This window comes from Narcine bancroftii, chromosome 4 (assembly GCF_036971445.1).
Source record: "Narcine bancroftii isolate sNarBan1 chromosome 4, sNarBan1.hap1, whole genome shotgun sequence".
NCBI lineage: Eukaryota > Metazoa > Chordata > Chondrichthyes > Torpediniformes > Narcinidae > Narcine > Narcine bancroftii.
Genome location: NC_091472.1, coordinates 318,415,691 through 318,559,869, shown reverse-complemented (window position 1 = coordinate 318,559,869; position 144,179 = coordinate 318,415,691). Strand labels below are relative to the sequence as shown.

General features: G+C 46.2%; 2 protein-coding genes across 2 annotated transcripts in view; one reads left to right on the top strand and one right to left on the bottom strand.

Annotated features, from left to right (window-relative positions):
- Positions 1-12,605, top strand: part of rpl37a (ribosomal protein L37a) — a 16,064-nt gene extending 3,459 nt beyond the window's left edge. The window contains exon 4 of the mRNA XM_069936085.1: positions 12,467-12,605. Within this exon, the coding sequence (XP_069792186.1) occupies positions 12,467-12,530 (64 nt within the window). The 3' untranslated portion in view covers positions 12,531-12,605. The remainder of the gene's footprint in view (positions 1-12,466) is intronic.
- Positions 12,606-24,441: 11,836 nt separating this feature from the next.
- On the bottom strand, positions 24,442-85,074 carry retreg2 (reticulophagy regulator family member 2). Its single transcript, XM_069936084.1, has 9 exons — positions 84,690-85,074; positions 80,294-80,400; positions 80,028-80,055; positions 63,618-63,747; positions 63,147-63,231; positions 62,175-62,312; positions 45,777-45,868; positions 27,191-27,326; positions 24,442-26,901 (listed from the first exon to the last, which is right to left on the bottom strand). Exons 1-9 carry the CDS (start codon positions 85,034-85,036, stop codon positions 26,306-26,308), a joined length of 1,659 nt encoding a protein of 552 aa, XP_069792185.1. The 5' UTR covers positions 85,037-85,074; the 3' UTR covers positions 24,442-26,305.
- Positions 85,075-144,179: the final 59,105 nt, after the last annotated feature.

The window sequence follows — 144,179 nt, the reverse complement described above, 5'->3', positions numbered from 1 at the left end:
AGCGGCTGCTGGGCCGCAGGAAGCGGCTGCTGGGCCGCAGGAAGCGGCTGCTGGGCCGCAGGAAGCGGCTGCTGGGCCGCAGGAAGCGGCTGCTGGGCCGCAGGAAGCGGCTGCTGGGCCGCAGGAAGCGGCTGCTGGGCCGCAGGAAGCGGCTGCTGGGCCGCAGGAAGCGGCTGCTGGGCCGCAGGAAGCGGCTGCTGGGCCGCAGGAAGCGGCTGCTGGGCCGCAGGAAGCGGCTGCTGGGCCGCAGGAAGCGGCTGCTGGGCCGCAGGAAGCGGCTGCTGGGCCGCAGGAAGCGGCTGCTGGGCCGCAGGAAGCGGCTGCTGGGCCGCAGGAAGCGGCTGCTGGGCCGCAGGAAGCGGCTGCTGGGCCGCAGGAAGCGGCTGCTGGGCCGCAGGAAGCGGCTGCTGGGCCGCAGGAAGCGGCTGCTGGGCCGCAGGAAGCGGCTGCTGGGCCGCAGGAAGCGGCTGCTGGGCCGCAGGAAGCGGCTGCTGGGCCGCAGGAAGCGGCTGCTGGGCCGCAGGAAGCGGCTGCTGGGCCGCAGGAAGCGGCTGCTGGGCCGCAGGAAGCGGCTGCTGGGCCGCAGGAAGCGGCTGCTGGGCCGCAGGAAGCGGCTGCTGGGCCGCAGGAAGCGGCTGCTGGGCCGCAGGAAGCGGCTGCTGGGCCGCAGGAAGCGGCTGCTGGGCCGCAGGAAGCGGCTGCTGGGCCGCAGGAAGCGGCTGCTGGGCCGCAGGAAGCGGCTGCTGGGCCGCAGGAAGCGGCTGCTGGGCCGCAGGAAGCGGCTGCTGGGCCGCAGGAAGCGGCTGCTGGGCCGCAGGAAGCGGCTGCTGGGCCGCAGGAAGCGGCTGCTGGGCCGCAGGAAGCGGCTGCTGGGCCGCAGGAAGCGGCTGCTGGGCCGCAGGAAGCGGCTGCTGGGCCGCAGGAAGCGGCTGCTGGGCCGCAGGAAGCGGCTGCTGGGCCGCAGGAAGCGGCTGCTGGGCCGCAGGAAGCGGCTGCTGGGCCGCAGGAAGCGGCTGCTGGGCCGCAGGAAGCGGCTGCTGGGCCGCAGGAAGCGGCTGCTGGGCCGCAGGAAGCGGCTGCTGGGCCGCAGGAAGCGGCTGCTGGGCCGCAGGAAGCGGCTGCTGGGCCGCAGGAAGCGGCTGCTGGGCCGCAGGAAGCGGCTGCTGGGCCGCAGGAAGCGGCTGCTGGGCCGCAGGAAGCGGCTGCTGTGTGGGAAAGATTAAACAGGTTAGGATTTTATTCCTTGGAGTGTAAAAGAATGGGAGATTTGATAGAGGCTTACAAAATTGTGATGGCTCTTAGATTAGGAGAGATAAATACAAGAGGACGTGGCTTTAGGGTGAAAGGGGAAAGGTTTGGGGGGGGGGGGGATCCACTCAAGAGAGTGGTGGGAATGTGGAACGAGCTGCCATCTGATGTAAATGCGAGCTCACTTTTATGTTTTAAGAATAATTGGATAGATACATGGATGGGAGAGGTCTGGAGGATCGTGCAGGTCAGTGGGACTAGCAGAAAGAAATATGTTTCAGCACAGACTAGAAGGGCCAAATGGCCTGCTTTCTGTGGTGTAGTTTTCTATGGTCTGTGTGGGTGGGAAAGGGCTGATGGGTGGGCTACGGGAAACCTGTGCAGGGATGAAAGGGGAACTGCACAGTAAGGAAAAACAAATGCCTACTCCCCATCTCCTAATCTACAGGATTAGAAAATTCTTTAAATCGAATGTGTTGCATATTCTGAGGACACCATCCATCAAATTGAGAATCTAATCCAGACTGCACTCTGCTGTTGAAGTCTGGGGTGTTTTTGGTAGGGTGACAGATATTAGCATTAAGAAGTCAGTGAGTTAGAGCTCACTGTAATTCCCTCTCAGACTCCAAGTTACCCCTCAAGTTCCTCTTAAATCTCTCGTCCATCAGAGTTACCAATTTCCCCTATTCTGGGTAAAAGACTCTGTGCCCCCCCCGATCTATTCCTTTGATTATCTTGTCCCCCTCTGTGAGATTCCCCCCTCATCCCCTGCCCCCCAAGGAATAAAGCCCCAACCAGCTCCACCTCTCCCTGTAGCTCAGGCACCTGACTCCTGGCAACTTGTTTGTAAATCTTCACATCCACATTTTTCCCTGTATATAGATGCATTTGCTTTATACACTCTTCAATGTCTGCCACACCACTAATTTTGGTGTCATCTGCCAATTTATTAATCATGATCTATGGTAAAGGTTCTCGACGTACTGAAACGCCCATCACGCCTGGGCACTCTCTTCTCCCTCCCATCATGGAGAATGGTTCAAGAGTGAAAGCTTAAAGGACTTTCTTCACTGCAGCCATGAGATTAGATTATAAGACCACAAGATCTAGGAGCCATTCGGCCGATCAAGTCTGCTCCACCATTCCTTCACAGGCACTATCCCACTCAGCCCCACTCCCCTTCTTTTCCACAAACCCTTTGATACCCTGATGATTCAAATACCTATCAATCTCTGTCTTAAATACACCCAAAGACCTGGCCTCCACAGCCCCCCATGGCAGCAAGTTCCAAAGGTTCAGCACTCTAGCTAAAGGAATTTCTCCGCATTTCTGTTTTAGGTGGACAGCCTTCAATCCTGAGGATGTGCCCTCCTATCCTCGACTCCCCTACCACAGGAAACAATTTTGCTACATTTACTCTGTCCAGGCCTTTCAACATCCAAAGTGCTACTGTGAGGACCCTCTCATTCTGAACTCCAAGGAGTACAGTCAAAGAGTGGTCAAATGTTCCTGATATGCAAATTCCCTTCATTCCTTGAATCACTCTTGTAAATCTGAACCCTCTGTGTCTTGAACAAGGAGCTCAGAATGGTACCCTGTACTCCAAGTGAGGCCTCACCAGTGTCTCTTCAAGCCTCCACATCACATCTCTGCCCCTATTCCTCTACTTATGAACACCAACATTGCATTTGCCTTCTTCACCCAACCTGGAGGTTAACCTTTCTGGTATCCTTTGCGAGGACTCCCAAGTCCCTTTGCACCTCCCAGTTTTGAATTTTCTCCCCATCCAAATAATAGCCTTCCCTTTTACGCCTCCCAAAGTGAATGATCACACACTTTCCAATGCTGTGTTTCATTTTCCACTTCTTTGTCCATTCTCCTCATCTAAGTGTGCAACCTCTCCATTTCCTCATCACTACCTTCTCCCCCCTCCCAACCCCCAACTAGCTTTATATCATCTGCAAACTTGGCCACAGAGCCATTCAAATCAAATTTTCAATGAGATTCCTCCTCTTTTCCCTAAATTCCAACGAATCTAGGCCAAAAGCTCCTTGTGTGTTACCACTGTAGTGAGTGGTGAAGCAACAAAGAACATGAGCTGACCAGTTTAATGGTGTTCGTAAAGTCGTTTAAATATCTGAGTTTCGAGTGCTCCCTGCGTCATGTGACTCCCAGAAATGTCCGGGCTCCCAGAAGCCTTGGCGTCATTAGTTCCCGGGAACTCCAGGGTCCGCAAAGACCGGTGACTCCAAAGTTCCAGTGAGGTAAGTAGTGGCGAGGTCCGCCACAACCCTTTCATTATCCAACCAGAATAGGATGGCGTTAAACCTACTCTCTGTTTCCTGCCAATCAGCCAATGCTCTACCCATGCTTGTATCCTTCTAATTCTGTTATAAGTCCCATGTGTAGCACTGTCAAATATGCAACATCCACTGCATCTCCTTTGTCTAGCCTGCTTGTGGTTTCCTCAAATAATTACAGTAGGTTTGTCAGACAAGGTTTTCCCTTGAGAAACCATGCTGACTTTGGCCCATCTTGTTATGTACCCCACGGTATTCTGAAACCTCATCCTTGACCATTGACTCGAACTACTTCCCATCCACCAATGTTGGACTAACAGGTCCATAACTTCCTTTCTGCTGCCTCACCCCGTTAAAGAGATTAACCGTTGCAATTTTCCCGTCCTCCAGAATCTTTCAGAAGCCAAGGGTACATTCCATCTGGTCTGGGAGACTTATCTACCCTTCGACCTTTCCGCTTCCTAAGCACGTTGTTGATGAAGGATGTTGTCTACCATGTTTTTACCCCTATAACGCACACAATTACTAGTGGGCGTGGGAATATAATCGTAGCATTGAAAGAACAGGCACAATTTATATCAGGTGTGGGAAATTTTGATCTTGGTAATATCTCTTTGCACTGAATGCATTCTGGTTAGGGCACTGCACCTTATCAATGGGCCCTTTTATGCCAGGCCTCTGCCTGGAGACCAGCTATAAGCGCAGAGGGAAAAATATAAACTTACTTTTCATGGAGCAGCTCTAAAAGGCTGCTCTTGTGTTGCATTCATGTTGAGTGGTGCCTTGTGGCACCCTCCACAGCTGTTGGAGGTGGGGAAGCAGGTGCCGTGGCTCTGCTCTGTGTTTCCCAGAATGTTTCCAGTTGCATGAGGGATTATGGATAGGGAAGGCGGCCATTGCTCTGCTACGTTTTTAACCTCTGAGAAGCAGGCCAGAATGGCCCGGTGAGGTGCCAGAGTGGCCAGCGAGGCTGTCACAGCCTGCACCAGCTGCCCCAGACGCTCCCCACCCTGACAGATCCCACCGGCTGCTTCTGCCCTGACAGCTCTCGCCCTGACAGGTCCTACCAGCTGTCCAAGCCTGAGGGGGTCATGGAGGGAGAGGGAAGATGGGTCACTGGCTGACAGCGTCATCACAATGTCACCAGCCAGCCGCTTGCAGCAGCATTACATTTATGTGAGGCGGCCAAGCGCAGCCCTCCACTGATGATCCTTCCCCTAGGGAGATTGTAGTCACTGCCTTCATAAGGCACTTTCAGATGGCCAATTGCCCCGCATGTAAAGCCGCATGTTTAGGCAATATGCGGCTGTTTTGAGGCACTCTTGAGGCGAGCTATGTAACCCTTCTCCGAGAGGGATAATCAGCTCAGCGGCTCCCCCAGCCACCTGAATGCAGCTGGCAGAAAGCGGATGTTAAAGGGTCAGGCTGCTGATCACAGCTGACACGGGGCAGGAGCCGGAGTGGGCTCGGAGCCACATCCTGTGCAACCGTGTCCTTCAGGTGGCCAGCGTTTGCGCTTTAAACGCTGCCACCTGAACGGCAATTTAAAGGGCCGCTTCTGTTTCTTCAGGCGCATTCTTAGCGTAGAATGCACCTGAAAAAGCCTATAGAGGGAAGTCTCCCGACACAAGGCTGGAGAATCTCCACCTTTACAGTCAGGCTTTTTCATTGCATGAAAAGGCCTAATGTTAATTGTACAGACCAATCCCTGAGGGAGGAAATTAACACATCAAGTCCCTCAGAAAATCCTGCTTAACTCTGAAATCTGTCTTAAATTTAATTGATTGCTCTCTAAAGCTTGTTGTGCTGCAGCAGGATATTATCTCTATAATGAGCGATTGACGCCTCTGGGGTGTTGATTAGGGGTCAATCGCAGGAGATTAACTGTGGCAGATCCTGGTTTGTGTGTCTCATGTCCCATTTAAATGCAATTTATTATGCATGTGTGTCATATGAGTGAAAATACAATACTTTAGTAAGGCCTTTGACAAGGTCCCACATGGGAGGTTATTAAGGGAGGTTCAGACACTCAGTATTCATGGTGACAGGGTCAACTGAATTCAACGTTGGCCGTATGGGAGAAGCCAGAATGTGGTAGTGGATGATGCTTCTCAGACTGGAGCCTGTGATTAGTGGTGCCTCAAAGATCGGTGCTGGGACCATTGTTGTTTGTTGTCTGGATGATAATGTGGAAAATTGGATCAGCAAGTTTGCAGATGACACTAGGATTGGAGGCGTTGTGGACAGTGAGGAGTTTTCAAAAGTTGCAGAGGGATCTGGACCAACTGGAAAAATGGGATGAAAAAAAGGCAGATGGAATTTAATCAAACTCAGACAAGTGTGAGGTGTTGCATTTTGGAAGGACCAACTAAGAATGGTAAATGGTCGGGCACTGAGGAGGGCAGTAGATCTGGAAATACAGAGACATAATTCCCTGAAAGTGGTGTCACAGGTAGGCAGGGTTATAAAGAGCTTTTGGCCTCTTGGCCTTCATAAATCAAAGTATTAAGTCCAGGAGTTGGGATGTTATGGTGAAGTTGTACAAGACATTGGTGAGGCCAAATTTGGACTTTTTGTGTGCAAATTTGGTCACTGAACTACAGGAAAGATCTCAAAAAGATAGAAAAAGCGCAGAGAAGATTTACTTGGACGTTGCCTGGACTTCAGGAACTAAGTTATAGGAACTGGAGTAGAGAAGAATGAGGGGAGATTTGATCCCAGTATTTAAAATTATGAGGGGGAGAGACAAAGTTAATGTAGACAGGCTTTTTCCACTGGGGGTAGGTGAGAAACAAACCCGAGGACATGGGTTAAGGGTGAGAGGGGAAAAGTTTGGAGGGAACGTGAGGGGGAACTTATTCACACAGAGAGTGGTGGGAGTGTGAAACGAGCTGCCAGCTGAAGTGAATGAAGGCTGAGTTTAAATTTTTAAGAAGAATCTGAACAGGTGCATGGATGGGAGGGTATGGAGGGATATGCTCAGAGTGCAGGTCAGTGGGATTAGGCAGAAAAATGGTTCCACACAGTCTAGAAAGGCCAATGGGCCTGTTTCTGTGTTGTGTTCTATGATTCACCTTCTTTCGTGATCGTGACAGCACTCACCTCTCTTCTGACATTCTCCTGCTTGAGAATGTTGTGGATTTGATCTGAGATTTTCCTGACCCTGGCACCTGGGAAGTAACATGCCATCTGGAAATGTTGATCTTATTCACAGAACCTCCTGTCTGTTCCCCTAACTCTTGAATCCCCAATCGTGGTAGCTCTCCTCTTCTCCCCCTTTTCTTGTGAGACAAAGGGCCAGATTCTGTCAGAGATGTGACCACAATGACTTGTCAGTGGTAGATCTTTCCCCCCCCCCCCCCCCCCCCCAAACACTATCCAAAACAGTATCACATGCTTTAGTCCCACTTGCCCACATCAGTCCCATTGTCTCCCTTCCATGGAGTCATCTACGTTTTCCTTAAAGGAAGCTAGCATCCCTGCCTCCACCACTCTGGCAGCGCATTCCATGTGCCCACCACCCTCTGAGTGAAGATTTTTCTCCTCATGTTCCTTTCTAAATCCCACCCCCTCACCTTCTATTTATACCCCCTCGTCGTAGATTCTCCTACCCTTGGAAACAGACTGTCACTATTCACCTTAGATAAGGTGCTCCTCATTTTTATAAATCTCAGTAGGAACCCTTCTAAGCCTCCTACATTCTAAAGGAAAACAAGTCTAATTTTTCCACTCTCTCACAGTAACTTCCCTAATCTTGGCAACCACTTTGTAAACCTTAAACCTTTCCCAACTTTAAGCTATCCTTCCTCTAGCTGGGCAACCAGAACAACACAATATTCCCAGTGAGACCTCACCCACATCTTGTATAACTTCAGCCAGACGTCCCAATACTTGTCTTCACTGCTCCAATTGATGCGGGTAAGATGTACCTGCACCCCAGGACCCTCTACTCCATAACACATTTAGGGCACTACCCGTTAACTGAGTAAGCCCTGCCCTGGTTCACTTCGCAGCCCATGTGGCAGATGTGCCTCTCTTCAAGAAGGACTACAGGGAAAAGCCTGAGAACAGCAGGCCAATGAGCCCCACGAATAGTTGATGAGTTTACCAGAGTATTCAGAAGGGAGATATACATGCACTTGGATGGACAAGGGCTGATTAGGATTAGTCAGCATTGTTTTTAAGGGGAGGGGGGTCACATCTCGTAAATCAAATTGTTTTTTGAAGATGTAACTGAGAAGGTTGGTGAGGGAGAGCTGTAGCTGCATATGGGTTTCTGCGAGGCATTTGATAAGGTTTTGCACAGTAGTTCACTCTGGAAGGATCCAAGATGAGAGCAGAATGGAAAGAAAATTGGCTTCATGGTAGAAAGCAGAGGGTGATGGTGGAAGGTTGTTTCTTGGGCTGGAGAAACATGCGTGGCCTAATCGGCAAGTTTATAGATGAGACTGGTGTCTGGTATTGTAGAAAGTGAAGGTGGTTGCCAAAGATTACAGCAGGATCTTGGGGCAGGTAATGTTGCTAGGACTTGAAGAGCTGAGTTCTAGGGAAAGGTTGAATAGATAAGGATTTTATTTCCTGGTTTGTCCTTCAAAGTACATTCCATCTGACATTTTACAGCTCATTTTCCATCTGGTCCAGATCCCTCTGCAACCTTTGAAAACCTTCCTCACTGTCCACAATGTCTCCAATCTTAGTGTCATCTGCAAACTTGCTGATCCAGTTTACCACATTATCATCCAGATCATTGATATAGAGAACAAACGACAATGGACCCAGCACCGATCCCTGAGGCACCACTCGTCACGGGCCTCCAGTCTGAGAAGCATCGTCCACCACCACTCTCTGGTTAGGGAGAGTGAGGCCATCATAGGCAGATGGTCACACCAAGGCCACGGGAGGAGGGGCAGTGGGTTACCATTAGGAGGAGGAAAGGGGGGGGTCAGGTTCAAGAGAAAGCACCTGAGTCTGTAATCCTCAGCAATCAGTACTCCTTGAGTACTGAGGGGGGGATAGACAAAGGAAGGCAAAGGTGTTGAGTCAGCCACTGTAGCCCAGAAAGGTAAGAATAGGAGGAAAAGGGCTATAGTTATAGGGGATTCGATGGTCAGGGGGACTGACAGAGGTTTTTATGGTCACGATAAAGAAAACTGGATGGTGGTTTGCCTCCCTGGTACAAGGATCCAGGATGTAACTATGTGTGTCCAGAACATCCTAAAAGGGGGTGGGGTAAAGAGCCTGAGGTCGTGGTATATGTTGGTACCAATGACGATGGAAGGAAGGAGGAAGTGGTCCTGCAGAATGAATATAGGGAGTTGGGTAGGGAGCTTAGAAGGAAGACTACTAAGGGCGTAATCTCTGGATTGCTTCCTGTGCCACGTGACAGTGAAGGCAGGAATAGAATCAGGTGGAGGTTAAATACATGGCTAAAGGGGTGGAGTAAGGGACAAGGTTTCAAGTTCTTGGACCACTGGGACATTTTTTCGGGCAGATGGGACCTATACCGTAATGATGGATTGCATCTGAATCCCAGAGGGACCAATCTCCTGGCGGGGGCATTTTCTAGGGCTGCCAGGGGAGCTTTAAACTAGTGTGGTTGGGGACAGGGTTCAGGTAAGGGAGGACAGCAGGGTGAGGGTTTGCAGGCACAGGAAAAAGGCTTATTCACATAATTTGGGGGTGGAACGGCAGGAAATAATGAATAGATGCTATGATAACAATGGTAAGAGAGGGTGATAGACAGAAGGTAGGATGTGGGAGATCCCTGAGCTGTATTTATTTCAATGCAAGGAGTGTTGAATGAGCTTAAGGTGTGGATTGACATGTGGCATTATGATGTTGTGGCCATTAGTGAGACGTAGTTGAAAGAGGGTTGTGACTGGCCTTTAAATATTCCAAGATCTCACTGCTTTAGATGTGAGAGAATTGGTGGAGTAAGAGGGGAAGGTGTGGCATTACTTGTCAGGGAAGATATTACAGCAGTCCTGAGGCAAGATAGACTGGAGGGCTCGTCGAGGGAGGCAGTGTGGGTAGAGCTGAACAATAAGAAGGGTGAGGTTACTATTATGGGGGTATATTATAGGCCGCCAAATGGGGAAAGGGAACTAGAAGAGCAAATGGGCCAGGAAATAGGTGAGATGTGCAGTAGAAATAGAGTGGTGTTGGTTGGGGATTTCAATTTTCCAAACATAGATTGGGAAACGCAGTCAGTAAAAGAGCAGGATGCCTTAGTATTTATGCGTTGTGTTCAGGATTGCTTTTTGCAGCATTATGTTGAGACGCCAACGAGAGGGGGAGCAGTGTTCGATCTGTTATTTGGGAATGAAATGGGGCAGGTGACGGAGGTGAGCGTTGGAGAGAACTTCAGATTCAGTGATCATGGGTCCATGAGCTTTAGCTTAATTATGGAAATGGATAGGTCGAGTCTGAGGTTGAAGGCCTTTGTGTGGGGGAAGGCCAGATTTGTAGAAATAAGAAGGGATTTGCAGTGGATTGTGTGGGCTGATCTTTTTGCTGGAAAGGATGTAGAGGTAAATTGGAGGGCATTTAGGGGTGAGATTTTGAGAGTACAGGATCTTTATGTTCCAGTCCGGGTGAAAGGTTGCAGTGGTTTTCTAGGAAAATTCGGAAGTTGGTTCGGAATAAGAGGGAGGCCTATGTTAAATATAAAAAACAAGGGATTGAGGAGATGTATGGTGGTTACTTAGATTGCAGAAAGAACCTTGAGAGGGAAATTAGAAAGGCAAAAAGAAGGTATGAGGTGTCCCTAACTAATAAGTGAATCCTAAGGGTTTTTACAGATACGTGAACAGTAAAAGGAGGGTGAAGGATAGAGTAGGGCCACTGGATGATGGGACCGGTGGACTATGTGGGGAGCCGTATGAGATGGGGGAGATATTGAACGATTTTTTTTCTCATCTATTCACAAGGGAAAGGGACATTGGACTATGTGAAATTAGTGAGGCAAGTGGCTTAGTTATGGAAAGGATAGGGATTAGTAAAGAGAGGGTTTTGGAGCTTCCAGGGTCAATAAAGGTGGAGAAGTCGCCTGGTCCTGATGGGATTTTTCCCAGGCTCTGACAGTGATTTTTCAATGATCACTGGAGGAGGGGGTGGTGCCACAGGATTGGAGGGTTACAAATGTAGTTCCGTTATTTAAAAAAGGCACAAGGTGCAGGCCAAGTAATTATCAGCCAGTAAGTTTGACTTTGGTGGTGAGGAAAGTTATGGAGGGTATTCTTAGAGATAGTATGTACAAATATCTGGATAGACAGGGATTGATCAGGGGCACCCAGCATGGGTTTATGAAGGGAAAGTCGTGTTTGACGAACCTTGTTGAGTTTTTTTGAGGAGGTGGCAAAAAAGGTGGATGAAGGTAGGGCGGTGGATGTGATCTATTTGGATTTTAGTGAGGCTTTTGATAAGGTTCAGCATGTAAGGTAAGGAAGGTTCAGTCACTAGGGATTAATAGAGAGATAGTGAGATGGGTTCAGAGGTGGATGGAAAATAGACAGCAGAGAGTCATGGTGGACAACTGTCTGTCAGGTTGGAAACCTGTGACAAGCGGGGTGCCTCAGGGATTGGTGCTGGGTCCCTTGTTGTTTATCATTTAAATGAATGATTTAGAGGAGGGGGTGGTTAACTGGGTAAGCAAATATGCAGATGATACAAAAATAGGGGGAATGGTGGATAGTGAGGTAGATTTTCTTGGATTACAGAAGGATTTGGTTTGTTTGGAAGAGTGGGCTGAAAGATGGCAGATGGAATTTAATGTAGACCAGTGCAAGGTGCTGCATTTCAGAAAAAATAACCAGAATAGGGCTTATACAGTTAAGGGGAGGGCATTGAGGCACGTAGAGGAGCAGAGGGACCTGGGGGTTATGGTTACAGAGTTCACTGAAGGTGGATTCCCATGTAGACAGGGTGGTTAAGAAGGCATATGGTATGTTAACCTTCATAAATCATAGTGTAGAGTATAGGAGCTGGGAGGTGATGCTGCGACTCTTTAAGGCATTGGTGAGGCCAGGTTTGGAGTATTGTGTTCAGTTCTGGTCTCCAAATTATAGAAAGGAAATAGATAAGGTGGAGAGGGTGTAGAGAAGATTTACATGGATGTGGCCTGGCTTACCACATCTAGAGTACAGAGAAAGATTAAGGAGACTGGGACTTTATTCATTGGAATGTAGATGGTTGAGAGGGTATTTGATAGAGGTATTTAAAATTATGAAGGGAATAGGTAGACTAGACGTGAGTAGACTCTCCCGAGGGCAGGGGAGGTTGGAACAAGAGGGCATGTTAAGGGTAAGGGGGCAAAACTTAGAAATGTTAGAGGATGCTTCTTCACTCAGAGAGTGGTGGCAGAATGGAATGATCTTCCAGAGGAGATAGTTGCGGCAGGGTCCTTTCTGTCATTTAAGAGAAGGTTGGATGTGTACATGGATATGAGGGGGTTGGAGAGTTTTGGGCGGAGAGTGGGAGGGGGGGCTAGTGGAGTTCAAGTGAACCGGTGTGGACTCATAGGGCCGATATGCCCTGTTTCCGCGCTGTAATCAGTTATATGTTCTTCTGCAAATCCATTGTCTGATCCAATTTACTACCTCATCCTGAAGACTGAGCGACAGAACCATTTTGACCAACCTCCCATGTGGGACCTCATCAAACCGACAGTATCCATGGCCTTTCCTTCATCAACACCTCCTAGTAACCTCCCTGAAAAGCTTAAGATTGTTTAAACATGACCTACCACACAAATCCATGTTGGCTCTCCAAATACATATCTATTTGCACTAATTGTTGCAGAGAGGAAGTTTTCCCTTCCTTCCAGCACTCGAGTGTTTCCATACAGCGCAGGGAGGTGTCTGGTTGGGAGAAATTTGGTTTCTCGTCCTCTAATTGTATTTATTTTTTTCTATCCCCAGCACCACCTCGGCTGTCACTGTGAAGTCTGCCATTCGCCGTCTCCGAGAGCTGAAGGATCAGTGAACACCAATCAGGAGACCAGACGTTCAATTATTTGTACACCAACCAAGTTATTAATAAAAAGTTGAATAAAGACAACCAAGCTTCTAATTCATGCATTTGCCATTAAGACACAAAAACTGGACAACGGCCGTCAGGATCAAGAGAATGGACCTTTGTGCCTGAGTAGTGCAGTCTGAAGAGATTGCAGCTGGATGTGACTGTTTACTTCGGAGGTTGACAAAAAGCAGATCACTGGGTTAGGTAATTCGTCGTCCATGGTCAAGAAACTGCTCACCAGTATCAAAACATTTGATAGAACTAGAATAAATGTGTGGGTTCAGGAAGGGCTCGTCAGGTTTAATCAACTTACTGGAGTTCTTTGGGGTGGTAGTGAGTCTAGTTGATAGGGGGGACCAGCTGGATGTGGTGTCCTTAATGTCTGCAAGGTGTTCATTAAAAGGTGCTGCTCAAAAGAAAGGATGCATAGAACATTACAGCGCAGTCCAGGCCCTTCGTCCCAAGCTGTTCCGACCAATACATAACTGCATGGAGTTGGGGGTAATATATTCGCCTGGACAGAGGATTGGTTAACCGACAGAGGATTGGTTAACCAACAGAGGCAGAGATGGGATAATTGGTTGTTTTTCTGGTTGGTGGTGATTAGTGGGATTCCACTGGATCCATAACTTAAAAAAACACAAATTGTGTGGAGGACGCCATCTGCAGAGGCAAACAATGGGTTAAGTGAGTGGGAAAGGTGGAGTGAGCAATTTGGCCCATCGACCATGCCCTGCTATTCCACCTTGACCTGATCTATTCTCAAACTCCCCTGCCTTCTCCCTATTATCTTTGATATCCTATTCAGATACCCATCAATCTTTGCCATAATGCACCTAATGACCTGGCCTTCACAGCCACCTGTGGCAACAAATTCCACAGATTACCAATCCTCTGACTGAAGAGAATCCTCCACATCTCTATTCTAAGAGGACACCTTTCAATCCTGAAGTTGAAGTTCAATCTGAGACTCCCACCGTGGGGAACATCCTTCTAACACTTTCTCTGCCCAGGCTTTCCAACATTCAAAATGTTTCTGTGAGGTGCCCCTCATTCTGCTGAACTGTCACCCAGAACTTTGCTCTGTGAGACTTCACCAGTGTCTTTATAAAGCCTTTCCACTTACAGATTTTGTATTTTACTTGCAAATAACTTTTATTTTTCTTCTACCAAAAGTGTATGACTACAGTTTCCAACATTGTATTTCATTTGTCACTTTGCCCTCTCCTAAGGAGTTTGCAGCCTCTCAGATACCTCCTCACTACCTGCCCCATCACCTATCTTTAGCCACTTTCAGGTGGAATAGCTGGGAGAATGCGGCTCCAGAACGAAGCGACATTCGGGTGGCGGCACTGTTATGGCACCAAAGGTCCGCAGCGGGGAGAGGTGTTGCAGAGCAAACGCCGGCTCCTGTTGACTGTGGCCATAGTCCCACCTGCTTTCAGGTGCCTAGGGGGAGCACTCGGAAGCGGAGAATACACCTTCCCGAGGAGGGTTGGGTAAGTACTCCTTGGTTCAGCGTTCTGCGCTTTCAGGTGGCCTCCCAATAGCCACATTCGGGAATTTTAGGCAGCTATACGTCGGCATATTTTGGTCACCTGAAAGCGGCTTTCGTATCTGCAAATTTAGTCACAAAGCCATTTATTCCACAATCCAAAGCATTAAATACAATGCAAACAGAAGTGTTGTGGAGTATTGGGTCGCCTAACTACAGGAAGGATGTAAGATTGAAAGAGTAGAGAATATTTACTTGGATGATGTCAGGTCTTCAGGAGTTGAGTTACAAAGCACTTTCAGGTGGCCACAGTACCCCGATTGTAAAGCCGTACGTTGTACTGTGTGGATGTCGGGTGGCCATCTGAAACAAGTACCTAGCCAGGAGGTCTACTTAACTAACCCTCAGTAGGTGTAATATCCTGCTCGGAGTATCCCCCATGGCAGCTGAAAGTAGCAGGGGGTGGGCTAATGACATCATGGTGATGTCATCCGCCATCAACTCTGGGTTTCTGTGGGTTTTATTTACGCACAGCGCCAGCAGTGCGGGTCAGATGGGCGAGGGGGAGAGACCGGCAGCGTGAGTCAGGCGGTATTCACTGTTCACACATTGCAGCAGCGATGCCGTGATGTAAATCTTGCACAATGGGTTGATAAGTGTGCAACATACTTCAGGAAATGTTTGTTTTACTGTCAGGGATGTTCTTTTATTGCATTGTCAGCGGAATGATCAACAGCCCAATTATTCCAATGAGAATTGATTGGGAACCTGAGGGATGCAGGGTGAAATTCATTTGTACAGCTGCAAATAAAAAATGCACTAGATGGAAACTCAAAATATACCATTAGTTTGTTTTTTGGCTGAGCTCAGAGACTTTTTGTCTCTTGATATTGTTTGTCAGTCATGCCTTTGATGCACTGCAAATGACGTCAAGGCAGCGTGGGCGGGACTAGGCTACAGTCCCAAGGAGCTGCCATTCGCTGGTCGACGGCTCTTCCATCAGCCGGCACATTCCGCGGCTACCTGAATGTGCCAGCTGCACTCCCCCAGCCACGACTGCCGGCACATGATCTTCCGTGGAACACCTGAAAGTGCCTACAGGGAAAGATTAAACAGGTTAGGGCTTTAGTTTAGGAACGAATAAGAATGAGAAGATTTGATAGAAGTTTATAAAATTATGAGGGGATAGACAGTAAATGCTTTTTCTATTAAGGAGAGATAAATACAAGGGTAAAAGGGGAACGAGTTGCCATCTGACAAGGTAAATGTGGGCTCAAGTTTTAAGAATAAATTGGATATGTGGATGGGAGAGATCTGGAAGGTTACGGACTGGGAGCAGGTTACTGGGACTAGCGGAATATTTCAACACAAACTAGTGGGGCAAAATGGCCTGTGCTGTCGTGTTCTATGGTTCTAAGTGACCCCTGTGGAGCCACCACTGGTAACCGGTAGGCAACCAGAATAGCTATTTCAGAATGTGAGGGTGCATTCCATCTGGTCCAGGAGACTTATCTACCCTTAGTCAATTCAGCTTCACCAGCACCACCTCTGATGACCGTGACAACTCACTTCTCGGACACTCTGAAAATCACTTTTACTGCTAGCCATTGTGTCTTCTGGACTCAATACTTTGATTTATGACGGCCAAGATTCCAAAATCTCTCTCTATGACCCTGTCCACCTGTGACACCACTTTCAGGGAATTATGTATCTGTATTCAACTCCAATAACTTTCCAACTACCGACGTCAGACTAATAGGCCTATAATTTCCTTTTTTCTGCCTCCCTCCTTTCATAAACAGCGGAACTACATTTGTGACCTTCCAGTCCTCCAGAACTGTGCCAAAGTTTATTGATTTCTGGAAAATCATTCCCAAAGCCTCTACAATCTCTAAGGCCACCTCCTTCAGAATCTGTAGGTGCACCTCATCCTGTCCGGGAGACTTATCTACCTTTAGTCCATTCAGTTTACCAACCACCATCTCTCTAGTAATCCTGACTGTACTTAATTCTATTCCCCGAGACTTCTGACTATCGGGTATGTGGCTATGGTCTTCCTCAGTGAAGACTGGTGCAAAATCCCCATTGAGTTCCTCTGCCATCTCTTTGTTACCCATTATATTATCACAAGATCACAAGACAAAGGAACAGAATCAGGCCTCTTGGCCCATCGAGTCTGTTCCGTAAATCTACACAAAGCTACTCTGCACTAGTTCCAATTTCCGGCCTTTTTCCCCATATCCCTAATGAGATACTTGTCTATTTCCTGTTTACATACTCCCAGTGATCCGGCTTCCACTGCTGTATGCGGCAGTGAGTCCCACAGATCCACGACCCTCTGGCTAAAGAAGTTCTTCCTAATCTGTTTTATTTGGATAACCTCTAATTTTCAGACTATGTCCCCTTGTCCTCAATTCACCCACCAAGGGAAACATCTTACCCGCATCTACCCTATCTAAACCTTTCAAAATATGAAATACCTCTATGAGATCTCCTCTCATTCTCCTCTACTCCAATGAATACAACCCAAGAGCTGCCAAATGCTCCTCGTACATTAGCCCTTGCATTCCGGGAATCGTCCTAGTAAATCTCCTCTGCACCCTCTCCAACATCACATCCTTTCTAAGATAGGGGGCCCAAAACTGCACACACTTCTCCAAATGGGGCCTCACCAGTGCCCCATGGAGCCTCATCAACACCTCTTTACTCTTCTACACTCTTCCTCTTGAAATGATGCCAACATAGCATTCGCTTTCTTCACTCCCAATCCCACCTGGTCATTAACCTTTAGGTTTCCCTGCACGAGGACGCCCAGGTCCCTTTACACATCCGAGGTCTGAATTTTCACCTCATCCAAATAGTATTCTGCCTGTTTATTTCCACTGTCAAAATGTACAACTGTACACTTCTCTATGTTAAATCTCATCTGCCATAATTTTGCCCAGTCTCCTAATCTGTCTCTATCCTTCTCCAACTTTATGGTTTCTACTACACTTCCTGCTCCGCCACCTATCTTGGTGTCATCTGCAAATTAGGCCACAAAACCATTCATACCACAATCCAAATCATTAATATAAATTGTAAATAGCAGCGGCCCCAATACCAACCCCTGTGGAACACCACTAGTTACAGGCAGCCATCCAGAACGGGAACCCTTCATTTCAACCCTTTGCTTCCTGCCTATCAGCCACTTCTCTATCCAGTTTAATAACTTCCCTGTAATTCCACGGGCCCCTCATCTTATTTAGCAGCCTAATATGTGGCATCTTATCGATAACATCCACAGCCTCTCCTTTGTCTATCCTACTTGAGATTTCTTCAAAAAACTTTAATAGGTTGGTCAGGCAGATCAACCCTTTAACAAACCATGCTGACTTGGACCAATCCTGCCATGCATCTCTAGATATTTCATCACCTCATCCTTGAGGATTGACTCTAATATGTTCCCAACCACCGATGTCAAGACTAATCAGCCTATAGTTTCCTTCTTTCTGTCTCCCACCTTTCTTAAACAGCGGAACCACATTTGCAACCTTCCAATCCTCTGGAATCACTCCAAAGTCTATCAATTTCTGGAAGATCATTGCCAATGGGTCCACAATCTCCAAAGCCACCTCTTTCAAAACCCACATCCAGCCCGGGAGATTTATCAATCTTTAATCTGTTTAGTTTGCCTAGCACAATTTCTCTAGTAACCCTAACTGAACCTAACTTTACTCCTTGAACCCTCTGACTGTCCGGGATATTATTAATGTCTTCTATGGAAAAGACCAATGCAAAATATTGATTAAGTTCCTCTGCCATTACAATTTAACCCATTATAATATAATATACAATATAACCCATTACAATTTCCCCAGCATCATTTTCTATCGGTCCTATGTCAACATGTGTCTCTCCTTTATTCCTTATATATTTGAAAAAGCTCTTAGTATCGTTTTTAATATTGTTAGCTAATCTCCTTTCATAGTTCATCTTTTCTGTCCGAATGACCTGCTTTGTCTCTTTCTGGAAGTGTCTAAAGGAATCCCAGTCCTCTGATTTCCCACTAATTTTAGCTTCCTTGTATCCCCCCCTCCTTTGCTTTTATCTTAGCCTTCACTTCTTTTGTTCGTCACAATGGTACCATCTTTCATTGGACAAATTTCTTTTTCCTTGGACTATATCTCTCCTGCAGGCCTTTTATTACTTGGAAAAACATCTTCCAGTCCTGCTCTGATCCTCCAGTTAGTTGGTTCCTTTCTCCTACCACTGTAATTTCCTTTATTCCACTGAAAAATTGATACATTTGATATTTTTTTCCTTTTCAAATTTTAAATTAAATTCAACCATGTTATGATCGCTGCTTCCTAGAGGTTCTATGACCTTTAACTCCCTAACGATCTTGGGCTAATTGCACATGACCCAATCTGGAACTGCAGATCCCCGGTGGGCTTCTCAAGCTGTTCAAAAAAGCCATCTCAGGTTTTCTACAAACTCTCTCTCCTGGGTTCCAGTATTTTCCTGTCTCTCCCAATCCCATCATGTTAAAATCCCCCGTAATTATCTTGATATTATCCTTGTGACGTGCCCTCTGTATTTCCTGCTGCTCAATATCTACTTCCCGGCTACTGTTTGGAGGCCAGTAACTGCTAATATAGTCCTTTTACCCTTGACATTTCTTAATTCAACCCATAATGATTCTATCTCTTTTGACCCTTTGTCCCTCCTTTCTATTGATTTAATGCCATTTTTTATTATCAGAGCCACCCCTCCTCCTCTACCCACCTGCCTATCTTTCCTATAGACTGTCTAACCGTCCCTCAGTGAGTCACATTTCAGTAGTGGCCACAATGTCATACTTTTTCAGTTGAATCTGAGCAACCAGGTCATCCACTTTGTTTCTAATGCTACGTGCATTTAAATATCGTGCCCTTGAACCCGATACCAAATTTGTATCTACTGTGTTCTTTTTGTAGAGCAGTTTCTCCTGTCTTTCCTTTCTGTTCTTATTGAGTAACTCTTCACTATTTATTCCTCTCCTTGTTGTAATTTCCAGTCTCCCTACTGCCCTAATCTCTACACTCTCATTTTGAATTCACTCCCCCTGCCAAACTAGTTTAAACCCTCCCCAACAACTCTAGCAAACCCTCCTGACAGGATAATAGTCCCCTTCCAGTTTAGGCCCTGCTTCATTTCCAATCGGTCCCAGATCTACCCGTGTCTCTCTTTTATTCTTTATATATTCTTTTAAAAACTTAGTGTCCTTTTGTACATTATTTGCCAAATTCCTTTCATAAATCACCTTTTCTTTCCTAATGACTCTTTCTCTTTCTGTAAGTTTTTAAAAATTACCCATCCTGTTTTCCCCCTAGTTTTTGCTTCCTTGTTTGCCCCCCCCTTTTGCTTTTACTTTAGCTGTAACCTCTCGTTGGCCACATTTGTGCTGTTTTCCCATTCATAATTTCCCTTTTCCTTGGATTATTTCACATCATCTTTTTTTCCTCCTCCACTCCTCTATTTGATCATGGGAGATTCATCAGGAAGGTCCAGTTGCTCAGTGTTCATGGTGAGGTAGTAAAATGGATTTAACATTGGCTTTATGGGAGAAGGCAGAGAGTAGTGGTTGGTGGATGATGCTTCTCAGACTGGAGGCCCGTGACTAGTGGTGCCTCAGGGATCGGTGCTGGGTCCATTGTTGTTTGTCATCTATATCAGTAATCTGGATGATAATGTGGTGAACTGGATCAGCAAGTTTGCAGACGACGCTAAGATTGGAGACGTTGTGGAGAGTGAGGAAGGTTTTCAAAGGTTACAGAGGGAACTGGACCAGCTGGAAAAATGGGCTGAAAAATGGCCGATGGAGTTTAATGCAGACAAGTGTGAGGTGTTGCATTTTGGAAGGACAAACCAAGAAAGGACGGACACGGTAAATGGTCGGGCACTGAGGAGTGCGGTAGAACAGAGGGATCTGGGAATACAGGTACATAATTCCCTGAAAGTGGAGTCACCAGTGGACAGGGTTGTAAAGAGAGCTTTTGGCACATTGGCCTTCATAAATCAAAGTATTGAGTCCAGGAGTTGGGATGTGAGGGTAAAGTTGTATAAGACATTGGTGAGGCCAAATTTGGAGAAATATGTGCAGTTTTGGTCACCAAACTACAGGAAACATATCAATAGGCTAAAGCAAGTGCAGAGAAGATTTACTAGGATGTTGGCTGGACTTCAGGAACTGAGTAACAGGAAAAGTTAAACAGGTTAGGTCTCTATTCCCCGGAGCATAGAAAATGAGAAGGGATTTGATCAAGGTATTTAATATTATGAAGAGGGAGAGAGTAAATGTAAATAGGCTTTTTCCACTGAGGCTGGGTGAGATATAGAACATAGAAAACCTACAACACAATCCAGGCCCTTCAGCCCACAAAGTTATGCCATGTCCCTACCATAGAAATTACTAAGATTTCCCATTGCACTTTATTTTTCTAAGCTTCATTTACCTATTCAAGTCTCTTACAGGACCCTCACAAATTTCCCCCACCCCACCATTGCTGGTAGCCCATTCCATGGACCCACCACTCGTTGAGTAAAACAATTTACCCCTGATGTTCTTAGTACCTATTCTCCAACACTTTAAATCCATGTCCTCTTGTGGCAACCATTTCAGCCCTGGGAAGAAGCCTCTACCTACACAATCAATGCCTCTCATAATCTTATACACCTATACTAGATCACCTAACAGCACCTAATAACCTGCACATGCCTGGGATTGTCTGATCTTGGAAGCTAATCAGGCTCTGGCCTGCTCAGTAATTGGAGGGGAGATCTCCTAGGAACACCGGGTGCTGTAGGTTTCTGTGAGGGCGCTGGACAAAGCAGTGACTCTCTGTCTGCCTTACAGTAGACAAGTTAAAGAACTTCATGCATGTTACATTCTAAATGTAGTATTACAAGACAATAATGGAACATTTACCTCTCATCCTCTGCCGTTCCAAGGAGAAAAGGCCGAGTTCACTCAACCAGTTTTCATAAGGCCTGTTCCCTAATCCAGACAACATCCTTATAAATCTCATCTTCATCCTTTCTGTGGCTTCCACATCCTTCCGGAAGGGAGGCAGGCAGAACTGTGCACCAAGTCCTCCAAGTGGGGTCTGGGCCATGTTTCTATAGAGCTGCAACATTACCTCTTAGCTTCTAAATTCAATTCCTTGATTAATGAAGGCCAATACACCATAAACATTCCTACAAAAGAATTGACCTGCCAGGCTGCTGAGTGCCCTATGGATGTGGACCCCCAGATCCCTCTAATCCTCCACGGCCAATAGTCTAACCACTAAAATGATATTCTGCCATCATATTTAACCTACCAAAATGAACCACTTCAACTCATCTGGATATGGGTAAAGGATGAAAGGGGCAGAAGTTCAGGAAGAACTTCAGTGGTGGGGAAAGTTATGGAGGGTATTCTTAGAGATAGTATGTACAAATATCTGGATAGACAGGGATTGATTAGGGGCACCCAGTGTGGGTTTGTGAAGGGAAAGTCATGTTTGACAAATCTTGTTGAGTTTTTTGAAGAGGTGACAAGTTGATGAAGGTAGGGCAGATGACATTATTTATTTGGATTTTAGTAAGGCTTTTGATAAGGTTCCACATGTAAGGTTCAGTCACTAGGGATTAATAGAGTGAGATGGGTTTAGAAGTGGCTGGAAGATAGACAGTAGAGAGTCATGGTGGACAACTGTCTGTCAGGTTGGAAGCCTGCGACAAGCGGGGTGCCTTAGAGATCGGTGCTGGGTCCCTTGTTGTTTATCATTTATATTAATGATTTGGAGGAGGGGGTGGTTAACTGGGTAAGCAAATATGCAGACGATACGAAAATAGGGGGAGTAGTGGATAATGAGGAAAGTTTTCTTGGATTACAGAAAGATTTGGTTTGTTTGGAAGAGTGGGGTGAAAGATGGCAGATGGAATTTAATGTAGACCAGTGCGAGGTGCTGCATTTCAGAAAAAATAACCAGAATAGAACTTATGCGGTTAAGGAGAGGGCATTGAGGTACGCAGAGGAACAGAGGGATCTTGGGGTTATGGTTACAGGGTTTCTTGAAGGTGGATTCCAATGTAGACAGGGTGGTTAAGAAGGCATATGGTATGCTGGCCTTCATAAATCATTGTGTAGAGTAGAGGAGCTAGGAGGTGATGCTGCGGCTGTTTAAGGCATTGGTGAGGCCAGGTTTGGAGTACTGTGTTCAGTTCTGGTCTCCAAATTATAGAAAGGATATGGATAAGGGGGAGAGGGTGCAGAGATTTACAAGGATGTTGCCTGGTTTACAGCATTTAGAGTACAGAGAAAGATTAAGGAGACTGGGATTTTATTAATTGGAATGTAGTTGGTTGAGAGGGGATTTGATAGAGGTACTTAAAATTGAAGAGAATAGATAGACTAGACATGAGTAGACTCTTTCCCCTGAGGGCAGGGGAGGTTGGTACAAGAGGGAATAAGTTAAGGGCAAGGTGGCAAAACTTAGGAGAAATGTAAAAGGATGCTTCTTCACTCAGAGTGGTGGCAGAATGGAATGATCTTCCAGAGGAGATATTGTGGCAGGGTCCTTTCTGTTTTTTAAGAGAAGGTTGGATGTGTACATAGATACAAAGCGGTTGGAGGGTTATGGGTGGAGAGTGAAAGGGGGAACTAGTGGAGTTGTTCTAGTGAACCGGCGCAGTCTCATAAGGCCGATATGGCCTGTTTCTGCGCTGTAAACTGTTAAATGGTTATTTGGGGGAAATTTCTTTACACAGAGAGTGGAACAAGCTGATGCGGTGAATCCAGGCTCATTTTGAACTTTAAAGAAAAATGTGGACAGGTATGTGGATGGGAGGCGTATGGAATGGGTGGAGGTCAGTTGTACGGCAGAATAATAGTTCAGCAGATACTGGAAGGGCCAAATGGCCTGTGTTGTGTGCTAATGATCTATGGTTCTCAATTGAAGGAGGTAGGGCAGTAGATGTGATGTGCATGGATTTTAGTGAGGCCTTTTGGAGGGTCAAACCTGAAGGCTGAGTACAGGGTTAATGGTTGGATACTTAGTAGTGTGGAGGAACAGACAGACCTTGGGGTCTTTCAAGGTTGCCACGCAAGTTGATAGGGTAATTAAGACTTATGGTGTGTTAGCCTTTATTGGTCGGGGGATTGAGTTCAGGAGTCGTGAGGTAATGTTGCAGCTCTACAAATCATTTGTTGAGACCATACTTGGAGTATTCAGTTCAGGTACCTGAAGGACGTGGAAGCTATGGGGAGGATGCAGAGGAGATTCACCAGGATGTTGCTTGGACTTTTCTCTTTGGAGTATAGAATAAGAGACTTGACAGAGGTCTACAAAATTGCAAGGCATAGATAGAGTGGACGGTCTGCACCACCTTCCCAGGGCGACAGTAGCAAATATCTGAGGACATGTGTTCAAGGTGAGTGGAGGGAGACTAGTGGATGCCTGGAATGCATTGCCAGGATGGTGGTGAGGCTGGTACAATGGGGGGGGGGAATTTAAAAGACACATGAATGGAAGAAAAAGAGGGATCTGGGTGTGAGAGAGAGGTTTAGATATTGCGTAGGTTTATAGAAGTTGGCACAACACTGTGCAATCATGTTTTACATTCCCAGCCTACACTGGCCAACACCTCCCTCATCCCATTGTAATCTCTCCTGTTTAGGCATAAGAGAATAGTTTTGGATTGTGCCACTCCACCCTCTATTTGTGTGAGAAATCATTCTGTGATCACTCTTTTTGAGAAGATCCCTGATTGCATTTCACGTGCATCTCTGCACAGGACCAGATTGTAGGTTTCCTTCAGCACCTGTGTGTGCTGCATGTAGACAAGATCATAACAGGAATAGATCCGATGAATGCACCGTCCTTTCCCATACTGGGACGATGTGGGCTTAAGGTGAGGGGGAAGAGATTTGACAGGAACTTGATGGGTAACTCTTTTCCCCAGAGGGTGGTGGGTGTGTGGAATGGGCTGCCGGCGTTTGAGGCAGGTATTATTGCAATGTTTAAGAAAAGAAATTGGACAGATACATGGCTAGGGCTCTGGGTCAAACGTAGGAAAGTGGGTGGGACATTTTGATCAGGAGGGACAAGTGTTTTCCTGCTGCATGTCTCTCTGTAGGCGGAGTAACGTGCTGTTCAAGAAAGCTATCATGGATGTATGAACCCCCCCCCAAATGAAACACGAAAGTCTGGAGAAAAACAAACGCAGGAGGAACTCAGCCGGTCTCACAGCGTCCACAGGAGGTAACGATATATTCCCAATGTTTCGGGCTTGAGCCCTTCTTCAAGGTGTCAAGCATCAGCTCACACTGTTGTTCTCTTTAGGACCGAGAAAGGAAATTCCAGGTCAAACAAGTTGTTTACAAACACATTCTTTACTACAGTCAAGTAGAAAAATGCTTTATGTATATTGAGAGCAGGTTATGTTCAGTAATAAGCAGGTAGAACAATGGGCTCTAACCAGTTTACCTGTATTGCTGAGTTGATTAGATAAATAAATACATTAATTTAATGCCTGGGTTGTACTGTGAAGGGTAGGTATCCCAGCACCTGGGTCGCATCATTAAATCAGTGACCTCACGCACAGGCAGATCACGCATTATCTCCTCAGTGAACATCGAACAAATAACACCTCCACAAATGAGAGCAGGAGAGAGGATGGGGAGGTGGAGGGGGGGGGAAGAGCTCAAGGTCTTTACCATCGCTCGACTGGATGTAAACAATGACAACATTTTAAAATTACTTAAATAAAACCTTCCAACTGCTACTCAACTCAGGATCCTGGCTGCCCCAGCAAAGGATAAACCACGAGCAAGGTTCATGCATGGGACCATAGATGAAGCTGTCTTGTACTCAGGTGAGTGAAAGTCCACCAGGGTCTCTATTCCTAATCTGGGACTCCTGACTTTGAGCTCCTGGATAGCCGAGTACTCTTCTGGAACCAGAAGTTACGATCCCTGTCCCCTTTCTGCTGGCCCCAAAATTCCTGATTTTAATCCTGCAGTTGCAAATTCCTGATCACTATAGAACATTACTGCACACTCAGGCCCTTCAGCCCACAATGTTGTGCCAAATTGTGTAAACCTACTCAAGAAACTAGACATTCCCTACCCCACACCTACAATATTCTCTCAGGTCCTGAATTCCAAACGGTTGTGCCAGCCAGCCATGAATTCTCAACCTTTGGTCCTCGAAATCCTAATCCCAAGTCCATGTCCTGGCTCTCTCCGGGTAAGGAGTTTGTACGCTCTCCCCATGTCTGCAGGGGTTTCCTCTCATCTTTCAAAAATGAGCAGGGATTGTAGGCTAATTGGTGTATTTAGCAGGCACGGGCTTGTGGGCTGGAAGGGTCAGGTACTGTACTGCATGTCTAAATATCCCAGACCTTTCCCTATGAAGCTCCCAGGATTTAGAAATTTCACCCTAAAAACGATGTTAGGGTAGATTGGGGCGTGGAATCTGCAGCTAACCAGTAGGAGCAGGAACGGAGGCTGTTTTTCCCTCCATGACCATGAGAGGTGAGTCCACCAGTCCACAGGCTGGGGCTAAGGCTCAGGCCACCTGCTGCCAACTGGACGACAATCGTGGAGTGGGGTCAGAGACCACAGGCTGGGGATGGGAGTCAAAGGTCACAGGCTAGGGATAAGGCTCTGGATATTTCTGCTTCTCCAACTGGACAACAATCAATTGAAAATAATCTGGTCCAACACAACCTGAATGCGCTGCTACTCGTGTAGATGAGGGAGGGGGAGTCAAAGCTAATGAAAAGGGTGGTGGGGGAATTACCACACACTGATTCAGCTCCTCAGAGGGGACCAAGGTACCTGAAGACCAGCGTCACTCAGGAGGGAATGAGGAACCAATGCTGGCATTGGTGGGGGAGGAGAGTCTGGGTCTCACACTGATGGACAGGGGTCCTCGAACACAGGGTGGGGGCAGAGGTCATGGGCCACAGGCTGTGATTAGGGGGTCAGAGGCCACAACTCGAGGACAAGGGTACAGGGGCTAGGGGCCACAGTGAGGACGTCAGGGGATATGGGGACACACACATAGCAGACAGGTGCCATGGTTTGAGGGATCATTGGGCTGGTGTCACACAGACGGAGCAGGGAATGGAGTTGCGGTGAGGGGTTGGTGTCACACACTGAGGGGCTGGTGTAACATGCTGAGGGGCACGGCTGGTCTACCTCACTCAGCCGGGATGGCATCTGGTGCAGACACTAGCTATCCTGCAGCTCGGCTGCTGTACACTCTGAAGGCCTCGATACCCTGCCCTCCTGCTCAGAGAGGCCAAGCTCTGTGTCCATCTGATCCAACTCGCCCTGGTCGAGCAGCTCAAAATCATCCGTGTATTCTTGGTGAGGTTCCCCCTCACCCAGTCCCTGTGGTGTTGTCTGGAAGTGGAGGTCCTGCTCTAATTCCGTCGGCAGAAATTCTGAGCTCTCCGTGCGTTGGTCCGTTAGAGGGCTGGACAGAAGTGAGGACAGTGTGTTTCGAACTACCGTGGTGATGGCAGAGGCCACCATCTCCTCACTGAAGCTCTTTAAAGATGAGCTTTGGGCTGGTACTTGGCCTGGCTTTGCCTGGCTCCTTGCTGCCTCGTTCCCATTGAAATGCGTATTTACAAAGTGCAGAGGAGAGGTCAGGGCTTCCAACAACTGTGAGTCTTGAGAACCGATGTCAGTTTCTGAGGTGAGTCGGGACACCACACGAGAGGGACTGCCATCGACAGACATATCCTCCACTGAAGGAAACTCAGGAAGGTCCCTGGCAAAAGCTTCCTCTGGTTCACTGTGCATGCTCTGCTGCTCCAGATCTGAAAGCACAGAACTGTAATCAGGTACTGTATAATCAGGAGCGACTGGAGCACCAAACCACCTGGGAGGGGGAGGCCATTACACCCATCCAGACAATGGCAGCCCTCGGAAGGAACGGTGAAAGCAAATTCAAGAGCAGAGGTTTTCTGGAGGGGAAATGAAATAAATTCGGTGACATGAGATTTGTAGAATCCCATGGAAAGAGAAGAGCGGGTCAAATAAGGGAAGCTCGCCGAGAAAGTGGCTCTCCTGTCAGGATCGAGTATTGGGAGAGTCTCGGTGCCTTACCTTCAGACACATCTGAAAGTTGTGGAGTTGTTCCTCGGGACACTGTGAACCCTCCGCTCTCCAGAATAGAAGCCTCCTCATCGGATAACTCTGAATCCGTGATCGCAAAGGCCAATGCCGTTGTCCTGACATCTACCTGTTGAGATGAAGACACTTGCAGAAAGCGAGTCCATCACACCACTCCTAGCAATACAGCCCATTGAAGTTCTGCAGCTACCAGCTCTATCTCACCTCCCTGCTGCCTGGCTCTGAATTTCCCGATAATCCCATTCAACATCCCAAATCTACTCCAACTGTTCATCCGCTAACACCAAATGAACACTTTGACCAACATCAAATGACCAACCCACTTCCTGATCCCTTAAACTGAATCTTCCGACCTCTGATGTGATCACTCAGCAACTGACCTACAATTCCCAATCATTTCAGCCCACCCTCTTGCCCTTCAGTCCCATGGCCTGACTGGATATTACCCACTTCCTGAACTCCCTTCTGACCCCTGATTTGTCTCCTAATTACTCATCTCCTAACCTTCCTGAATTAACCCCTACTGCCCAGATCTTCCACCTTTCAATCTCACCACTTTTCACCTCCTGAACAGGCTGACTGTTGACCCACTCTGAGGCCAGACTCTGGCTTCCAATTCTGAACCCATGACTTTACTGATATTCAAATCCCTTCACATCTTCCCACCTTTGTCCCAAGGCAGTGAGAATGCTGAACGACCAAAGGAACTGCTCACTCTAACCATTGGAGAGTCATATTCATGAAACAACGTTTATTTATTATAATGTAGAAATACGTGCCCTGCATAGGTTGTGTGAGAGTGTGTGTGTTATGTCTGCGGACCAGAGAAATGTTTCGTCAGGGTGTACTTGTGCAATCAGAGGACAATAAACTTGACATCTATGATCCAACACTCACAATCCCAATTATTTTGCTCAATCCCTTCCATCAATGGACATCCCTGGAGCAGAACCAAAGGAGGCCACGGAGGGGCAGATTCATGGTTTGTATCAGCATGTTGCCAACACCTTTAATCTAATCCAACAGGAGCACTGAGTTGAAGTCAGGCATTTAGTAGATAAAGTCACTGTAAATTTAAACCAGAGGTTGGTGCAGATGTTCAAAATCTTTGGTTGCAGAGATTGGGAGTGTCTGGAGCGAGGGGCACTGATGGACTGGAATGGTAAATGGCTGGGGTACACTCTGATGTGTCACACTGGCCAAAAGTCGGGACATTGTATCTAGCAGCTCTTGACTTCAGTTTACACAGCAAAATAAAGGGCCTCAGCCTGCAGCCACTGTAATGACCTCTGATGCATCGTCTCATCCAGTCACATCCTGCAGTGTGGTGATCAGCAACTGTGCACAGGCAACTGTGCACAGCACTTCTGCTCTGGTGTTACTGAAGTTTTATGTAAATCCAATACGATTTTGTTCTACAGCACAGAACAGGCCCTTCGCCCCAGCGTTGTGCCAACCTAATGACCTATGGTAACAACTGCCTTGAATTTCTCCACAGTATAACCCTCCATTTTTATTAGTTCCATGTACCGATCTAAAAGTTTCTTAAGACCCTAGTGCATCTGGGTCCATATCCAGAACATAACCATGCACCAACCACTCTATGTGAAAACGTACATTACATTCCCGACCCCTCTCCCCTTACTTACTCTCAAGGACCTTAAAACTACACCTCCTCAAGTTAGCCATTTCAGCCCTGGGAAAAAGTCTCTGGCCATCCACACGATCAAAACCTGTCATCACCTTATCTATTGGATCACCACCCCCCCCTCCCCCACATCCTCCCTCGCTCCAAGAAAGCATGCTCTCCAATCCAGGCACCATCCTTGCAAATCTGTTTTCGTAAGAGAGGATACAAATAACTTCCCAAGGATGTTGGGAAACATAGAGACTAATGCAAGGGAGGAACTGAAAGAAATCAGTATCTCTAAGGACATGGTCTTGGGGAAATTGATGGGATTGAAGGCAGATAAATCCCAAGGGCCTGATAATCTACACCCTAGGGTACTTAAGGAAGGGGGGTAGAGAAAAGGCGGGGAATTATCGGTCGGTGAGCCTTACATCAGTAGTGGACAAAATGATGGAATCCATTATTAAGGATGTAATAGCAGAGCATATGACTAGCAGAGAAGGGATAGGACAGAGTCAACATGGATTCTTCGAGATGGTGACAGGTAAAATAGATGGGGGAGAGCCAGTGGAAGTGGTGTATCTGGACTTCCAAAAGGCCTTCGATAAGGTCCCACATAAACGACTGGCATGCAAAATCAAGGCTCATGGGATTGGGGGCAAGGTATTGATGTGGATTGAGAACTGGCTGGCAGGTAGAAGACAGAGAGTTGGGATAAACAGCTCATTTTCTGAGTGGCAGGCGGTGACCAGTGGAGTGTCACAGGGATCTGTACTGGGACCCCAGCTGTTCACAATTTACATTAATGATCTGGATGAGGGGATTGGATGTCATATCTCCAAATTTGCAGACGACACTAAGCTAGGAGGGGCTGAGTGCATGGAAGAGGGGGTCAGGAAGCTCCAGTGTGATTTGGATCAATTGAATGGCAATAGATTGGGAGATGGGGAAGTGCAGAGAGATCTAGGGGTTCTTGTGCACCAGTCACTGAAGGCAAGCATGCAGGTACAGCAGGCGGTTAAAAAGGCAAATGGTATGTTGGCCTTCATATCAAGAGGGTTTGAGTCTAGGAACAAGGATACCTTACTGCAGCTGTACAGGGCCTTGGTGAGACCCCACCTGGAGGATTGTGTGCAGTTTTGGTCACCTTATCTAAGGAAGGATGTTCTTGCAATGGAGGGAGTGCAGAGGCGATTCACCAGACTGATACCTGGAATGGCAGGAATGACTTATGAGGAAAGCTTGCGCAAATTGGGATTGTACTCGCTGGAGTTTAAGAAGATTGAGAGGGGATCTCATAGAGACCTATAAAATTCTGGCAGGACTGGACAGAATGGATGCAGATGGGATGTTTCCAATGGTGGGAAAATCCAGAAACCGGGGCCATGGTTTGAGGATAATAGGCAAACCATTTAGGACCGAGATGAGGAGGAATTTCTTTACCCAGAGGGTGGTGAATCTGTGGAATTCATTGCCACAGAGGGCAGTAGAGGCAGGTTCATTAAATATATTTAAGAGGGAATTAGGTCTATTTCTTCAGTATAAGGGTATTAAAGGTTATGGAGAGAAGGCGGGGACGGGGTACTGAACTTTAAGATCAGCCATGATCTCGTTGAATGGCGGAGCAGGCTCGAAGGGCCGAATGACCTACTCCTGCTCCTATCTTCTATGTTTCTATGTTTCCTGTCATGAGGTGACCAGAACTTAACATAATATTCCAAATGGGGTCTAACTGAGGTCTAAGGTAGCTGCAACATTACCTCACAGCTCTTGAACATGACCCTATGGGTAATGAAGATTAACACACCTTCTTAACAACACCATTAACCTGTGCAGCAGCTTTGACTGCCCTGTGGACACGGACCCCACACACTGGTCCGAGTTCTCCCAGTAATATTGGATTCTGCCTTCAAATTTGACCTCCTGACATGATCTACTTCACACTTTTCTAAGTTAAACTCCATCTGTCACTTCTCAGCCCAGCTCTGCATCCTAGCAATGTCCCTCTGTATCCTCCGGCAGCCCTCCAGACTATCGACAAACCTTCATGTCATCTGCAGCCTTACTAACCCACCTTTTCTCTTCTTCATTCGGGTCATTTTTAAAAATCACAAAGGATAGATCCCTGCAAAACACCGATCTGCATGCAGAATACAAACCTTCTACAACCACCCTCTGCCATCTCTGGGCACCAATTCTATATCCACAAAGCAAGGCCTCCTTGGATTCCATCCCTCCTTATTTTCTGAACGAGCCTTACATGGGGAACCTGATCAAGTGCCTAACTGAAATTCATATACATCACATCCATTGTGCTTGGTTACATCTTGAAAGAATTCAATTAGGCCATGAGACATGGCCTTCCCCTGACTATCACCAAATGATGCCTCTCTAAATGGTTATAAATGCTGTCTTTTATGTCTCAGAGTATCCTATCTGAAAATGAGAATGAGCAGCTGGAATCGGCCATTTCCCAGATAGCCTTCCCTTATTGTCCAGAACTTTCTTAGTGTCGAGCCACAAGAGTCGGCTGAATTGAAATAGGCTCATCGGGCCCACATTGTCATTGCCACCTATCCAGAACCTATCAACACCAATTCCATCTTGTCCTGTCCTTTGCTTTGGTATTCAGATGGTCATATACAATGTTAGAGAAGCTCTGCCTCCATCATTGCTCAGCTTAGGGCATTGTAACCACCCTTGGCTGAGAAAACCTTTCCTCACCTAATGCCCTATTCCTTGGTACAAATGCCAAGGAGAAAAAAGTCTCCACAAAAGGATAAAGACCGGCAGGTCCATCGGTGCCTCAAGGTTGCTATGCAAGTTGACAGAGTGGTTCAGTAGCATATGATTCACTGGCCTTCATTAGACAGGGAACTGAGTTCAAGAACCATGGGGTAATGTTGCAGCTCTATAAAACTCTGATTAGACCACACTTGCAGTATCAAGTTCAGATCTGGTCACCTCATTCCAGGAAGGATGTGGTTGCTTTGGTGAGGGTGGAGAGGAGATTTACCAGGATGTGGCCTGGGTTGGAGACATGCACCAGCTAGTCCAATAGGGTATGAGCTGGGGAGAAATTAGATTGTTTTGGATTAGGTTTCCATAAGCACTGTGGGCTGACGGGCCTGTACAGTGATGGTGCAGAATGCCACTGCGTTATCAACTCCTCAGATGGTAACAAGGTTACCCATGAGGAAGGATGCAGGACATCTCATCACTCGTGACTACTACACACCATTTCTCAACCCAGGAATCAGCTCTGCTCAGACTGTGACCAGATCAGTGGGATTGAAAGCAAAGCTGAAAACACAGGATCATTTAGCAAATATAACTTCATGACTCAAGACCGATCAATGATGGCTCAGCAAAAAATGAGCTCCACAGCTTCATTCATTTATTGGCTCAGGAGGATTTTATTGTTCGTTTCTAAACCCCTCTGAACAGCAAGGTATGGGAGGGAAAGTTGAAAGTTCTCCAAATGGCAATGGACCTGGGATTGCCTGCAAGACCGAACAGGCAAGGACGGCAGGTTTCTATCCACGAGGGGTATTTTGTGATCCTTGTGAATAATTTAGACAGACATAGAAGCTAGTTAAAGCTTGTGGGTGGTGGGTAGTCAATCCAGCAAAAGGAGAATCTTTTTGACAGCTCTTGAGGATCAGGGATAACCTGCTTCATTCCATTTCAATTACATGGCTGAAGGCAATGTCCCCCACACATGTGGATAGTATGGGAAGTGATGCACTCCTGACACTTCTCCAATAAACTAGAGGATTTTCATGCCACCTCAGATATACCTTTGTACTGAGGCATGTGCTGAGGGATCCCCATGAGGCAGTGAGAAAGTGACGCTTCTTCAAAGGAGACCTTGAGAACCTGAAGGCTGAGCACTGGTTTAATGGTCGGTAACTTAAGTGTGGATGAACAGAGGGACCTTAGGACCCAGATTCCTACACCCCTCAAGGCTGCTGTGAAGGTTGATAGGATAGTTAAGACTATGGGATGCTGGGCTTTATTTAATAGGGGGATTGAGTTCAGGAGTTGAGAGATCATGTTGCAACTCTACAAATCTCTGGTGAGACCACACTTACAATTCTGTTCAGTTCTGGTCACCTCATTCTAGGAAGGATGTGGAAGGTGTGGAGAGGAGGCAGAGGAGATTTACCAGGACGTTGTCTGAATTGGGAAACAAGACTTACAGGGCAAGGTTAGTACAGCTGGGACTTTTCTCTTTGGAGCGTAGAAGGATGAGAGGAGACTTGATAAAGGTCGACAAGATTCTGAGAGGCATCGATAGGGTGGACGGGCAGCACCTGTTTCCCAGGGCAGGATCAGCAAATATCAGGGGACGTGGGTACAAAGTGAAGGGAGGGACGTTTAGGGGAGATGTCAGGGGAAAGTTTTGTTTTATTTTATTGTTACACACAGAGGTTGTTGGGGCCTGGAATGCCTTGTCAGTGATGGGGGTGGAGACTGGAACATGAGGGGCCTTTAAGAGACTCTTAGGTACCTGGATGGAGGGTTTCTTTTTAAGGAATATATGGGTCAGTAGAACATCAAGGGCCGAAGGGGCTGGACTGTGCGTCGTGTTCTATGTTCGGGAACAGCTGGAATTATTTTGCTAGAGTAGGTTATGGCAGAATGCTGATTTCGGAACATTGGTGTCAGACACGTGAGCAACTTTACATTCCCAATGGAGCATTGGACCTGAGATGCAAGTTTATTGCCACACACACGTCCACATTCAGATGTATAAATATCTGACTTGCTGCAGCCTAACCATGGACATAAGATAAGCCAACAATAATATATCGCAACAACATACCACAAATGATAGGATACAGAAAATGACAATTCAAAGGATAGATAAATATTCGCAGCTACAGTTAGTGCAAAAAAGTGGTTTCTATTGTGGAGATGGATCTTTTGGTGGTCTCACAGTCGTTTATAGTTAGGAGCCTGGAGCTCTTGGAAACATCACTGTGCTTGAACCTTGAGGAACTGAACACAGCTTCTGTGTGATGTTGGCTGCCTCCTCGAGGCAGTGCCTACTCATGTCAATATCTTCAATAGATAGGAGCCTTTGGCATTCCTGAGCACGTTTCCATACCTGGCCACAATGCAACCAGTCGGTATGCTTTCTGCAGTTCCATCATGCCAAATTTTCTTAGACTTACTTTGAAGACATTGTTTATTCCTTCATAGCTCGCTCCAGAAGAATTCCTTCAATAGCTGGCCACTCCCAGGAACTTGAAGGTCCCATACCCACTCCATAGGTCGTATCCCTAAGTACATTTTCCAATTCCTCCTCCACTATTGATGTGAGGCTTATTGACTATGCACATTTGAAGTCATGGTCAGATGAGGGACAGTCCACAGGGCTATGAAAGGGGAAGGTCATGTCTTATTAATACTTTTTTTGAAGTTACAAAGTAGAAAAGGGTAGCTCTGTAGATGTTGTCTACATGGCTTTTAGTAAGACATTTTTCGGGACAGTGTAATACTGGATCTCCTGTTAGGGAATGAGCTAGGTCAGGTATCTGACATTAATGTTGGAGATCCAATTGGGTCTAGTGATCATAATTCTGTTAGTTTTAAGGTAGTTTTAGGGAGGAGCAAGGAGGGGCCTAAAGTTGAGGTTCTGGATTGGAGAAGAGCAAATTTCGAAAGAATAAGGGATTTGGGGAGTATTGAGTGGGACAGGATATTTTCAGGTGAGGGTGTAAATGAGAAATGGAGGATATTCAAAAAAGAAATTTTGAGGGTACAGAGTAGTTATGTCCCAGTGAGGATCAAAGGAAAGGCTGGAAGTCATAGGGAGGCTTGGTTTTCGAGGAATATTGGAAATTTGGTTAGGAGAAAAAAGGAGGTATACAAGAGGTATAAAGAACAGAGAGCTGACAATTTGAAGGAGGACTACAAGGAGTGTAGAAGGAATCTTAAGAAAGAAATTAGAAAGGCCAAAAAAAGGCACGAAGAGGCTTTGGAAGACAGCGTAAAAATAAATCCAAAGGGTTTCTATAAGTACATTAAAAGTAAAAGATTAGTGAGGGATAAAATTGGACCCCTTGTAGATAGTGAGGGTAGGCTGAGTGAGAAGTCTGAGGAAATGGGGGAAATTTTGAATGATTTCTTTGCCTCGGTATTCACTAGGGAAAAAAATATTGAACCAGTTGAGGTAAAGAAAAATAGTGGGGAGGTCATGAAGCATATAAGGATAACCTAGGAGGTAGTGATGGCTGTGTTGAAAAAGATAAAGGTGGATAAATCTCCGGGACCGGACAAAATATTCCCAAGGACACTCAGGGAGGCTAGTGGACAGATAGTGGGGCCATTAACAGAGATATTTAGGATGTCACTGGCCACAGGGGTGGTGCCAAAGGATTGGAGGGTGACGCATGTGGTTCCGCTGTTTAAGAAAGGGTCTAAATGTAAACCTGGGAATTATAGGCCCGTGTGTCTGACGTCTGTGGTGGGCAAGTTGATGGAAAGTGTTCTGAGGGATGGTATTTACAAATATTTGGAGGTACAGGGATTGATAGGGAGTAATCAGCGTGGTTTTGTCAGGGGTAGATCATGCTTGACAAACCTGATTGAGTTTTTCGAGGGGGTCACAAAAAAGGTTGATGAAGGGAAAGCTGTGGATGTTGTCTATTTAGACTTTAGTAAAGCTTTTGACAAAGTTCCCCACAGGAGGTTAGGCAAAATGGTGGAGGAATTAGGTATAAATGAGGAGGTAGTGAAATGGATTAAGCAATGGTTGGATGGGAGGTGTCAGAGAGTAGTGGTAGAAAATTGTTTGTCCAATTGGAGGCCGGTGACTAGGGGAGTTCCTCAGGGATTGGTTCTCGGTCCACTATTGTTTGTCAGCCTGAAGAAAACTGAGGTCCTCCATCAGCCAGCTCCCCACCATGACTACCAGCCCCCCCACATCTCCATCGGGCACACAAAACGGTCAACCAGTTTACCTATCTTGGCTGCACCATTTCATCAGATGCAAGGATCGACAATGAGATAGACAACAGACTCGCCAAGGCAAATAGCGCCTTTGGAAGACTACACAAAAGAGTCTGGAAAAACAACCAACTGAAAAACCTCACAAAGATAAGCGTATACAGAACCGTTGTCATACCCACACTCCTGTTCGGCTCCGAATTATGGGTCCTCTACCGGCATCACCTAAGGCTCCTAGAACGCTTCCACCAGCGTTGTCTCCGCTCCATCCTCAACATCCATTGGAGCGCTTTCATCCCTAACGTCGAAGTACTCGAGATGGCAGAGGTCGACAGCATCGAGTCCACGCTGCTGAAGATCCAACTGCGCTGGATGGGTCACGTCTCCAGAATGGAGGACCATCGCCTTCCCAAGATCGTGTTATATGGCGAGCTCTCCACTGGCCACCGTGACAGAGGTGCACCAAAGAAAAGGTACAAGGACTGCCTAAAGAAATCTCTTGGTGCCTGCCACATTGACCACCGCCAGTGGGCTGATATCGCCTCAAACCGTGCATCTTGGCGCCTCACAGTTTGGCGGGCAGCAACCTCCTTTGAAGAAGACCGCAGAGCCCACCTCACTGACAAAAGGCAAAGGAGGAAAAACCCAACACCCAACCCCAACCCACCAATTTTCCCCTGCAGCCGCTGCAACCGTGTCTGCCTGTCCCGCATCGGACTTGTCAGCCACAAACGAGCCTGCAGCTGACGTGGACTTTTACCCCCTCCATAAATCTTCGTCGGCGAAGCCAAGCCAAAGATTGTTTGTTATATATATTAACGATCTGGAAGTAGGGGTGGAGAATTGGATAAGCAAGTTTGCGGATGATACGAAGATTGGTGGTGTTGTGGACAGTGAGGAAAATTACCGTAGATTAAAAGGTGATTTAGGAAGGCTGGAGGTGTGGGCTGAGAAATGGCTGATGGAATTTAATACAGATAAGTGTGAGGTGTTATATTTTGAAAAGGCAAATCTAAATAGGTCATATGCATTAAATGGTAGGCGATTGAGATGTGCAGAGCAACAAAGGGATTTAGGAGTTGTGGTAAATAGTTCCCTCAAGGCTGATACTCAGGTAGATGGTGTGGTGAAGAAGGCATTTGGAATGTTGGCCTTCATAAATCGGAGTATTAAATTCAAGAGTAGGGAGGTTATGATGAAATGGTACAAGGCATTGGTGAGGCCAAATTTGGAGTACTGTGTACAGTTTTGGTCACCAAATTATTGGAAATATAAACAAAATAGAGAGAGTGCAGAGAAGGTTCACGAGAATGTTGACAGGATTTCAAGGTTTGAGTTACAGGGAAAGGTGCAGACTGGGGCTTTTTTCTTTGGACCATAGAAGATTGAGAGGGGACTTGATCGAGGTGTTTAAGATTTTACAAGGGACAGACAGAGTAAATGTGGATAGGCTTTTTCAATTAAGAGTGGGGGAGATTCAAACTAGAGGGCATGGTTTAAGATTGAAGGGGGAAAATTATAAGGGGAACATGAGGGGAAATTTCTTTACGCAAAGGGTGGTGGGGATGTGGAATGAGCTTCCGACAGATGTGGTCGAGGCGGGATCATTGGTTACATTTAAGGAAAGACTAGATAGTTACATGGATAGGAGAGGACTGGAGGGGTATGGACCGGGTACTGGTCAGTGGGACTAGGAGGGTGGGGATTTGTTACGGCATGGACTAGTAGGGCCGAACTGGCCTGTTCTGTGCTGTAAGTGGTTATGTGGTTATAAGGTTACTCGTGGTATTCCGAACCTACACAGCCAAGGTTCCATGGATTTCATACCTCATGACTTTCTGAATGAGCATAACATGGGGACCTTGTCAAATGCCTTCTAAAATTGATATGTTCCGCATCCGCTGCCTTGCCTTCAATTTCTTCAGACATGGCACCCATGCCTTCTAGTTCTGGCCTCACTCAAGCTCAGTGGAAAAAAGCTTGCTTGCATTTACCCTAGCTATACCTGTCATAATTTTGTACACCCCTATCAAATCTCCCCTCGTTCTCCCAGGCACCATGGAATAAAGTCCTCATCCATTCACCTTCCTTATAATTCAGAACCTCAAGTTCCATCAACACCCTTGTAAATTTTCTCTTCACTCTTTCAAATCTATTGATACATTTCCTGTAATAAGGTGACCAAACATTGCAAATTTGGCCTCACCAAAGTCTTACACAACTTCAAAATCCCTGTAGTAATAACTTGATTTATGAAGGCCAAAGTGCCTAAAGATCCCTCTATTCAACCTCACTCTTCAGTGCCCTACAGTTTACTGTGATAAATTAGGTTATATTTTATATTGTGTATCGATATGTTTTAAAGGAGAAATTGTGGCAGGTTTTTCTTAAGTGTAGGTCACAAACATTTCACAACAGATCTCATTTAAAATGCTGGAGCTCTGCTCAAGCCAGACAGTCCAGGCTCCGAGTGCATTTGCAAAAGCTTTGAAGAATGCCTATAAGGACTTCACACGTAGGTGTTAATTGAACCTGCTGTGGAGTAATGGATTATTGTTTTGGAAAGCAACAGATGAACAGACTCAGAAGATCAGGTCTGGTGCCACAGTCTGAGTGAGGTTTGCTGTTCTAAGAGGGTCATGTGATTTTGAGAGAGAGAGAGAGCGAGGGAGAATTTAGTTCAACAGTTCAGCAGCTGGGACTGGAACTTGACAAACTGGCAAGCTTGTGGAAAAACCCCATTTTTGGGAGATGAGTTGTGAGTTCTGACTTCAGCCTGTTCAAATCCCTTGTGGTTCATTCAAGAGGACATGACTGGCTGTATAATGTTTCACTTGAAATAAGGGAAACAGAAAGGAACTCTATGGTGACCTGAAAGAAAGGTTATCATCTGGAGAACCCTGAGGGGGAAAGTTTCGTCAGCAAGACACTGAAGTGGCTGATTGGAAGGAATTAGTTTGTGTCCAATGAGCAACAAATCTCTCTCTGAAAACCAACAAGAACCTTCCTGAGTGGTAACCATTTAACTTTCAAGCATCAAAGCCTGGTGAAGATTCATAAATGTTAAATTCTGTGCACAGTCTAACAATTGCCTGATACTGGTGAACTTTTTTGAACTTACACACACATTACATACACGTGAACTTAGAATTAGAAGAGGGTTGTTAATAGTAATAAGTTAAAGTTTGATCCTGTTTTTACGTTTAAAAGAAAATTAAAAGTAACTTTTGTTTAAGTGGCCATTTGCCTTGGTGAATATCTGGTGCTGCTGGGTTTTGGGATCCTCTGGGCTCGTAACAGACCCCATGTAAATCCAACCCTGGTTCTCCTGATGTACAGCACCTCCCCCTTTTCTGCATTAAATTCCAACTGCCATTTTTCAACTCTTTTTCCAGCTGGTTCAGATCCCTCCGCAAGCTTTGAAAGCCTTCATTGTTCACCACAACGCCTCCAATCTTTGCATGAAGTGAAAAAGCACACAAATGCTGGGGAAACGTTGTATCATCTGCAAACTTGCTGATCCAATTTATCACATTATCATCCAGATCACTGATACAGATGACAAACAATGGACCCAGCAAGCAAGCTTTTTTCAACTGAGCTTGAGTGAGGCCGGAACTAGAAGGCATGGGTGCCATGTCTGAAGAAATTGAAGGCAAGGCAGTGGATGCAGTGCATATGGATTTTAGTAAGGCTTTTGACAAGGTCCCCATGGTATGCTCATTCAGAAAGTCATGAGGTATGAAATCCATAGAACCTTGGCTGTGTAGGTTCGGAATACCACGAGTAACCTTGAAAAATGTCTTACTAAAATCCATGTAGTCAACATCCACTATCTTTACATAGAAACATAGAAGATAGGAACAGGAGTAGGTCATTCGACCCTTCGAGCCTGCTCCGCCATTCAACGATATCATGGCTGATCTTAAAGTTCAGTACCCCGTCCCCGCCTTCTCTCCGAAACCTTTAATACCCTTATACTAAAGAAATAGATCTAATTCCCTCTTAAATATATTTAATGAACCTGCCTCTACTGCCCTCTGTGGCAATGAATTCCACAGATTCACCACCCTCTGGGTAAAGAAATTCCTCCTCATCTCGGTCCTAAATGGTTTGCCTATTATCCTCAAACCATGGCCCCAGGTTCTGGATTTTCCCACCATTGGAAACATCCCATCTGCATCCATTCTGTCCAGTCCTGCCAGAATTTTATAGGTCTCTATGAGATCCCCTCTCAATCTTCTAAACTCCAGCGAGTAGAATCCCAATTTGAGCAATCTTTCCTCCCAAGTCATTCCTGCCATTCCAGGTATCAGCCTGGTGAATTGCCTCTGCACTCCCTCCATTGCAAGAACATCCTTCCTTAGATAAGGTGACCAAAACTGCACACAATACTCCAGGTGGGGTCTCACCAAGGCCCTGAACAACTGCAGTAAGGTATCCTTGTTCCTAGACTCAAACCCTCTTGATATGAAGGCCAACATACCATTTGGCTTTTTAACCGCCTGCTCTACCTGCATGTTCACCTTCAGAGACTGGTGTACAAGTACCCCTAGGTCTCTCTGCACTTTCCCATATCTTAATCTATTGCCATTCAAATAGTAATCTGCCCTCCGGTTTGTATTACCAAAGTGGATAACCTCACATTTATCCACATTGTAGTGCATTTGACTTGTATCTGCCCAGTCCCTCAATTTATCCAAATCACACTGGAGCTTCCTGAACCCCTCTTCCGTGCACTCAACCCCTCCTAGCTTAGTGTCATCTGCAAATTTGGAGATATGACATCCAATCCCCTCATCCAGATCATTAATGTAAATTGTGAACAGCTGGGGTCCCAGTACAGATCCCTGTGGTACCCCACTGGTCACCGCCTGCCACTCAGAAAACGAGCCATTTATCCCAACTCTCTGTCTTCTACCTGCCAGCCAGTTCTCAATCCACATCAATACTTTGCCCCCAATCCCATGAGCCTTGATTTTGGAAGCCAGTCGTTTATGCGGGACCTTATCGAAGGCCTTTTGGAAGTCCAGGTACACCACATCCACTGGCTCTCCCCCATCTATTTTACCTGTCACCATCTCAAAGAACTCCAATAGATTTGTCAAGCACGATTTACCTTTTGTAAATCCACGTTGACTCCGTCCGATCCCTTCTCTGCTAGTCATATGCTCTGCTATTACATCCTTAATAATGGATTCCATCATTTTGCCCACTACTGATGTAAGGCTCACAGGCCAATAATTCCCCGCTTTTTCTCTACCCCCCTTTTTAAATAGTGGGGTAACATTAGCTACCCTCCAATCCATGGGTACTGATCCTGAGTCTATCGAGTTCTGGAAAATAATTCTTAAAGCATCTGCTATCTGAATGGCTACTTCCTTGAGTACCCTAGGATGTAGATTATCAGGCCCTTGGGATTTATCGGCCTTCAATCCCATCAATTTCCCCAAGACCATGTCCTTAGAGATACTGATTTCTTTCAGTTCCTCCCTTGCATTAGTCTCTATGTTTCCCAACATCCTCGGGAGGTTATTTGTATCCTCTCACTTCCTTGGTAACCTCCATGAAAAACTACAAGATTAGTTAGACATGTCCACCAAACACAAAACCACATTGACTATCCTGATCAGTACCCGTCTATCCAAACATTTGTATAACCAATCTCTTAGGATACCTTTGAATAATTTACCAACTACTATGTCAGGCTAACCAGCCTATAATTTCCCAGATTATTTTTCAAGCCTCTTAAAGAATAGAACAACAAGTGTTATCCTCCAATCCTCCGGCACCTCACCTGTGGAAAAATACATTTTAAATACTTCAGGAACTGAGTTACAGGGAAAGGTTAAAGCTTTATGTCCTGGAACGTAGAAGAATGAGGGGAAATTTGATAGAAGTGTTTAAAATTATGAGGGGTGAGTTAGAGTAAATGTAGGTCGGCTTTTCCCACTGAAGATAGGTAAGATACAAACCAGAGAACATGGGTTAAGGGTGGAAAGCACGAACATGCACAAATGTGCATACACTGATTTTCTGTGTGCTGGTGCGAGTGGTCGGAGTGCAGAACAAGCTGAAGTGGTGAATGCAGGCTCAATTTTAACATTCAAGAAGCATTTGGACAGGTATATGGATGGGAGGGGTACGGAGGGCTATGGACTGGGTGCAGATCAGTGGGACTCTGCAGAAGACTGCAAGGGCTTGTTTTCTGTCATGTAATGTTCTGTGGTTCCTGCTTTCACTTCTAGTCTTGCCCTGCTGAACTGAAAAATGTTTCTCACAGGGTTTTGTATACAACTATGAGATCATCCCTCATTCTTCTTTGCTCCAAGGAATAACGCTCTGACCTACCTAACCCCTCTTATAGCTCGGACCCCCTCAGAGTCCTGGCAACAGCCTTGTCAATCTCTGCATGCACCCCAGCTTGACATCTTTCTTGTAGCAAGGTGACCAAAACTGAACAAAATGCTCTAATGAGGCCTTACCATCTTTTCAACTGCAGCGTGACGTCCCAACCTCTGAACTCAATTTTGTGACTGATGGCCAATATGCAGAAAGCCTTTTTGACCATCTAATCTACTGTGACGTTCAAGGACAATATGTACCAGTACTTCCAGATCCCTCTGTTTTACAACACTCCTAGATCCCTACCGATCACTGTGTCGATCCTACCCACGTTAGACCTCTCTAAATGCAACACCTCTGTATTAAATTCCACAAATCATTCCTCTCCCCACATGCCCAACCAATCAACACCCTGTTGTAATTTTTGGCAATCGTCTTCACTAAGTACAATATCCGACACTTTAGTGTCACCAGCAAACTTGCTAACTGTGCCATGTAGTTTTTATCCAATTTCTGGTTCTTTAACAAGTGACCTCCGCAATTTTCCACCAAAGTGCACAAATATGTAAGTGTTTGGAGGTTGGACTATCCAATCCATTCTATTCTCTGCAACTTAAACCTAACTTGCTTTCTCACTTTTTCAATTCTGATGAACTGTCCCTGAGGTGAAACATTAACTCCGTTTCTCTGTCCAAACACACGCTATATGGCCTGTTAAATACTTCCACCATTTTTGGCTCTCACTTCAGATTTCTAGTAATTACAGATTTTTAAAAAAATTTTCATTTGTGATTTGACAATTCTACATTTATTTAGCTTTTGGGCATTTTTATTATCGTCTTCCTCCCTTGATCCTGGAATCAAAAACAAATATTCAAAATTATGACTGTAAATTCTGAATAGTAGGGGTCCTAGCACCTGTCCTTGTGGAACACAACCTTCTGCACTGTACAAAAAAATCATTTATAGTTCTCCAACCTAATCCTGAAGCCAGTTAGCAAGTCATTCTGCTACTCAATCCTCAACTCCCTATTCTTTGATCTTATTTGCTAATCTATTATGGGGCCCTAATTTTTATTATTTACATTCTGACTGACACAGAACAGTAAAAGGCCCATGAAACCCATGGTGCCCAATTAAACCACCAACCTTGTATGTTTGAAGGTGGGAGGAAACCAGAGTCACCAGAGAAAACACATGTTGGTCCTTGGAAGAACATACAAACTTCTTAGTGATGGTGTGAAATTCGAATCTCAGTCGTGCTGGCGCTATAACAACGTTGAGCTGACCACTACACTAACCGTGCCCCCTTCAATCATTTATCAGAGCCCTTTAAACAATAAAATGGATTCCACATTAATCACATTACACTTCTCATGATCACTACTTCAAAACAATAAAGTGTGTTGAATAAGTATAATTAGTGTCGAGTTAGTCCAGCGCCAGGGACCGGGATTCAAATCCCGCACTGTATGTAAGGAGTTTGTACGTTCTTCACGCATCTGTAAGGGTTTCCTCCCACTGTTCAAAACAAACCAGGGGGTTGTAGGTTAATTGGATGGCACGTGGTTGTAATGTGCGTCGAAAGAACCAAAGACTTGTTGATCCAAACCAAGGCTTTTATGAACTAAAAGACTGGAGCGTATCACAAGTAGGTCGACCAGTCCAGAATGACCTGGTCTGGCTAGGAGCAATCCTTTAAGACCTGCCAGTAGGTGTGGCTACACTCTCAGCCAATCACAGTCATTCTACACTATCATCTGTAGATATACACATTGGTGATAGAATCTGTACTATCACAGGGGTCATGGGTCGAAATGGCCTGTTACCATGCTGTACGTCTAAATTAAAAAAAATATTACAATGGGAAGTCTAAAACTTGAAATGGTAGATCTTCCGCGCAGAATGTGGTGGGTGTGTGGAACAAATTGCCAGAGGAACTGGTTGAGGTGTGAAAAACTACAATGTTTACAAGATATTTGGATGGGAAGGGTTTAGAAGGATACAGCCCAATGGGACTAGCTTAGATAGATGAGAGACAAGAAACTGCATGATGCTGGAGGGATTTCACCTGCAAATCTGTAGGGGTCATTTACTGCATCTGGAGCTCTCAAATGTGGCCCCCTCCCTACATCAAGGAGATTGCATGAAAACTGGGAAATTATTTAGTTGAGCACCTCCACTCTGACCACTGTTACAGCAAGGAGTTCCCAGTGGGGAGGTCCCTTAATTCCACACACCATTGCCACACCGACATGTCTATCCATGGCTTCATGCACTGCCAAACCAAGGTCATCCACAAACTAGAGGAACACAAGACCTGGCATTCTCTCCATCTCCAACCATATAGCATTAACATCGACCTCCAATTTCCATTAACCCCTCCCACCCCGCTGAGTGTCTCCCTCTTCCCTATCTCTCACCTAGAGAGCTACCTTCTCCCCATCACCTCAGCTTTTTTCTCTTTTACGTCTCCCTGTACACATCTATTACCTGTGAGCCTGTGATCCTTCCTCCTATCCTTACCTTTCATTTAGGTGTCTCCCTGTTTTCTTCTTGTACCTGACGAAGGGCCCAGGCCTGAAACATTAGTTACCCTTTACTTCCACTGGATGCTGTGTGCTGTGACCTGCTGTGTTCCTCTAGCACATTTGTGCACTGGGTTCAACCCCATACTTTCTTGTTAAACTTCTACCGTAACACATGGCAGCATTGGCCCATGTACTTATACCGGGGAAAGAAGATGGTCAGATTAATAAGGTGTTGCTAGGGGAACACTTTGGGACCATTTCTACAAGCTTTGCACCAATGGACCTCAAATTAGAATACTAAATTTCAACATGATTAAGCAGGAATTTGCAATAGTTGTCATAAATGTTAAAGCAGCCATTCTCAATGGGAGCAGTACGGCCTTCCCCTCAACCCCGGGGGCCACAGCACATTTACAGATTGAAATCTTAAAATGTTTTAATGATTTTTTAAAAATTTAGTGGGTAGGAGAGAAAAATGGAAGAAACCAACTAAACGTGACTGCTTCATAGAGAAGGGGGTGCATAAACATTGAGCAGAGTCCTAAGGGGGGGCAATAGCCAAACAAAGGTTGAGAATGGCTGCTCCAGAGAACAGGAGCATGACTGCCTAATGGGAGGTGTACAAGACTGGAATAAAAAAGTTCAGGAGGAACACATTTCCAGTTGGGTAAAGGACAGGAATGACAAGGTACAGGAACTCTGGTTAACAACAGGTATCGAGGCACAGAACAGGAAGAAAAGGAGGCATACATTAGCTACAGGCAGACACATTCAAGGGAATCCCTTGAAGAGTGCGAGAATGTAGGAGCATAGTAACAGGAGTTGTTGCAACTGTGAACAAGAGAGGAACATAAAAACAATACTGGCAAAAAGTGGCTGTAATTAATGACTGGAGCCCTGTCGTGGAACCTGACCTGGTGTTGATGTTTAGAAAAAAGCCAAAATTAATCCAATTCTTGTGGTTTGGGTCAATTGAGTAAAATCAACATTACTGATCGTTAACAAGATTGTTATATTAATAATACGTGCAAATAAACAGCCGCAGAAGTGACAGATCCTGTACACATTCACAAAACTGTGTAGCCAGTCCCGATACCTTAGAATTAAAGCAGGACAGCTCGGCTTCACTCTCGCTCTCTGTCTCCGCTGTTGGCTCACTGCAGTTCTCCATTTTCACCATCAGTTTCTCTGAAATGCACAAACCACAACCTGCAACAAAGTCCTTGAGGAAATAATCAAGACTAAGATCTGGAGTCACAAGAAGAGGAGAAAAGGAAAATGGGGCAATGAAAATAAAGGACAGAAATGAAAGGTCAGAAGATGAAAAACCAAGGCAACACTGATTATTGATGAAAAAGGCAGTTACTAGCATGGGATTTTGGCTAATTGCCCCCTCCTCACCCCCCCCCCCCCCATATATGCTAGTAAAAAGAGAATTGGAGGAGTTGATAGGCACATGAGAATAGGTTGCAGGGAATTTAATGTGGGAATGGAACAGAGAATGGTCCAATAGAATGCATGGACTCAATGGGATGAATTGTTTCTCTATCTATAAAAAAAATTCCTAAACTATTGAACTTTAATGTGTGTGCCAGTCTAAACAAACCAGAAATTGCTCACAGGGAGGAAAAGGTAATAATCTGAACAGAATACAGAACACTACAGCACAGTAAACCCTTCAGCCCTCAATGTTGTGGCAACCCATTCATTTCTCAAAAAAACAAAACCGTCCCTACCCCATAACCCTATATTTTTCTTCCATCCATGTTGCATTTGAAGAATCTCTTAAATGCCCCTAACATTTCAGCTTCCACCACCACACCAGGCAATGTTTTCCAGACCCCCCACAACTGTGTAAAAAAAAAATTACCCTTGACGTCTCCCCTAAACTTCCCTCCCTTCACTTTGTACACACGTCCTCTGGTGTTTGCTGATCCTGCCCTGGGAAACAGGTGCTGGCCGTCCACCCTATCTATGCCTCTTAGAATCTTGTCGACCTCTATCAAGTCTCCTCTCATCCTTCTACGGTCCAAAGGGAAAAGTCCCAGCTCTGCTAACCTGGCCTCATAAGACTTGTTTCCCAACCCAGTCAACATTCTGGTAAATCTCCTCTGCCCCCTCTCCTTCCTATAATGAAGTGACCAGAACTGAACACAATACTCTCAGTGTGGTCTCACCAGAGATTTGTAGAGTTGCAATATGACCTCACTACTCGTGAACTCAATCCCCCTATTAATGAAGCCCAGCATCCCATAGACTTTAATGATCCTATCAACCTGTGCAGTGACCTTGAAGGATATATGGATTTGGGCCCAAGGTCCCTCTGTTCATCCACATTCTTAAGTAACTGACTATTAAAATTTAAAAATTGCATACACACAAAACAAACATATAATTTTTTTTTAAAATTAAGAAATAAACAATAATATTATGAATTATAAGAGATCGTATATCATCTTGGCAGTTGAGGGCAGAGGAAACCTCCAGGACTATAAATGCACAAACAAGGGAAGGCAAGATTTCATATAAATCAGATAAAATTGAGATTTTTTTAAAAAGCAATTGGGTGATCCACTCAAAATAGATGGTTTCTTATCTAATTTATGGCTTCCGAAGTTGAATCATCAAGATCAAGGAAAATTGAATGCCTCTTTTTCTAAGAATGCAATTGAGAAAGTTCGAAGTTCTCTACAAGCTAATAAATCACCGTGAGGTAATGGATTTCCCCCTGAATTTTATAAAGAATTGAAGGATAAATTAATACCCCTTTTTATGAGGGTACTGACTCAGGCTGAGGAGACCCATACTTCCCAAAATCTTTTTCAACAACAATGATTACATACAACATCTTCTAGACTGATATTACTTTTAAATGCGGACAACAAAATAATAGTGAAAGCTAACAGGTTGGCTCAATATTTGACAAAATTGGTTAAACTGATCAATCAGGATTTATTAAGAATAGACAATCATCAGATAATATTCTCAGATTATTTACTATATTACATTTAGCCAAGGCAAAAGTGGACCCGAGCATAGCAGTGGCTTTGGATGTTGAAAAGGTTTTTGATAGGCTTGAATAGGAATTTTTATTTAAAATGGAGAAATTCAGTTTAAACCAAATATTTATTAATTGGGTAAGTGCAAGTTAGCATCAGTCAAAAGCTAAAAATAATTACTAATGGACAGATTTAATCAGTTTTTTGTTATATAGATTGAGTAGACAAGGTTTTCCACCATCTCTGTGTTCGATTTGTTATGGCAATAGATCTATTAGCTGAAGCTGTTAGACAGGATCGAGACATAAAGTGGAAAAGGAAGAATATAAAATCAATTTATTTGCTGATGCTATATTAATATATTTGACTAACCCAGCTGGGTCTCTGGTTAAATTCGACAATACTGGATAATTATGGGGAAGTCTCCAGATACAAAATAAACTGGAACAAGAGTGAGATTTTACCTTGAGGCAAAGGAGTCGATACCTAATATCAATATGGCAGTGCCGTTTAATTGGGCCAAATTTAATAGTAATTTGAATGATCTTTGTCAGAAATAAAACTTCTCACACATGAGTCTCTTTAAAACTGATGACACGACAAGCTTTATTTACAAGTCTGCAGAGTTGGACTCAACTGGTTTCTCACCAGTTAAGCCCCGATACATACAGTGCATTGATTTTTATACCTTTATTATTTGCCCTTCCCCTTCTTATTAATACTGTTTTAATTGGTTAGTATTACAAAAACATTCTAAGTATAACTGCATTATTAATTATCACGTTCGTTACGTACGCTGTGAACTCTACATTCACTGAATTCTGTTTCTCACACTTCTTATCAATCCTTTGTCTCCTGCATGTCTCTCACTATGACCATGAAAAGATAGGTTTTTAAAAAAAACATATTCAGCAGCTCCTTCTGTCCTTGACTGCTAGTAAAGGACATTCTGTTGATGCAGGTGTTTTAAAATATTGCGAGTTATTTCTTTATTTAGAACAATTCTTCCATCTGGTGTTTTCCATGTTCCATCAGGTAACTGGCTTGCGCCCAGCTGATCCATGTTCTTTTCTTCTTTAGCAGTGAAAATGGGAGCTGTCTTTATGCCTTGCCTTATTGGGATTAAAGTCAGCAAACGGACTTCTTGTTGCATGGCTGCTCTTTTGGCTTCTTCATCAGCCAGTCTGTTTCCAATTGCTGTCGGGGTATCTCCCCTCTGATGGCTTGGTATCTAGACCACTGCTATTTCTTGGGGTAATGTTAAGGCTTCTAGAGTCAGAGTAATCATCTGTTCGTGTGCCAATTCCTTTCCTCTTGATGTAATTAGACCACGCTCCTTCCAGATCTTACCAAAGGTATGCACTACCCCGTATGCGTATTTGGAATCTGTGTAAATTGTTCCAATTTTCTTTGCCAGTATTTTGAGGACTCTCTGCAAGGCATATAGTTCACAGGATTGTGCTGACCAGCTTCCGGGTAGTCTCGTGGATTCTACTACTTTCCAAGTATTTCCTTCTATTATAGCATACCCACTTCTTCTCATTCCGTCAACACATCTGGCGGAGCCGTCAATGTAGAATTCATATCCTTCTCCCAGCGGAGTATCGCAAAGGTCTTCTCGGGTCTTGGTCTGAAGATCTGTCAACTCGACACAGTCATGCTCCACCTCTTTCTCTGTTTCACTGCCGTATAAAAATTGAGCTGGGTTGCAGCTATTAATTTTTGCAAACTGTAAATCTTCTCCAACCATTAAAATGGTTTCATACTTTAATATGCGAGAATCAGTCAGCCATCGATGGGCAGTTTGTGTTAATAAAACACTCACAGAATGGGAGGTGTACACAGTCATCTTTCCTCCAAAAGTAAGTTTACGTGCTTCCTCTACCAACAGAGCAGCAGCCGCTACTCCCTGGATACACGTCGGCCATCCGCGAGACACTGGGTCCATCATTTTGGAAAGGAAAGCTACTGGGTGTCGCTGACCGCCTTTTTCTTGTGTTAAAACTCCCACAGCTGTTCCTTGGTTATGAGTGACAAATAGCTAGAAGGGCTGTTTTAAAGAGGGCAGAGTGAGCACTGGGGCTCGTGTTAGGCGATGTTTCAAGTCCTCGAACCATCCCTCCTCCTCCTGGGTCCATTTCAATGGATAGTCATTTTCATTTGTCAGTTTATCATACATAAACTTCACCAAAGCTGAGTAGTCCTCTATCCATAACCTACAGTATCCTAAGAGTCCCAGGAATTGTCTTATTTCCTTCTTATTACGGGGTAAAGGCATTCTAGTGATTCCCGCAATTCGTTCAGGGGTAATTCGTTTCTGTCCTTTACTTATCTGGTGTCCCAGATATATTACAGTTTTCTCAACAAACTGTAACTTGTTTCTGGACACTCGTAGACCCTTTTTCCCCAGATAATTCAAGAGTCTAATGGTCTCTCCCCTCATTTCTTGTTCCTTGGGTCCTGATAATAGTAAATCATCCACATACTGCATTAGTTGGGAATCATCAGATTGTGGATAGTCCATCAGGATTTGTTCTAGCATTTGTCCAAACAGGTTTGGAGATTCAGTGAACCCTTGGGGCAATACAGTCCACCGAAACTGTCTCCGTCTACCTGTCCATGGATTTTCCCATTCAAACGCAAACATATCTCTACTTTCCTCTTCTAACGGACAAGTCCAGAAGGCATCCTTCAAGTCGATAACACTAAACCACTCATGGTCTGGGGGAATCCGACTCATAATAGTATAGGGATTAGGCACCACTGGGTGGCGGGTCTGAACAATAGCATTCAAACTTCTTAGATCCTGAACTAGGCGATAGGATCCATCTGACTTTTTTACTGGGAGTATAGGGGTGTTATAAGGTGACACCCGTTACACCTGTTACCCAATCCCCACACCACAATCGTAAGTCGTCACTTACCGGTGTCTTCCCGGGGATTGAACCGTCACCCTTCTCCTCTCCGTCTTGTCGTGTCACCCTGTCCGGATACCACTCGCTCAAGCCACCCGAAGCGACGAGCAAGGGACTAGGAGCCGCTGAACTCAGCGGGGTGCACCGCCTCCGATGTCCCTCTTCTCGCCTCCCCTCACGGCCGGAGTGTAGATCCCGGACGAGCCCCCATTTGTCAGAAATAAAACTTCTCACACATGAGTCTCTTTAAAACTGATGACACGACAAGCTTTATTTACAAGTCTGCAGAGTTGGACTCAACTGGTTTCTCACCAGTTAAGCCCCGATACATACAGTGCATTGATTTTTATACCTTTATTATTTTGCCCTTCCCCTTCTTATTAATACTGTTTTAATTGGTTAGTATTACAAAAACATTCTAAGTATAACTGCATTATTAATTATCACGTTCGTTACGTACGCTGTGAACTCTACATTCACTGAATTCTGTTTCTCACACTTCTTATCAATCCTTTGTCTCCTGCATGTCTCTCACTATGACCATGAAAAGATAGGTTTAAAAAAAACATATTCAGCAGCTCCTTCTGTCCTTGACTGCTAGTAAACTCTCTGTCCGTTCTGGCTTCCCTGTTTATGATTAATCATCACATTTTAACTTAAGTCTTTTTAACCTAAATTCTCTATATCACAATCTATCTTTTTTCCTTCTTTGGCTTGGCTTCGCGGACGAAGATTTATGGAGGGGGTAAAAAGTCCACGTCAGCTGCAGGCTCGTTTGTGGCTGACCAGTCCGATGCGGGACAGGCAGACACGATTGCAGCGGTTGCAAGGGAAAATTGGTTGGTTGGGGTTGGGTGTTGGGTTTTTCCTCCTTTGCCTTTTGTCAGTGAGGTGGGCTCTGCGGTCTTCTTCAAAGGATGCTGCTGCCCGCCAAACTGTGAGGCGCCAAGATGCACGGTTTGAGGCGTTATCAGCCCACTGGCGGTGGTCAATGTGGCAGGCACCAAGAGATTTCTTTAGGCAGTCCTTGTACCTTTTCTTTGGTGCACCTCTGTCACGGTGGCCAGTGGAGAGCTCGCCATATAATACGATCTTGGGAAGGCGATGGTCCTCCATTCTGGAGACGTGACCCATCCAGCACAGCTGGATCTTCAGCAGCGTGGACTCGATGCTGTCGACCTCTGCCATCTCGAGTACCTCGACGTTAGGGGTGTGAGCGCTCCAATGGATGTTGAGGATGGAGCGGAGACAACGCTGGTGGAAGCGTTCTAGGAGCCGTAGGTGGTGCCGGTAGAGGACCCATGATTCGGAGCCGAACAGGAGTGTGGGTATGACAACGGCTCTGTATACGCTTATCTTTGTGAGGTTTTTCAGTTGGTTGTTTTTCCAGACTCTTTTGTGTAGTCTTCCAAAGGCGCTATTTGCCTTGGCGAGTCTGTTGTCTATCTCATTGTCGATCCTTGCATCTGATGAAATGGTGCAGCCGAGATAGGTAAACTGGTTGACCGTTTTGAGTTTTGTGTGCCCGATGGAGATGTGGGGGGGCTGGTAGTCATGGTGGGGAGCTGGCTGATGGAAAGGGCTTTGGCAAATACTAGAGCGCATCGGATGTCCCCCAAAGTTCCTCAACATGATTATCCAACTGCACGAAAACCAACAAGGTCGGGTCAGATACAGCAATGAGCTCTCTGAACCCTTCTCCATTAACAATGGCGTGAAGCAAGGCTGTGTTCTCGCACCAACCCTCTTTTCAATCTTCTTCAGCATGATGCTGAACCAAGCCATGAAAGACCCCAACAATGAAGACGCTGTTTACATCCGGTACCGCACGGATGGCAGTCTCTTCAATCTGAGGCGCCTGCAAGCTCACACCAAGACACAAGAGAAACTTGTCCGTGAACTACTCTTTGCAGATGATGCCGCTTTAGTTGCCCATTCAGAGCCAGCTCTTCAGCGCTTGACGTCCTGCTTTGCGGAAACTGCCAAAATGTTTGGCCTGGAAGTCAGCCTGAAGAAAACTGAGGTCCTCCATCAGCCAGCTCCCCACCATCACAATCTATATAACCTTAATTATCTCCCCTTGGTGAGGGAAATTGAGGAGGACCTACGTAGGTGGGTAAACCTGCCCATCACATGTAAATGTTAAGATAATGCTGAGACTTCAATACTTTTTTCAATCCTCATCTTTCCCACTACCTATTTTTAAAAAATTCTTAATGGACATATCCGTTCTTCATTCCTTTGATCAGGTAAAATTTCTAGAATTTTCATGGATAAATTGACCTGGAATTATAAATTGGGAGGGGGTTAAAATGACTGGATTTTAAAAAATATTATTTAGCTGCACAAATTTGTTTTGTGGCTGTTTTTAAATAAGGCAGTTCCTTCCTGGGCTATAATTGACATGGTAGGAGAGGAGGTAGCAAAATATTTATTTCGACATGCAATTTTAAATTAATTGAAAGGAAAACAAATATCCCATTATTGAAATATGTAATTTATATTTGGGATAAAATTAAACAATTTGTGGGATTATCCTCAAAGACACCTCTATCTCAAAACAGTTTAATACCCATGACTTTGGGTAATAGAATCTTGGCTCCCTGGTACCAACATATCAGGTAGATTGTTATGATCAAGAGGCAGTTTATGTATTTTGAGGGATTTAAAAATAAATAGAATTTACCCAACACATTCTTCTGCTATCTCCAATTGTGATGTTTTATGAGGGAAAAGTGGGGACCATTAATGGTCCTACCAATGTGCTCAGACATGGAAATTCTAATTCAAAAGGGGAATGCAACCAAATTTATCTCTATACTCTTGATCCAAGATCAAAGCCCAAAAATCAGGAATACATAGATCAAGGGAGAGATGGGAATCGGATTTGGGCAATGTAATTGAACCACAATGCTACTCAGATCTATGTATAGATATAGACCGATTCACTTTCATTTTCTGCACCAATTATATCACACACCTCAAAAGATACACAAAAATAAACCAGAATTTTCTAATAGGTGTTTTAGGTGAGGTATAAATGTTGGTATCTTTTTACATTCCACCTGGTTATGCACAAAATTAAGAGCCTTTAGGATAGAATTGGGGGAAGTGTTGACAACAATTGTGGGGGATGAACTTCCCTCTTGACTTGCTCCCTTTGCTTTTTCTTCTCTTTATCTCCTCTATTTCTGCCGTCTGTCCCCTTTACTTTCAAATCTGGGGAGAGGGGACGGAGACCTTTTTCGGACCTTAGGGATCTTTCTATGATTTAATATTCAATGTATTAGTGCTATTATATTGAGTTCCTTATTCTGTATTTTCTTAAAACTTAAATAAAATATTTTTTTTAAAAAGTAACCGACCATTAACCCTGTTCTCACCCTTCTGGTTTGTCCTTCCAAAATCCATCACTTCACATGTATCGGATTGAACTTCATCTGCCACTTTTCTGCCCAACTCTGCATCCGGTCTACATCCTCGTCATCTACAACAATCCTCAGCTCCATCCACAACTCCTCCAACCTACGTATCATCCGCAAACTTACTGACCCATCCCTCCACCTCCCTATAGATCATTTATAAAGAGCTGGGGTCCCATTCTCCAATCCTCCGGCACCTCCCCTGTATCTGAAACATGGCTACCATCTAAGTGCTGCCAGTTATATCATATCCAGAATAGAAAGGCTGAGAAGAAAGAGCTGGACAAAATGCTCCCTCAGTAATAGCAATTACAGCATGATCTAGATGTCTTCACCTTTGACCAAGTGGTTAATGTTCAGGAAAAGAAAGTGATCAGGACTATAAATAAAACACTGAACTTCATTGCAGTATAAAAGTAGGGGAATTTTGCCTCAACTCTTTTTGGGCATTGGTGAAATCACAGCTAGAGCATTGCACACTGGTTCTATCTCCCTGTTTGGAGAAATACACTCGCCTTGGAGGCAGTTCACTGACTTGATCCCTTGGATGGAGGAGGCTGGCAAGAGGAAAGGTTGAGCAGGTTAGGGTGAACTCATTGGAGTCGAGATTGAAACATTTAGGATTCAAAAAAGCTCGACTAGAGATGTACAGAAAGAATTTTTCATCTTATGGGATAATTTAAAACCAAGGCACACAGTTTTACTTAAGACAGGAGGAATATGTTTAAAGCAACCCTGGTTGAAAGCTTTGGTGGCCAAGTCAATGAGTGTATTGCAATACACAAAAGTGCTGGAGAAATTCAGCAGGACCCACAGCAACTATCGGAAGCAAAGAGTAACCAATATTTCGGGCCTGAGCCCATCATCAAGGTGTGAGCAAAAAGCACCCAAATCAAATGGTGTGAGGAAGAGAGGAGAGAAGGGAAGAATAGACAGGGGAGGAACACAGGCCAACAGGCAAGAGATCACGTGGATAATCTCATTGTTTCCACACTGCCCACTTCCATCCCCTACCCAAGATCCATAAACCTAATTGTCCCAGTAGACCCATGGTTTCCGTACACTCCAGCTGCACCAAACTATAACCATCCTAGCTCGACTGCATTTTGACCCTCGGTCCAGTCCCTTCCTACCTACATCCACAATCTCAAATGCCCTTCATCATCAACTTTTAGTTCCCTGAACTCAACTGCCTCATTTTCACTGGGCACCTCCAATCTCTGTATCCCTCCTCACACTAAAGATCTCAAAGCCCTTGGTTTCTTTCTCAACAACAGACCCAACCAGTCCCCTTCCACCAACACCCTCCTCCATCTGGCAGAACTTGTTCTTACCCTCAATAACTTCTTCTGACTCTTCCCATTTTCTCCAGGTTAAAGGGGCAGCAATGTGTACCACGTGGGGCCCCAGCTATGCCTGCCTTTTTGTGGGCTATGTGGAGCAATCCATACTACAAGCTTACAGGCTCCTCATCTGTTCCTCTACTATACTGATGACCTCACTGATGCTGCCTCCCTGCACCCATGATGAGTTCATCACCTTTATCCTTTTTCTGCCAACTTTCACCAACCTCAAATTCACTTGGTCTATCTCTGGCAATACTTTTCCTTTCTGGATCTTTTAAAAAAAAGCTTCCCCTATACAGCCACCAACTCAGCCCTTACCTACATCTCCTCTGTTTCCCCCACATCAGCCCTGGCCCCCTCTGCCCTTAGCGTGCACATGCCCAGCGCATTCATAGTCACTGCATCACTGCCTGGTTTGGAAGCTGTACTAGCTCGTTCCACAAGGCCCTGCAGAGAATAGTGAAGTCAGTGGAAAAGATCACTGGGGGCTCTCTTCATACCATGAAGAACATCTACAACACTTGATCAGGGGAAAGGCAATAAACATTGTGAAGGACTCCACACACCCCTCATGTAAACTGTTCTCCCTTCTGCCATCAGGCAGGAGGTACCATAGCACTCAGCCCCTTATGTCCAGATTAGGCAAAAGTTTAATCCCCCAAGACATCAGGCTCCTGAACTTCCATAACTGATGTGGATAGTGAACTATGGACTTTTTTTTTACTGTATGCCTTGATATGTTAATATTTCAATGTGTTTAACATCTATTCTAACTTATATTTATGTAAATATGCTCCGGGGCCCTGAAGAAACACTACCTCAGCTTTACCACGTGAGCGTGATATGAACCATGAATAGAGGGGACCTGACTGGATTCCCTTTATTTTCACTTACCACCCCACCAGGCTCTGCATCCAACTTATTATCCTCCACAATTTCCGCCCCTACTACATGATCCCACCACCACATACATCATCTCTTCTCCTCCACTTTCTACAGGAATCTCTCACTCTGAGACTCCCTCGTCTACTGATCCCATTGGTACCTACCCCGTGACCACAAGAAGTGCTACACTTGCACCCATACCTCCTTCATTACCACCATTTGGAGGCCCAAACAGTCCTTCCAAATGAAGCAACTCTTGTGAATCCTGCATGGAGTCATTTACTGCATCTGGTGTTCCCATTGTGGCCTCCTCTACATCAGAGAGGCTGCATGTAGAAGGGGAGATCGTTTTGTTGAGCATGTTCACTCTATCCCCTACAATAACAGGGACATCCAGTGGCCAACAATTTTCATTCCATCCCCCCATTCCCACACTAGCATGTCTGACCATAGACTCATGAATTGTCAAACTGAGGCTACTGCATATTGGAAGAACACTTGATATCCTGTCTCGGCAACCAAAATGGCATTAACAAACTTCTCCAGGTTCTGTTTGCCCCCTCCTTGTCTCTCCCTCTTTCCTCTGCACCCCCTTACCTCTCCAATTCAGAGAGCTACCCCCTCCCCCATCTCCAGCTTCTTTCTCTTCTGCCCTCTTACCTTGTTGGTCTGTGCTCTTCTCCCTTGCCATTATTCCCTCCTCTCCCCTCCCACCACCTTTTTATTCGTGTGCTTTGACAACGGGCTCAGGTTCAAAACTTTGGTTACCCTATAAATGCTGCGTGACCTACTGAATGAACCAGCATTACCATCACATTGTCTGAAGACTTTCCTGTGAATATGTTGAAGGCCAAGCCAAATCAATGCCTCAGTGACAGAGTCAAGAGATGTGGAAATCAGAGACTAAAGGTTTTATTGAATGATGCAGTAGGTTTCGGGGGTTGCTTGAGAAAAACCTCTCATTGGCCCATTTCCTTTGGAGTTATGAAGCCATGCATATAACGAGTCAATTAGGTACAATTAAAACAGGGCTTTTCAAACCTTGTTCTTTCCATGTACATACCACCTTAAGTAATCACAGAGCACCTATGACATAGGGATTACTTAAGGTGGTATGTGCATGGAAAGAACAAGATTGAAAACCACTGTTCTAGAAGAGGGTACAACTTGAGGACTGAAGAACATTCACTTAGAACAGAGATGCAAAGGAATTTCTTCAGCCAGTGGATGGTGAATCTGTGGAATGTGCTTCCACAGGTGAATGTGTATTTAAAGCAGAAATTGATAGATTCTTGATTAGACAGGGTATCAAAGGTTGTGGGGACAAGGCCGAGCAGTGGGGCTGAGTGGGGAAATGGATCAGCTCATGATTAAATGGTGAGACAGACTTGATGGACCAAATGGCCTATTTCTGCTCCTATGTCTGATTGAGAACATTACAGCACAGTACAGGCCCTTCAGCCAACTGGTAGAAACCTCCTCTACAACAATCTAATTCTTATGAACCCCAAACTATTTTTCTTATCTCCATGTACCTATCTAAGAGGTCTTTAAGTATACCTTATTGTACGAGCCTCCACCATCACCCACAGCACATGGTGTAAAAATGACCTTTGACATCTCCCCTAAACTTTCCTACACTTCAACCGATATCCTCTCGCTTTTATTATTGTTGCTGTGGGGAAAAAGTGCTGGCTGTCCACCCTAACTAACCTTTTCAGTCTTTTAAAAATATTTTATTGTTAGTTTACAACCACACAATAAAGCACATAATTAAAGATAATTTTAAAAAATACAAATACATGATATAGAAAAAGAAAAATAATCCCCCCTCCCCACAAAAGAAGAAAAGGACAAGAGAACACAAAATAATTACAGCACGAAATTGGCCATTTGGTCCTTCTAATCTGCACTGAACCAAGTGTCCTCTCCTTTAGTCCCACCTACCTGCACCCTGCCCATAACCCTCCATTCCCCTCCCATCCATACACCTATCCAATTTTTCCTTAAATGACAAAATGGACCCTGCCGTCACTATTCTCCCGGAAGCTCATTCCACACAGCCTCCACTCTCTGAGTGAAGAAGTTCCCCTTCATGTTACTTCTAAACTTTTGCCCCTTAACTCTTAACTCATGACCTCTTGTTTCAATCTCTCCTACCCTCAAAGGAAAAGCCCTATCCACATCAACTCTATCTATCCCCCTCAATCTTAAATACCTCTATCAAATCCCCTTTCAATCTTCTACGCTCCAAGGAACAAAGACCTAATCTGCTCAATCTTTCTCTGTAATCTAGATTCTGAAACCCAGGCAATATTTTAGCAAATCTTATCTGCACCTTGTTGATATCCTTCCTATAATTCGGTGACCAAAACTGCATACAGTATAACAAATTTAGCCTCACCAATGCCTTGAACAGTCTCAACATCACCACCCAACTCCTGTATTCTATGCTTTGATTTATAAAGGCCAGCATACTAAAAGCCTTCTTCACCACCCTATCCACATGAGATTCTACCTTCAGGGAAAGATAACCATTATTCCTAGATCTTTCTACTCAAAAGGGGTGTCAATTACTAAGGAGAAAGGAATGTCAAAGCTTCATTTAAATATTAACACTCATATTTTGTAAATAAGGGCTCCATATCTTCCAAAATATATATTTGTCTCTTAAATTAAATTTCTTAAATGGTATACAACTCTAAACTTCAGCATGAACATCTTTCTCTACCCAGATCAGAATCAGACTTCCAAGTTATGGCAATACATTTTCTTGCTATTGCTAAATTAATTTGAACAAACTTCTTTTGATAAATATTCAATTTCATCTTAGGTTCCATATTCTTAATATCACTCAATAAAAATAACATTGGATCCCGTGGGAATTTAATCCCCAATATTTGTTCCAATAATTTACCCATTTCTAACCAAAAAAGGTTCAACCTCAGGACACTGAGGGTTGTTAGTTTGCAACACCCAAGGGCTCTGGTTTCCTCCCACCATTCGAAATATACTGGGGGTGTAGATTAATTGGGTGTAAATTGAGTGGCACGGACTCGTAGGCTGAAATGGCCTGTTACCGTGCTGTAGGGCTCTGTAAAAATAAAACAAATAAATAACTACTTATCAATCATTGCCTTAAATACACCCAATGATCTGATCTCCACAGATGCGATCTCCAGAGCTTCAAGTCTCTGGCTAAAGAAATTCTTCTGCATCTGCTTTAAACGGGCACCCTTCAATCCAGAAGTTCTGCACTCTTGTCCTTGGTTCCTTTACCATGGTAAGCAACTTTCTGTAAAGAGGTAAATACTATATATTTTGCAAGATAGGGAGCCCATATTTACAAAATATGGATATAAAAACTTATATGAAGCTCTGATATTCCCTTTCTCCTTAAGGTCTCAGTATACTATAAGAAACTTTAAAGTAATAGGGACTGGAAAGGGGGGGGGGGTTCATTTTTCTTTTTATATGCCACATGCTATTTGTATTGATTCATAATATTTTTAATCATGTATTCTTTTATGTGGTTCTAAATATATAAATAAAATAAAAAAGTGACCAGAACTGAACGCAATACTCCACGGGTTGTCGAACCAGAGCCAACTCAAACCGCCAACCTTAATCACTTATCAACTTGCCACCACACCTTAATCACTTATCAACTTGCATGACAACCTTGAGGGTTTGATGGATTTGGATCCCAAGATCTCTGTTCCTCCACACTGTGGCTACTAACTGAATATTCTGCCTTCAAGTTCAATCTTCCAAAGTGTATCTCTTCAAACTTTTCCAGATTGAACTCCATCTGCCACTTCTCTGCCCAACTCTGCATCCTGTTGTAATCTACGACAACCTTCTGCACTATCCACAACACCCCCAACTTTGCATCGTCTGGAAACTTACTTGACACACCTCTCTTCTTATTCATCCAATTCATTTACAAAAATCACAGAGCAGGGGATCACAGATCCCTGGGGAACTCCACTAGTCATCGACCTCCAGGCAGAGTACATTCCATCTACCCTGCTTTCTGCAGGCAAGCCAATCAGAAGCTTCATTGGAACCTTTGCCGTACAACTTTCTGAATGAGCCCACCACAAGGGACCATGTTAAATACCTGAGAGGAGTGAAACCCAGAAGTCTGCAGACTGGAGTGAAAACACAAAAAATTGGAGGAACTCCGCCGCTCTTGCATCCAGAGGAGGTAAAGCTATACTACCAACGTTTCAGGCCTGAGCCCTCCATATACTCCACATGTGAATGAATCACTTTTATACTCTCACAATTGTTACTGCATCCATCTCATTGTGTGGTGACCAGAACTGTACACAGAAGACCAGTTGAACCAATGTTTCGAAGAGCTGAAACATGACATCCCAATTTTTCTACTCAGTGACTCAGCAATCAAAGAATACAACAGATTGGTTGATATGGTAAATGGAGTTTAATCCCAACAAGTGTGAGGTGTTGCACTTTGGGAGGTCAAATGCAAGGGAAAAGTGTACAGTTAAAGGGAGGCAGGGATCAGGTCCAGAGTTGAAAGTGGGTGGTAAAGAAGGTGTACAATATACCTGCCTTCATTGGTCAGGGAATTGAGTATGGAGTAAGGAAGTTCATGGTATGGCCATTCGCTGACACTTGGAATCCCCCATGACAGGGTGTGGAGGCTTTGGAAAGGGTGCAGAAGAGAGTTATCAGGATGGGGAACAATGTGGAAAAATTAGTCAAACTTGGGTCATTTTCTCTGGATCCATCAGAAGCTGAACAGAAAGAAGAAAGTTTAGAACATGATGAGAGACCTTGGACAGTTGGAATCAGTTTTCAAAGATGCAAGTGTAACATAGTAGAGGACATGCATTTAAGGTGAAGGGAATGTTTTCAGGAGAGAGAGGCAAAATGTTCAGCGACAAGGGTGCCTGTCCACATTTTGTCTATACCGTGATGAAGGGCTCAAGCCTGAAATGTCACTCATACATCTTTATCTTTGCTATATAAAGAACACTGTTTGACCTGTTGAATTTCTCCAGCTTTGAGTTTTGACCTCAACTACGGTATCTGCAGACCCTAGTGATTTTCTGAATATGAAATTTAATCCTGGTATGTGCAAGCTAATGCATTTTGGGAAAGTAATTAAGGATAAGATATGTACAATGGTATGACCTTAGGAAGTATGGAGGAACAGAGATCTAATACAAGTCCAAGGATCCCAAAGACTTGCGATTTGGTAAGTTGATTGCCCCTAGTATGTATGTTGGTGTGTGGAAGAATCTGGAGGAAATGATTGATGAAAACAAGAGGAAAATAAAATGGGATTAATGTAGGATGGGTGTAAATGGGAGGGAGATGGATGGCACGGACCCATTGAGTTAAAGGGCCTGTTTCCATTCTCTCTATATCTATGTATCCAGACGAGCACTTTGATTGCTCAAGCACGGAAGGTGCATGATGAGGATTTGCATGGACACAATCATATCGCCCAGAAATAGGCCCTTTAGCCCATCATTTACATATCACTAGTCCCAATTACCCATTATATTGGTCTGTTGAGACATGACGGGCAGAAGGGCCTCTGTACTGTGTGACTGCAAACAGCCAAACCTCACGAGAGTTTCCACCATTCCTGTTTCAGATTGGTCCATTTTACTTTTGAAACTCACCTTTAATTGCATTAATTGTTTTAATTAGGCATCTTCTGAACTCAAGGCATTACAGAGCTAGGCAGGTGACCCGATCATGCAGCCCTTGATCAATCTGGCCAATCTCCATAACCCTGAATGGCTTATTCCTGACGGGATGGTTGTAAGTGGACACACAAATCAGTGTAATGTACTTGTATACTCCCTGGACAGCACATCATTTCAGATGGCTAGTTGCCCTGGCATATAATTCCCTCCGTGCTAGCTCTGGAGGTGAGCACTTACTTTTCCTGTCCCTCTGCCGGAGATGAGTGTCGCCCTTCATGCTGTAGTCCAGTTTCATCAACATTGGCTCCAAACCCGTGTACATCTTCTGAATAAGCTCGTGATAAACCACCAGAGGCCACAGAAGCAGGCTCAGTACTGGAACAAATAACATGGGATCCGTGAACGACATTCCAACACTCCCCATCCACCAGCCTCTCTCTCTCTCTTCTGATTGGACATTTATAGTCAGCATGAAAACAGGCCTCTTGGGCTATCCCTCTAAACCTGTCTCAATGCCTTTTACATCATGCGATTGCATCCAGCCCATGACTTCCTCTGCCAACTCTTTCTAAGACAGTGACAGTTTAGTTTCAGTATCTACCTAAACAATGCTGTCCCTGCCCTAGAACAGTAGAGTTTGCTTTCATATCTTTTGACATTTAATTCTGACATCTACAATATAAAGATTCCATCTATTCACACCAGCATTTAATTATCCTAAAATAACTTGCATCGATCCGTACAGCACAGTGCAGACCCTTTGGCCCTTGACGTTGCGCCAATCCATATAGACTTGCAAAAAACTAACTTCTTCCTAATAACCCTCTATTTTACTTTCATCTGTGTGCCTGGCCAAGAGTCTCTTATATGCCTCCATTACCACCCCTGGCAAGGCATTCCTGGCACCCACAATTGTATTTTTTAAAAAAAATCTTATCCTTGATGTCTCCCCTAAAGTTTCCCCCCTTCACCTTGTACAGATGCTTGCTATTCCTGCCCTGTGAAGGCGGTGCTGGCTGTCCACCTTATCTCTGCCTCTCAGAATCTTGTAGACCTCTACGTCCCCTCTCATCCTTCTTCGATCCAAAGAGAGAAGGCCAGCTTTTGTTGGGTTTGGTGAAAAGCTAGGTGCTATCCTCAGTCAGTTATTTTGACAGCTTCACTTGACCCAACTCCATGGTTTAGAATTCTCTCGGGATAAACACTCACTGAAGATGTAGGATATCATAATTCCAGGGATATAATGTCCAATCACAGCCAGTGCTGAACAGCCAAAGCACATCTTCAAACAGAACTGGGGGTGGAAAATAGATACAGTCATGGTAGGTCAAACCCTCCGGACTCGACTATATATCAAATAATATTTATTTATTTTTATACATGCCTATACATTCTGCATATGCATCAATTGTCTGGATGGGTGTCTACATGTTTTTGGACTGAGGAACGCAGAACACTTTTGTCCAATTGTACTAATTAACCAACTTGAAGCAAAAAAAAAATCAGGCATCCATTCTGAATCCAACCCATACTGGAGGTTAGAGTAAGGACAACACTGTGATCCTTGTCACTTGCTCAATCTTCAATCCTGGCATCATTGTCCACTCACACATTGTTTCACTTGTCACATTTGGTAACATCGTCTGTCCACAAACAATTACTCTTGGTGCCATGACCCACCTTGCCTGGGTTCTGCCTCTTATAATCCAGCACATCCTTCAGGTGGACGTGAAAGGCCACCCAGCTCTCTGCGAGATCATGGCAAAGGTCGGGCAGTCTGAGGAGCCGAGGCCTCGTGGAATTTCCATCACTGCATCCAAAAGGAGAAGCAACACATTAATCGAGAGAAGCAGGGAGGGGTGAAGGACCCAGGTACGGTTGAGAGAGAGTTCTGTATTTACGTTATTACAGGAGGCAAAGACAAACATCCAGCAACATCACCCCTCCCTAGTGAGATGCCAGATAACACCTGGCCAACACAGATTGGCTTTCTCCTGAGATCTTCATGGTCTTTGTAAGATCAGTGTACATTGCAGAGAAAGTAAATATCAGAACCTATTATGTTATTTGTACTTTGTACAAGGGGTATACAGAAATAGGTTCTTCCTCAGAGTGGTGGGTATTTGGAACACGTTGCCAGCAACAGTGGTGGAGACAGGTACAATTAGATCTTTTTTAAAATTTTTTTATTTATTTTTCACACTGTGAACCATATTAATCAAAATACACACAAACATTTCCCTCTTGAATATACAGTGTCATTTTCTCCCCTTTTTCCCCCTCCCTTCCCTCTCTCCTTCACCCCCCCCTCCCCACCCACTCAACATTCAACATATATGATACATTAAACCCATTAAACAATGTCATCACACAATGAAAATAAACAAGAAATTTGTGTCATCTACTTTTACACACTGGGTCAGTTCATTTCGTCTTCTTCTCATTCTGTCAACGGTAGGACTTCTCTGTTGTGTTCCATGTACGGTTCCCAAATTTGTTCGAATACTGTGATGTTATTTCTTAAATTATGTTATTATTTCCAATGGAATACATTTATTCATTTCTATGTACCATTGCTGTATTCTCATGCTATTTTCTCATCTTCTTCTCATTCCATCATTTTAGGGGGTGGAGGTCCGCAATAGGCCCTCTCTGTTATGTTCCATGTACGGTTCCTAAATTTGTTCAAATAATGTGACTTTATTTTTTAAATTATATGTTATTTTTTCCAATGGAATACATTTATTCATTTCCATGTACCATTGATGTATTCTCAGGCTCTCTTCTGATTTCCAAGTTGACATTATACATTTTTTTTGCTACAGCTAAGGCTACCATAATAAATCTTTCTTGTGCTTCATCCAAATCGAGGCTAAGTTCTTTACTTTTTATACTACTCAGAAGAAAGATCTCTGGATTTTTTGGTTTGTTGCTTTCTGTGATTTTATTTAATACATGATTTCAATCTTCCCAAAATTATTTCACTTTCTCACATGCCCAAATTGTTGTTCCCATTTCCTTCTTACAGCGAAAACATCTGTTTGATACTGTTGGATCCCATTTTTTTTTTTAACTTTTGGGGCGTGATATATAGCCTGTGTAACCAATTATATTGTATCATGCGTAACCTCGTATTTATTATATTTCTCTCATAGTTCCGGAGCATAATTTTTCCTTATTTCATTTTTTATCTTTATGTCTAGATCTTTTTCCCACATTTGTTTGAGTTTATAGCTTATTTAATCATTTTCTTTCTCTTGCAGCTTGATGTACATGTTTGTTATAAATCTTTTAATTATCATTGTTTCTGTAATCACATATTCAAAGCTGCTTCCTTCTGGTAACCTCAGTCTGCTTCCCAATTTGTCCTTTAAGTAGGTTTTCAGTTGGTGATATGCAAACCTTGTACCATGAGTTATTCCATATTTGAACTTCATTTGTTCAAATGATAATAAATTATTTCCTAAAAAACAATTTTCTATTCTTTTAATTCCTTTTCTCTCCCATTCTCTAAAAGGTTATCTATTGTGAAAGGGATTATCTGATTTTGCATCAACAAATAATTTTGGTAGTTGGTAATTTGTTTTTTCCTTTCTACATGAATCTTCTTCCAAATGTTGAGTAGATGGTGCAATACTGGTGAACTTCTATATTGCACCAGTTTTCATCTCACTTATAAAGTATATGTTCTGGTACCTTCTCCCCTATTTTATTTAGCTCTATATTGGTCCAATCTGGTTTTTCCCTTGTTTGATAAAAATCTGATAGATACCTTAATTGTGCTGCTCTATAATAATTTTTAAAGTTTGGCAGCTGCAAACCACCTTGTTTGTACCATTCTGTTAATTTATCGAGCGCTATCCTGTTTCTCCCCCATTCCATAAGAATTTCCTTATTATTCTCTTTAGTTCATTGAAGAATTTTTCTGTTGAGGGAATTGGTAACGATGGAAATAGGTATTGTATCCTTGGGAAGATATTCATTTTAATGCAATTTACCCTTCCTATCAGTGTTAGTGGTAAATCTTTCCAATGTTCTAAGTCATCTTGTAATTTCTTCATTAATGGCTGATAATTTAATTTGTATAGATGGCCTAGATTATTATCTAATCCAATACCTAGGTACCAGATTAGATATTAATGTGTTTGCCATTTAAATGGTGATTTTTTTTCTAAATTCTGTATAATCCGCATTATTCATTGGCATTGCTTCACTTTTATTTGCGTTGATCTTGTATCCTGACACTTCTCCATATTTCTTCAATTTCTTATGTAATTCTTTCATTGATAATTCTGGTGCTGTTAAGTATACTAGTTTGGCAGGGGGGTGGGGATCAGAGTGTGAGAGCAGTGTCATGGCCACCTAGATAGGAATAATAACGATAAAATAGGTAGGATGGAGATTAGGGTAAAAGGTAGAAAAGAGAATATAGGTGAGGGTCATTCTCTGAAATGCATTTATTTTAATGCAAGTAGCATAGTGAACAAGGTAGATGAGCTTAGAGCATGGACAGATACTTGGGGTCATGATATTGTGGCAATTAGTGAGACCTGGCTACAGGAAGGGCAGGACTGGCAACTTAATGTTCCAGGATACATTTGTTTTAGATGTGATAGAGCAGGCGGTTAAAAAAAAGGGGAGGAGTTGCTCTGCTTGTTAAGGAAGACATTACTGTTGTGAGGTGGCAGGATGGTTTGGAGGGATCATCCAGTGAGGCTGTTTGGGGGGAATTGAGGGGCGAAGGAGGCATGAGGGTGCTAATAGGGGTGTATTACAGACCGCCAAATGGGCCAAGAAAATTAGAGGAACAAATTTGTAGGGAGATACCATGTATGTGTGAGAATCATAAGGTAGTGATCATGGAAGATTTTAACTTCCCTCACATTGATTGGGATACCCACACAGTTGGAGGGCTGATTGGGCTGGAGTTTGTTAAGTGTGTTAAAGATTGTTTTCTGGATCAGTTAGTAGAAGAACTGACTCGGGAAGGTGTAATACTGGATCTCCTGTTAGGGAACGAGCTAGGTCAGGTATGGGACAATAATATTGGGGAACAACTTGGGTCGAGTGATCATAACTCTTGTTAGTTTTCGGTTAGTTTTAGGGAAGACCAAAGAGGGGCCTAAAGTTGATGTTCTGGATTGGAGAAGAGCAAATTTCGAAGGAATAAGAAGGGATTTGGGGAGTATTGAGTGGGACAGGATATTTTCAGGTAAGGATGTAAATGAAAAATGGAGGATATTCAAAAAATAAATTTCGAGGGTACAGAGCAGATACAGTGAGAATCAAAGGAAAGGCTGGAAGTCATAGGGAGGCTTGGTTTTCGATGAATATTGGAAATTTAGTTAGGAGAAAAAGGGAGGTGTACAAAAGGTATAAAGAGCGGGGAGCTGATAATTTGAAGGAGGACTACAAGGAGTGTAGAAGGAATCTTAAGAAAGAAATTAGAAAGGCCAAAAAAACACATTAAGAGGCTTTGGCCTCTTTCTTTAAAAATAAATCCAAAGGGTTTCTATAGGTACATTAAAAGTAAAAGATTAGTGAGGGATAAAATTGGACCCCTTGTAGATAGCGAGGGTAGGCTGAGTGAGAAGTCAGAGGAAATGGGGGAAATTTTGAATGATTTCTTTGCCTCGGTATTCACTAGGGAAAAAAATATTAAACCAGTTGAAGTAAAGAAAAATAGTGGGAAGGTCATGAAGCATACAAGGATTACCGAGGAAGTAGTGATGGCTGTGTTGAAAAAGATAAAAGTGGATAAATCTCCGGGACCGGACAAAATATTCCTAAGGACACTCAGGGAGGCTTGTGGACAGATAGTGGGGCCATTAACAGAGATATTTAGGATGTCACTGGCCACGGGGGGTAGTGCCAAAGGATTGGAAGGTTGCACATGTGGTTCCGCTGTTTAAGAAAGGGTCCAAATGTAAACCTGGGAATTATAGGCCCGTGAGTCTGACGTCTGTGGGGGCAAGTTGATGGAAAGTGTTCTGAGGGATGATATTTACAAATATTTGGAGGTACAGGGATTGATAGGGAGTAATCAGCATGGTTTTGTCAGGGGTAGATCATGCTTGACAAACCTGATTGAGTTTTTCGAGGGGGGTTACAAAAAAGGTTGAAGGGAAAGCTGCGGATGTTGTCTATTTAGACTTTAGTAAAGCTTTTGACAAAGTTCCCCACAAGATGTTAGGAAAAAAGGTGGAGGCATTAGGTATAAATAAGGAGGTAGTGAAATGAATTAAGCAATGGTTGGATGGGAGGTGTCAGAGAGTAGTGGTAGAAAATTGTTTGTCCAATTGGAGGCCGGTGACTAGGGGAGTTCCTCAGGGATTGGTCCTGGGTCCACTATTGTTTGTTATATATATTAACGATCTGGAAGTAGGGGTGGAGAGTTGGGTAAACAAGTTTGTGGATGATACAAAGATTGGTGGTGTTGTGGACAGTGAGGAAGATTACTGTAGATTAAAAGGTGATTTAGGAAGGCTGGAGGTGTGGGCTGAGAATTGGCTGATGGAATTTAATACAGATAAGTGTGAGGCGTTACATTTTGGAAAGGCAAATCTAAATAGGTCATATGCATTAAAAGGTAGGCGATTGAGATGTGCAGAGCAACAAAGGGATTTAGGAGTTGTGGTAAATAGTTCCCTCAAGGCTGATACTCAGGTAGATGGTGTGGTGAAGAAGGCATTTGGAATGTTGGCCTTCATAAATCAGAGTATTGAATTCAAGAGTAGGGAGGATATGATGAAATTATACAAGGCATTGGTGAGGCCAAATATGGAGTTCTGTGTACAATTTTGGTCACCAAATTATAGGAAAGATATAAACAAAATAGAGAGTGCAGAGAAGGTTCACGAGAATGTTGACAGGATTTCAAGGTTTGAGTTACAGGGAAAGGTTGTGCAGACTAGGGCTTTTTTCTTTGGACCATAGAAGATTGAGAGGGGACTTGATCGAGGTGTTTAAGATTTTAAAAGGGACAGACAGAGTAAATGTGGATAGGCTTTTTCAATTAAGAAAGGGGGAGATTCAAACTAGAGGACATGGTTTAAGGTTGAAGGGGGAGAATTATAAGGGGAACATGAGGGGAAATTTCTTTTCGCAAAGTGTGGTGGGGATGTGGAATGAGCTTCCGGCAAATGTGGTTGAGGTGGGATCATTGGTTCCATTTAAGGAAAGACTGGATAGTTACATGGAGAGGAGAGGACTGGAGGGGTATGGACCGGGTGCTGGTCAGTGGGACTAGGAGGGTGGAGACTTGTTATGGCATGGACTAGTAGGGCCGAACTGGCTTGTTCTATGCTGTAAGTGGCTATATGGTTATACCATGATGTCATCTGCAAATAAACTGATTTTATATTCCTTCTCTTTTATTTTATTTTCTGTTCTTATCAGTTCTGCCAATGGTTCTATAGCTAAAGCGAACAGTGAGGGAGATAGTGGACATCCCTGCCTAGTTGACCTGCTTAATATAAATTGGTTTGATATATATCCATTTACTGTCACCTTGGCCATTGGTCCCTTATATAATGCTTTAATCCAATTAATATATTTCTCTGGTAGGTTGAACCTCTGTAATACTTCGAATGAATAATTTCATTCTACCCTGTCAAAGGCTTTCTCTGCATCTAAAGCAACCGGCACTGTTGGCGTCTTATTTCCTTGTACTGCATGGATTAAGTTAATGAACTTACAGATATTGTCCGTTGTTTGTCTTTTAATAAATCCAGTTTGATCTTGTTTTACTATTTTTGGTACACAGTCGGCCAATCTGTTTGCTAATAGTTTAGCTATTATCTTATAATCTGAGTTAAGTAGAGATATTGATCTATTTGATACTGGTGTTAGTGGATCTTTCCCCATCTTTGGTATTACTGTAATTATTGCTGTTTTACATGAATCTGGCAAGTTTTGTGTTTCTTCTATCTGGTTCATTACTTCCAGGAGAAGAGGAATTAATAAGTCTTTAAATGTTTTATAGAATTCTATTGGGAGTCCGTCCTCTCCAGGCGTTTTATTGTTCAGTAGGTTTTTTAATATATCTTGTATTTCCTCTTTTTCAAATGGTTTTATCAATTTGTTTTGCTCCTCTTGTAATTTCGGTAGTTCAATTTTAGCTAAAAACTCATCTATTTTGTCTTCTTTCCCTTCGTTTTCAGTTCGGTCTAATTGCTCGTAGAATTCCTTGAAGTTTTCATTAATCTCTGTTGGATTATATGTAATTTGTTTGTCCTTTTTCCTTGATGCCAATTCGGTTCTTTTAGCTTGTTCGTTTTTTCTCCTAGCTCTTAATACTTCTACTTTATTTTCATTATGTTCTTCTCCATCTTATACGTTTGTAGTGTTTGGTATTTTATTTTTTTGTCCGCCAATTCTCTTTTTGTTGTATCTTCGCTTGTTGCTAATTCTATTTCTGTACTTACTATTTCCCTTTCCAGCTGTTCTATTTCCCGATTGTAGTCCTTTTTCATCTTAGTTACATAACTTATTATCTGCCCTCTGATGAAGGCTTTCATTGCATCCCATAATATAAATTTGGTATTTATATTCCGTATATGGATTCCGTATTTATTTCAAAGTACATTTTAATTTGGCGTTCAATAAATTCTCTAAATTCCTGACTTTTAAGTAGCATGGAGTTTAATCTCCATCTATACATTCTCAGTGGGATGGCCTCCACCTCTATTGCTAATAACGGGGGTGAGTGATCAGATAACAATCTAGCTTTATATTCAGTTTTCCTAACTCTCCCTTGGATATGGCTGACAACAGGAACAGGTCAATCCTTGAGTGTTTTATGTCTTCTTGAATAATACAAGTATTCCTTCTCCTTGTTTGTCATCTCCTCCATATATCCAAAAGTTGCATTTCCTGCATTGATTTAAACATAAATTTGGCTACTTTGTTGTTTTTGTTAGTCTTTTTTCCAGTTTTATCCATCTTTGAATTGAAATTAAGGTTAAAATCCCCTCCTATCAATATATTCCCCTGCATATCTACAATCTACAAAAATATCTTGCATAAACTTTTGATCCTCTTCATTAGGTGCATCTCCATTGACCAAATTCCAGAGTTCTGAATATATCTGACTCAATTAGATCTTTTAAGAGATGATTAGATAGGCACATGGAATGAAATAAATGGAGGGTTCTGCAGTGGGGATATTCTGGGCAGTTGTTAGAGAGGGTCATTAGGTCCAGTACAACACTGGGCCAAGGGGCCTGCACTGTGCTGCAAATTTCTTTGTGTATCTGTCGAAGCTCACATACTTGCATCCATCACTTGCTCAGGCAGCTCATTCCATACGACCATCACCCTCTGAGTGAAGAACTGTCCCCTCAGGTCCCTTCTATATCACACCTTTTCACCTTCTAGTTCTGCCCTTTTGACTAAGATTCTCCTGGGAATAGACAAGTCACCTTATCAACATCCTTTAAAAATTTATATAACATGGGGAGAAGTCCAGGCAGTGGGGCTGAGGGGGAAAATAGATCAGCTCATGGTTAATTGGTGGGCAAACTTGGTAGGGTGAATAGCCTATTTCTGCTCCTATATCTTATAGTCTTAAGATTCTCTCTCAGCTTCCTATACTCCAAGGAAAACAGGCCAAGTTTTTCCAGTCTCACAATAAACTTCCCAAATCCTGGCAACAAATTCATAAGCCCCTGCCGTACCCTTTCCAACTTTATAATATCCCTCCTGTAGCTGGGGTACCAGAAAGGCACACAGTATTCCAAGTGTGGTCTCACTAACATCTCATGTGACTTCAATGTGACGTCCCAACATGTAAAAACACACAGAAATGCTGGAGGACCTCAGCCATTCTTGCAGCATCTATAGGAGGGGAAGATGTATTGGACCTGAGCTCTTCCTCAAGGAAGAAGCAGAGAACAGGAAGATGTCAGAATAAAGAAACTGAAGACTGGCCGGGAGGAGTCCAGTCCAACAAAATGTGTTAATTGGATATGATAAGAGGAAAGGTGAGAATTGAGTTTTGGTCTGTGAAAGGAAACAGAGGGAAGGGGGAGGAGGAGAGAGACAGAGAGCACAAGCAAGCTACAGGAAAGAAGACAGGGGATAGCAGAAGGTGGGGTGTGGGGGGCATGGTTCTAATGAAAATCAGAGAAGATGATGCTAAAGCCATTCAGTTGGAGGGTGCCCAGACTGAAGATGAGGGGTTGTTCCTCCAATTTACAAATGTTCTCAGTCTGGCTGTGCATGAGACCATGGACAAACATGTCAGCAAGGGATTAGGATGGGGAATTGAAATGGGTGGCCACTGGAAGATCCATGCTATTGCAGCGGACAGAGGCAAGGTGCTCAAGAAAGCAATCTCCCTATCTGCACCCAATCTCTCTGATGTAGAGGAGATGACAACAGGAGCACCAAAAGGAGTAGACGACTTCTGCAGATTCACGTGAAATGTTGCTTCACTTGTAAGGACTGTTTGGGGCCTTCAAATGGTGATGAGGGAGGAGGTGTGGGCACGTGGAGAATCTCCTGTGGTCATAGGGGTAGGTGCCAAGGGGACAATTTATGAGAAGGGATGAATGGATGAGGGGGTCACAAAGGGAACAAGCAGTCCCTGTGGAAGATGGAAAGGGGAAGGGAGGGGAGGGGAATCGGTGGGGGAAATGGCGCAGAAGAATGTGTTGAATATGAAGGCTGATGGGGAGGTAGGTGGGGGAACCCTGTCATTGTGTGGGAGGGCAGAGGGGGCTGGGGCAGATATGTGGGGATAGAGGATAAATTTTAATTAAAATAAAAATTAGACATGCAGCACAATAACACCATTTCGGCTCACGAGTCCATGCTGCCCAATTTACACCCAATTGACCTACAACCCCCAGTATGTTTTGAACAGTGGGAGAAAACCGGAGCCCCCGGGGGAAAACCCACACAGACACAGGTAGAACGTACAAGGTCCTTACAGCTTGGGATTCGAACCCTAGTCCCAATCGCTGGCAAAGGTGTTGCACTAACTGCTATGCTGCCTAATTGCAGGTGAGGCCAGTGTTGATGATGGCAGAGGGGAAGCCACGTTGTTTGAAGAAGGACGACATCTCTGATGATCTGGCATGGATGTCCTCATCCTGGATGCAGATGTGATGGAGATAGAGGAATTGAAAGAATGGAATGGAATCCTTACAGGGGACAGTGTGGGAAGAAGTGCAGTTGAGGTAGCTGAGGGAGTTGGTGAGTCTGTAGAAGATGTCTGTCAAGAGTTTGCCTTCCGAGGTGGAGACAGAGAAATCGAGGAATTGGAGGGTGTTGCTAGAGATGGACCAAGTGAATTTGAGGTCGGGGTGAAAGTTGGCAGCAAAGTGGATGAAGTCCACGAGCTCATCATGGGAGCATCAAAGCAGTCATCAATCTAGCAGAGGAAGAGTTGAGGGCCTTAACTGTGTAGGCTAGTAGCATGGATTGCTCTGTGTAGCCAACAAAAAAAATGCAGGCATAGTTGGGGCTCACGCAGGTACCCATGGCTACCCCTTTAACCTACAGAAAGTGGGATGAGTCAAAGGAGAAATTATTGAGGGTGAGGTCAAGTTCTGCAAGCCGGAGGAGGGTGGTGGTGGTGGAGGAGGAGGGGTATTGATTGGGTCTAATGTCCAGAAAGAAGCAAAGGGCTTTGAGGCCTTCAGTATCAGGGATGGAGGTGTATAGTAATTGGATGCCCAAGGTAAATATGAGGTGATCGAGTTCAGGGAACTGGAAGTTGTTGAAGGGATAGCGGGCGTGTGAAATGCCCTGGGGAGGTGTGGGAACACAAGATAGAGTTGAGGCAAGCATAGTTGGGAAACAATAAAATTGGGGGCTGTGCCAGGGAGGTGTCTAGAAGTGATAAATTCAGAAATGGTATGCAATACAGTGGCTTGGTGAGTTTTACTGGAGTCCCAATAAACGCTTGTGCTCACAGCCCCAACCAATGAAGGCAAGCATCCCAAACTCTCTCTTCACCACTGCCTACCTGTGCTGCCATCTTTAAAGACTTGCACCCCTCTGTCCCTCTGCTCCATAACACTTTATAGGGCCCTGCTGTTAAAGCAAATCCTGTCCAGAGTTAATTTACCCAAATGCAGCACCTCAAAGGATCTGTCATGCCTTAGCTGAGTTCCCCATCAGGTCTAGGTACTGTTGGAAGCCCAAGGAACCTTCATTGTCCATCATAGCACCGTGGGGGGTCTGTGCCCAAGATGGCGTTGCACAGACATTGGGGCCACTTCTTGTTATGTTGGATTATGGAATGATAGTTTTGAGGCCAAGTTTGCAGGTGATACAAAGTTAGGTGGAGGGGCAGGTAGTGTTGAGGAAATGGAGGCTGCAGAAAGAAATTAGGTGAGGAGAACGGGCAGAGAAGTGGCAAATGAAGTACAATGTCAGAAAGTGGATGGTCGTGCAGTTGGTATAAAAAAATAAATAGGCAGATGCAGGGAAGTGATGTTGAGGCTTTACAAGGCCCTGGTGAGACCTCACTTGGAGGATTGTGAGTAGTTTTGGGCCCCCCATTTAAGAAAGTATGTGATGACATTGGAGAGGATTCAGATGAGGTTCACCAAGATGATTCTGGGACTGAAATCTCATGGTACAAGAAGCGTTTGACAGCTGTTGGACTGTATCCGTTGGAATTTAGAATAATGGTGGGGGGGGATCTCATTGAAACATTTTGAATGTTGAAAGGCGTGGACAGAGTAGATGGAGAAAGGTTGTTCCTCACGGTGGGAGAGTCTAGGATAAGAGGGCACAACTTCAGGATTGAAGAGAGATGTGGGGGAATTTCTTCAGCCAGAGGGTGGTGAATCTGTGGAATTTGTTACCACAGGTAGTTGTGGAGGCCAGGCCATTGGGTGTATTTAAGGCGGAGATTGAGAGGTTGTTGATGAGCCAGGGCATCAAAGGTTATGGGGAGGCCAGGCAGTGGGGCCGAGTACAAAATGCACCCGCTCATGATTAAATGGTGGGCCAGGCTCGATGGGCTCAATGGCCTGTTTCTGCTCCTATGTCTTATGATGTTACAGTGTGTTAGTAGCGGCCTTGAGGGGTTGCAGACTCTTGGGGAGCGGCATTCTGGTGCAGGGCACAAGAAACAGGGAGAAACACACTCTGTTGAGAAGGTGAAGTAAAGGAGACAATCCTACAAGATTGTGACCATGGCAGCGAACCAACGGGGGGGTCAGTGACTGAAGGACTTGCACGGGTTGAAGGCTGATGGGACAATTGCTCTTGGAAACCAGGTATCAGAGTTAGGATTAGAGAGGGTGTTGAGTGCATGAAGAGCTCCCGAAAGGCCTTGGGTGCTGAAGGTTTCCTGATTGTATTAGATGCTCCAGTTGCCAATGGATCGATCAAGGGTTTGTGTGGGCTGCAGAAACTGTGGGAGAACTGGAGGCGAATCCATGGACACTCAGTGATTCTGAAGGGACTCTCTGTGCTTCTCTTTGTCTTACAGGAAGGTGCGCTGGGCAATATTAATGGCAAATCTTTGTCTACCTTATGCCAGACTAAAGGAAAATTCATGTAATATTAGTTTTTAAAAAAAATTACATGATACTAAAAGAATCTTGAATTTTCGTATCAGAAGACTTATTTACCTTGCCACAAACACTCTTGTTCAAATCATTCCTGTATGTAACAAAAAAATGAAGGGTCCTGGTACTAAACTCCACTGGCCACAGTTCTCTGGTCTGTCTTCCAAAACAACCCCATGACTCCTATCACTTAGACAATTTGTTTATCCAATTGGCTAGCTGGCATCTTATCCCATGTGCCCTAAACTTCCATATCAACATACTATGTGCAACCTTATCAAATGCTTTACTAAAATCCACATCAATAATCTCAACCATCTTACCCTTGCTTACCTTTTTGACACGTCTTCAAAAAATTCTTGTGAAATATGAAATTCTGCAGACAGTGACTGAAGTAAAAACAAAGCTGGAGAAACTCAGCAGGTCAAACTGTGGACTTTATATAGCAAAGATAAAGATACAGAACCAACGTTTTGACTTGAGCCCTTCATCAGGGTATTCAAAAAATTCTAACAGGTTTGTGAGACATGATTTTTCCCTGGCCATCTAAATGTTGTTAGATTCTACTTCTCAATCCTCTCCAGCAGTTTCCCTATCACTAACTTCAGAACAGATCTGTAGTTATCCAAATTATCCTTATTCACCAGATTCTATCATCTGATCTCATATTGCCACCCAAAATAACCACACCTTAAATGACCTACTGTCCCCTTAAGTGATCCTGATGGTCTTTAGTTTGATTTTATCCTGCGAGACCCCCTCACATTTCATTGAAGTAAACCCCCTTTCAGTGCACACATTTTCTTTGTCAATTGAATCTTGTGATTCAAGAATCCCATCTCACCCAGCATTTCTCATCTTGGCCAATGGTTCACTAGACCTAGTAGCAAATCGTGCTCTGTTGGGGAAAAACACATTGGTTAAAGGAATCCTAAACACATTGCAGGATTCCTTTAACACTATCCAAATCAGTATTTAGAACCATAGAAAGTTACAGCTCAGAAAAAAAGGCCATTTGACTCTTCTGGTCATTGCTGACCAATGTAATTATCTAGTTCCATTGAACTGCTCTCATTCCATGACCCTCCAGATCTCTCCCATCCATGTATTGATCCATTTTTAAAACTCAAGATTGAATATGCATTCACTACATTAGCTCATTCACACTCCTACCACTGAGCGAAAAACTTTCCCTTAATGTTCTCCTTATACCTCTCCCCTTTCACCCTAAAGCTATGACCTTGTGTATTTATCTCCCCCAATCTAAGTGGAAACATCCTACTCACATCTACTTGTCTGTACCCCTCATAATCTTATAAACCTCTATCAAGTCTTCCCTCATTCTTCATTCCAAGGAGTAGAGTTCTAATCTGTTTAATCTTTCCCGGTAACTCAACTCCTGAAGACCCACAACATCTTAGTAAATTTTCTCTGCCATCTTTCAATCTTTTCTACTGCTGAGTGACCAGACTGCACACAATATTCGAAGTGTGGTCTCACTAATGACTTGTACAACTTCAACATAACATCCCAACTTCTATACTCAATACTTCGACTTATAAAGGCTAAGATGCCAAAAGCTTTACAACCCTGTCCACATGCGACACCTCATTCAGGGAACAATGTGTATATAGTTCCAGAGATCTTTGCTCTTCTGCACTCCTCAATGGCCAACCATTTACTGTGTACGTCGTAACCTGATTTGCTCTTCCAAAGTGCAACGCCACACATTTATCTGCATTAAATTCCATCAGCCATTTACTGGCCCAATTTCCCAGCTGGTCCAGATCCATCAGCAAGCTTTGAAAATCTTCCTCATAGTACACGACACCTCCTATCTTTGTGTCATCAGTAAACTTGCTGATCCAATTCACCTCATTATCATCTAGGTCATTTATATAGATAACAGCAATGGTCCCAACACAAATCCCTGAAGCACCCCACTCGACACAGACCTCCAGTCTGAGAAACAACCATCCACCACCACTCTGTTTTCTTCCACCAAGCCAATTTCGAATCCAGTTTGCAACTTCTATGTATACCTAGTATCCTAACCTCCTGAACCCCTGAACCAACCTCTCATGTGGAACCTTGTCAAAGGCCTTACTAAAGTCCATATAAACAACATCCACAGCCTTTTCTTCATCACCTTCTTGGTAACTTCCTCAAAAACTCTACAAGATTTGTTAAACATGACCTCCTTAATCAGCTGATGACAGTCCAAACATCTATATATCCCATCCCTCAGAAATCCTTCCAATAATTTACCTACTATTGACGTTAGTCTCACTAGCCTAAAGTTGCCTGGTTTACTTTTGTTGCCTTTCTTAAACAGCGGGACAACATCAGCTACTCTCCAATTGTCCCGCACCTCCCCCATGATGAAGGACATTTTGAACATATCCGCCAGGGACCCTGCAATTTCAGCACTTGTCTCCCTCAAGGTATGTGGGAATATCATATCTGGTCCAGGGGACTTGTCTACCTTTATCCACTGTAAGGCAGCAAGCACCTCCTCCTCCTTAAACTCCATATGTTCCATGACATTTCTATTTGTTTCCCTTCCATCCTTATTCACGACGCCAGTTTCCTGCATAAATACTGATGCAAAAAAAAATTGTTCAAGATCTCTCCCATTTTGCGAGGCTCCACACATAGTTACCTCTCTGATTTTCTAGGGGTCCAATTTTGTCCCTTACTATCCCTTTACTTTTAATATATTTGTAGAAACCCTTTGGATTTTCCTTCACATTTTCTGCCAAAGCACCTTCATGTCTTCTTTTTCCCTTCCTGATTTCCTCCTTAAACATTCTCTATACTCTAAGTAGCTCATTTCCTTCTTGTTCTCTATACCCCATTTATACCCATTACCTTTTCTTAACCAGCTCGCCAATATCCCTTGAAAACCAAGGTTCCCCATGTCCGTAACTTTCCCCTTATTCCTGGTAAGAACATACAATCTCTGAACTTTCATAATTTCATCCTTGAAGGCCTTCCCCCTGCTGGATGCATCCTTGCCAGATAATAACTTATTCCAATGGACTCTTCTGAGATCCTGCCTCATTTCCTCAAAATGGGCCTTTCTCCAATTCAGAATCTCAACCCGAGGACCCGACCCATCCTTCTCCATAATTAACTTGGAACTCATGACATTATGGTCACTGGACCCAAAATGCTCTCCTACACAGATTTCTGCCATCTGACCTGCCTGGTTCCCTAAAAGATTAAGTATTGCACCCTCTCTCATTGGTACCTCTACATATTGATGTAGAAAACTTTCCTCTACACATTTGACAAACTCCAACCCATCCAGTCCTTCTACCGTTTGAGAGTGTATGTACGCAAGGTTAAAATCTCCCACCATCACAACTGCTACCTTCCTATAGATTTGCTGCTCCAATTCTTTCGGACTATTGGGTGGTCTGTAATACAGTCCTGTTAGCGAGCTCATGCCCTTCCCATTCCTCAGCTCCATCACATCATCTCTGTAAACAAGCCCTCAATGCTGTCCTGTCAATGCACAGCTATGATATTTTCCCTGACTAGCAATGCCACTCCTCCCCCTTTCATCCCTCCCCCTCTATCCCATCTGAAACAACGGAACCCTGAAACATTGAGCTGCCAATCCTGTCCCTCCTGCAACCAAGTCTCCCTAATAGCAATAATGTCAATCCCACGTGGCAATCCTCGCTCTAATATCACCCGCCTTCCCGACAATACTCCTTGCATTGAAGTAGATGCATGTGAGACCGTTTCTTTCCTGTACAAACTGTCTTTACATGCAGGTCTTGCACGACTCTCATTGTCCCCCACCTCTAACACTCTGGTTTTTCCCCCCCACCTGCAAATCTAGTTTAAACCCCACCCCAGAGCAGCACGAGCAAAACTACCTGAAAGGATGTTAGTACCCCTCCGGTTCAGGTGCAGACCATCCTGTCAGAACAGGTTCCACCTTCCCTGGAAGAGAGGCCCAGTTATCCAGAAATCCCTCCCTCCTGCGCCATCTCTTTTGCCACACGTTAAACTGAATTATCTGTGTGTTTCTCTCCTCACTGGCACGGGCAGCAATCCTAAGACTGCAACCCTGGACATCCTCTCCCTCAACTTTACTCCGAAGTCCTTGACCTCTCCTATCAGGATCCCTTCACCCTTCCTACCCACGTCATTAGCCCAACATGGACCATGACATGTGGTTGCTCGCCCTCCCTTCTGAGAATCAGGAGCACGTAATCAGAGATAACACGGACCCTGGCACCAGGAAGGCCACAAACCATTCCCAATATCACAACCCTTCATGTGAAATGTGCTGCAGATTTGATCTCCTATTTAGAAACCTAAAGAATTCTACACACAATCATACCTCTTATCTCTATATTTTAAGCCAATGGATTCCATGCTTCCTTCCCTTCCAAAATTATAATATCAGTCTTCTCATTCAAAAAATATTTAGTCTTCCCTGGAGCTTCACGAAGTGCAGATTTTCACTACATTAGGTATATTTGATTTGCTCCCAATAAATTTGGAGAAAAGAATGCAGGTAATACAATAAGAGACATACCTCCCATCGTCATCCATGGGATGTTGCACTGTAGAGAAAGGCAAAAAGAATCAAAGAGAGACATACACACACAGCGCCGGGGGCTATGGTTCAGATCACGGGGACTGACAGGGCCTGATTGAGACTGCAGAGAGGTTAAAGGAGTGATAGAGCATTGGGGTCAGGGGTGCAGAATACAGAAGGCAAGGGAAAGGCATCCAGTAATTGGGACGCAACTCGCTTCTTATCTACAGTACACCAGAATTTCCAGTGCAGAGCAGGCTTACCCATTATGTGGGATAACAGTCCACTGTTCCAATGATCCATCAGTACAATTCCCAACAAAGATGAACTGATCAGGAAGAGAGGGCGGAGTGAAGTAGAGGAAAACAACCTGTCGGGAAAAGCTTCATTCAGAATTTACAGACACAAAGAACCTCAGATTCCTGAAAGTGAAGAACCCCACTGCATACCCAGAAAGTCACCTCAACTTCATCTTCATCACCAACTTTCACCCTTTTCCCTGCCTCACCTCTTCCCCAGAGCCTTAGATCATTACAAATGTTCATAACACAGGTTATTTACCATGTTACACAAAACCCAGGTCTTTGAAATAGCAATAATTAATTCTCCTGCAGATAGTTTCCTTCAAAAGTTCTTACTGAATCTTCATCCAGATTTGATTCATAGTTCTTCCCACTTCTAATAATCGCTGTTACCCATTTCAGTGAGATCTCCTCATTCTTTAAAACTTGAGACATTATTTGAGTTCATTATCACATCAAACCTGGAAGGGCAAGAAGTGTTTGTTCTGAGAGCAGTCAAGCAAGTCAATTATAACTGCACAAAGCAGAACAGTGGAAGAGCAAAAGCATGTTAGTGTATAATAATACAATAATAGTTCAGTACACAACAGGGGCAGCATGGGAACACTGTCAACAGGTGATTCAGGAGCCCAATGGCAATGGGGAACATAACTGTCTTCAAACCTATTAGTACACAATTTCATGCTCTTGTACCTACAACCACCTTGATGGAAAGATGACCACGGGGCAAGAGGGGGCAGGGCCCACCCCCCCCCAACGGGGCAAGAGGGGGCAGGGCCCGCCCCCCCCACGGGGCAAGAGGGGGCAGGGCCCGCCCCCCCCCCCCACGGGGCAAGAGGGGGCAGGGCCCGCCCCCCCCCCACGGGGCAAGAGGGGGCAGGGCCCGCCCCCCCCACGGGGCAAGAGGGGGCAGGGCCCGCCCCCCCCACGGGGCAAGAGGGGGCAGGGCCCGCCCCCCCCACGGGGCAAGAGGGGGCAGGGCCCGCCCCCCCCACGGGGCAAGAGGGGGCAGGGCCCGCCCCCCCCACGGGGCAAGGGGCAGGGACCCCCCCCACGGGGCAAGAGGGGGCAGGGACCCCCCCCCACGGGGCAAGAGGGGGCAGGGACCCCCCCCCCCCCACGGGGCAAGAGGGGGCAGGGACCCCCCCCCCCCCCACGGGGCAAGAGGGGGCAGGGACCCCCCCCCACGGGGCAAGAGGGGGCAGGGACCCCCCCCACGGGGCAAGAGGGGGCAGGGACCCCCCCCACGGGGCAAGAGGGGGCAGGGACCCCCCCCACGGGGCAAGAGGGGGCAGGGACCCCCCCCACGGGGCAAGAGGGGGCAGGGCCCGCACCCCCCCCCACGGGGCAAGAGGGGGCAGGGCCCGCCCCCCCCATGGGGCAAGAGGGGGCAGGGCCCGCCCCCCCCACGGGGCAAGAGGGGGCAGGGACCCCCCCCACGGGGCAAGAGGGGGCAGGGACCCCCCCCACGGGGCAAGAGGGGGCAGGGACCCCCCCCCACGGGGCAAGAGGGGGCAGGGACCCCCCCCCACGGGGCAAGAGGGGGCAGGGACCCCCCCCACGGGGCAAGAGGGGGCAGGGACCCCCCCACGGGGCAAGAGGGGGCAGGGACCCCCCCCACGGGGCAAGAGGGGGCAGGGCCCGCACCCCCCCCCCACGGGGCAAGAGGGGGCAGGGCCCGCCCCCCCCCACGGGGCAAGAGGGGGCAGGGCCCGCCCCCCCCACGGGGAAAGAGGGGGCAGGGCCCGCCCCCCCCACGGGGCAAGAGGGGGCAGGGCCCGCCCCCCCCACGGGGCAAGAGGGGGCAGGGCCCGCACCCCACCCACGGGGCAAGAGGGGGCAGGGCCCACCCCCCCCACGGGGCAAGAGGGGGCAGGGCCCACCCCCCCCACGGGGCAAGAGGGGGCAGGGCCCACCCCCCCCACGGGGCAAGAGGGGGCAGGGCCCACCCCCCCCACGGGGCAAGAGGGGGCAGGGCCCACCCCCCCCACGGGGCAAGAGGGGGCAGGGCCCACCCCCCCCACGGGGCAAGAGGGGGCAGGGCCCACCCCCCCCACGGGGCAAGAGGGGGCAGGGCCCACCCCCCCCACGGGGCAAGAGGGGGCAGGGCCCACCCCCCCCACGGGGCAAGAGGGGGCAGGGCCCACCCCCCCCACGGGGCAAGAGGGGGCAGGGCCCACCCCCCCCACGGGGCAAGAGGGGGCAGGGCCCACCCCCCCCACGGGGCAAGAGGGAGCAGGGCCCACCCCCCCCACGGGGCAAGAGGGGGCAGGGCCCACCCCCATCCACTGGGCAAGAGGGGGGCAGGGCCCACCCCATCCACTGGGCAAGAGGGGGCAGGGCCCACACCCCCCACGGGGCAAGAGGGGGCAGGGCCCACACCCCCCACGGGGCAAGAGGGGGCAGGGCCCACACCCCCCACGGGGCAAGAGGGGGCAGGGCCCACACCCCCCACGGGGCAAGAGGGGGCAGGGCCCACACCCCCCACGGGGCAAGAGGGGGCAGGGCCCACCCCCCCACGGGGCAAGAGGGGGCAGCGCATACTTGACTCCTTCATGAGTAAGAACTCAATCTCCTCCAAAATCTCTTCCTTCCAACCTTAAACTGAGTCCTCTAGTTCCAGAATGGTCCTCCTAGGAAATTGATAGTGAGCATTCACATTATCCTTCCCTCACTCTCCTACACTTTAGGGAGAAAAGACACAACCTTATCTCAGCCCCAGAAATCCCATGAACATCCTGTGAATCTCCTACGCACCTTTTCCAGCTTCTTGAGATCAGATACATTTTATTGTCATGTAACAAAACAGAAATGTAACATTACATGAAACTGCCTTTAGTCTGCCACAAGGCAGGTAAAGATTTTCCGTTAGCATTTCCCCAGCACCCCTTACAGAAGCAAAAAGTCTTCCAGAGTCACCAAGTGTTTGTGAATTTGCCGCCACCACTCCCACATCCTTCATGTAAATGGGAGAGCAGAACTGAATGCAATGCAGCATTCCATTAAAGGAGCAGAAGCAGGTCACTAGGCCCATTGAGTTTGTTCCGTGACTCTACACGAAGCTGAATTATGCTCACACCTTTTCCCAATTTCCAGCCCTTTTCTGTTCTACAACACTCTCCAAAGACCTGCCATTTACCATGCAAATTCAACTCCCTGATCAAAGTGCAGAAATGCATCCACCAGGTACATTCCATTTGCCACTCCTTGGCCCACCTTCTCAACTGATCCAGATCCTGCTGGACACACATATCCTTTGCCATGGTCCACTATTTATCAATGTTGGGATCATCTGCAAATTTATATTAGTTTAAGTATACATTGTGATATTAGTGATTTGGATGAGCAAGAAGAGTGGACTCAGCCCTGACCTATGACAACCTTCTGCCCTATTCATAGCACTTCCAAGTTCAGGACCAATTTCTCCACTTTTTCATCCAAATCAATTATAAAAATCACTAAGAGCAAGGGCCCCACAGTCATCCCTGGAGAACAGCACAGCCACTGATCTCAAGGCAGAATATGCTTCATCTTCCACTACTACCCTCTCCTTTCTGCAGAAAGGCCAATTCTGAACTCAAGCTGCTAAAGTTTCTTGGAAGCCATGGTGAATGACTTTCTGAATGAGCCTACCACACCTTACTAGATTCCAGTATCAACCACATCCACTCCCAACCTTCATCAATCTCTTTTGTCACCTCCTCCAAAAACTAAATTAGGCTCATAAGCCACAACCTTCTCCTAACAAAGTCATGCGGCCCAAGCCTGAAGAAATGCTAGAATCTTGTTGAACACAGGGAAGTTGTTCTGACCAATTTTAAGGAGCCCACTTCAAGAAACAAAGCGGACTCCACCAGGATAAAAGGCAGATGCATCAACCGCTGAAAGGCGTGAAGGTGCCAGCGGGAATGGAACCTTCGGGTGGAAGAGATTTCCAGGGTCCTGCTCCGCTCCCGCACCGACTGCAAAGGGTGAACGGAGGAAAGTGTGGGGGTTGCTGCGGAGGGTCAGTGTCGGCTTCCAACAGGATGATTGCGGGAGAGCGGCCGCTCCTGCGTGCGTTACTGGGGCGGTTGCGGTGCCGGGGTCACAGGGACCAGGGCGCAGGGACCGGCAGGGGTGCGGGGCGGGGACGGGCAGGGGTGCGGGGCGGGGACGGGCAGGGGTGCGGGGCGGGGACGGGCAGGGGTGCGGGGCGGGGACGGGCAGGGGTGCGGGGCGGGGACGGGCAGGGGTGCGGGGCGGGGACGGGCAGGGGTGCGGGGCGGGGACGGGCAGGGGTGCGGGGCGGGGACGGGCAGGGGTGCGGGGCGGGGGGGCGAGGACCGGGACGGGTTCCCCCTCCCCCGGACTTTACCAGAAGATGCCGCTGAGGCCGAGCAGCATGAGGACGCTGTGCACCGGCCGCTCCCACACCAACAGGCTCTGCAGCAGCAGCAGCCCGGGCTCGCACGGGCCCAGCAGCCGCCTCAGGCGCTCCTCAGCCCGTTGCAGGTCGCCGCTGTCGTCGGGGGCCGTGGCCGCCGCTTCCGCGGGAGCCAGGCTCGGCCCCGCTACTCCACCGGGGGTCGGGGTCGGGCCCACGGTTTCCCCAGGGCCTGGGGTCGGCCCCGCTGTGTCCGCGGTGCCCGGGCTTGGCCCCGCTTCCCGTCCAGGCCCCGCATCAGCCCCGAGGGCCGGTAACTCGCACGCAGCGGCCGCCATCTTTTATTATTGTTGTTGATGCGTCACTAACCGGAAGCGGGTCGCTGTCAGGGCGGGACATCCGGTCGGTAACTAGGAAGTGGAGACATGGCCGGCGGGTAGAGTGTCGACCAGTGTCGCCACTCGCTGCTGTTCGATGCGGATCCCGATCAGAGGGGTAACGTTAACAGCACTGGAGTAGACATCGAACCAGGCGACGTGTCCCCCACACACGACCCTCACTGGGGGGAATGGGTCCCCCACACTAACCCTCTGGGGGGATGGGTCCCCACACTGACCCTCACTGGGGGGAATGGGTCCCCCACACACGACCCTCACTGGGGGGAATGGGTCCCCCACACACGACCCTCACTGGGGGGAATGGGTCCCCACACACGACCCTCACTGGGGGGAATGGGTCCCCCACACACGACCCTCACTGGGGGGAATGGGTCCCCCACACTGACCCTCACTGGGGGGATGGGTCCCCCACACACGACCCTCACTGGGGGGAATGGGTCCCCCACACACGACCCTCACTGGGGGGAATGGGTCCCCCACACACGACCCTCACTGGGGGGAATGGGTCCCCCACACACGACCCTCACTGGGGGGATGGGTCCCCCACACACGACCCTCACTGGGGGGATGGGTCCCCCACACACGACCCTCACTGGGGGGAATGGGTCCCCCACACACGACCCTCACTGGGGGGAATGGGTCCCCCACACACGACCCTCACTGGGGGGAATGGGTCCCCCACACACGACCCTCACTGGGGGGAATGGGTCCCCCACACACGACCCTCACTGGGGGGATGGGTCCCCCACACACGACCCTCACTGGGGGGATGGGTCCCCCACACACGACCCTCACTGGGGGGAATGGGTCCCCCACACACGACCCTCACTGGGGGGAATGGGTCCCCCACACACGACCCTCACTGGGGGGAATGGGTCCCCCACACTGACCCTCACTGGGGGGATGGGTCCCCCACACACGACCCTCACTGGGGGGAATGGGTCCCCCACACTGACCCTCTCTGGGGGGATGGGTCCCCCACACACGACCCTCACTGGGGGGAATGGGTCCCCCACACTGACCCTCACTGGGGGGATGGGTCCCCCACACACGACCCTCACTGGGGGGGATGGGTCCCCCACACACTGACCCTCACTGGGGGGATGGGTCCCCCACACTGACCCTCACTGGGGGAATGGGTCCCCCACACACTGACCCTCACTAGGGGGATGGGTCCCCCACACTGACCCTCACTGGGGGACGGGTCCCATACACTGACTCTCAATGGGAAACGGGTCCCACACACACTGACCCTCACTGGGGGACGGGTCCCACACACACTGACCCTCACTGGGGGACGGGTCCCACACACACTGACCCTCACTGGTGGACGGATTCCACACTTAGACCCTCACTGGAGGGCAAGACCCACACTAACCCTCATTGGGGGATGTGTCCTACCCACACTGACCCTCACTGCGGGATGAGTAACACACACAATTACAGCTGGGAAAGCGGAAGAGTGTTCCATTGACAAAATACTTCTTGTATCCCTTGAAAGACCACACTTGCTGCTTCCTTTCACAGACCACTTTCCTTGCATCCTTCACCCTCTCTACATCCTCACATCTCCCCTCTCTGCAAAGAACGGCTCAGACCCTTAATATTCGTAATGTATCTTTGTTAACATCTCTATCCGTCTGACTCCTGTCACCATTCAGTCACCCATTGAACCACAGAAGATTACAGCACAGAAACAGGCCCTGCTACACTTCTATTTTGTGCCAAACTTTTATCCTGCCTACACCCAGTACCTATCCCTCCATACCCCTCCCATTCATTTACCTGTCCAAATTCTTCTTAAAAATTAAAATTGAGCCTCATTCACCACTTCAGCTGGCAGCTCGTTCCACATCCCCACCACTCTCTATGTGAAGAAGTTACCCCTCATGTTCCTTTAAACTTTTCCCCTTTCACCCTTAACCCATGTCCTCTGATTTGGATCTCACCTCCCCTCAGTGGAAAAACCCTATCTACATTTACTCTGTCTGTCCCCCTCATAATTTTAAAAACCTCCATCAAATCTCCCTTCATTCTTCTATTCTCCAGGGAATAAAATCTGAACCTGTTTAATCGTTCACTGTAACTCAGTTCCTGAGTCCGGGCAACATCCTAGTAAATCTTCTTTGCATTCTTTATATCTTTCTATCCTTTCTGTAGTTAGGTGACCAAAACTACACAATACTCTGGCACGGTTTGCATAGTGGTTAGCTCAATTCCTTTATAGTGCAAGTGACTAGGACTGGGGGTTAAAATCCCATACTGTCTGTAAGGAGTATGGACGTTTTCACCATGTCTGAGTGGGTTTTCCCCTGGGGCTCTGGTTTCCTCCGACCATTTGAAAGGTACTGGGGGCTGTAGGTTAATTGGGTGGCATGGGATCATGGTTTAAAATGGCCTGTTACTGTGTTTTATGTCTAAATTTAAAATGCAAAAAAAATATATATATATTTATATTTACACACATATATACATAGATTATTTTTGAAACCTCTATGTACTGTGTGTTGTGTGTTTTTGTCTGCACCTGATAGGTCTGGTCACTGGGTTTAGATAATGGAGAAAGGCAGTTTTGCTGGAATCAGAAATAATCTAGTCAATGTGGATTGGGACAGGTTGCTTTATGGCAAAGGTGTCCTTGGCAATGGGTGGAATTCAAAGGTGAAATTTTGAGAGTAGAGTGTGATGGGCCCAAAACCCAGCAGCAATAGAAATTCACCAAGACAAAATGTTACTTAAACAAAACTTACTTTTAATTTTCTTTAAACATAAAAACAGAATCAAACTTTCTTATTACTATTAACTTAACCTCTTTCTAATTCTAAGCTCACGTGTATATAATGAGTGTATGTTCAGAAAATATCTTTAATTCATAGTTCAATCTTGTTTCTCACTCATCTAAATTTGCCAGTATCAGGCAATTTTTATATTGTGCACAGAAGTTAACATTTATGAATTTCACCAGGCTTTGGTGCTTGAAAGGTAAATGGTTACCACTCAGGAAGATTCTTGTTGGTTTTCAGAGAGAGATTTGTTGCTCGTTGGATACACACAAACTGATTCCTTCTGATCAGCCACTTCTGTGTCTTGCCGAAGAATATTGCCCATTAGGGTTTTCCAGATGATAACCTCTTTCTTTCAGGTCACCACAGAATTCCTTTTTGTTTCCCTTATCTCAGGTGAAACATTATACAGCCAGCCATCTCCTCTTGTATGGACCACAAGGGGTTTGAACAGGATGAATTCATAACTCACAACCAAAATGGGATTTCAAACAAGCTTCCAAAAGCCACTACAGAAAACCAGCAAACTCTCTCTCTCTCTCTCTCTCTCTCTCTCTCTCACTCTCTCTCTCCTTGCAAAACCATATGACCTTCTTAGAACAGCAAACTGCATTCAGACTGCGGCACCGGACCTAATCTTCGAGTCAATTCACCTGTTACTTTCCAAAACAATAATCCATTACTCCACAGCATGTCCAATTAACACCTACTTGTGAAGTCTCTATAGAGATTCTATTTGGTTTGAGCAGAGCTCTGGCATTTTAAATGAAATCTGTTTTGAAGTGTCTGCATGTGACCTACACTAAAAAATCTGCCACAATTTATCTCCTTTAAAACATATCTTTTCTTCTTTGGCTTGGCTTCACGGTCTAAGATTTATGGAGGGGTATGTCCACGTCTGCTGCAGGCTTGTTGGTGACTGACAAGTCCAGTGCGGGACAGGCAGGCACGGTTGCAGCGGTTGCAAGGGAAAATTGGTTGGTTGGGTTGGGTGTTGGGTTTTTCCTCCCTTGTCTTTTGTCAGTGAGGTGGGCTCTGCGGTCTTCTTCAAAGGAGGTTGCTGCCCGCCGAACTGTGAGACGCCAAGATGCATGGTTGGAGGCGATATCAGCCCACTGGCGGTGGTCAATGTGGCAGGCACCAAGAGATTTCTTTAAGCAGTCCTTGTACCTCTTCTTTGGTGCACCTCTGTCTCAGTGGCCAATGGAGAACACGATCTTGGGAAGGCGATATCTATATACAATATAAAATATATTCTGTCGCAACAGGGTTTGTATTTTCCTGTCAGAATGAAAAGCAAGTCAAACAGCTGTTGGGAATCTTGGTTTTTAAGAGATACTGAGGCCTTTGTTCAGAAGAGTGCAATACACAAACGTGCTGGAGAAACTCGGTGCTTCACACAGCATTCTCAGGACATAAAAGATAACCAGCGTTTCAGGGATGTACTGTTGAAGAAGAGGAAGGAGGTGCATGTCAGGGATATGCAGCAAGGAACAAACAAGGTATATGAGGAGTATATGAAATGTAGGAATTGTAGTGGTGCTATAGATAGACTACAACTCCCCGAAGTCTAGCGAACTGGCATGGGACATCATAACGTGGGCATGAGAGGTTCATTGCTTTAAAAGAATATGCATGTGACTCGAATAAATGAGTTCTGATTTACCTGCACCTGTGAGGGTCGTTAATTCCCATCCATCAGCCACTACTGCATTTTCAGTGGATACAACTGGTGTCCTTTTGGACCATATGGAGATTGCAGCTGTTGCTGTTAAGCTACCACCCTCTGGATGGCGGAACCAGAGCTGTGGTTTCAACAGGCTGAGGCACAATTTCACCTCAGGAAGAGGTGATGTCCTGTGCCTTGGACCAAGCCACTGCCAAGGGAGTTGGTGATGACCTGTGTGATCCACCGGAGCCTGGAGAGTGCAAGTATGACGTTCTAAAAGTGCACCTGCTGTGAATTTATGGCATGTCCTGTAGAGAGAGGGCTGCCAGTTACAAATGGAGGAGTTGGTTAACTGCACCCTGTCTGAATTAATGGACGACATGCTGGGCCTGGCATCCGACCAAAAGCCAGATATGTTATTTGAACAGCTCTTCCTGGAGAGGATGCCAGAAGACATTAGATTCTCATTATCGCAGAGTTCTTTAAAAGACCTCAGGGCATACACTGCAGAGGCAGACATCCTGGGGCTGGCAAAAAAAACTCAACAAAAGTCTTCAGACAATGTTACGGAGTCACAGTTGTCCACACCTCCGTTGTTGACACTACTTCCCAAGCCAATGCCCTCAACACACCAGCTCCTAAAACAAGGCAACGGCTCAAGTCAGGCAGACAACCTATTGATCACCTCCTGTTTTTACCACCACCATTGGGGAATCAATGCACATAGGTGACTGCCACCTTGTCCATTCTCTGGAAATTCCCCGGCCGGCCATCATTAATGGCTGTGACGGTTGGCTGAAAATCTACAAGCCTTCTATATGTTTGGGATCATCTATCCCAAAGTAAATTTTTGGTGGACACAGGATCAGAGGTTCGTGTTTTTCCAACAATTGGTTTCGATACGTTATCCTACCCCTAACCTCCAACTTATAGCAGTCAATAATTCCAACAGACCCACGTAAGACACCAAAAAAATGTATGTTTAGTTCGAGGGGAACATTTACACGTGACCTTTTACTATAGAGGCAGTGTCACCACCACTACTCGAGGCCGATTTCCTTCAAGCTCATTTGTTCATGGTGGATTTAAAAGGGCTTCAGCTGGTGGATAGTACCACCTTTCAAACTATTCACCTGGCATGTTCCTGCACTATGCCTTTGAGCCCTGGCAAGACTGTTGATATTCTCCAGACTTGTAGAAGAATTTCCTGAAATTGCATCTCTGCAGTTTTCGACCCCACCGCGAAACATGGAGTAACTCACCATATTCCTATCAAGGGTCCTCCCATCCACGTCACCTCCAGAGAAACTACAGTTAGCTAAAGGAGAACTCCACAAAATGGAAGAATTGGGGATAATTTGCAGGTCTGACAGCCCATGGGTGTCTCCATTACATTTGGTCCAAAAACGCAGTGGAGGGTGGAGACCTTGTGGAGATTATAGGCAGCTCAACGATGCCACTCTACTGGATCCCAACCCTATTCCCCATATTCCAGATTTTTCAGTGAATCTGCATGGGGCGAAAATCTTTTCAAAGGTGGATTTAGTGCACGGATATCACCAGGCGCCAGTGGAACCAGACGACATCCCGAAAACAGCAATAATTACCCCTTTCAGATTGTTTGAATTTTTACGTATGCTTTTGGGTTAAAAAAGCTCAGACCTTTCAGCGAGTTATGGGCACAGTAGGATGTGGCATGGCTAATGTCTTCATTTATTTAGACGACATCCAATGTGGCGCTCTGAGGAGCTGAAGTAAGCCACTACCACCACACCGAGGGTCGTTAACGACTGTTTTCGTTCAAATTCAGCGCGCCCCTCTAAGGGCACCAGGAGCTCAGTCATCTCGTGCATTGTGATGTCATAATCGTGCGCTGGAAGGGATGCTGGAATCAAGAAGAAACCCCTGTCGAAACCATCTCCTAGTGGCGGCCCCGCCACGTGGCGGTACAAGCGGGGCCGGTTCGCCATTAGGCTGTGAGCTGCCACAACAGAACAAATTTTGTATAAATGGAACAGTGAATTATTTAAAGGAATAATGGAAGTACCAGTTTTAAAACATAAATTGAAAATATGGAATCCCTCTCTCTTCTTATGGAGAGAGGGATTAAAAATGATCAATGACCTAAAATGTTGTTAAAACAAAATCAACTTGTTCCTTTCACTTTGAATAATTCTTTATTTGATAATTGGCATCGTAAAGGTAATCAGAGGATAAAAGATTGTTTTTTGGGATTAAAAAAAAACTTTTGAGCAATTAAAAGATAAATATAAAATACAGAATAATTCAATTTTTGAATATTATCAATTAAAATCATATTTTAAAAAGATGTGAGACCCCCGGAACAAAGTCAATTTGAATGTACAATAACAGATACATTTATTATCAAGAAATGTGTTACCAATAGTATATAAAATTACAAGAAACTAAAAGAAAAAAAGATTTAGGCTGAGAGGGGATTTGATCGAGGTGTTTAAGATAATGAGAGGGATAGATCGAGTTGATGTGGAAAGGCTTTTCCCATTGAGAGTAAGAGAGATGGATACAAGAGGTCATGGGTTGAGAGTTGACAGGCAAAGGTTTTGGAGTAACATGAGGGGGAACTTCTTTACTCAGAGAGTGGTTACTGTGTGGAATGGGCTTCCGGGAAAGGTGGTGGAGGCAGGGTCAATTTTATCATTTAAGAAAGAGTTGAATAAGTATATGGATGGGAGGGGGATGGAGGGATATGGGCAGAGTGGTGGTAAGTGGGATTAGAGGAGGGGACTTGGATCAGTGCTGACTAGAAGGGCCAAATTGGCCTGTTTCCGTGCTGTAATTGTTATATGGTGATATGGTTATTTATATAAATTAAAATTACAACAGGAGAAAGATTTAAATGTACAAATCCAGGAGGATATATGGTCAAAATGGTGTCAAGAGAGTGTTAGAAATACATTTAATGCTAGATATCAAATGGTTCAATATAATTTTCTTCATCATTTATACTCCACATAAATTAAATGGACTTAATTCTAATTATTCAGATAAGTGTTTTTGATGTAACAAGGAAACAGCGTCCTTTTTACATTTGGCAGGATCCTGTGTGAACATGGAACAATTTTGGAAAGATTTGAGTGTATTGTTTGGACAAATTGTGAAGATAAAGACACAAAAAATTCCAAAAATCTGTTTACTTTGGAATATATATGAAGAAGATATAAAATTGAAATTGGATAAATATCAAGAAAATTTTTAAAATGTAGCCGTAGTGACAGCAAAGGTATAGCAGTAACGTGGAAAACTGAGAGTTTGGTAAAAATAGAGAGATGGCAGATTGAAATGCAAAATTGTATACCTTTAGAAAAAATTACTTCTAGTGTAAGGAATCGAATTGAAAACTTTCATAAAATTTGGGATCCGTATATGGATTTTATGAAATAAAAGACCATCCACATCCTCCACTTTGCCCACCCCTCTCAGTCAGTAATTAGAAAAAAGTCAATGATATTATATATGTTAATAATATTATAGATGTAGAAGAAGGTGTTCTTTCTTTCTCTTTTTCCTTTGTTTCTTTTGTGGGGAGGGGGTTGGGGAGAAAATTAAAAACTTATTGCATCATTTTGCATGGTTTATTAAGTTACTACATTATTAAATTTATACTTTGTATTGATAAAAACAATAAATAAAATTTTCAAAATACCTATGGACCACGGTATTGACTATGTGGCTCTAGCCGCTGCCCAAACACAAGGCGGTGAGATGGAATCGTATTGCACCTTGATAACCAACCTACAGTGGAAGGATGTGTAAATGATGCCAATGGCAAACTGCTCTTTTACCACGTGACAACAGGACATTCACGGCCAGTGGTTCCAGCTTCATGGAGATGTTGCATTTCTGATTCTGTCATGGCTTTCTCATCCATCCATCAGATCGACCATTCCTCTGATTTCAGACAGATTTGTTTGGCACGGTCTGAAGAAGATATCATGCAAATGGCTAGATCTGTCTAGATTGTCAAAAAGTCAGAATCCATTGGCATTCAAAAGCACCACTACAACCCTTCCCACCAGTAACTTGCCACTTCGACCATGTCCATTTGGACATAGTGGGACCAAACAGGATGATAACATGAGCGAGGTCAACCTGAATCTTGGACATTGATGGACAGCATCTGTCATTCGCAATTGATAGGCTCAAACCTGCCACGTTGACAAAACTGCCCCTATTCAACAGCCAGAGTCCGATGCAGGGGCCGACCACCCAAAAAACTATCAGGTGATAGTGCCAGTTCTGAGGGTTGGGGGATGGGGGGGGGCACAGGTAGTAGCACTATCTTTGGCTTGGCTTCGCAGACGAAGATTTATGGAGGGGGTAAATGTCCTCGTCAGTTGCAGGCTCGTTTGTGGCTGACAAGTCCGATGCGGGACAGGCAGACACGGTTGCAGCGGTTGCAGGGGAAAATTGGTGGGTTGGGTGTTGGGTTTTTCCTCCTTTGCCTTTTGTCAGTGAGGTGGGCTCTGCGGTCTTCTTCAAAGGAGGTTGCTGCCCGCCAAACTGAGGCGCCAAGATGCACGGTTTGAGGCGATATCAGCCCACTGGCGGTGGTCAATGTGGCAGGCACCAAGAGATTTCTTTAGGCAGTCCTTGTACCTTTTCTTTGGTGCACCTCTGTCACGGTGGCCAGTGGAGAGCTCGCCATATAACACGATCTTGAGAAGGCGATGGTCCTCCATTCTGGAGACGTGACCCACCCAGCGCAGCTGGATCTTCAGCAGCGTGGACTCGATGCTGTCAACCTCTGCCATCTCGAGTACTTCGATGTTAGGGATGAAAGCGCTCCAATGAATGTTGAGGATGGAGCGGAGACAACGCTGGTGGAAGCGTTCTAGGAGCCGTAGGTGATGCCGGTAGAGGACCCATGATTCGGAGCCGAACAGGAGTGTGGGTATGACAACAGCTCTGTATACGCTTATCTTTGTGAGGTTTTTCATTTGGTTGTTTTTCCAGTCTCTTTTGTGTAGTCTTCCAAAGGCGCTATTTGCCTTGGCGAGTCTGTTGTCTATCTCGTTGTCGATCCTTGCATCTGATGAAATGGTGCAGCCGAGATAGGTAAACTGGTTGACCGTTTTGAGTTTTGTGTGCCCGATGGAGATGTGGGGGGGCTGGTAGTCATGGTGGGGAGCTGGCTGATGGAGGACCTCAGTTTTCTTCAGGCTGACTTCCAGGCCAAACATTTTGGCAGTTTCCGCAAAACATGATGTCAAGCGCTGAAGAGCTGGCTCTGAATGGGCAACTAAAGCGGCATCGTCTGCAAAGAGTAGTTCACGGACAAGTTGCTCTTGTGTCTTGGTGTGAGCTTGCAGGCGCCTCAGATTGAAGAGTCTGCCATCCGTGCGGTACCGGATGTAAACAGCGTCTTCATTGTTGAGGTCTTTCATGGCTTGGTTCAGCATCATGCTGAAGAAGATTGAAAAGAGGGTTGGACTGAGCGGTTGGGACTGAAAAGAGATTGGAAGTGTTCTGACCATCGGTTGAGGATGGAGATCTTGTCGCTGAGGAGGACTTTGCCATCTGAGCTGCGCAGTGGGCTTTGGACTTGGGGTGAGGGGGCGTACACAGCCTTTAGAGCCTCGTAGAAACCCCTGAAGTCGCCAATGTCCGCGCTGAGCTGGGTTCGCTTGGCGAGGCTAGTCCACCACTCATTTTGGATCTCCCAGAGTTTGCGCTGAAGATGGCTGCATGCGACGGAAGGCTTGTTTCTTTTCTGGACAGGACGGCTTTGTAATGTGAGCCTGGTGGGCAGCTCACTTCTTTGCCAGCAGCTCCTGGATTTCCTGGCTGTTTTCGTCGAACCAGTCCTTGTTTTTCCTGGAGGAGAAGCCCAGTACCTCTTCAGTGGATTGCAGTATGGTAGTCTTCAACTGATCCCAGAGGGTTTCAGGGGACGGGTCCGTGAGGCGGATTTCATCGTCAAGCTTTGCTTTGAGGTTTGCCTGGAAGTTTCCTCTCGCTTCATCTGACTGCAGGTTTTCAACATTGAACCTCTTTCTGGGGGCTTTACTGTTCCTGGGCTTTGGCTTGAAGTGAAGGTTGAGCTTGCAGCGAACCAGCCGGTGGTCAGTGTGGCATTCCGGGCTGGGCATGACGCTGGTGTGGAGCACATCTCGTTTGTCTCTTTCTCGCACCAGGACGTAGTCCAGGAGGTGCCAGTGTTTGGATCGGGGATGCATCCAGGTAGTCTTAAGGCTGTCCCTCTGCTGAAAAAGGGTGTTTGTAATGACAAGCCGCTGTTCTGCGCAGAACTCCAACAGGAGGCGCCCATTGTCGTTGCACTTGCCGACGCCATGCTTGCCCAGGATTCCTGGCCAGGTTTCTGAGTCTTTGCCGACGCGAGCGTTGAAGTCGCCAAGGATGACAACATTGTCAGCTGTAGGGGTGCGTTGGATGAGGTTGCGCAGGTCAGTGTAGAACTTGTCCTTTTCTGCTGGTTCCGCCTGGAGGGTTGGAGCATAGACACTGATGAGGGTGATGCAACGCTTGTTTTAAAGGGGGAGTCACATGGACATGATTCGGTCCAAGTGGCCTGTCGGAAGGTTTTCGAGTTTGGAGGCAATGAAGTTCTTGACCATGAAGCCTACACCAGATAGGCGTCGTTCATCCGAAGGCTTGCCAGACCAGTAGAGTGTGTAGCCCGCGCCGCGTTCTTGGAGGCTGCCTGCATCTGCCCGGCGGACTTCACTGAGAGCGGCTATGTCGATGTCAAATCTGAGGAGTTCATGTGCAATGAGGGCAGACCGACGTTCAGGTCGGTGGCTGTCAGCCTTGTCTAGCATGGTTCTGATGTTCCAGCATGCTAGCTTGAGTTTGTGAGCATCTTTTGAGGGGGAGGACGTGGAGGGGGAGGACGTGGACCTGTCCTCGGGCCTGCGCAAAGGAGCTTTTAGGTGAAGTGCAGTGTGCGCAGTACTGGCCCCACCCTTTACACCCATGGTTCGTGTGCCGTGGCCAAGCAAGCTGGGACGTGGCAGCGAGGTCCTTGGGTCGTAGGTTTTATATCGGAGTGGCCTTCTCCTATGCAGGCTTCTTACCCGGGCTGGAGGGGTCTGCCTCCCCTCTTAGGTCGGTCCATACTGCCCGGACCGGGGCCGAGGCCGCCGCTGCTCTCCCTGTACCCTGACTGGGGCCGCCGCCTCCAACTCTCTGCCCAGACCGGGGCCTCCGCCTGCCTCACTCGACCGAGGCCGGGGCCGCCGCCTCCCCCTTGCTCCTGCCTGGATTGGGGCTGCCGCCGCCTACCCTCAGCCCGGACCGGGGCCGGGGCCGCCGCTGCTCTCCCTGTGCCCAGACTGGGGCCACCGCCTCCCACTCTCTGCCCGTATCGGGGCCTCCGCCTGCCTCACAGTAGCACTATAGATAGACTACAACTCCCAGAAGTCTAGCGAACCAGCACGGGACATCATGACATGGCGCAGGTGGGTTCAGTGTTTTAAAGGAATATGTGCGTGACTCGAGGAAACAAGTTCTGATTTACATGGAACTGTATCTCGTTATTTCACGTTCATTAGACATCTCTGCATTCTCAGTGGCTGCAGAAGGAAATCAGACTCTAAGAATGCATGAGGCTGCTCTGGATGACAAGGTGAAGGAGATTGCCAAGGGCTCCTTAAGATACTGAATATATTAAGAGTAAAATAAAAAAGGATGGTCCTTTTGAAGATCAGAGTGGTTGCAAGAACCTGATGAGATACTCCCTCAGGGAGGTTAGTTTACAAATTTAAGGATCCCAGATGAGGAATTTAAAATGTCCATTGGCATAAGGTGAGGGGCTGGAGGATTAGAGGATAGCTAATGTTGCTCCAGTACTGGATAAGTTATTAGGTTTCCTACAAGACCGAATATACAGTACTTGAAGAGGGATTGATTAGGAATAGTCAAAATGATAGGTTGTCCAACCAATCTTATAGAGTTTATCGAATTTTTCAACTAAGTTTATGAAGGAAAGGCATTGTCTACATGGAGTTTAATAAGGTGTTTGATAAGGTCCCGGATGGGAGATTGGTCAAGAAAGTTCAATCACTTGCCAACCAGGATTTGGTAGTAATTTGAGAAGCCAGAATGGTTATACAGGACTACCTGTGCCTAGTGGTGAACCCCAGGGATAGATACTGGATTCATTATTGTTTCTCAACTACATCAGTGATCCAGATGATAATGTGGTAAATTGGATCAGCTCATTTACAGATAACACTAAGATCCGGGTGTAGTGGACAGTGAGGAAAGCTCTCAAAGCTTGCAGCTGATTTTAGACCAGCTGGAAATATAGGCTGTAAGATAAAGGATCGGATTTAATGCAGACAGAGGTGTTGCACTTTGGAAGAACAAAGAAAGAACATACACAGTAAATGGTCTGGCACTGAGGAGTGCGGTAGAACAGAGGGATCTGGGAATAAGATACATAGTTCCCCGAAAGTGGCATCACAGGTAGACAGGGTTGTAAAGAGAACTTTGGTATATTGGCCTTCATAAATCAAAGTATTAAGTTCAGGAGCTGGGATGTTATGGTAAAATTGTATAAGACATTGGTAAGGCCAAATTTGGAGTATTGTGTGTAGTTTCGGTCACCTACAGGAAAGATATCAATAATATTGAAAGTGTGCAGAGAAGATTTACTAGGATGTTGCCATAGACTAGAAGGACTGAAGGGTTTTGTTTCTGTGTTGTAATGTTCTATGATCACTCCTTTTGTCATGACGGCTTCCCATGCAGCTGCAGTAGATGTCACTACTGCTCTTTAACTCATTCACTCCCATCATCCAGAGATCCAAACTGTCCACTCCCACCATCCAGGGATCCAAAATGTTCACTCCCACCATCCAGGGATCCAAGCTGTCCTTCCCAGCGAAGCAACAATTCACTTCCATTCTTCCAATCCAGTGTTTCACATTTGGCATACAAAATGTGGGCTTCTATACAATGGAGAAGCGAAATATCATTGGGTGGCCACTTTACAGCGTGGCTTCATTTAGATAAAGGGTCTGTAACCTGAAACATAGAATACCACAGCACAGTACAGTCCCGATGGCCCTGGATGTTGTGTGGATCTGTATATTCCTACCAAAATTTAAAATTAGGCCTGGCCAGACATTCCAGGAACCCACAACACCTTGATGTCTCGCTGAAACTTCCTTCCCTTCTCTTTGTACTGATGCCTTCTGGTGTTTGCTATTCATGCCCTGGGAAGCAGGCACTGGCTGTCTGTCTAAATCTGTTTCTCTCTGTCGATGCTTCCTTTCTGTTTGTTGTTTCCAGCACTTTCACAGTTTAGTTTTTATTTTTTTTCCCCATGGATGAGATGAAGCTTCATGTTGCTTTCCATTTAATTCTCTTATCACACAGCCACCCTGTGGCACCCTGCACTCGGCAAAGCCTCATGAATGCAAACTCCATTTCGGGACATTGCAGTTCATGATAAAGGTTCCACAATTTTGATGATTTGTTTTTCCTGTTTGTATTAGAACTAGTCTGTTCCAAAGCGAGGCAACTACATTAACCCATTTTTCTGCTTCTCTCTAGTGATATCGTCTGAGCTACTGGGGCAAGGGAGATGTCAAGGGTAAGTTTTTTACGCAGAGTGTGGTGGGTGCGTGGAATAGAGGGCGTGGGTAAGCTTCGTAATTTCTACGGTAGGGACAAGTTCAACACCACTTTGTGGGCTGAAGGGTGCTGTAGGCTTTTCTATCTCTAGCATCTTGCTTTGTTTCAGTGCAGCCACAGTGCCAAGCTCCATTTCACAGCATCATATCCCCTTTGTCCTCTCTCTTTAATCCATGAACCAGACATATATTGAACCTGGGTAATTTTGGCCTCCCTCTATCCCATCCATCTCCACCCAACATTTTCTGCAACTTAGAATAATTTTTTTCTTCTTCTGCTCTTTTCCAAGTACTTAAGTAACATTACAAAAGAAATAGAATGGCATGGTCAGTGCAGCAGTGAGCACAACGCCATTATGGAGCTAGAGACCCGGGTTCAAATCCCGCGCTGTCTGTCAGGAGTTTGTATGTTATCTCCATGTCTGACTAGCTTTCCCTGGGAGCTCTGGTTTCCTCCCATCCAAAATGTACCAGGGGTTTAGGTCAATTGCATGCAATTGGTCAGCACAGGCTCAAGCATTGGAAGGGCCTGTTACCGTGTTGTATGTCTAAATTTAAATTTACTATCATATCTTTCTCTTTCCAGAAATGCTGCTTGGCATGGTGAGTATTTCCTGTACATTGTTTTTACTTCATCTATTTCTTCTTGTTCTTCTCCTCATTGTTTGCCAAATGATCTATATTTTTGGTACTTTCTATATTCCTAGTTAAAATGCCCATCATCCTGAATATATTCCATCTCTGGAGCAGTGAACATACAACTTCAGAGCAAAGTTTCTCCGAAATCCATATGAAACTGGAGAGAGAGAGAGAGAGTGTGTGTGTGTATCCATCTGAAACCGGAGAGAGAGAGAGTGTGTGTGTGTGTGTGTGTGTGTGTGTGTGTGTGTGTGTGTGTGTGAGAGATTTGTCCCTTTGTAAAGGTCAGTGTGTGTGGGACCCCTCCCCCAGTGAGGGTTAGTGTGTGTGGGACCCCTCGCCCAGTGAGGGTCAGTGTGTGGGGGACCCATCCCCAGTGAGGGACAGTGTGTGTGGGACTTGTCCCCCATTGAGGGTCAGTGTGTGGGGGACCCATCCCCAGTGAGGGACAGTGTGTGTGGGACTTGTCCCCCATTGAGGGTCAGTGTGTGGGGGACCCATCCCCAGTGAGGGACAGTGTGTGTGGGACCCCTCCCCCAGTGAGGGTCAGTGTGTGGGGGACCCATCCCCCAGTGAGGGTCAGTGTGTGGGGGACCCCTCCCCCAGTGAGGGTCAGTGTGTGGGGGACCCATCCCCCAGTGAGGGTCAGTGTGTGGGGGACCCATCCCCCAGTGAGGGTCAGTGTGTGTGGGTATTGGAATGGAGTGTGTCAGCAAATGTCCGATAGACGAGAGTTCATCTTTCCACTGGGTGTTGCATGCACATGTTATCCTGACTCATTGAACACAGACATCTTTACTTTGTGCTGTCTGTAACGAGCTTCTGGAGAAGGGAAGTCAAGAAAGTCTGGAGTCTATGTCGTGGTGCTGGCTCACCAATGACCAGCTGTGGAATCGGCTGGGTGCAGCCAGGACCAGTGGGGAGGCCCCGAAGAGCTTTGTCTTTCATTGGTTTGAGCAGTGCGAGCACACAGCTGTATGTTGCAGGGGCTATGGCCTTGTGGGAGGGGTAGCGAGGGAGCTTCTCAATGTGGGAGGGGTAGCGAGGAAGCTCCTCAGTGTGGGAGGGGCAGTACTGAGGGGGGGTTGACAAACTCTGGGAAGGGTGGTACTGAGGTGGGTGTCACTGTAGGCGGGGCGGTACTGAGGGGGGTGTCACTGGGAGGGGTGGTACTGAGCAGTGTCACTGTGGGAGAGTGAAACTGGGGGTTAACACTGTGGGAGGGGCAGTACTGAGGGAGTGTCACTGGGAGGAGAGGGGTGGTACTGAGGGGTGTCACTGAGGGAGGGATGGTACTGAGGGAAGGTAGTCATGAGGAATTGGCAAGATCCCCATGAGCGACTCAAGGATATCTGTTTTACATTGTGAGTGATTACAGTTGGAAGCAGGAGTGGGGGCTTCATGTCAGGGAGGATCCGTGTATGAGAGGAAGGAATTCCCAGGGGTAAAGGTAGCTGTGGGACGGTGGGACAGGCTAGGGTATTCCCCAAGCCTTGGAATTGGATTGAGTGGCCCTTCTTGTGTGCTGTAATCATTCTGTGATTGTTTTGTCACAGATGTGAGCCATTATTGACTCTGTAAACTGTGACTGAGGTGGAGAGGAATGGGTTAAACATGTGCTACTTTCTATTTTTGACCGAGGTTAGAGACTCAGAGACCTGCTCCTATGCCAAAACCCATGACTGTGCTCTTCCTCCATTTACAGTTTGCTGATCCCTGTAATGTACAGCTACACAAGGCTACACGTGGATGTTCACATATTCCAGACACACCAATGCACACAGGAGTTACCTACACACGTGCAGAAGTGCTCAGTCTTGAGTTCAGAGGCATGTGCACTTGAACTCTTCTACAGGCTGGGGCTGAGGCATTTGCTGGGAGTCACATGGTGAATGTTTCTCCTGCAAACTGGAGCTAAATGTCAGCAGGATTTTGGACCTTGGAATAAAACTCTCAGCTGGTGGTAGAACTCAGAGGGTGGCATTGGAGGGCATGATGCAGAGATTGATGCTGGGTCCACTGCTGTTTGTCATGTATGAACAATTTGGAGAAGACTTGAAGCGGTGTGATCACTTTGACCCCAAAATTAGTCATATAGAAGAGGGTTATTAAAATGCTAAAAGGGTCGGGCTGTCATTTCACACAGATGTTGGAGTGTGTGGACAGTTCAGATTGCCATAACATCAGAAGCTTCAGGGGGTGATCAAGATAGAGTGCAGAAAAGATTCATGAGATCATTGCCAGGACTGGAGGGCTTGGGACTGTTTTCGCTGAAGTAGTGGAGGCTGAGAGGTGATCTTGGAGAACAGTGGTCTCAATCTTTTTTTTCCATTCACATACTACTTTAATTAATCCCTTACTAACCATAGAACATCTATGGTATTGCACCCTCGAGTAAATTCTTCTATATATTGATTTAGAAAACTTTCCTGAACACATTTGGCAAACTCCAATTCATCCAGCCCTTTTACAGGATGAGAATCCCAGTCAATATGTGGGAAGTTAAAATCTCCTACCACTATAAAATCCTTGGTGTCTGGAATTCAAGCAACCTCAAGCAACCAACAAAAAAAATCAGGGAAATAAAAAATTGAAATAAATAAGAATAAATAAAAGTTTACAATTCCAAAAGTAAATGTTCTCCAAAGGCCTTCGATAAGGTTCCGCATGGAAGGTTAGTTAGGAAGGTTCATGCATTAGGTATTAACTTTGAGATAGTCAAATGGATTCAACAGTGGCTGGAAGGGAGATGCCAGAAAGTCATAATGGATAACTGTTTGTCAGGTTGGAGGCCGGTGACGAGCAGTGTGCCTCAAGGTTCTGTATTGGGTCCCTTGCTGTTTGTCATTTACATTAATGATCTGGATGATAGGGTGGTAAATTGGATGAGTGTGGCGGCTCACCACTAGGCAGGCGAACCGGCCCCGCTTGTAAGCCAAAATGGCGCCGTTGGGGGTGTTCCCTTCCTCCCAGCACGGGGCTCAGAAGCCCCGTGCTGGGGGACCACGTGATGCCCGGGTGACGTCAGCGCCCTCCAGTGCGGTTCTCAGCCAGGTGCAGGCTGGGAGTATAAGTACAGCCCAGCAACCTGCAATAAACTAGTCTGTTCACTGAGCTCAACCCGTCTGGTTGTGTGTGTTATTGCAGGAGCAGAGGTTACAGATGATACTAAAATAGGTGGAATTGTGGATAATGAAGAAGGTTTTCAAAGATTGCAGGAGGATTTGGACACTTATAAGAGTGGGCTGAAAGATGGCAGATGGAGTTTAAAGCTGAGAAATGTGAAGTGCTTCATTCTAGAAGGAATAATCAAAACAGGACATGCGTAGTAAATGGGAGGACATTGAAGAATGCAATGGAGCAGAAAGATCTAAGAATAACGGTTCATCGTTCCCTGAAGGTAGAATCTCATGAAGAAGGCTTTTGGTAGACTGGCCTTTATAAATCAATGCATCCAATACAGGAGTTGGGAAGTAATGTTGAGACTGTTCAAGGCATTGGTGAGGCCAAATTTAGAGTACTGTGCGCAGTTCTGGTCACCAAATTACTGTAAGGATATCAACAAGTTAGAGAGGGTGCGGAGAAAATTTATGAAAATGTTGCCTGGGTTTTACAAAGAAAGATTGAGCAGATTTGGTCTTTATTCCTTGGAGCATAAAAGGTTGAGGAGGGGATTTGATAGAGGTATTTAAGATTATGAGGGGGATAGATAGAGTTGATATGGATAGGGTTTTTCCTTTGAGGGGAGGAGTTAAGAGTTAAGGGACAAAAGTTTAGAAGTAACATGAGGGGGAACTTCTTCACTCAGAGAGTGGTGACTGTGTGGAATGAGCTTCTGGGAGAAGTAGTGACGGCAGGGTCCATTTTGTCATTTAAGGAAAAATTGGATAGGTGTATGGATGGGAGGGGAATGGAGGGTTATGGACAAGGTGCAGGTAGGTGGGACTAGGGGAGAGGACTTGGTTCAGTGCAGACTAGAAGGGCCGAGATGGCCTGTCTCTGTGCTGTAATTGTTATATGGTTATATGGTTAAATGGTTATATGGCATCGAGTCCACGCTGCTGAAGATCCAGCTGCGCTGGATGGGTCACGTCTCCAGAATGGAGGACCATCGCCTTCCCAAGATCGTGTTATATGGCGAGCTCTCCACTGGCCACCGTGACAGAGGTGCACCAAAGAAAAGGTACAAGGACTGCCTAAAGAAATCTCTTGGTGCCTGCCACATTGACCACCGCCAGTGGGCTGATCTCGCCTCAAACCGTGCATCTTGGCGCCTCACAGTTTGGCGGGCAGCAACCTCCTTTGAAGAAGACCGCAGAGCCCACCTCACTGACAAAAGGCAAAGGAGGAAAAACCCAACACCCAACCCCAACCCACCAATTTTCCCCTGCAACCGCTGCAACCGTATCTGCCTGTCCCGCATCGGACTTGTCAGCCACAAACGAGCCTGCAGCTGACGTGGACTTTTACCCCCTCCATAAATCTTCGTCTGCGAAGCCAAGCCAAAGAAGATATGGTTAAAGCAACACATGACCCTTTGGTGAAGATGGGAGCAAACATTTAGCCAGCGGAGCACCCCGGATGTGCCCCTCCCGCAGCAGCTGTTTGAGTAAAGCTGTGTTTGAATAAAATGACAGTGCTGAGGATGAAGAGTCGGCTGATGCTGCTCACCGCTGGGTAGCTCTCCCAGAGTGTCTCCCTACCCTGCCTAGTCAGTCCATATCTTCATTAGTATACTGTGTTATTAGTATTAGTCAGGCTTTATCTTTAAACTTGGACGGGGGAGCGGTTCATTATGATGGCAGCAGTTAGTGCAACCCTATTACAGCGGTAGAGGTCAGGGTTTGACTTTAAATTTTGTAAGTTACAGGAATTACCTGATTAAAGTGAACTTTACATAATTAGGACTACTTTACATTTTCCACTGTCTTTTGTCTTTTAAACTGTTTATTCTTAATGGTGGCATTGTAAGTGTGTGTCTCAGGCAACTGGAAAATTTGCATATCTGGCATCCACAATCCCTGTAGGTGCCGGATGCTAGGAATTTTACTCTATCACCACTTTGTGTTTCCTGCAGCTGTCTGCTATCTCCCTGCAGATTTGCTCCTCTAATTCTTGCTAACTATTGGGTGGTCTAATATTTAATCCCATTAATGTAATCATACCTTTCCCGTTCTTCAGCTCCTCCCATGTAGCCTCAGTAGACGAGCCCTCCCTGAGCACAGATGTGATATTTTCCCTAACAACCAATACCACTCCTCCACCTTTCATCCTTCCCGTTTTATCTCCTACAACACTCCTTGCATTGAAATAAATGCACCTGAGAACCTTATTTCCACCACACACAACCCTTTGATTTCTTTCTCTATTTGCAGTCTTTAACATCACCTTTTTCCTCCTGTCCATCCTCTGCTCTGGTACTCTGGTTAAGGGTGAAAGGTGAAATGTTTAAGGGGAACATTAGGGGGGAACTTATTCACTCAGTGGGTAGTGGGAGTGTGGAATGAGCTGCCAGCAACGGTGGTGGGTTTGGCATGGACTAAATGAGCTGAAGGGCCTGTTTCTGTGCTGCACTATTCAGTGGTTCTATATTTTCCAGTATGTGAAATTGTTGGAGCATAGAACCTTGCAGCTGTGGCCCATGATGTTATGCTGATCTATAACCTGGAGACAAGATTCCGACTGTCTACTCCATCTATACTTCTAATAATTTTATAAATTTCTATCAGGTCGCCCATCAATCTCCAACTCTCCAGAGAAAACAACCTAGGTCCGTCCAGCGTCTCCCCAGAGCCCTCTCCACATCCTTCCTGTCATGGGGCTTGCAAAATTGCACACAGTGTTGCCAATGCACCCTAACAAAGTTTTAGAACACTGCAACATAACCCCCTTACTTTTATACGCAATGCCCTGCCTATTGAAGGTAAGATGACCACATGCCTTCCTTATCATCCTGTCGACCTGTGTGGCTACTTTCAATGAGCTGTGGACCTAGGTCCCCGATCCCTCTGCACGTCAATGCTTTTAAGAGACCTGCCATTAACTGAATACATTTCCCTAATATTTGATCTCACAAAGAGCAAAACCTCACACTTGTCCAGATGAAACACCATCTGCCATTTCTCTGTCCATATCTGGAACAGATTCATATCCTGTCGTATTTTTTGATAATCCTATACACTGCCAACAGCTTCCCTACTCTAGTGTCATCTGCAGGCTCCGATAGCTCAGTGGACAGAGCACTGACCTCGGATAAATTCATTCTTAAGAATTCCACATATCTCACACTCTAAACGTAGTAATTACGTGGCAATTGTGGAACTTGTACCTTTTTCATCAAAGTCACAACAAAGGAGACTGAAGATTGTTTGCTGCAGAACATCAGCGGTCACAGGGTCTCCAGTCCGAATCACAGCCTTCCACTACCTTCCTATTAATTCCCTGTGGACCCCGTCCATCTATCGGTACCTTCTAGAATCTAGAACAATGCTGGAAGAACTCATAGTCGAGGGTAGTTGATGTTTTGGGGGCAGGAAATCCAGTCAGTAGTCAGCCTTTTGCCCAGAGTAGTGGAACCAGTAACTAGAAGACATCAGATCAGATACTATTTATGGTCACCCAATTAAACAGAAATGTAATAATTGCTTTTACTCTGCCTTAGGGCCATTCATATTTGCCTGGTGCCCCTCACAGTCAGAAGTGTCCATGGATATGCCTCCAACATGGTTAGGATAGATTGAGATGTATATGGGCCAAATGCAGGAGGTGGGACTAGTGTGGGTGGGACATTTTGGTTGGTGTTGTCAGGTTGGGGGGTGGGGAAGGGCCTGTTTCCATGTTGTATGACTCAATGACTTACAGAAATCTGACTTTATGCAAATTCACTGATATATTTTTGAAGTGTCTTTTTTATTTCAAGCTGGTAATAATAAAATGTTTCATGGTTTTCATTAAAGACCATAAAACCATAACTTATAGGAGTAGAAATAGGCCATTCAGCCCATCGAGTCTGCCTCACCATTTAATCATGAGTTGATCCATTTCCCCATTCAACCCCACTGCCCAGCCTTCTCCCCATAACCTTTGATGCCCTGGCTGATCAAGAACCTGTCATTCTCTACCATAAATTCCCCCAATGACCTGACCTCCACAACTGCCCATGGCAACAAATTCCACAGATTCACCTCCCTCTGGTTGAAGAAATTCCTCTGCATCTCTGTTCTAAGTGGACGCCCTTCAATCCTGAAGTTGTGCCTCTCCCACCGTGGGAAACAACCTTTCGACATCTACTCTGTCCACGCCTTTCAACATTCAAAATGTTTCAATGAGATCCCCCCCCTCATTCCAATGAGAACAGGCCACGAGCCGTCAAATGCTCCTCACATGATAACTCAGAATCATCCTTGTGAACCTCCTCTGAACTTTCTCTAATGCCGAGATGTGGTTTAAATCTGGATTATGATCACTGAATGCGTTAAGATTTGTATCAATTGTAGAAAGAGTAATACAATGTTGGATAATCATGGAATAGAACTTCACTGACTTTGGAAGAAACAGAGTTACAGATGGTTGTCAGGAAAGGAACCCTGACATACCCTGGGCACTGCCTGTGTATGGCAGTACTTATAGACTTGAGGTAGGGGCTGGTGGAACCACTTGGGGGAATGATGTGCAGTTAGAACCAGGTGTGGGTTTGAGTGCTCAGGACAGAGGCCGGTAGGTGATAGGTGGAACCAGTTTGAGGAGGAGGGGTAACCAAAGGGAGATGGATAGGTTTGTGTGTGGGAGGGATGTGGATAACCTGAAACTGGAAAATTCAATGTTCGTGACATTTGATTGAAAGGTGCCCAAGCAAAATGAGATTTGTCCTTCCAAAGATCAACCAGTTCCCCTCCATGAACACTCTCAACCATAGCAGAACTCATCCTCACCCTCAAACACCTGTCAGTTCCTCCCTCTTTCCAAGTCAAAGGGGTAGCCATGGAGATTTGCATGGGCTCTTGCCATACCTGCATTTTTGTTGGTTCCTTGGAACAGTTCCTTTTCTAAGCCTATTCCAAATTCATAGTTCAGATGTATTTTCAGAGTATATTGCGTGCAGGGGATATAGTGCAGTGGGAAAGTACATGCTTTGCATGTATGATGTCCGAGGTTCAGTCCCCAGCATCGCCACATTAATTTAGGGCGGTACGGCTGGTTTAGCAGTTAGTACAAGTGATCGGGACTGGGTTTAAATCCCACGCTGTCTGTAAGGAGTTTGTACCTTCTCCCCATCCCTGTATAAGTTTTCCCCAGGGGCTCCAGCTTTCTCCCACCCTTCAAAGCATACTGGGGGTTGTAGGTTGTGGTGGAACCACTGTTAATACTGTTTATATGTGTGTGGCTAGCCTGCCCCTTGCTGACTGTACCCATGGCTCCTCCCTCTTGATTCCCCTAATAAAGGTGGCAACGCCATAACCCCTCCCTCAGGTCTTGGGTCAGCAACATGAAACGTGCCTTCTGTTTATGGCAATAAAAGCCTCTCAGTTAGGGAACTTTGGAGTTATTGATAGTGCATCAATTGTATTACTGTGGTGAACCGCATCATTCCATTATCAAACCGGTGCAGGATCAGGAGTTCCTGGTGGCTGGGGGTGGGGGGGGCACAAAGAACTCTGGGAGGTGGGTGATTGGGATAGCGCCACCAACTATAATTATTTAAACTCCTGTGAAGATTCCATTAAACTGTTCTGTTGGTTCAGCTCACAGACGCCTTCTGTTGTCCTTTATTCACTGCACCACTCACTACATTGGTGACCCCGATGGTCCAAATGACATTTTGGACCTCACTATGGATGCATACAACGCCATTGCGCTCAAACTTCCAGTATTTTGGACTCACAGCTGCAGGTCTGGTTCAAGCAGGCTGAGGCCTAGTTCCATCTACACCAGATTGCTACTGACGCAACAAAGTACTATTATGTTGTTGCATCGCTGGTCCCAGACACCGTGGGGCGTATTGTGGTTTCTTACACCAGCCTCCAGCCAACGACAGGTATGAAGCCAACCAAGTCCTGCTCATATGTATTTTCCGCCTCTCCCAATGCCACAGGGTAGCAGGACTTCTCCATTTGGTCCTGGGCGACCACACTCCTTCCAAACTAATGAACGAAATGCTGGTGCTCATGGATGAACACAAGCCCTGTCTGCTTTTCAAGCAACTTTTTCCTCAAGCAAATGTCAGAAGACGTCCATTTGCTGCTTGCAGACAAAATCTTTAAGGAGCTCCGTCTCCTAGCAGCCCGTGCTGATGAGTTGTGGCACGTTAAGCAGCATGGTAGACTTTTGATTGGACATGTAGCGGTGCCTCACAAAGGGCAGAACCCTGCCCACTCCAGATAGCGGTGTGTTGTCAGACTCGACCAGATGTAGTTCAGACAGAGCAGTGGTGCTATTACCATCAGAGATGGGCAGCTGCAGCCTGCCTCTGCCGTTCCCCTGCACACATCCAGGAAGTGCGGAGGCCGGCCGTCGGTAGTGACCACGATGGCCAGCCACAAGAACAGCCTCCTTTTCCTCTGGGATTGATACTCTGGTGTTCGGTTGTTGGTCGACACTGGAGTGGAGGTTAGTGTGTTTCCCTTCTCCGGCTCAGACACATGTTCAGGAAAGAAGGATCCTCCCTTCAGAGCTGTTGACACCAGCAGCATCTGGATATATAGATCATGGACAATTCCACTAAATTTTGGCTCATTGAAGATCAGCTGGTCCTTCACCAATGCTGGGAACTGATTTTTTGCAAGCATACTCGCTTCTAGTAGATCTCAAAGGTCGCCACCTAATTAATTTGAAGATTTTTCAAGTCCCTCGCCTTACACCCTGTGGCTTTGCCCACACCTCGCCTTGAATCAGTAACGCTCATGAACAGTGAATGTGCCAGAATCCCAGTGGAATTCCCCAGCATTATTACTCCACAGTTCTCGACGGACCCAATCAAAACATGGAGTACAGCACCACATTCCAACTCATGAACGTCCCCTGCATGCTCGAGCTTGCAGGCTACCTCCGGATAAATTGCAATTGGCTAAAAATGAATTCCATCAAATGGAGGAAATGGGTATTGTCCCCCGCTCCAACAGCCCTGGGCATCACCGCTGCATATGGCACCTAAGGCGTGTGGAGGGTGGAGACCTGTGGGAACTATCGACGTCTAAATGACATCACTGTGGCAGATTGCTACCTGATTCCCCATGTACAGGGTTTCTCTATGATCCTTCACGATGCTAGGATTTTCTCCAACATCGGCCTGGTGCACAGATACCATCAGATCCCAGCCCACCCAGACGACATTCGTAACCCCGTTTGGGTTATTTGAATTCCTCTGTATGCCTTGCGGTTTAAAAAGCGCAGCCCAGACATTTCAACGCGTAATGGACACAGTTACCAGGGCCTGGATTTCGTTTTCGTTTATTTGGACAACGTCCTTATCACCAGCCATTCGTGGCAGCAGCACTGGGCCCATCTCTGTCAACTATGTCAGTGGCTAGATGATCACAGGTTGGCGAGCAACCTGGCCAAATGCCAGTTTGGCCTCACACCCATCGATTTCCTCGACCATCACATCAGTCAGCCCGGAACAGTTCCACTATCTTCCAAGGTCAAGGCCATTTGCAAATTTCCAAGACCCTTGACCATTAAAGGCCTGCAGGAGTTTGTTGACATGATTAACTTTTACCAGTGGCTCCTGGACTCTATTCATTAGAATATAGAAGAATGAGAGGGGATCTCATAGAAACATTTTGATAGTGAATGGATTGGACAGAGCAGATGTAAATAAGATATTTCCCTGTTGGGTGATTCCAGGACAAGGGGGAACAGTCTGAGAATTAAAAAGTACCAATTTATAACAGAGATGAGGAGAAATTTCTTTAGCCAGAGGGTTGTGGATTTGGGGAATTCGTTGCTACATACAACTATGGGGGCCCGATCATTGGGGGAATTTAAAGAGGAGATTGATAGGTATCTAGGGTAACAAGGGATATGGGGACAAGCCCGGAACTTGGAACTAGATGCGAGAACAGTTTAGCTCAGAGACGTTTCATGGAGCAGACTCGATGGGCCAAATGGCCTGCTTCTTTTCCTTTCTCTTGTGATCTTGTGACCATCGTTTCGTGCCAGCTGCAGCCAAAGTTATCCAGCCACTTTTCAAACTCTTGTCCGCACATCCCAAGTAACTGAAATGGAATAGCGAGGCCGCGGCTGCATTTGAGACTGTCTAGGGAGTGCGAGCAAGAGCCACTATTCTTGTGCACCCAAGGGTTGATGTGCCAATGGCTCTGACGGTGGATGCATCAGGCACTGCGGTAGATGGGGTCCTGGAGCAGCTCATCAAAGGCATTTGGAAACCCCTGGCTTTCTTTAGTCATCATTTGAGACCACTGGAGCAGAAGTACAGTGCCTTTGACAGGGAGCTCCTTGCCCTCTACTTGGCTATGTGGCATTTTTGCTATTTCCTAGAAGGCAGAAGGTTAACAGTCTCCACGGATCACAAGCTGTTGACTTTCGCCTTCGCCAAGATGTCAAATCCATGGTCAGCACAACAACAACTCCTACATTTCAGAGTTTACGACTATGATGAAACACATCACCAGGAAGAACAATCCTGTCGTTGACAAGCTACCCCGCACCACCATCGCTTCCCTCCATTCACCTCCCCCCGGAATAGACTACACGGCTTTGGCAGCAGGTCAGCAGGAAGATGAAGAGATGGCTACCTATCACACTGCCATCTCAGGCCTGAAATTGGAGGACATACATTTTGGTCCAGCAAATGCCTCCCTACTTGGTGACGTATCCACCGGCCAACCAAGGCCCATTGTACCTGCTATGTGGCGACGTTGGGTGTTTGATGCCATATGCAGTTTGGCTCACCGTTCAATTAGGACAATAACAAGGCTCGTGGTGGGCAAATTCATGTGGCACAGCCTGCGCAAGCAAGTCGACGCTTGGGAAAGGACATGCATCCAAGTGCCAGACTTCAAAACCCCATTTTGCAACCATGCCACACAGGTTTGATCTCATCCATGTGGATACCGTCAGCCCATTGGCCTTGTCCAAGGGTGCTACTCACCATAATAGTAGACAGTTTCACGAGATGGCCAGAGGTTGTCCCAGTCTCTGACACCTCCATCTCAGCTTGTGTGAAAGCCCTCATCGCCAATTCGATAGCGTTTTGGACTACCCATGAATATCTGCTCTGGCTCTGGCTCAGTTTACGTCTGGCTTATGGCCACAATCACACAGTTGCTGGGTATGCGTATCACCCCCAGTCCAATGGCTTAGTGAACCATTTTCACTGTCACATGAAAAAAAAGCTCTCATGACACGGCTTAAGGGACCGGTGCCGCACCAAAAGAAGATCTAGCTATATCCTCCGCAGAATTGATTTACGAAGCCTCTCTAATGGTCATGGGGATTTCATTCCAGCAGCATTTGGGGAGCAGGAATCTCCTACTTCCCCTTAAGCCAGTACATGATGACCTCGATCAGCGGAGTGGGTGTTATGCCCCTGGCGCAAGGGCTTCCGCCGGCCTGTTCTAGCTATATTGGTGAGACTGCAGTGTCACTTCCGAACTCCAGTTCTGGGGGGTGGGGGTGGGGTTATGTAGTGAACTACAACACTCCTTTATCAAACCGGGGTCCATAGTTATGGGCCCCCGCAGGATCAAGAGTTTCCGGGGACCAGGGGACACAAAGAACGCTGGAAGGTGCATGACTTCAGAGATTGGGTGATGGTGATCACGTGCCACTGTGATTATTTAAACTCCTGCGAAGATTCCATTAAAACCATTCTGTAGGTTCAGCTCACAGACAACTTCTGTTTGGCTTTATTCACTACGTCACTCACTACATTGCCAAATTTTTTTTGGAAAGTTGCTGAGACCAGAGAGGCTGGAAATCGACCCGTGATTACCGGAAATATCCAACAAGTTCGAACTATGCTGCTTCAACGTGTTTCTGCAGCTCCTCCACCGCGATCGTCCAATCTGATGCAGACAAGGGTTGGGCACCATGTTTACCTGATGATCAGAGACTGAGAGACATTCGCCGAAACAACGAACATTTTGAAAGGCCAATACCTGGCCCAGGTGAATGGAGTCTATACTAGGCACATCCTAGCCACAACCTGAAGAGTTGATCGAGGATTACCTTCAAGGCTTTGGACGGGCCTGTGGCTGCAAGGCTGTATCAGCAGAAGAGTACAGGGAGGAGCTGATCTGAGATGCCCGTGTAGAGGCATCAGATTTATTACATTCGCCAGCGGCTGCTAGAACAGGATAAGCTGAAGCTGCAGAAAGCCATCAAACTGGCTAAAACCCTGGAAGTAGCCCTCTGCAACATGGACTCTTTCTTTACTGATAATGCGGCCGCCGCCATCTTGGGACACAGGATCGCAAGCTGCCCCACATCCCAACCTGACTATGGGTGATGCCGCCAGTGAGCACGCGAAGTGCTACTTCTGTGGCCAGCAGAGGCACCCCAGGAAAAGCTGCCCGGTGAGGGACATGGTCTGTTCTAGCTGTGGGAAGAAGGGACACTATGCGAAGATACACAAATCCAGCCAACCTATCTCAAGCAGTGCCGCGTGTGGGCAGTGGGGGCTGCTGCCATCTTGGATGACATCACTTCTGGCGAACAACAACAGCACCATGTGCATGCTGTGGGGGCAGCCATCTTGGACACCACCATTGTATCAGACCATGAGGCAGTAGAGTGAATGAGACAGTGACACTACTCTGCTTCAGTCGTGCTTGACCAAAGCAGCCCTCATTAGCTCCCCAGGTCAATGATGGACATGTAAGTAAATGGGCGCAAGACGAGCTGCCTGTTCAATAGCGTAAGCACGGAGAGCTTCATTCACCTCGACACGGTGCAGTGTTACTCCCTCACAGTGAGCCCAGTGAGTTACAGTCTCCATGGCCTCTAAGCTCCACTTGGCAGATATCCGCGGCAGCTGACCGTGATGCTGACCGTGCATGGCATAGAGTACAAAAATTTTAAACTGCTTGTCACGCCACAGCTCTGTGCACCCGCACTACTGAGGTTCAACTTTCAGGGCCACCTCAAGAGTGTCACCATGGAATATGATGGGCCCCATCCATCCCTCACGGTTTTCAATCAACAGTTTTTACAATGACCGCCCTCCCCTCCAAACGTGTTGAACCAGCAACTTGTCCACTGTGCATGACCTGTGGCCTTCCCCCCCCCCCCCACCTCTGTTCACCAACCTCACCCCAGGCTATAAGCCCCTCGCCACCAAGAGCAGGCGAAACAGCGCTGGAGACAGCACCTTTATCAAATCAGGAGTGAGACGGCTCCTGACCAAGGGGATCATTGAACCTGGTACCAGCCCCTGGAGACACAACTGGACGCCTACCCCCTATCCACCCTGAGGACCACACTACACCACGTTCAAGGTTGATGACTGCCTGTACCACTTTCCGAGGGTCCCCTTCAGGGTCACCATTGGAGTCTCCATCTTCCAGAAGAAGATAGGCCGAATGGTGGACGAGCACAGGCCACATTCCCCTACCTTGAGAATATCACTGTTTGCGGCCACGACTGGCAAGTCTATGACACCAACCTCCAGAAATTCCTATAGACAGCCAAAAGCCTTAACTTCACCTTCTTTGGCTTGGCTTCATGGACGAAGATTTATGGAGGGGTAAATGTCCACATCAGCTGCAGGCTCGTTTATGGCTGACAAGTCCGATGCGGGACAGGCAGACACGGTTGCAGGGGAAAATTGGTTGGTTGAGGTTGGGTGTTGGGTTTTTCCTCCTTTGTCTTTTGTCAGTGAGGTGGGTTCTGCAGTCTTCTTCAAAGGAGGTTGCTGCACGCCGAACTGTGAGGCGCCAAGATGCACGGTTTGAGGCGATATCAGCCCACCGGCGGTGGTCAATGTGGCAGGCACCAAGAGATTTCTTTAGGCAGTCCTTGTACCTCTTTGGTGCACCTCTGTCACGGTGGCCAGTGGAGATCTCGCCATATAACACGATCTTGGGAAGGCGATGGTCCTCCATTCTGGAGACGTGACCTACCCAGCGCAGTTGGATCTTCAGCAGCGTGGATTCGATGCTGTTGGCCTCTGCCATCTCGAGTACTTCAATGTTAGGGATGAAGTCGCTCCAATGAATGTTGAGGATGGAGCGGAGACAACGCTGGTGGAAGCGTTCTAGGAGCTGTAGGTGATGCCGGTAGAGGACGCATGATTCAGAGCTGAACAGGAGTGTGGGTATGACAACGGCTCTGTATACGCTAATCTTTGTGAGGTTTTTCAGTTAGTTGTTTTTCCAGACTCTTTTGTGTAGTCTTCCAAAGGCGCTATTTGCCTTGGCGAGTCTGTTGTCTATCTCGTTGTTGATCTTTGCATCCGATGAAATGGTGCAGCTGAGATAGGTAAACTGGTTGACCGTTTTGAGTTCTGTGTGCCCGATGGAGATGTGGGGTGGCTGGTAGTCATGGTGGGGAGCTGGCTGATGGAGGACCTCAGTTTTCTTCAGGCTGACTTCCAGGCCAAACATTTTGACAGTTTCCTCAAAACAGGATGTCAAACGCTGAAGAGCTGGCTCTGAATGGGCAACTAAAGCGGCATCGTCTGCAAAGAGTAGTTCATGGACAAGTTGCTCTTGTGTCTTGGTGTGAGCTTGCAGGCGCCTCAGATTGAAGAGACTGCCATCCGTGCGGTACCGGATGTAAACAGCGTCTTCCTTGTTGAGGTCTTTCATGGCTTGGTTCAGCATCATGCTGAAGAAGATTGAAAAGAGGGTTGGTGCGAGAACGCAGCCTTGCTTCACGCCATTGTTAATGGAGAAGGGTTCAGAGAGCTCATTGCTGTATCTGACCCGACCTTGTTGGTTTTCGTGCAGATGGATAACCATGTTGAGGAACTTTGGGGGGCATCCGAGGCGCTCTAGTATTTGCCAAAGCCCTTTTCTGCTCATGGTGTCGAAGGCTTTGGTGTGGTCAACAAAGGTGATGTAGAGTCCTTTGTTTTGTTCTCTGCACTTTTCTTGGAGCTGTCTGAGGGCAAAGACCATGTCAGTAGTTCCTCTGTTTGCGCGAAAGCCACACTGTGATTCTGGGAGAACATTCTCGGCAACACTAGGTATTATTCTATTTAGGAGAATCCTAGCGAAGATTTTGCCTGCAATGGAGAGCAGCGTGATTCCCCTGTAGTTTGAGCAGTCTGATTTCTCGCCTTTGTTTTTGTACAGGGTGATGATGATGGCATCACGAAGGTCCTGAGGCAGCTTTCCTTGGTCCCAGCAGAGCTTGAAAAACTCATGCAGTTTGGCATGCAGAGTTTTGCCCCCCAGGCTGTGTCGTGAGAGTGGAGTCATTAGCCCGATCCCGACCACATGCGCCCCTGTTGGAGATCCCACTCCCTCACAGCCTCAAAGTCCTGAAAAGGTGCCTGGGGATTTTCTCCTATTATGCCCAACTTTGCAGATCAGGCCTGCCCCTTGTAAAAGTCACCTCCTTTCCCCTGCCGGCAGAGACTCATAAGGCCTTCAGCCACATCAAAGGTGTTATTGCCAAGGTCATGATGCATGCTGTGGACGAATCCATTCTGTTCCAGGTGACCTTGCCCTGGCCGCTACACTTAACCAGGTGGGCAGACCTGTAGCATTTTTCTCCCGCCCCCTCCAAGGACCCAAAATCCAGCACTCTTCCATTGAGAAGGAGGGCAAGGCCGTCATTGAGGTGGTCTGCCACTGGAGGCACTATCTTGCCTGCAAATGACTTACCCCTGCTGACTGACCAACACGTAGTGCCTTTCATGTTCAATAACAAGTAGTGGGGTAAAATCAAGAATGACAAGATTCTGAGGTGGAAAATTGTACTCTCCACACTCAACTATGATATCTTGTACTGGCCCGGAAAGTTCAATGAGGGACGTGCATCAGTGCGCAGATAGACCATTTACAAGCCCTCCACAACGACCTCTGCCACCCTGGGTCACCAGGTTCTTCCATTTTGTCAAAGTCTGCAACCTCCCCTATTCGGTTTAGGACATCAGGATAATGATCAGAAACTCCCAGGCTGTGCAGAGTGCAAACCACATGTCTGCCAGCCAGACAGGTGGCACCTGATTAAGGCCACCTGCCCCTTAGAGCACCTGAGCATGGATTTCAAGGGGGTCCTGCCGTCTTTGAACCGCAACATGAACTTTCTCAACATCATCGATGAGAACTCACGTTTCCCATTTGCCATTCCCTGCCCAGACCTGTCCACTGCCACCATCATTAAAGCCTTACACAACCTCTTCACCCTGTTCAGATACCCCTGCTATATCCAAAGTGACTGGGGATCCTCCTTCATGAGTGCTGAGTTGTGTTAAAATCTGCTGGCCAGAGGTATCACCATGAGCAGGCCCACCAGCTACAACCCCCAAGGAAACAGCCAGGTTGAAAGGGAGAACACCACTGTCGAAGGCCGTCCTCCTCACTCTGAGGTCAAAAGGCCTGCCTGTCTCCCACTGGCAAGAGGTCCTCCCCAAAGCGCTCCGCCCAATCAGATCCCTATGTCCACTGCCACCTCTGCCACCCCACATGAAAGGTTGTTTCCCTTCCCCAGGAAGTCCATGTTGGGACCACGCTGTCATCCTGGTTGACGTCCCCAGGGCCAGTCCTGCTCTGAAGGCGTGTGAGAAGCCACAAGTCTGACCCACTAGTTGAGAGGGTCCACCTCCTCCATGTCAACCCCCAATATGCCTATGTGGTGTACCCAAATGGGTGTGAGGACACTATCCGTCAGGGACCTGACGCGTGTGGAGACTCTCGGACTCCACCACTCCACGACATACCATGTCACCCTACACCAGCCCCCGACCAATCTATCTCAGTTCAGTCGCCAGACACCCCACCCAACGACAATGACAGACCATCCAGGGGTCAACACTGAGCCATAGCTGGCACTAAGATGGTCACAATGGCAGACAAGTCCCCTGGACAGACTGAATCTGTGATGGACATGGATCCACCTCACATAGAAACATAGAAGATAGGAGCAGGAGTAGGTCATTCGGCCCTTCGAGCCTGCTCCAACATTCAATGAGATCATGGCTGAACTTAAAATTCAGTACCCCGTCCCTGCCTTCTCTCCGTAACCCCTAATTCCTTTATACTGAAGAAATATAACTAATTCCCTCTTAAATATATTCAATGAACCTGCCTCAACTGGTCTCTGTGGCAATGAATTCCACAGATTCACCACCCTCTGGGACAAGAAATTCCTCCTCATCTCGGTTCTAAATGGTTTGCCTATTATCCTCAAACCATGGACCCAGGTTCTGGACTCCCCCACCATTGGAAACATCCCATCTGCATCCATTCTGTCCAGTCCTGCCAGAATTTTATATGTCTCTATGAGATCCCCTCTCAATCTTCTAAACTCCAGCGAGTACAATCCCAATTTGCGCATTTTTTCCTCCTAAGTCATTCCTGCCTTCCAGGTATCAGCCTGGTGAATCGCCTCTGCACTCCCTCCATTGCAAGAACATCCTTCCACAGATAAGGTGACCAAAACTGCACACAATACTCCAGGTGGGATCTCACCAAGGCTCTGTATAGCTGCAGTAAGGTATCCTTGTTCCTATACTCAAACCCTCTTGATATGACAAAGTTCCCCACAGGAGGTTAGGAAAAAAGGTGGAGGCATTAGGCATAAATAAAGAGGTAGTGAAATGGATTCAGCAATGGTTGGATGGGAGGTGTCAGAGAGTAGTGGTAGAAAATTGAATGGTAGACAATTGAGGAGTGCAGAGCAACAAAGGGTTTTAGGAGTTGTGGTAAATAGTACCCTCAAGGCTGATACTCAGGTATATGGTGTGGTGAAGAAGGCATTTGGAATGTTGGCCTTCATAAATCGGAGTATTGAATTCAAGAGTAGGGAGGATATGATGAAATTGTACAAGGCATTGGTGAGGCTAAATTTGTAGTACTGTGTACAGTTGTGGTCACCAAATTATAGGAAAGATATAAACAAAATAGAGAGAGTGCAGAGAAGGTTCACGAGAATGTTGACAGGATTTCAGGGTTTGAGTTACAGGGAAAAGTTGTGCAGACTGGGGCTTTTTTCTCTGGAGCATAGAAGATTGAGAGGGGACTTGATAGAGGTGTTTAAGATTTTAAAAGGGACAGACAGAGTAAATGTGGATAGGCTTTTTCAATTAAGAGTGGGGGAGATTCAAACTAGAGGGCATGGTTTAAGATTGAAGGGGGAAAATTATAAGGGGAACATGAGGGGAAATCTCTTTACGCAAAGGGCGGTAGGGATGTGGAATGAGCTTATGGCAGACGTGGTCGAGGCGGGATCATTGGTTACATTTAAGGAAAGACTGGATAGTTACATGGATAGGAGGGGACTAGAGGGGTATGGACCAGGTGCTGGTCAGTGGGACTAGGAGGGTGGGGATTTGTTACTGCATGGACTAGTAGGGCCGAACTGGCCTGTTCTGTGCTCTAAGTGGTTATATGGTTATATGAAGGCCAACATACCATTTGCCTTTTTAACCGCCTGATGTACCTGCATGCTTGCCTTCAGTGACTGGTGCACAAGAACCCCTAGGTCTCTCTGCAGTTCCCCATCTCCCATTCTATTGCCATTCAAATAATAATCTGCCCTCTGGTTTGTATTACCAAAGTGGATAATGTCACATTTATCCACATTGTAGTGCATTTGCCATGTATCTGCCCAGTCCCCCAATTTATCCAAATCACACTGGAGCTTCCTGACCCCCTCCTCAGTGCACACAACCCCTCCTAGCTTAGTGTCATCTGCTTTTAAATGAGGGGATGATTGTGGTGGAACTACTGTGTGTGTGTGTGTGGCTGCCCCCCCCCACCAGTGATTGTACCCATGGCTCCTCCCCTAATAAAGGCGGCAATCCTTAACCCCCCCCCCCCCAAAACAATCTGAAGTCTCTGGTCAGCAACATGAGACGTGCCTTCAGTTTATGGTAATAAAAGCCGATCAGTCCAGTAACTTATAGTCTTTGGAGTTATTGATAGTGCATCATAGGTTAATGGGGTGTAATTGGGTGGCACTGGCTTGTGGGCCAAAAGGGCCTGTTACCGTGCTGTATGTTTAAATTTAAAATTGAATTACATTCATGACATCACATACAACCCTGAAATTCATTTTTCCTGTGGGCCAGGGAGAATTTCTACTTGTTGGTAGTGTACAAAACTGTAAGCAAGAGATAAATGTAAACAAACTGTGCAATACAGAAAATAAATATTCAATGTGCACGTCAGAGACCTAAAATGAGTCCCTGATTGAGTTTGTCGTTGAGGAGTCTGATGGTGGAGGGGGAGCAGCTGTTCCTGAACCTGGTGGTGTGAGTCTTGAGGCACCGAAACCTCTTTCCTGATGGCAGCAGCAAGAACAGAGTGTGTGCTGGATGGTGTGGGTCCTTGATGATCGCTGCTGCTCTCTGATGGCAATATTCCCTTGTAGATGTTCTCGATGGTGAGGGAGAGTTTTGCTTGTGATGTCCTGGGCTATGTCCACCACCTTTTGCAGGGCTTTATGCTCAGTGTATTGGTGTTCCTATACCAGACCATGATGCAGCCAGTCAACATATTTTGCACCACACCTCTGTAGAAATTTGGCGCTGACGTGTTTTCTTCACGATGCCATTTGTGTGTTTGGTTCAGGAAAGGGCCTCCGAGATAGTGACTCCTAAGAACTTAAATTTGTTTACCCTCTCTGGTTCCCCAATGATCACTGGATGAAATATCTCTGGTTTTCCCCTCCTGAAGTCAACAATCAGCTCCATGGTTTTGGAGACAAGGTTGTTGTACACACTCCAAGCTCTTTCTCCATTACATTGATGACTCCATTGGTGTGGATTCCTACAATAATGTGCAACATATCACTTTTATTAACTTTTCAAGAAACTTTCATCCTGCCCTCAAATTCACCAGAATATCTGACACTCCTTTTCTAGATATTTCTGCCTTCAGAAGAGTGAATCTGAGGTAAGCATCTGGTCCGGAGAGAGTACCTGGCCGAGTAGTAAAAATCTGTGCTGACCAGCTTACCAACGTATTCAGAGATATCAAACAGGCGTCAGTGACCAAAAAGAGTGCGGTAACCTGCCTAAATGACTATCAACCAGAGGCACTCACAGCAATAGTGATGGAGTGTTTTGAAAAGCTGGTGTTGTAGCATATCAGCTCCCGTCTGATGGTGACATGGATCCATTCCAAATCACCTCTCTTAGCAACGGGTCTACGGCAGGTGCCACCTTTCTGGCTCCACACAAAGCCCTGGACCACCTGGACAGCAAAGATGCATTAATCAGGATGCTCTTTTATCGACTACAGTTAGAACCATAGAACATTACAGCACAGAAACAGGTCCTTTAGCCCTTCATGTCTGTGCTGAACCATTTTTTTTTGCCTACTCTCACTGGCCTGCATCCAGTCTATAGCCCCCCGTACCCCTCCCATCCATGTACCTGCCCAAATTCTTCTTAAATGTTGAGCCAACATTAACCACTTCAGCTGGCAGCTTGTTCCACACCTCCACCACTCTCTGTGTGAAGAAGTTCTCCTTCATGTTCCCCCTAAACCCATGTCCTCTGGTTTGTATCTCACCTACTCTTAATGGAAAAAGCCGACCTACATTTAGTCTGTCTCCCCCTCATAATTTTAAATACCTTGATCAAATCTCCCCTCATTCTTCTACACTCTAGGGAATAAAGTCCTTACCTGTTTAACCTTTCCCTGTAATTCAGTTCCTAAAGTCTGGGCAACATTGTAGTAAATCTTCCCTGCACTCTTTCTATTTTATTGATATTTTTCCTGTAGTTTGGTGATCAAAACTGTACATAATACTCGAAATTTGGCCTCACATTGTCTTGTACAACTTTACCATAACATCCCAACTCCTGTACTCAGTACTTTGATTCATGAAGGCCAATGTGCCAAAATCTCTCTTTAAAACCCTATCCACCTGTGATGCCACTTTCAGGGAATTGTGTATCTGTACTTCCAGATCCCTTTGTTCTACCGCACTCCTCAGTGCCCCGACCATTTACCATGTACGTCCTTTCTTGGTTTGTCCTTCCAAATGGAAGGACACCTTGATACTATCTAAGACTGCTTTATGCTGTGTGTAACTGGGAAGGGAGTTGAAATATCAGCATCTGGGAGCACAGGATTGCCATTGTGGACAGAATGTAGGTTATCTGTGATCCGGTCCTCATCTGTGTTTGGTGTCACCAATGCAAAGGATCTACATCAGGAACACTAACTGCAGTAGATTAGATGGGAGGGGGGTGAATGTGAATCTTTGCTTCGTGGAAAGGCTGTCTGGGTCCCTGGATGGTGGCAAGGGTGGAGAAAAAAGCTCGTGGTTGCAGGAAAAAGGTAATGGAGAGGTGAATGGAGAGGGATGAGCAGACAGGGGAATCGTGGAGGGAATCGTGGAATGTCGAAAGGGGTGGGAGGGAAAGTGGCATTTTTCTCCCACTGATACTGCTTGACCAGCTCAGTTTCTCCAGAAGATTGTGTTGAGAATCAGAGCCCAGCATTTGCAGTCTCCTGTGTGCCTTGAGTTTTACCAGTGTTCTGTTCGAGTTATAAAGAAGATCTGGTGGGTAAGTTTTTACAGTTGTTGACCATGGATTATCACCTTGTCATGGTGGAGAACCTTGTGTGGTCCTGAGATCTCGAGTGTGCTGCCGTTTGGAGGTTTGCTCCTGGTAGGGTCACCCATGGCGGTAAGGTCAAGGGTGAGGTCCCTGACAAAGAACAATCTAACCAAGACCCCAACGGTGGAACAGACAGGTGAAGTCACTCTGAACTCAACAGCTGTGAAAGGAAATGAAGGCTGCAACAAATCCATCAGCTCCAATCGTCGTGGTTTTCATGCTGTTGGAACGAGTTGGTTGATGGGTGAAGTATCGGGTACTTCTTGGAGTGCCACATCAAGTGCACGTTAAACAAATCCATGCAGAGGCATCTTCGCTCGATGGATCAACAGAAAGACGACCATCATCCTCGACCCGAGGGATAGCCACAATGAGTGGTTATACCTGGAACTCTCTGTCAGAGACAGTGGTGGAATCAGATACAATCACTGCAACCTAGAAACAAGTAGCAAGGTTAACTTTAGAAAATCCATATATAGGGTCCTAATAAGATAAACGGGATTAGCAAAGCCAGGTAAAAGGGTCAACATAGACAAGATCGGCCAAAGGGCCTATTTCTGCTCTGGATAATTCTGTCACTTTATTTTTCATCTCACCTTGTTGGACATTCCATTTGCCACAACCTTTCCTGCCTCTAACCCTTTGGAGTCTCTCCAATGTCACCGATTTCATATCCATCAGCAAACGTAGATGATTATCCTTGCTCCTCTCACCCATCTTGTCGACATTATTGTGAACAGTGGTGTTCCCTGTTCTAGTGCAGCCACTGGGTAGTAGAATTACCTGCTGTCCCAACTCTTGGCTGAGTTCACTTCAAGAGCATCTCCCAAGGAAGAGCCCATACTCCAGATTCCAGCAGATTTGTTGATCCAATGCAGCGGCTCTGACGGCTTCCTCATCCTGACTCGTGTAGGAGGTTTGGATCTGGAGCTCGGATCGCCGATGGATCGACCAGGAAGGAACCTGTGCGGCTGCAGGAGCCCTGGAGGTGAATCCACGGACACCCAGTGTCGCTGAAGGGACTCTGCTTGGCTTCTCTTTCTCTCGAACTGTAAGGGGCGCCGCTAATGTCTGCCTTACTGCAGGCAGAAGACAATTTCGTGTAATATTACACGTTCTGTACGATGACATGACAATAAAGGCTGCCGAATCCAGCCCAAAACCCCTCAAACTCACAGCAGGGGATAGAGCGAGAAGGAAAGTGGATGAGGGGAGGGGGAGGGGATTATCCCTGGAGGGTTCCTGTCGCCCTTTTTCTGAAAGTCTGTGAGTTGTCCAGGTGAGGAGGTGGAGAGACGACAGGTTGCTGTCCTTGTGCACTATCCGGGCTATGTTATAAAGTGTGTGGCACCCACTTCATTCATGCCACAAGGGGATTGAGTGGTGCCGAGGTCCGACCGATTCCTGTCCCCGGCACTCACTATGAAGGCGGGTGCGGTGGAATCGTCTCCATTGTCAGATCTGCCGTTGGATCGTTGTGAACATCCCAGAGAGGAGGCGCCGAAGGAATGGGCTGAACCGGCCCTGCCCATACAATGACAGGCGGGCGGGGCGGGGCGGGGGCCGTAACCCGCAGACCGGCAAGCGTTCGGTCGCCCGGAGAGGACGGGTCGGTGAGCACTGGGCACGAAAACAGACGGTGCAGGGACGGGTTGTGACAGAGGGAGAGAAGGAGAGAGACCGAAGATCGGCGTGGAGGACAGGGCAGAGAGAGGGGGAGGAGGAGGAGGAGAGAGGACAGGGCAGAGAGGGGGAGGAGGAGAGAGTGGAGGACAGGGCAGAGAGAGGGGGAGGAGGAGAGAGTGGAGGACAGGGCAGAGAGAGGGGGAGGAGGACAGGGCAGAGAGGGGGGAGGAGGACAGGGCAGAGAGAGGGGGGAGGAGGGCAGGGCAGAGAGAGGGGGGAGGAGGGCAGGGCAGAGAGAGGGGGGAGGAGGGCAGGGCAGAGAGAGGGGGGAGGAGGAGAGAGTGGAGGACAGGGCAGAGAGAGGGGGGAGGAGGACAGGGCAGAGAGGGGGGAGGAGGACAGGGCAGAGAGAGGGGGGAGGAGGGCAGGGCAGAGAGAGGGGGGAGGAGGGCAGGGCAGAGAGAGGGGGGAGGAGGGCAGGGCAGAGAGAGGGGGAGGAGGGCAGGGCAGAGAGGGGGGAGGAGGACAGGGCAGAGAGAGGGGGAAGGAGGACAGGGCAGAGAGAAGGGGAGGAGGAGGACAGGGCAGAGAGAGGAGGAGGAGGACGGTAGAGAGAGGGGGAGGAGGAGGACAGGGCAGAGAGAGGGGGGAGGAGGACGGTAGAGAGAGGGGGAGGAGGAGGACAGGGCAGAGAGAGGGGGAGGAGGACGGTAGAGAGAGGGGGAGGAGGAGAGAGGGGGAGGAGGAGAGAGGACAGGGCAGAGAGAGGGGAAGGAGGAGAGAGGAAGGGCAGAGGGGGGAGGAGGACAGGGCAGAGAGAGGGGGAGGAGGAGAGAGGACAGGGCAGAGAGGGGGAGGAGGAGAGAGTGGAGGACAGGGCAGAGAGAGGGGGAGGAGGAGAGAGTGGAGGGCAGGGCAGAGAGAGGGGGAGGAGGACAGGGCAGAGAGAGGGGGGAGGAGGACAGGGCAGAGAGAGGGGGAGGAGGACAGGGCAGAGAGAGGGGGGAGGAGGACAGGGCAGAGAGAGGGGGGAGGAGGACAGGGCAGAGAGAGGGGGAGGAGGACAGGGCAGAGAGAGGGGGGAGGAGGACAGGGCAGAGAGGGGGGAGGAGGACAGGGCAGAGAGAGGGGGGAGGAGGGCAGGGCAGAGAGAGGGGGGAGGAGGGCAGGGCAGAGAGAGGGGGGAGGAGGGCAGGGCAGAGAGAGGGGGGAGGAGGGCAGAGAGAGGGGGAGGAGGACAGGGCAGAGAGAAGGGGAGGAGGAGGACAGGGCAGAGAGAGGAGGAGGACGGTAGAGAGTGGGGGAGGAGGAGGACAGGGCAGAGAGAGGGGGGAGGAGGAGGACAGGGCAGAGAGAGGGGGAGGAGGACGGTAGAGAGAGGGGGAGGAGGAGAGAGGACAGGGCAGAGAGAGGGGGAGGAGGAGAGAGGACAGGGCAGAGAGAGGGGAAGGAGGAGAGAGGAAGGGCAGAGGGGGGAGGAGGACAGGGCAGAGAGAGGGGGAGGAGGAGAGAGGACAGGGCAGAGAGAGGGGGAGGAGGAGAGAGGACAGGGCAGAGAGAGGGGGAGGAGGAGAGAGGACAGGGCAGAGAGAGGGGAGAGGAGGAGAGAGGACAGGGCAGAGAGAGGGGGAGGAGGAGAGAGTGGAGGATAGGGCAGAGAGAGGGGAGGAGGAGAGAGTGGAGGACAGGGTAGAGAGAGGGGGGAGGAGGAGAGAGGACAGGGGAGAGAGGGGGGAGGAGGAGAGAGGACAGAGAGAGGAGAGGGAAGGGGAGTGGAGAGAGGACAGAAACAAGGGGGGGGGGGCAGAGCGGAGGAGGAGGGGCTGAGGTGGAGGGTGGAGATAGGAGGGCTCGAGTCATCGCCTGTGCCGGGAAGCTGCGTTCCCGGCCGGACAGCAGCACCGGGACTTTCCTCTGCATGACGCGGATCCCCTCGGCCGATACACCCCGTCCCTGAGTTCGGACACAGTCACCACCACAAAGCATGGACTGGCTGCGCAGCGAGGTGAGAGCCGCGCCCGGTTCCCCCATCCCAGACTGCGCGCCGGCTCCGGCCGCTCACCGCTCCTCCCGGGCGCTGCCCTCCCTCGACCCCTCAATCCCCTCCGCACCCTGAACCTGTCCGCATTGTAGGGGTCGAGAGAGCGCAGCGCCGGGGAGGAGCAGCGAAGTGGGAGCCCCGCGCTGGGGAGGGGGGTGTGAGGGAGCGCCGCGCTGGGGGAGGGCTTTACTGAGGATGTTGTGCACTATCCGGGTTTGGGGAATGTTTCATCAATTCCTGAGGGATGGGAATGTGCAAATAGAAGGTGGTTCCCTCCATCAGCAGGTCCAGACAGGGGCAACAGAGTGAAGAGTGTGGCCACTGACACCCCTCCCCAATGTCTGGCATTGCACTGAGGGCTGGCCAGAGAAATGGTTGCTGCTGGGCGGGTGGAAGCAAGATCTGCACCGCCAGGAGGACTGCGATGGGTGAGCACATCCCAGGATAGGTGAGAAAGGTGGTCGTGAAGCCTGCCAGAGGGTCACCCTGAAGTTAGTGCCCCAAGCTGTAAAAACTGGGATGAACATAGGGACATCTCTGCAGGGTCCAAAAGGCCGAAAGACAAGGGCGAAAGATGCATGTGGATTTGGCTGCACACCAGCAACTAAGTGACCTGCTCATTCGGCAGACTCTGAACTGCAGCACACACCCAGAGCTTTCTCTTTCCCCAGAAATTGCTGAGTTTCCTCTGGAGCTTGGTGGTAAAAACCAGGAAGGACCAAAGTGATGAAGTGGTCCCACCGCACACAGCCACTATTGGAAAGCATTCCAACCAGTCCTGTCTACTTCCCTGGCTGAGAGGTGTCCCAGATCCATCCCTTCTTCTTTCTCTTTGGCTTGGTTTCGTGGATGAAGATTTATGGAGGGGTATGTCCACGTCTGCTGCAGGCTCGTTTGTGGCTGACAAGTCCGATGCGGGACAGGCAGACACGGTTGCAGTGGTTGCAAGGGAAAATTGGTTGGTTGGGGTTGGGTGTTGGGTTTTCTTCCTTTGTCTTTTGTCAGTGAGGTGGGCTCTGTGGTCTTCAAAGGAGGTTGCTGCCCGCCGAACTGTGAGGCGCCAAGATGCACGATTGGAGGTGATATCAGCCCACTGGCAGTGGTCAATGTGGCAGGCACCAAGAGATTTCTTTAATCAGTCCTTGTACCTCTTCTTTGGTGCACCTCTGTCACGGTGGCCAGTGGAGAGCTCGCCATATAACACGATCTTGGGAAGGCGATGGTCCTCCATTCTGGAGACGTGACCAATCCAGCGCAGTTGGGTCTTCAGTGTGGATTCGATGCTTGCGGACTCTGCCAGTTCGAGTACTTCGATGTTGATGATGAAGTCACTCCAATGAATGTTGAGGATGGAGCGGAGACAGCGCTGATGGAAGCGTTCTAGGAGCCGTAGGTGATGCCGGTAGAGGACCCATGATTTGGAACTGAACAGGAGCGTGGATATGACAATGGCTCTGTACATGCTGATCTTTGTGTGTTTCTTCAGGTGGTTGTTTTTCCAGACTCTTTTGTGTAGTCTTCCAAAGGCGCTATTTGCCTTGGCAAGTCTGTTGTCTATCTCGTTGTTGATCTTTGCATCAGATGAAATGGTGCAGCTGAGGTAGGTAAACTGGTTGACCGATTTGAGTTCTGTGTGCCCGATGGAGATGTGTTGGGGGGGGCTGGTAGTCATGGTGGGGAGCTGGCTGATGGAGGACCTCAGTTTTATTCAGGCTGACTTCCAGGCCAAACATTTTGCCAGTTTCCGCAAAACAAGACGTCATGGGCTGGAGAGCTGGCTCTGAATGGGCAACTAAAGCAGCATCGTCTGCAAAGAGTAGTTCACGGACAAGTTGCTCTTGTGTCTTGGTGTGAGCTTGCAGGCGCCTCAGATTGAAGAGACTGCCATCCGTGCGGTACCGGATGTAAACAGCGTCTTCCTTGTTGAGGTCTTTCATGGCTTGTTTCAGCATCATGCTGAAGAAGATAGTGAAGAGGGTTGGTGCGAGGACGCAACCTTGCTTCACGCCGTTGTCAATGGAGAAGGGTTCGGAGAGCTCATTGCTGATTCTGACCCGACCTTGTTGGTTTTCGTGCAGATGGATAACCATGTTGAGGAACCCTGGGGGGCATCCGAGGTGCTCTAGTATTTGCCAAAGCTCTTTTCTGCTCACGGGGTTGAAGGCTTTGGTGAGGTCAACAAAGGTGATGTAGAGTCCTTTGTTTTGTTCTCTGCACTTTTCTTGGAGCTGTCTGAGGGCAAAGACCACGTCAGTAGTTCGTTCCTCTGTTTGTGCGAAAGCCACACTGGGATTCTGGGATCCATCTGCTGCCTCTCTATACCCTCCAGCAGCTGATTGGTGCAGTGCCAATATGTGGACCCAAGTAGAATGAACACCCCTCTTCATTGGCCATAGCATGGGCATGGTACTGGCCAAGAGGAAGGCATCGAGACATAGACAATGTCTGCCTGCAAAATTATTCAGGCCGCTTCACCACCAGATCCCCAGCTTAAGGTGCTGGATTCAAGGTGGAAAATTCCTTCAACTTCTTCACTGTGACTTTGGCTGTGCTGAGACCCTAATGTCCACAGTTGAAATTCTGTATCCTATCCTCACTGACATTGGCAGCGCTCAGGAGAAAGATTTATTTTGAATGTTGACAGAGTAGATGTGGTAAAATTGATTCCCATGTTGATTCCCATGATAGGGGAGTCTAGGACAAGAGGGCACAACTTCAGGATTGAAGGGCACCCATTTAAACAGAGATGCGGAGGTATTTCTTTAGCCAAAGAGCAGTGAACCTCTGGAATTTGCTGCCATGGGCAATTGTGCAGGCCAGGTTGTTGGGAGTATTTAAGGCAAAGATTGACAGATATCTGAATAGTTAGGGAATCAAAAGTTATGAGGGGGGGGGGGAAGGCAGGGGAGGGGGCTGAGTGGGAGAATGGATTAGCTCATGATGGAATGGTGGGGTGGACCTGATGGTCGAATGGCCTACTTCTGTTCCTATATCTTATGGTTTTATCAGAGCATTCTAACTATGCTGAAGTCAGGGTTGATAAGAAAGCCACCCCACTAGAACAGAGCAGAAGTGACTCATGCAGTCAGGTTAAGTAAGGAGCCAGATGTCCACGTCTCCTGGAACAGCGTTGCTTTCGCGCAGAAAGAGCTCAACTTTTTGTGCATCTCTGTAGACCAAGTGATTATGAAATCTGTGGAGAGAGACCCTCTTCCAGTGACTGGATTGAGTATAGAGACCCTCTGCCAGTGACTGGATTGAGTATAGAGACCCTCTGCCAGTGACTGGATTGAGTATAGAGACCCTCTGCCAGTGACTGGATTGAGTATAGAGACCCTCTGCCAGTGACTGGATTGAGTATAGAGACCCTCTGCCAGTGACTGGATTGAGTATAGAGACCCTCTGCCAGTGACTGGATTGAGTATAGAGACCCTCTGCCAGTGACTGGATTGAGTATAGAGACCCTCTGCCAGTGACTGGATTGAGTATAGAGACCCTCTGCCAGTGACTGGATTGAGTATAGAGACCCTCTGCCAGTGACTGGATTGAGTATAGAGACCCTCTGCCAGTGACTGGATTGAGTATAGAGACCCTCTGCCAGTGACTGGATTGAGTATAGAGACCCTCTGCCAGTGACTGGATTGAGTATAGAGACCCTCTGCCAGTGACTGGATTGAGTATAGAGACCCTCTGCCAGTGACTGGATTGAGTATAGAGACCCTCTGCCAGTGACTGGATTGAGTATAGAGACCCTCTGCCAGTGACTGGATTGAGTATAGAGACCCTCTGCCAGTGACTGGATTGAGTATAGAGACCCTCTGCCAGTGACTGGATTGAGTATAGAGACCCTCTGCCAGTGACTGGATTGAGTATAGAGACCCTCTGCCAGTGACTGGATTGAGTATAGAGACCCTCTGCCAGTGACTGGGTTGAGTATAGAGACCCTCTGCCAGTGACTGGATTGAGTATAGAGACCCTCTGCCAGTGACTGGATTGAGTATAGAGACCCTCTGCCAGTGACTGGATTGAGTATAGAGACCCTCTGCCAGTGACTGGATTGAGTATAGAGACCCTCTGCCAGTGACTGGATTGAGTATAGAGACCCTCTGCCAGTGACTGGATTGAGTATAGAGACCCTCTGCCAGTGACTGGATTGAGTATAGAGACCCTCTGCCAGTGACTGGATTGAGTATAGAGACCCTCTGCCAGTGACTGGATTGAGTATAGAGACCCTCTGCCAGTGACTGGATTGAGTATGGAGACCCTCTGCCAGTGACTGGATTGAGTATGGAGACCCTCTGCCAGTGACTGGATTGAGTATAGGGACCCTCTGCCAGTGACTGGATTGAGTATAGAGACCCTCTGCCAGTGACTGGATTGAGTATGGAGACCCTCTGCCAGTGACTGGATTGAGTATAGAGACCCTCTGCCAGTGACTGGATTGAGTATGGAGACCCTCTGCCAGTGACTGGATTGAGTATAGAGACCCTCTGCCAGTGACTGGATTGAGTATAGAGACCCTCTGCCAGTGACTGGATTGAGTATAGAGACCCTCTGCCAGTGACTGGATTGAGTATAGAGACCCTCTGCCAGTGACTGGATTGAGTATAGAGACCCTCTGCCAGTGACTGGATTGAGTATGGGCGTGGTTATATAGTCACAGAGTTTTACAGCAGTGAAGCATGACCATGCTGGCCAAGTTGTCTACCTGAGCCCCTCCATGTGCCTCTGAACATTTCCATCCATGTTCTCTGGTTGCTCATTCCACATACTCACCACCCTCTGTGTGAAAAACATAATCAGGTCCCTTTGAAATATTTCCCCTCTCACCTTAAATCTCTCCCCACTAGTTTTAGACTCCCCTACCCGGTAGAACGACTGTGATATTTTACCTGATCAATGCCCCAAAAGATTTTATCCATCTTACAATATCAATGGAATGCCCCCCTCAATATCAATAGAAAGCCCCCTTCAGCCCCTCTCAATATCTTTTTTATTCCTTTTATATTATTATCTCTTCTTATCGATTCTGCTAGTGGTTCTATAGCTAGCGCAAACAATAATGGTGATAGTGGGCATCCCTGCCGCGTTGACCTGCTTAAGTTAAATTGCTTTGATACATGTCCATTTACTGTCACTTTCGCTAACGGTCCCTTATATAATGCTTTAATCCAATTAATATACTTCTCCGGTAAACTGAATTTTTGCAATACTTTGAACAAGTAATTCCATTCTACTCTGTCGAAGGCCTTCTCTGCGTCTAAAGCAACTGCTACTGCCGGTGCTTTATTTCCTTCTACTGCATGAATTAAGTTAATAAATTTACAAATATTGTCTGTTGTGCGTCTTTTTTTGATAAATCCAGTTTGGTCTAAATTTACCATTTTCGGTACCTGTTCTGCTAATCTGTTCGCTAATAGTTTAGCTATTATCTTATAATCTGTGTTTAGCAAAGATATTGGTCTATATGACGCTGGTGAGAGTGGATCTTTCCCTTGTTTTAGTATCACTGTAATTATTGCTGTTTTACATGAATCTGGTAAGTTTTGTGTCTCATCAATCTGGTTGATTACATCCAGGAGGGGCGGTATTATTAGGTCTTTAAATGTTTTGTAGAATTCTATTGGGAGTCCATCCTCTCCTGGTGTCTTATTATTTGGTAAATTTTTTATTATCTCTTGTATTTCTACTGTTCCAAATGGTTCTGTTAATTTATTTTGTTCCTCTATTTGTAGTTTTGGTAGTTCAATTTTAGTCAAAAATTCATCTATTTTCCCTTCTTTCCCTTCGTTTTCGGTTCGGTATAATTGTTCATAGAATTCTCTGAAGTTTTCCTTAATTTCTTTTGGATTATATGTAATTTGTTTGTCTTTTTTCCTTGTTGCCAATACCGTTTTCTTAGTTTGCTCTGTCTTAAGCTGCCATGCTAGGATTTTGTGTGTTTTTTCCCCTAGTTCATAATATTTCTGTTTTGTCTTCATTATATTCTTCTCCACCTTATATGTTTGTAATGTTTCATATTTTATTTTTTTATCCGCCAATTCTCTTCTTTTGGTTGTATCTTCCTTTATTGCTAATTTTTTTTCTATGTTTATTATTTCCCTTTCCAACTGCTCTGTTTCCTGATTATAGTCCTTCTTCATCTTGGTTGCATAACTTATTATTTGCCCTCTAATGAATGCTTTCATTGCGTCCCATAGTATAAACTTATCTTCCACTGATTCCGTATTTACTTCAAAGTACATTTTTAATTGTTTTTCAATAAATTCTCTAAAATCCTGTCTTTTAAGTAGCATGGGGTTTAATCTCCATCTATACATTCTTGGAGGGATGTCTTCTAGCTCTATTGCCAATAACAGGGGTGAGTGGTCCGATAATAGTCTAGCTTTATATTCCGTTTTCCTAACTCTCCCTTGTATGTGGGCTGATAACAGGAATAGGTCTATCCTTGAGTATGTTTTATGTCTAGTCGAGTAGTATGAGTATTCCTTTTCTTTTGGGTTTTGTTTCCTCCATATGTCCACAAGTTTCATTTCTTGCATTGATTTAATTATAAATTTGGTTACTTTGTTCTTCCTGTTAATTTTTTTCCCCGTTTTATCCATATTTGGATCCAAATTCAGATTGAAATCCCCTCCTATTAGTATGTTCCCTTGCGTATTAGCTACCTTCAAAAAGATATCTTGCATAAACTTTTGATCTTCTTCGTTAGGTGAATATATATTAAGTAGATTCCAAAGCTCTGAATATATCTGACATTTTATCATAACATATCTCCCTGCTGGATCTATTATTTCCTCTTCTATTTTAAATGGCACATTTTTGCTAATTAATATAGCCACTCCTCTTGCTTTTGAATTATACGATGCTGCTGTTACATGTCCTACCCAATCTCTCTTTAATTTCTTGTGCTCCAATTCAGTTAAATGTGTTTCTTGGACAAATGCTATATCTATTTTTTCCTTTTTCAGTAAATTTAGTAGTTTCTTCCTTTTAATTTGGTTATGTATTCCATTAATATTTAGAGTCATATAGTTCAGCGTAGCCATTTTATATTTTGTTTATCTTCTCTTTCCGTTTTTCCATCATTACCTTTCCTCCTTTTCCATTTCTGTTTTCTTATTTTCAACTCTTTACCAGACAACATTCCTACAACATCCAACATTTTCCTTATTCTCCTATTTCTATCTTCTTTATCCCCAATCTCCCCTTCCCCTCCTGAGTTGCCCTTTATCCCTTGTCGGACAACCACATCTCCCCTCTCCATTTGGATTTGCGAATCCACTCGCAAGCGTCAACTGATTTTGCAGTGACCGCTCTTTTCCCCCCACCCAGCCCCCCCCAGAAAAGATTTCGTTTTTTATATGTCACAAAGGTCACTCTTTTAGTTCCCTCCTTATTCTCTCTATTCCATTACCTTCCCTTATTAATTCTTGTCTATACTTTCTATGTTTTCCTCTAATTACAGATACTTTCACATATGCCCGTTGTCTCTATTCACTCTTATACCTCTTTACCCGCATACATATCAATCGTGGTCATTTTTACCCTCCTTACCCGTCTTCATCCCTCAGTCTATTTTTGTCTTTACCCACATACATATCAATCGTGATAATTTTTGCTCTCATTACCCGTCTTCATCCCTCAGTCTATTTTTGTAATTGTTCTGCAAATTTTCGTGCTTCTTCTGGATCCGAGAATATTCTGTTTTGTTGTCCTGGAATAAATATTTTCAATACCGCAGGATGCTTCAGTGTAAATTTATATCCTTTCTTCCATAAAATCGCTTTTGCTGCATTGAACTCTTTTCTCTTCTTTAGGAGTTCAAAGCTTATATCTGGATAAATGAAGATTTTTTGCCCTTTATACTCCAGTGGTTTGTTGCCCTCTCTTACTTTTTCCATTGTCTTCTCCAGCACCTTTTCTCTTGTAGTATATCTTAGGAATTTTACTACAATAGATCTTGGTTTTTGTTGTGGTTGTGGTTTAGGGGCCAATGCTCTATGTGCCCTTTCTATTTCCATTTCTTGCTGTAGTTCTGGACATCCTAGGGCCTTAGGGATCCATTCTTTTATAAACTCCCTCATATTCTTGCCTTCTACATCTTCCTTAAGGCCCACTATCTTTATGTTATTTCTTCTGTTATAATTTTCCATTATATCTATTTTTTGGGCTAGTAATTCTTGTGTCTCTTTAGTTTTTTTATTAGATTCCTCCAATTTCTTTTTTAAGTCTTCTACCTCCATTTCTGCTGCTATTGCCCGTTCTTCCATCTTGTCCATTTTTTTCCCCATTTCTGTTAAGGTCATATCCATTTTATTTATTTTCTTTTCTGTGTTGTTTATTCTTCTTCTTAAATCATTGAATTCCTGTGTTTGCCATTCTTTAAATGACTCCATGTATCCTCTAACAAGAGCAAGTACCTCCTTTACCTTGCCTATCTTTTCTTCTTCTATTTCCCTGTACTCTTCCTCTTCCTCTTCTTCTTCCTCTAGGTTGACCATCTGTTGTTTCTTTGCTGCCCTTTCCTCCTCTTCTTTCTTGTTTCCATTGTCTTCTGTGGTGTCTTCTTGCTGCAGGTGTTCTGCAGCTGTCGTTGCCGGCTGTGGAGATCGACTCCCCAGCTGGTCCCCCCTCCCGTCGGTGTGTTTTTTTGTATGCGCATCGCGCATGCGCGAGGAGTCGCGCATGCGCGGTTGCGCACTTTTACTCGGCTCTGTGAGCCATTGTTGTAGTTCTCTTTCTACCGACCTGAGGTAGTGGGGTCTTCTCTCCGCAGCGGGCCTCTTCGGACAGGTAAGGCCTTCACCTTTTTCCTCCGTTGTCTTCTCTTCCTCTCTTCTTTCCGTTGATTTTGATTTTTCTCCTTTTGTCTCCATCTTCTTTCCACCTTTATATTCACTTTTCTTTAACTTGTATTTCTGTGCCTTTGTATTTTCTCTCGTTTTTCCCGACTTTTCTGGAGAGGGCTGGAGTTCACCGTCCGGCCACTACTCCATCACGTGACTCCTCCCCAGCCCCTCTCAATATCAATGGAAATCCCCCCTCAACCTCCCTCAATATCAATGGAATGCCCCACCTTATCAACATTATTCATTTATCTTTGTCAGTTATTTCACATCCTGACACCAACAACCTATTGTGGGAAGCAATCAGAGTGTTTCATTGCCCTTTGTTCCTTCAAGACCAAAAGAATAAGGCCATTCAGCCCATTGAATCTGATCCATCACTCATATCATTGCTGATGGATTTTTCCTCTCATCTCCCCGTAACTTTTGACGCCTTTTTAAATCAAGAACCTATCACCGACTTTTGGGGATGTGGACTATAATTTAGAAAGTAGTTTAAGGGAGGTGGTTTGTCACATGTAACCCCCTCAATAACATGTATATATTTTTGAATACTTTTTGTGGTGGAATAACCTCCCAGGGAAAAGCTGGCTCTCTGACACGGAATCTGACTCTGAGGTTCGGAAGGGAAGGGTTGAGAGGAGGAGGGTGATAGCAATAGAGGGTTCTTTATAAGGGGAACAGACAAGAGATTCTGTGGAAATGATCGAGACCCTTGGATGATATATTGCCTCCCAGATGCCAGAGTCCAAGATGTCTCTGATTGTGTCCATGGCATTCTAGAGAGGGAGGATGGGCAGCCAAATGTTGTGGACCACTTTGGTGCCAATGACATTGATAGGAAACAGGATGAGGTCCTGAAGGGTGAATGTAGAGAGTTAGGAAGGAAGCCACAAAGTTGAACTTTCAGGCTGGTAATCTCGGGATTGCTGCCTGTGCCATGCACCATTGAGGGGAAGAATAGGAAGTTGTGGAAGATGACTGCTTGGCTGAGGAGTAGGAGCAAGGGCGTAGATTTGTGGATCGTTGGGATAGCTTCTAGGAAAGGTCTGACCTGTACAAAAAGGTCAGGTTGCATTTGAACGAGGGGGAATATCCCTGTGGGAAGGTTTAGGAAGGGTTTAAACTAGTGAGGCAGGGGGATGGGAACCAGCAAATTGGGTTAGATGATGGAGAAGTTGGTGAAAAGGTACATGCAAATAGCCATTGGGATCTGAAGGATAGGCTGTGGATGTAGTCTATATGGACTTTAGTAAGGCCTTTGACGAGGTTCAAACACTAGTTATTCATGATGAAGTCGTGACCTGGATTCAACGATGCCTGGATGGGAGAAGCCAGAGATTCGAGGTGGATGATGCTTCTCAGACTGGAGGACTGTGTCTAGTGGTGCTTCAGGGATCGGTGCTGGGACCATTGTTGTTTGTTGTCTATATCAATGATCTGGATGATGATGTGGGAAATTGGATCACCAAGTTTGCAGATGACTCTAAGATTGGAGGCGTTGTGGACAGCAAAGAAGGTTTTCAAAGCTTGCAGAGGGATCTGGACCGGCTGGAAAAATGGGCTGAAAAATGGCAGATGGAGTTTAATGCAGACAAGTGTGAGGTGTTGCATTTTGGAAGGACAAACTAAGAAGGGATGTAAACGGTAAATGGTCGGGCACTGAGGAGTGTGGTAGAACAGAGGGATCTGGGAATACAGATGCATAATTCCCTGAAAGTGGTGAAATAGGTGGACAGGTCTTTATAAATCAAAGTATTAAGTCCAGGAGTTGGGATGTTATGGTAAAGTTCAAGACATTGGTAAGGCCAAATTCGGAGGATTGTGTGCAGTTTTGGTCACCGAACTACAGGAAAGATATCAATAAGGTAGAAAGAGTTCAGAGAAGATTTACTAAGATATTGCCTGGACTTCATCATCTGAATTAGAGGGAAAGGTTAAATAGGTTAGGACTTTATTCCCTGGAGTGTAGAAGAATGAGGGGAGAATTGATTGAGGTATTGAAAATTATGAGGGGGATCGACAGTAAATGTAGACAGGCTTTTTCCACTGAGGGAAAGTGAGGTACAAACCAGAGGAGATGGGTTAAGAGTGAAAGGGGAAAAGTTTAGGGGAATATGAGGGGGAACCTCTTCACATAGAGAGTGATGGGGGTATGGAACGAGCTGCCAGCTGAAGTGATGAGTGTGGGCTTAATTTTCACTGGTACAGGTCAGTGGAAACAGGCAACAAAAAAAATGGTTTGGCCAGACTAGAAGGGCCGAAGGGTCCTACTATTGTGCTGCAATGTTCTATGTTTCTAAGGAAGCATACATTAGTCTTAGGGAGCAGGAAACAGGAAGGTCTCATGGGAATCATATGGTGGCAAAAAAGGAATTAAGAAAGGACTTACGAGAGTTTGAAGGAGGCATGAGAAGACCTTGGCATGTAAGATTAAGCAGATTCCCAAGGCCTTCTGCGCACAAGTGAAGAACAGAAGGATGACAAGAATGAAGGTGGGGCTGCTAAAGGATAAAGGAGGCAACATGTGTCTGGAGGTGGAAGAGGTTGGGAGATCCTAAATGAATACTTCACTTCAGTATTCACAAGAGAATAGGACCTGGATCAGGGTGAGATCAGAATGGAGTAGGCTTACTGTATGTGCTGGACCATATGGAGATAATGAAAGAGGAAGTACTGGATCTTCTTAAAAACATTAGGATTGATAAGCCCCCGGGCGTAGGTGTTGGGACGGTAGGAATGCACTGTGTCCATAAAATACTTCAGCAAAGTTTGGTCTTTCAACTGATAGGATCTGGGCAAAGTAGGCAAATTGGATGCAAAGTTGGTTTGGAGCTGGGAAGTGGGGGATGGAGGTGGTTGGTTGTGATTGGAAGCCCATACATAGTGACGGATCACTGAGATCAGAGCTGAGGCCGTTGGTGTTTATTAGACACTTCAGTGATTTCGATACAAATGCGAGGTATAATTTAGTAAGTTTGTGGATGCCGTGAAAATTGTTGGTGTTGCTGAGAGTGTGTTACAGGAAGATATTGATCCGCTTGTAAAATGATCAGTGGAATTTAATCGAAGTGCGAGGTGATGCACTTTGGATGGACGTTAGTGAGAGCAGGACCAACACAATGAATGTTAGGGCTCTTGGGGCTGTTAAGGAACAGAGAGAAGTCAAAGTATCACTGAAGGTGTCAGCACAGGTAGATGAAGGTTGATGGACATCTGTCTTCCTTAGCTGGGTTAGATACAACTTTTTCAAACGTTGCTTAGGCCACGACTGCAGAACGGAGTATATTTTTGGACACCATTGTGCTGGTGTGGATGCAGAGGGAACTCGCAGGGATGTTGTCTAAGATGGAATGTTTCACATGAGGAGACATTGGACCGGCTTGGTTTGCAGCAGGGAAGGCTGATGTTGGACCTGAAAGAATTGGCACAGTCAGAGTAGACAGATGAAAACAGTCTCAACCCAAAACGTTGACCATCCCGTTGCCTCTGCTCGGTCCCTAGAGGTCTTCCCATCGTTCTGTTTTTCTCCAGATTACAGCACCTGCAGTTGCTTGTCTTCTAGTAAGAAACATTTTCTGTAACAGGGATGTCAAGAAATAGAGGGCATTGGTTCAAGGTAAGAAGGAAGAGATTTAAAGTGGAGGGTGTTACTCAACCAGTGGGTGATTGCACTCTTAAGAACATTGGAGTCAGTCATGTGGTCCATTGAACCTGCTCTCCTGTTTAGTAAGATCATGGCTGATCTAGCCATGGACTCAGCTTCACCCACCTGCCTTTCCCACATTACCCAAAATTCCCCCACTATACAAAGATCTGACCAACTGTTCCTCTACTGCTTCCTCGGGCAGAAAGGAAAAGCAGCTCCTCGTCATCTCCATCCTAAATCTACTCCCCTGAATCTTCACGCCATGTCCATTCATTCTAGTCTCACCTTCCAGTGGAACAACTTTTCTGCTTCTATTTTTATCTCTCCCTTTCATACTTTTATGTTTCTATAAAGATCCCTTCTCATTTTAAATTCCCTCTGTCAGGTCACCCCTTGGTATCCTACAGTCCAGGAAAAAAGTCTCAGTCTCTACTCATAATTGAAGCCCTCAAGACCTGCTAACATCCTCGTGAATCATTTTTGTATATCCTTTCCAGTTTAAAACATTCACCAGTCTCAACTACCAGAACTGTGGTGAATTGGATCAGCAAGTTTGTAGATGACACTAAGATTGGAGACGTCGTGGACAGCGAGGAAGGTTTTCAAAGGTTGCAGAGGGATCTGGACCAACTGGAAAAATGGGCTGAAAAATGGCCGATGGAGTTTAATGCAGACAAGTGTGAGGTGTTGCATTTTGGAAGGACAAACCAAGAAAGAATGGACATGGTAAATGGTCAGACACTGAGGAATGCAGTAGAACAGAGGGATCTAGGAATCCAGATACATAATTCCCTGAAAGTGGCATCACAGGTGGACAGGGTTGTAAAGAGAGTTTTTGGTATCTTGCCCTTCATAAATGAAAGTATTGAGTTCAGGAGTTGGGATGTTATGGTAAAATTGTATAAGACATTGATGAGGCCAAATTTGAGTATTTTTGTGTTGAGTTTTGGTCACCAATCTACAGGAAAGATATCAATAGGATAGAAAGAGTGCAGAGAAGATTTACTAGTATGTTGCCCGGAATTCAGGAACTGAGTTACAGGAAAGGTTAAACAAGTTAGGGCTTTAATCCTGGAGTGTAGAAGAATGAGGGGAAATTTAATCGAGGTGTTTAAAATTATGAGGGGGACAGACATTGTAAATGTAGATCGACTTTTTCCACTGAGGGTAGGTGAAATGCAATCTAGATGATTTGGGTTAAAGGTGAAAGGGGAAAAGTTTAGAGGGTACATGAGGGGGATCTTCTTCACACAGAGAGTGGTGGGGATGTGGAACGAGTTGCCAGCTGAAGTGGTGAATGTGGGCTCAATTTTAACATTTAAGAGGAATTTGGACAGGTACATGGATGGGAGGGGCAGGTCAATGAGACTAGGCAACAAAAAAGTGGTTTGGCACAGACTAGAAGGGCTGAAGGGGCCTGTTCTATAGTTCTAACTCTTTATTCCATGATGGCTTTATCAGATCTTGTGCAGCTGTTGCATGACATCTCAACTCCTGTATAGGAGCAGGGATCTCCTAGAATCAAAATGTTATTCCTGTTCCTCCTTCCATCACCTTCTCGGGCAGCTCATTCTAGGTTTATGTGAAAAATTCACCCCTCTGATCCCCATCAAATCTCTTCCACCTTACCTTAAACCTATACCCTCTTGTTTTAGGTCAGGGAAATGGACTCTGGGTATCTATGCCTCTCAATTTTAAATCTCTGTTGTGTCTGCCTCTGCTCCAGAACAATCACAGCCGATTCAATCTCTTCCTCTAACTCAAACCTTCCAATCCAGGCAACATCCTTGTGAATCATTTTTGCATCCTCTCTGTTGCTCACATCCTTCCTGTAGTGTAGTGACCAGAACCGCACACAATACTCCAGGTGCAGCCTGGTCAACAGTCTGCAGAATAGCAACCCAACGTCCCGACTCAATTCCTTGTATTCCGTCTGGCACCCTCCAACCAGCTGACGTTAAAGTCGACCTCTAATTACAATTAGCCCACTCCAATCTCTCCCCTTTCCCCATCTCTCTGCCTCCTTACTTCTAGCTCTGCATTTACAGAGTCAGCCCCCTCCCCTGATCCATTCTCACCCTTACTCTCTAGCTCCCTTCTCCCCTCCTCCTCCTACCTTTTGGTTCAGGTGCCTACCTGCTTTTGGCCTTCAAGAAGGGCTCAGGCCTGAAATTTTGCTTCCATATCTTTTCCTCCTCTGGGAATGGAGTTCCTCCAGTATTGTGTGTGGGAACTAATCCCAGCTCAATGCCTCGACCAATGAAGGTAAGCATCCTGCATAGATTATGTAAACGTCCTTTCTGTTTTCACCTGTTGTTACTGTTCAGGTGGGAGGAAATTTGAATCTGTTGCTGCCCTGGCTGTTGCTCCAGTGTTGAAGCCACGCTGCCCGCTGTGCATGTTGTAAATCTTGGAGATTTTTAAGGAGGTTACCAGAAAAATTGACAAAGGAAAGGCTGTGGATGTTGTCTATGTGGTCTTTCGTAAGGCCTTTGATGAGGTGACATCTGGGAGGTTAGTCTGGAAGGTTCAGATGCTGGGTATTCATGGTGAAGTGGTGAAATGGATTCAACGATGGCTGGATAGGAGAAGTCAGAGACGATGCTTCTCATACTGGAGGCCTGTGACTAATGGTGCCTCAGGGATCGGTGCTGGGACAGTTGTTGTTTGTTGTCTATATCAACGATCTGGATGATAATGTGGGAAATTGGATCAGCAAGTTTGCAGATGACACTAAGATTGGACGCGTTGTGGACAGTGAGGAAGGTTTTCAAAGGTTACAGAGGGAACTGAACCAGCTGGAAAAATGGCCGATGGAGTTTAATGTGGACAAGTGTGAGGTGTTCTAATTTGGAAGGACAAACTAAGAAAGGATTGTCACATTTGTGGCCCTAAATGTGAAATTGATAGCACCATCACACATGATTTACCCATTGAACATCGACGTGTATTTATTTCTCTGCTTCCGTTATTCCACCATTCCGCGCCTGCATACATCGCGCGCATGCCCTCTGACCTCCGGTCAGGTTAATAGCTCAACCTCTATCTGCATACATCTCATGCATATTCATTATCATGACATCCCTCCTTTCACCGGAAATAAACTTTATATCTTTATGGGTCTTAACCTTTCAATCTAAGTGTATATCTTGTATGAATATCACCGAACATAATACATTGCTGTGTTTCTTTCTGTTTAAATGTAAATACTTTAACACTATCAATAGCATTTTTCTGCCTTCCAAACCAACAAAAGCAACATCAAATTCTCTCTTCACAAAATGTAACGTAACCATGTTATAACCAAATGTAATATAATGGCTCAACATTTCTCCTGTAGTTTATACTAATACAATGGTCACCTCATATGCAAAATGTAAACGTTTAAAATTATACGCTTTTTTTCCATTTAATACCAAATAGTCGACCAAAACAAAATGCAATTCTTTCAGCACTCATACATGTACTTTATGATGTATTTATCAAAATTACTGTCCAAATGTTCCCCTTATCATTCCTCTTCCTGCATCAAAATACTTCTGATTGTTGGTTACTGCTACTGATGGTCCAAAGTCAAACCGTGTCAAATATAAAATAAATGTTAGGCGCACAGTTTTCTTTTTCTAATAACGCTAAACACAACAAAACAGCGATGATCCAGGTAATCATAGCACAACTTCGCAAAGGTCTCTTTCTCGGAGTTCACGATGGTTTCCTTCCTGACATCCACATATACGCATTCATTGCGTCTTTCACAAGGGCATTATTTCTCTTTTTTCACAATCACCAGACATTTCCACTTTTCTTTGGCGTGTATCATTACTGCGCTTCCACCGAATCAATGCACTTTTTTTTTCTTCATTGAAACTCATTCCAACTATCACAAACTTTCACTTTCATGATAATGCGGGCGCGATTAGAAATATGGCACAAAATCTTCATATCGCTTAGGTGGTTTCCTGTCCCGTCTCAGCCTTCCTGCAATGCTACTGTCGCGACTTGGTTGCTCACCCTCAGCACCGGAAACACTGCTCGCTACGGCCTCTGGTGTTTCTGGTACTCTGGCCAGTTCATCGGGAAAACTGGTAACTACCTCTGGAACATCGTCTGATCCCTCAGGTTGAGCAACTCGTACTGGATTTCCAACCACTTCACTCGGTGCCACTCTGGATTGGTACTTTTTGACACCAGAGACGTTTCTTTTGTAGAGGACTCCAGCTGGAGACCTGACTGTCACCATACTGCCGCTTCTGGGTACAAGAGTGTAGGGTTGATGGTAATAAGGTGTGTCTAGCTTACCACCACTCTCTTGCCTCACAAGAACATTATCTCCAAGCATGATGTCTGAGTACCTGGCCCCACGCCTTGAGTCTGCATCCAGCTTTGCTGCCCCCTTCTTTTCAGCATCGTGGTCCCTCATCTCCTGGTCATCCCTGATTTCCTTCAGTTCGGGCATTTTTGTGCGGATTTTCCTCCCGAAGAGTACTTCTGCTGGACGTTTTCCTGTGGTTGCATGAGGGATTGCCCAATAGATAGCTACATAGGATAGCAATGCTTCTCTCCAGTTCTGTCCTTCTGCATGAGCGATCTGTAGTCGTTTTTCGATGGATTGATTTTGTCTCTCTACTTCTCCGTTGGCTTACGGCCATTTAGGAGTTACTTTGTGATGGTGGATGCCTGTGGTCCTCATATATTCAGCAAATGTCTCTGAGATGAACTGTGGACCATTGTCAGAGTATAGCGTAACAGGCAACCATATCTCGTGAAGATCTCTGCCAATGCTTGTATCGTTTTTTCAGTGGTCGTTGACCTCATCACAGAGTACTCATAGTATCTGCTGTAGTAATCCACCACTACGATGATTGACTCGCCAGTTGGTAAAGGTCCGAGAAAGTCAACAGCTACATCGATCCACGGTCCTGTCGGGAGTTGCGTACTCCAGATCGGCTCTGGGGGATTACTCCTACTTGTGAGTTGACACCCATGGCAGGTTTTGATGAATTTCTCCGCGTCTTTATCACAACCTGGCCACCATACTTTACTCCTGAGGTTTTGCTTGGTACCAACAATACCTAGGTGTACTTCATGAGCTAATGATACGATCTTCGGTCTCAACCTCTGTGGTATCACCAATTTACAACCCCTGAACACACACTGCCCGATGCAACAAAGTTCGTCTCTAATGGGAACATATGCCTTGTGAGTGCACTTGTCCCATTGTCCACTTTGGATACATTCTCTAACTTCCATGAGTTCTGGGTCATGTTCGGACTCTCTCTCGACTTCCTTCGTTGTCACAGCTCCCGGTGTCGACTGGATAGCTACGAAGCGCACAAAGCTCTCTGCTTCTGTCCCCAATTCTGACTTGGATTGTGGGCATCCATCTTTCAACAATTTGGACAGCAGATCAGCAATGTTTGCTTTCCCAGCAATGTGGACTACTCTGTACTTGTACGGTTGGAGTCTGAGCACCCATCGTTC

Coding starts and splice junctions, on each gene's coding strand:
- retreg2 (XM_069936084.1), bottom strand. CDS start 85,036: ATGGCGGCCGCTGCGTGCGAGTTACCGGCCCTCGGGGCTGATGCGGGG. Junction 27,327..45,776: donor TGTCCTGCTTTAATTCTAAG/GTATCGGGACTG, acceptor TCATCTCAACAG/GTAGATGTCAGGACAACGGC. Junction 26,902..27,190: donor ACTTTCAGATGTGTCTGAAG/GTAAGGCACCGA, acceptor CTGTGCTTTCAG/ATCTGGAGCAGCAGAGCATG.